A 121,006-nucleotide genomic window follows, 5' to 3' on the forward strand; every position below is an offset into this window, starting at 1 on the left:
GGTTTGTAGGTGATGTGATATATAATAGCACACAAATTAAACCCTCTTTTTGACAATTGTAGTATGGATAAGTAGGGATCGTTCTAAGCCGGGGATTAGGAGGGATTGTTAATCTACTCAAATTAGACTCAATTACACTAAACTAAACTCAAAAACAGAAAACTAGACTCTAATAACTCAAAACAAACGTGAATGACTCAAAACAGCACAAAACAAGCAAATTGACTCAAAACAGAACCTAAGAATGATTTTGGACGAATTCTAACTCAACTTTGACTCAAAACACTAAAAGAAACAAAATTAAACAAGTTCTAACCAAGTAAACACGAAATATTAAAGGGGGGATTGGGTTTGACGAATTTAAAACTTAAACAAACAGATTGCATAAACAAAGTAACTTGACACGAATTTGGGTGAATTAATGGGTGATAGGCTAGCTAGAGGGTTCATCTCCACACATGACACATATGCATGCGAATCGATTTCCAATTATTATTCCAATAAACCATGAATGACAATGCCCCAAGTTAACCGTGAACTGCACAAATTAACCATCAAATTTTCCTAATTTCATTGAATTGGACTCAGCGACGCAATCAAATTATTCTTATCAAGTTCCCTATATGAACAACATGATAGAGATACATATCAAAGATCATTAAGTTCTATGAAAATCATAAGCATTGATGAGGCATTCGTAACTATGAAAAGCATGATACTCCTGCCAAGAATTTACTTAACACGATCGTGACTAGCGACCTCCACTACTTGCAAATATAAGTTCATAACGATTAGGTGAAAATCCCTTATATTTTAGCATCAAATTCATGCATGCAAACTAAGTGTGCACCCTCAATCAACATACAAGAATAAGTTATCAATTAAGCAGTTAAGCAAATTACATTCATGTTTTATGAAACAATAATTGAATGAAATCAATTCATATCACATATATGTTCATGGCTTTGAATTCTCCTCTAGCTAAAACGAGTTTAGTTCCTCATGTTCTCACTTAAACAAAGATAACTTAAATTAAACATTGAAAACGAAAGATAGAATACACCTAAGAACATTCCAACAATCCAAAACTTGAATGGCAGGCATAGCTCCAAGGGTCTTCTCTCCTTTTTTCTTGAAAAGTTGCGGCACAAGGTGTGTGTGTGTGTATGATGGGATGTATGGTGCGGAATTGTGTGTGTAATGGATGGATGATTGAATGGTTGTATGGTTATGTCCCTTATGTGCTGCAGAAAACTAATAATAAGGAAAGAAGGCACGACATTAATTAAATAATTTTAGGAAAGATTTGCTCTCCAAATCCTCAAGGAAAAAGGGTAATTAAATGTCAAAATCCAAGAGGAAAAGGGAAGGAAATATGCGGCAGGACCTAGAGAGAAAGGGAAAGTGATTTGTGGCAAGGGAAAGGGTGTTCTAGAAGGGAAAAGGTGCGGCTCCCTTTAGGAATGGGATTAGGACTTCTAGAAACATATACTTAGGTGTCCTAAATTAATTAGGGACCCCCCTAACAGCTGGAACTTAGGTAGAGAAGGATTAGGATTAACTAAGACAAAATAAGGTAGTTTGGCTCTAATTTCCTTCTTTCTTGCTAGGCTCCATATCTTCTTTGTCTTAAATTAATTCTTCCATCTCTTTAGCATATTCTTAGCCTTTCTTGAACTTCAAATCCGTCCATCCACCTTACTCCATGCATGTGCTATCCATTCCAAGCCCAAAACTACTCCAAAATGCACTTTCTTGCCACTTTAGCCAATCGGACCTACAAACACACGAAAATAGCTTAAATCACTATAATAAATAGAAACTAACTAAGTAAATGCGAGGAATTAAGCTAACAAAGTCGCATAAATATGCTCTTATCAGTAGGGGTGGGTCCCACTATTTTAACAAAAATATTTAAATGATTTATTTTTTAATATTTAATTAATTTTTAATCCAATTGGGCCAGGGAGTGGGCCCTGCCTCAAGCCACGTCAGCATTTAACGTAGGACTTGACAGAAACCTAATGGAGGTATGACATGACAACAAATTCGTAAGGTAAGGTATGATATTGAAATGTTTTAAAGATAGGGTATGAAACTATAGTTGACCCAATAGTTGAGGTAATTTTGTGTAATTTACTCTTAATTGTAAATGCCCACCACAGCCAACAGTTTCTTCCCTTGAGGTAATGGTACTATCTCCCAGGTTTTATTTTTTTGTAACACGAACATTTCTTCATCTATAGATTGTATCCACTTAGGGCATCGTAAAGCTTCTTCCACCTAAGTTGGAATATTGATGGCCTCCATACGATTTACCAGTGCTTTCTGTTCAGGTAGAATGCACTCACAAGATACATTATTGGCAATTGGATACCTCACATTTCCTTCTGGAGAGAACCTATCAGGTGGAACACCTCGATTCTGTCTCAAAGGTAACTTATATGTACTCACAACAATATTAGGATTAGTTGAGTTATCATTTAAAATACTTACCTCTAGGATATTTAGTATTGACGGAACAGGCACTAAAATATCAAAAAGTGAGGGGCTACTAAAAAAGCTAGGCTATTCAATATAGTCCTATTGGACTGGGCTAGGTTGTTTGGTACAATCCTGCTGAAATGTGCTAGTACTTTCAGTAGAAACTTGCCGAGCTGGGTTAGTACTCTCAGTACAATTATGTCGAACTAGAATGGTATTTTCGGTAGTCCTGTCGAACTGGGCCGTGCTGTTTGTTGAGTTGTTGGACTATTACATCCTCCCTTTCTCCCCAAAAGTACAATCTAACCAACGTAGATCATTCAAATCATCAATCCATTAGTAGTATTAATAGGGAAGGCCCTCACACATCAATGTGTAATAGCGCAAATAGAAATACCCTTTTATTCATACTTGAAGAAAATAAGCACAAGGACTCTAAATTAAAATACATACTTCACAATTTTAATACGGAGTCTTTCATACCACTAAATAAACTAGGCAACATATGCTTCAAATAGCCAAAAGATACATGCCGCAAACGACCATGCATTAACCATAAATTTTGTAGATTACTATCACACAACGCACGAATCAAATTAGCTCTTTTAGGAACCACGTAATCCACATAATATAGCCCTTCTCATAGTGTCACACCTAATGATCTCCTTGTCTGAATAGCATGAAGCAAGTAAAATAAAAGATAAATCAATACAACATAATTCAATTGTTTTGTGGCTTTTGTTATAGACAATAAGTAATGGGACAATGATGGAACTAATAAACAATGGTGTAAGAAAAGAGATGGTGTAAGACATATTGTTCCCGCTCCAACAACAGGAGTTGTAATACCATTGGCAGTTGCCACACACTTTTTATAAGGATGTGTCATAGATAGTAAAAGTTTTTTATCATAGGTCATATAATACGTTGCACCAGAATCCAAAATCCAATCTATATTTTCCATTGTAATAACACACAAAACAGTAGGGTATGGCAATAGCAAAGGTTACAATGCTGGGCAAGAGGTTCAACCGCATCACAAATGATTTTTAGGGAACTACGCTCTTGATGCCAAATAGAAATGTATATGGCTGAATGTTTGAATCAATACTATTAAATCCTCTATGGTTTACAATGTATAGCACACATGCCTTATTCCATAAGTAAACTAATTACAAACGATTACAATCAATTACAAATACTAGTCCTACCAAATATAAGACTCTTAGAATATTTACAATAAAGACTCACGTCAACAAGTTATAGCCATTGGCAAGCACCTGATTGTCGCAGATGCTTTGCTTGCCCACGAGATCATAGGTTATGTGTACCATTAGAACTTTGGCTGAGTGGCTAAACTTCAACGGAAGACAATGACGGAGAAACCTACTTAAAGCAAGGCAAGTTGAGAAATTGCTTGCCTGTGTGCGATGTCAGCCCACGGTACCTAAGCAGGGCGTCTATCGAGATATAGGTTGCTTTGGGACTTCTAGTGTCTGAATTGAGTGAGGAGTTGTGGAAAGAAAAGGTGGTCAAGTTCAACAGAAAAGTTGATACAAGTAATTGACTTTGAGGGGTGTTTGATTTGGTGCTCCCGATGCGATGAACGCGAACTTGAAGCCAGAGCAGATGATAGACAAGGTAGTTATGTTGATCATGTGGCCCAAGGCAATTGGGAGGCTGATTATAAGGCAATACATAGCAAGTATAAGGAGAAAGGTTACGAGGATGCGGTGCCGCATAGGGTTTATATCACAAATAGTCCCTGAAATTGACCCACACTATCACGGTGGTCCCTCAAATTGAAAATCAATCAATATAGTCCCTGAAAATAGGTGTCACAAATCAATGTGGTCATTCTGTCACAATCATGTCAAAAATTCTGTTATGTATTGGTGTGGCACATAAATGGGTCGCACATAAGTGGGTCCCACAAGTCATTTTTGTATCAGAAATGGTCCTAAAATTGACCCACGCTATCAAGATGGTCCATGAAATTGAAATCGATCAATGTAGTCCTAAAATAAATGTTTCAAATCAATGAGGTCTTTCCATCGTAATTCTATAAAATAAAATAAAATTGTTATGTTTTGTTGTAACACATAAATAGACCCACAAGTCTAACTAAATAACAAAAGAATTGGAAATAGGTATAATAAATTTAATAATTAATTAAAAAAGTTGTCAACCTAGAAACTCGGTCCCGCAAACACCTATGATCCCAACCCATACTCATCTACCTCCCTCTATGGTAGCCTTTGTCGTCTTGTCTATGAAAAAGAAAATTCTTAATACACCCATCTTTACACCATTCGCACCCTCCATCGAATTGGACCAAGATCGAGACCATCTTTGGTGATGGCTTGGATTGGTGGCGACTTTTGTGACTCCACCGTGAACATTTGGGTGAGACAACATCACAACCTTATCTTGGAGAGGTTGTTGGGCACTCCCCCGGTGATCTTGGTGACATGGAGAACGGCAAGCTCTGCCTTGAGATAATCTCATTGTGCAAAAAGGTGTTTTGACAACTTTTTTAATTAATTATTAAACCCACATCAGCACATAATACGATTTTTTATAGAATGACCACATTGATTTGTGACACCTATTTTCAGGGACTAGTTGATTGATTTTCAATTTTAGGGACCATGTTGAACATGTGGGTTAACTTCAGGGATCATTTGTGATAAAAACTGTTACATCTTGTGTGCCCTATTTATGTGTCACATCAACATATAACAGAAATTTTGAAACAATTGTAACAGAAGGATCACATTGATTTGAACTGTCAGATTACAAAGACTATATTGATCGATTTTCAATTTCAGGAACTATCTTTGATAGTTTGGGTCAATTCCAAGAATCATTTGTGATATAAACTCTGCCCCGTATGGTGTGTTTTGAACTGTCAGATTACAATCCGGCAAAGCCGGTGATGCCTCTAACACGGCCAGGGGTGTCAATATCGAGTGGCTCTCCGACAGTTTGGCTAAGTTGTTGGACAAGGAAGGAGAAATCGGCCCAAACCATGTCCTGGAACAAGCCAGTAGCCGTCTCTGGCAAAGAGTATCAAACGCTTGGCCGTGGTAGATTGATTGATATACGAGCGCACTGATGTTACATTATTTGATGTTTTTCGCTTGTTGTGTTTTGTTTATGTTGTGTTTTAATGAATTAGACAGTTTACTATTGTCTGGTTTCAATTCATCTGTCCTAGAAGTAGTGCTTGTAACTTGGATTCATCTCAGCATGTAAATTATCATACATATTCACAAAACCAACATGGAGCCGGCGGCAGAAACCCGAAATAGCTCCTTCAAGAATATCTAGAGCGCCCCTACGGGTATCAAATGGTAGCGTTTTTCACATTGAATGTTGAGAAAGGGTCAAATGAAAAGAATATGGATACAATCAGCACGCATATATGAATACAGCTTGAACTGGTAATGGTCTGAATGTCATTCCCAGCCTTTCCTGTGGATTCTACTTTCATATCTGCAGATCATCCAAAGAGAGCTCATGTGCCGTCATCCTCTTTAGTTTCTGCAACATTTTCGAAGAAAAAAAAAGTTCGTTAGGGGAGAAAGAAGGAGAGTTCGTCACAGATTCAAGCGTGTTACAGATTAAAACTAAAATGGATTACCGCAATAAAAGGAGCAGGATCCTCGAGACATGAGGAGCCTAGAACAACTTCCCTCTTCAGTTTAGATGTGAGCTTGTGGCAAACCCTAAGCTGAAATGAAACAACTTATAAGCTCACTAAGCTTGAAAAGGAGAGAACCGCAAACTGCATTTAGGGACAAGTGGAACATGTTCATACCTCCGACCTAGTAGCCCCACCTACTATAAATACAAATATGCGCTGGCCCATCTTTTTGAAATCACTCGATGCATGCCGTAATACTGGATCACTATGGATGCAGAAGGAGAGAATAGTTAAAATAAATCATTCAAGCGGCACTCAGAGTAGCTACTTATGGAAGATTTCCATAATGCAACAGTCCAAAAGGTAGCTCTAATTATAAGGGACGCTTTAATTATGAGGAACTCTTGGCCATGAAGTAGAATGACAAGATACCTTGAATACCCATCATCAGAATTTCGAGGCCGGGCCCATGTTGGTGTCCGTCTTGATCTCATTGAATGAGCAACTGGAGGATGATTTATTGCCGTGACATGTGACCTCCCGTGAAAAGTTGGACTTGGGTCATTCAAACATGGATAATCTTCCTTTGACAGTTCACCTTTACTAAGGTTTTCTACAAGTTCCTGAACAAAGAGATGATTGGTAATTTGATTACTCGTACAATCATTGAAACTAAGTTTCATGATATGTTATGAAGACTATAAGACGGAGCCATTAATTGCTCTTTCTATAGCAGTCGCTAGGTAGCATGCTGTGCATATTCAATGGGATGAGTATTTACATACAACATATCTATATGCAAGTTTCACCAGAAAATGTCACGTGAATGCCCCACTAAAATACCAAGAGTACATTACAAAGAAAAGAGACGGAATGCAGCAGCCCAGATTACAAACACTCCAATTTGCTAGAAGCTACACCCTCAAGAAGATAACAGCTTCTACTTAGAATAATTCAATAATTTCGAACCACACAATAATTCAATAATTAGATGCCTTCTCATTACGGTTAGCAATTAAATATATACCATTACTACCAGTACTAATATTTTTTGTGATAGAAATCAAAAAGCTTCAAGAACATGGCCATCAATTTAACTGAGAGGCAACTCAGTTACATTTTATTTTGGCCGTCTCAAAAACAGGAATCGAGATATTTGACAGGCAAATTGGAAGAGTTAACATATACCAACATAGCTCTATATGGCTGTTCTAATCACGACATTTATCAATACCCAGACCATTCACCCATATAGACTAAGTAGGCTACAAAATAACCAAAAAGGGAGGGGTACCTCTATTATTGGGTAAAAGCGTGCAAGCTGCCATGTTTCTCCTTCACTTGGACGTTCTTTCCTAGCTCCACGTTTCTTCTGAAAATTGAATAGCCCCTTGTTAGATACTGATTGAACGATTGAAAGAACTCTCAAAGATTCTGTAAACATTCACCTTATGAATGTCAAACTTCAGAGAAAAAGCCCCGGTGCTTTTTTGGTTATCTGGTGCTCCCCCAAGCAGTCTCATATTATTCACAGCATTCATATCATTGGGTGATAATTTTGCTAACTGAAAACAAAAAAAGCACCACAGTAAACACTTGAATGAGATTAGACACACTAATTGACCACAGGTGGTACCAACCTTCATCAAATTGAGACCCTTCTCGCCTTCAAATTTCTCAGGATAAATGGCTGCAAGAATCATCAACAATCGCAACTTATTTTCACCAGTTGTATCCTGCATAAAAATGGTATGTATGGTTTACAGAACATAATGACAATTTTTCTTGCACACTAATATATACTTATATAGTTTCTTACCTCTTTTGTCATCAAAAAATTGATCACATCTTTCATGCCCGCATCTCCAAAAACAAGATCCTGCTCCAGCTGCCCAACTTCTCGAAGCCCAAGCTCCCGGATAATTCTGTTAACTTTTCCTGCAATCTGGAGAAATAAAATAATATTTGCCTACACTCATGATTTCCATGTCCAAAGCCGACAGCTCAAATTTTCTTTCAGTTATTCAATATGTTATCACTTCTGGTATGAATCTTACTCCATCCATTAAATTTTTAATTGTATTTGCTGTGAAAACAAGAAATTCAGTTACTTTATTGCTTCTCTTGGTTTGCTTAAAAATGAAGCCTCATCCAAAGACAAATCCTTTACAATGGGACAGTGGAAACATTAAGGTGGAAAAAGAGCAAAAAGAGGAAAATAAATATGAGATTTGGACGACATTTATTCAAGAGGCAAAAGGGTGGCCACATGAATATGTCTCCATGTATAAAAGTCGTTGATTTAACAGGTTTTTTCTGTTTAAGAATTTTCGTAACTAATTGAATTACAAATGAACTACAGCAATGGTCACACTGTTTATGAGTTGCCTTCATAAATTCCTTTAACCAGAATTTTGAATTTTGACTTGTTGGAATTTAGCGCATCAAACAGATACTTCAAATGAACTAACCTCTACGTGAAGGGAGAGCTTGTCGATTTGTTCACTATATTGTGGCAATGCTTGAACCATCTTTTGTAAATCCCTTGTAGATAGTTCACGAGCATCTCTATATAACACATGAACATTTAGGTGAGAAATAGAACACAACACGAACTGGCATACCAAATAGACTTGCATAAGCTTCAAAAATTTAAACAAAAAAATGATGTTGATTAAGTTAATATCTATAGAAAAAAAACACAAGCACGAAAATAATAAATGTTTCCTAAAAGAGCAAGTCTCATATTCTTTTTCTTGGATACAGAAAGTAACATTATGAATAATTTTAGAGGATGTAAGTAATCCAAGATTTTTTAGCAGGGCCCAAATAACATTTTTATTACCCTTCATACAATAACCCCACCGCATGCAGCTCATTCAATCTTACAATAGTAACTTTATATGACGCATATATTGTTAGGAATTGGCTCGTCAAGGTTAAAGTCCTATTTTGTTTAGGATTGTATTAGGAAAACTGAGGTGCACAGATTCTTATTCTATAAGGACTCGGAAAGAATTAAGTTAGAATTTAGATTAGGAATTCTAGATGCCTAATTGGAATAGGAAATAAAGTGTACTTTCCTATCCCATATAGAATATGAAAGCTAATCAGAAAGTAGGCATGTAAACCACACCCTATACTTATAAATAGGGTGCGGCAAGGATGAAAAGCAGTGGATAAAACAGAAAGCCGAGAGAAAAGAGGGGTTAGTTCTAGGGTTGCAAAAGCACTGTATACTCCATTATTAATCAAAGAAGCCATGGTTTCTCTACCTAGAAATCACAACTGGACTTAGGCAAAAGTTCTGCCGAACCAGCTTGTGTGTTTCAAGTTATTCTCTATTTGCTAAGTTTAGTCTACTGCCAGATACATCAAAGAACAAGATCCAGAGGGAAGTTCAGAATTATAACGTATATGGGCTTCACTGCATATAGTTTACGCATATTATGAGCTTTCTACTTAAAAAATCAAAATGCTCAGCACCAGAGTTTAGCTGTATTAACCATGAGTCTGTTACAAAAAAAATGTCAGGTTGGCAGACCCTACGAGGAGAGATTCCTTGCATCAATGAAATACATATGATATGAGGCACACATATCTTCATCACGTAAAAATGATTTGCACAAATCAAGGATGTATGGACATCAAATTTCTTGAGCTGGTCCTTGTTTCATGAGAACTTAGTACTTGACTATTCCAGAAGAAAACACAAACTACTTTTAACCAGAAGCACTCCTACCCAGTTAAGAAATCCATTATGAACAAAAGAACAGGCAAATTTTGCGAGCCACTACACAGTTAGGCACTGTTTGTTTGACCAGAACGATAGAATGATTGAATCGGAAGAGAAGTTACACAGTTAGCCCTACTCCCGTATTTCTATCAGCCCATTGAACAGGGTGCATAAATTCCTCATGTTTCCTTTCAAACTAGTCAAAGTTTGTGTATTAATGGAAAAGCAAAACAAATTCCATTCATGATCTAAATTCCAGCAAAACAACAGGGTTAAACAGCTATTCATTACTCAAAAGAAAGTTAGAAAACAAGTACATAATTAGAATTTATTAAAAATACAAAAACAAATAAATACACGCGAACCTTGAACCATGGATCTGTGCAGCCTTATTCCTTGATACGAAGTTGGTCATTTTATCATGCAGTCGTTCGCTAGCCTGACAAAGGTCATTGTGATGGAAAAAATTAATTAATTTATGCCTGTGTAACCCTGAAAAATACAAATAGACACAGGACATACATCTGCTATATGTGTGTGGCGAAGCTCAAGCCAGACAGGATCATGATCTTCTAAAAGAACCACTTTTTCCTCGGGTGGACCACCAGTTTTGCTTGGAACCTTTAAGTATTGCCTTTATAAAGCATCCAAAAGAGACAAAAAATACAGAATTTGAAAGCACATCTATGTAAATGGACATTTCAACTTACCTCGTGCACATACTTATTTCCATCCATATTTAGCAAGTCATGACACATGGCGTCATATGTCCATTCATGTATGATAGGTGCAATCTGAAAATTCAGATGAGAATATTCATTATAATAATAAAGCCAATACCACTACGCATAACCAACACATGCACCTAAAAACCTGATCTACAGATCTGTCAAGGATAAGCAACTCGCATGTTTCTGTCTCAGGGAAGTTCTTAATTGTAGTTTTATATTTCATGAGACAATCCCAGATCCCAGCCGCAAGCTTTGTAGGAATTAAATCACGAAAAGTGGTCATTGTGGTGGCATCAAGTGACTTTGCAGCTCGATAACGCACAAAAGGAAATTCCTAGAAATAAAAAACAAATAGATGTTTCAGAAAACCTGTACTAAAACTTCAATCAAAATTTAACATCATCATAACATGTACCCTTAACGAAGCAAAAACTGTGGCAACACGAGCAGCCATCACATTCAAACATGCAACACCTTTGCGTGAATCCTCATCATCCCCATAAAGTTCTTCTAAAGCCCTCTCGTTGTTGGTAACAAAAGCCTGTGCTAAGAAATTACAAAAGAGAAAAGCCATGAACATTTTTTTTTCCAACAAATTGCTGTAAATTTTTACGAAGGTTGAAGCTTAATATCACATGAACCCCGAATTTAAATATAAAATAAAATAAATTTTTTTTTGAAAAGGATATAATATAAAATGATGACTACAAATAAACCAAAACTTTGACTGCAATAGCACCACATACCTGACTGTCTATTGCACAATATTCCAAATTCATCTGCAAATTTGCCAAATCAGCATCTACTTACTTTTAACCAACAACAAAGAAGACAACTGACTGATACATAAAGTTCTGCAAACTTATCAATCTAGGATATGTTTGAAAAAGAGCTATAACCTCAATCAATTTAGCTATCCGAGTTAACACAGTTCCATCCTTCTTGATGTGACTAACTAATTCTCTTGAAATAGGTGAACTGAAGAAAACAAATGCCCTGTAAAGACCAAAAAAGAACCATTAGAACCTTCAAACCTAAATATGATAAAAATCACACAATCAACTAGAACAAGGCGCCACTTAGTACTTCGGTCTAGTGGTATTCGTCTTCACTTGTAAGTGAGAGATCTAAGGTTCAATTCTCGCCAAAGGCGAATTTGAATCACATTATTGCTAGCCCATTGTGAGGCTTAAGCCCACCGCCTCCCCCTTAGTGTAGATAATATCGTTTGTTCAAAAACAAAAAATAAAAAAGAACTAGAACAAGGCGAGTGATATTTATGCACATACTTCCTGTACAATGGTGACCTTCCCGACATGTCTGACAAGAACATGATAACACTGCAATTAACGCCAAAGAGAGAAAGTTAGAGAGGCTGCCATCTATATGGCTGACGTACCAACAGGGAATACACAAACAGGGAAAACAGATGGAGTAAGAACAGAGGATAGCTGGATAACCCTAAAGTTAATAATATAGTTAACAATTCAATCAAACTTTGAGTCTCAAACTTGTAACTTGTCAAGTTTTGTTCGGGTCACCATTCCCAAACCCTTAAGTTGTAAAATATGTTACAATAATTGTTCTACATTCTAACATCCCTTCATGTGTGGGCCTCTCTCCAGCCTTCAAGAGCCCAAAACATATATAAATTGGTAGAGTTGTAGGATCTCACTCTAATGTCATGGTACATTTGTTAGTTACCAATGTTCCCAAAAGCTAAGTGTTTGGATGTTCTCTGGAAATAGTTTCATATTCTAACAAGATTCATTAAGAAACCATACTGGTAATATGCTACAAAAATAAAAACATTATAGTTCTCTCTCCCTCTCTCTCCAACAAAAATTTAAAAAGAATTACTTCTCTTTGGTAGGCTGCATGAAGTATATAGCATCCCTGGAGGGCATTGGCTGCCTTCGCTTAACTATGTCTTCAATCACTGCAAGAAAATATGAATTGTAGTAACAAATGAAAAACAAAGCCCATCTACCAATACAACATGTTAAATGACTGGCTTCAGAAAATAAGCGGGAGACAAAAAACAGGGCAACCAGTTATCAGCTTAAAACGGCAACAACATATTATTCACAATTCTATAAACACATGACATATAAAGTTTAAATACATGTTCATTGACCACACACCAAGAACAAAATTGCATCAATTTCATGTCGTCGACACTACACAACAGATATAACTTAGTAACTTGTCAAATAAAAAATAATCATATACCATGCAATGACCAGTCAGCAGCTTCCAATTAGGGCTTCTACAGTAGCACTGACAATTTTATAGTGTGGAATATTGTACCAGACATTTAGTAAATGCTACCAGATTGGGAGGTGCAATGCCTTTTGATATATAGCCAAAGAAATGCAGCACCTTGTTATATGGTTAGGTAAATGTGACTAACAAATAACTACTAACAATTATCGAATACCATGACGATGCAGCATCCTCTTATGCAGCTGGCAACAAAATAGATTGGCCAGAAAGCAGATACCAAGACAATGGCCAAAAATAAAAAGTATAATTTCTCAGGAAGAGTCCTTTTGATTCTTACCTGAAACACCTTCATCTGTCGTATCAGACATTTTGCACGCGTGAGATATTATGTTAAGAGTAAGTTTGTCCACGATAAGTACCTACAGGGATAGCAATCAAATAAAAATTGCAAGTACACAAGGAAGAATATCATCACATTGAAAATTATCATGAGTTTATAAGAGAGACAATGGGTTCACCAAATAAAAAGAGAGATAATATTCCTTTACCCTAGAGATACACCTGTTATATTTCCCAACTATTAGAGAGTACATTCAGTACTTGATCAAATCATTCACTTACAAGCTCTATTCCACAGTACATAATGATAAAAATAGTGTACTTTATCAATTATAGACGAGAAAAATCCCAACAAGTACTAGACACTTGATAAGCACAAACAACACGTGTTTCCTGTTGAGGTTCAAAAACTTTCCAAGTTCATTATTATGTCTATGATTACGAGTGTTACAAAACGAATACTTTCATAATAGATGTAGCCCATTCCTAGATCCTATAATCCCTGGAACACATGTAAGCACTTCTTATTATCCGAACATAAACTTATAATCACAAAAAATTATGTATATCAAATTTGTACCACAAGTGACATCATAATACCAGTTGCATTTACCTTCCAGGTTGCTGTTGAGTCCCCCGTTTTGCAAGACCGAAGCATTTCAATTAACAATCCTAAACACAAAATTTCGAAAAATCAGTCACAAAATGGCAATGCAACAACAAATCACCATCAATTATAAACAACAGTAACAGAGTGATCTTGGTCCATATCTAGAACAAGATGGTCAACCCCGCCCAAAAAATAAACATTTGAACTGCTACATCGTTACAAAAACCAGCCTAGCTGCTGCACATTGCACCGCAGAGGATCAGTGCTCCTCCCACATTGCACGCATAATTTGGTTTTTCCCGGCCTACCGAAATCCCAATAACGTAGCTACCTCATTCTCACCGTACAGTTCATCCATCTGAGTATTTGCGATTACTAATTGTAGTCACAGATGTTGAGAATCAATCCTACATTAGAAGGGAGGAGGGACCTTGTATGGGCTTATAAATAAGTTGGGTTACTCCCTATATTGCTAATTGGTTTTACGGTAGAAGCTCAACTTTCTCCATATTACTAATTGGTTTTACGGTGGAAGCTCAACTTTCATCATGGTATTAGAGCAAGTTGTCCCGCGTGTGAAGCTCAACGGCCACACGCGCTCCATGTCATCCCGTTTGTTTTGTCTTAAAATTCACCTCATGCAAGGGAGGCGTGTTGAGAATAAATCCTACGAGGTAGGACCTTGCATAGGCTTATAGGTAAGTTGGGCTACTCCCGTATTGGCAATTGATTTTATGACGTAACCTCACAGATTATTACTAACTCCAAAAAATCATTGAAGTTGTAGCTTCTACTGCCAATTACTTAATCACTAAAATTGTTCAGTAACCAATAAGTTTCTGAACCAATTACACTACGAATTCATCAGCTTAGAGCTTGATTAAGATGCTAGTATTAATTAAACTAATAATCAGAGAAATTGAAGTGGAATTGAAACGAAAGCGAGTGAGGATAGAGGGAGGGAACTCACGGTCGCGGGTGATTTGCTTGAAATTCTTGTAGTCGCCGCCGTAGGACGACGAGGAGTCGGTGTCAGAGAACGACATGGTCCGCGCTTTTTCTCCTTCCCTTCCTTTCCAGGCCGATCGATTCGCTGGCAGAAAGAGTCGGAGACGGGAAGGAGAGAGATATATCGCGTAGTGGCGGAGGTGGGAGGAGAGAGAAAGGGGAAATGTTTTTCTTTGGTTTCTTCAAGTGGAAGTTAGACGGGGAAGGGAATGGGAGTTTGATTTTTAGGGGCGGCGATGACGTGTTGGCTGAATGGAGGAGAGAGGGAGAGAGAGAGAGAGAGAGAGAGGAACATAAGCAGGAGAGAGAATGAGAAACGAAAAGACTTGATCTCTTCTTCACAGTTTTTTTTTCTTTCTAGACTGATTTGTTTTTTCAGAGGAAAACGGAAAATTCTATGTTTCTGTTTTACCCGGAACTTGTAGGATTTTTATTTTTTTAACAAACGATATTTATTTATAATAAAAGGTGGAGAATTGATTAAGACTTACAATCAATTAGCAATAATGTAATTTAAAATCATCTTTAGTAAAAATAAAACCTAAGACATTTAGATATAAATGAAGATAAATACAACTAAATCATAGTACTATGTGAGAATAATCTCAGTGCAAGTTTTCAAATAATTATTTCAGTTTTCTTTGAGCTGTTTTTTTTATATTTCAATTTTACTCAACTGGTGATTTTTTTAATATAATTGAATGAATAAATGGATGAAGTTGGTATTCTGAATGAATAAATGTAAGGTTGGGCATTTAAAAAAAATAAAAATAAAAATAAAACAGACTGAATTGTCCGAACGGCACCCACAGTTTGGTTTGGTTTATTTTTTTGATTTTTAATTTTAAGTGGTTAAACCGAACTGACTCGCATATATTTTATTTTATTTTTTTAATCATAATTAATACGTACAGTAATATAAATGGTTAGTTATTTACGAGTTACCTGATTTTCACTACATGAAAACAAAACCTAATTAGTTTAAGAGTCCCTTTGTGCTTTCCTTTTAACAAACATTCATATTGGTGCTACGTTCTGTAGCTTTTGACAGAGAAAGTTGTTATGTAATTTTGTCTTTACACAAACCGAGAATCGAACCAAACCAAACCAATCCGTCACTGTCGGTTAACCGACCTGATCGATTTCAACCCCAACTTGGTCGGTTTCGGTCTGTCATTTTGGCCTAACCGACTAAATTGATTTGGTTTCAATTTTGGCTCAAAACCAACCCAAACCACCGACACCCACCCCTAAATGAATGAATGAATTTGTTATTCTGAACCCTGCAAATATGGACCAGTCTGCAGTTCTTACAAAATACTTGTCATTTGTCGCCTGTTGCTTTCTTCTTGAACCAGTTCTTTCCAATTATTGAACAAATGAAAGACTGGGGAGGGGCAATAAATTGAAACTTTTACGTGTCCGGAATACAATTAGGTACAATAAGTGTCATAATACAAGTAAATAGACACTTTGAGAAGAAATAAAAAAAAGAAAAAACTTCTCTCCATTTGTGTTTTAACACTTGATGTACGGGTCGTACACTGAAAATTTCTTTAATAAATAAAAATAACTTGAAATGTGAGCCCATGATTGGAGGAGAAACTTCCATAGAGTCCTCATCTCAATCGAGCAGACACGCCTGGTGTTGACTTTTTAGGAGAGGAAATGGACCTCTCTATATTTGTAGCATTTACCTTCCCCACTAAGTAACAAAATTTGATATTAATAGTGCAAAGCACCAAGCAATGTCTTCAGTTGAGAGATCAGGTGCAAATGTTCAAATCAAGGGATGGCTTTTGCAATACGGAAAGGGCAAAAGTGTCTTGTCACAATAGCGATTAACTTGATAATTTGACAGGTTTTAAAAGGATCAAGTTTTTTTTACTATTATGATCCGATAGTATTCTTCTTCACTTATAAGTGAGAGGTCTTAGGTTCGAATCTCGCAAATGGCGAATTCGATACCAAATTAGGTTGCTCATTGTGTCGCTTACCATACTCCCCCCACTCTTAATATAAAATATGCCGTCATACTAAAAAAAGAGTATGCGGATAACTGCCACAAAACCAACGACAAACCACAAAAATCAACAAGCTGTTTCTATCACGAGCGTCCATTCCATAAAAAAGAATCACTAACGTCCATGCTTTCACCATGCAAGAGTTTGGGGATGTATTCAATTAGGATTTTGAGGGACTTCTATAGATTTATGAATCCATAAATTTTTATGAAGTTTAATTAATTTGTAGAGATTACATGTAAAATTTTAATTCAATTCCCTCGAAACCATAGGGGGTGAGATGAGATTTGTGATTGCTTAAACTACACTATGAAATCTCTCAAATTTCGTCGAATTCCTTATCCTTTTAAAAATCTTTAAAATCAATTCTAAAATTGAATACATTTGAAATGTTATAAACTTCTTTAAATCCTTACTCAAGTTTCTAAGGATTATAATAAACTATCATAACGAATTGAATACACTCTAAATTTTAAAGGACCGCTTCAAATCCTAATTGAATATTCGTAAATTTATTAAAAGAATTATCCTTTAAAATTCAAATTAAATACAACCCCCGATTCTCATTTCTCCTACGGATGAGAGAGGATCATCGTCGAATCATCTTTGTAAGGATCTAAAGGATCCTTTAATTACATTTGTTCATCGTACATCGTGCATCCAGCTTTCATCAGGTACTGTTTATATTCAATTTTAAATAAAAAAAATTACAATAATTTATGATCGCATGTTGTACGATAAACAAATGTGATTTGAGGATAACTGGAATCCTCACGAAGTGGATCCGGCGAGGATCCTCATTCCCGGATAATCTGACGTGAGCTCCACGTCCATCCACCAATTTAAAACATTTCAAATCACCATAAAAGAAACTAGCAAAACAAAACAAAACAAAACATCAAAAAAAAAAAAAAAAAAAAAAAAGATCGAAAATTTCGAACATGTTAAAATTGAATCGCACCAAACTCTACTCTCTCTCTCTCTCTTTCCAATTCAAACATTTTAACTTCACTGGAAATGTCCTTGTATGTTATAACAGGACAACATTGTGGCAGTGAACGAAAACAAAAGTGGTTGATCCGTAATAAGGAGGATACCAATGATGTTTTATTTCAAGTCGAGATTTTTGCATACGACCATTTTCAATATGATATTGCTTAAGGCCTTGATGTGAAATAACAATAATAGTCTTCAAATTTTCTTATTTTTTGGGTTGCAAAGTAATCCGAATTATTATGCCCCCTGAGCATAATTATTTCTCAACTTTTAACTCAAACAACTCAACCGAAAAGAATTTTTCCACATCAGCTTTAACGACCCTCACATTCAACGGTGTAGAACACCATTCATCCAACAACCTCGATTTTACGGACCGATGGTGTAATATTGGGTACAAACCGCGCAACATTCGAACTTTCTTGTCAGCAATTGTCGTTTATAAAGTTATACACACATAAATGGTTCCTGTAAATATACACATGAATTGTTCCTATTTAATGTATGCACTTCTGGCATTTACCAATTGGCGTTGTATTCACAATTTCACATAAAACCAATCGGCCGAACTGAGAAATGAAACGATGAGGTAAATCCGAAGAATTCCAAAATTGTTATATACATCTACAGCCTGTAAAGAGCAGGTGTTGTATGGCCTCAGAGGGACAACTGCACGGTGGGGCAAAAACACCATATGAAATCATGTGCCCTTCTACTCGATTCTTGCTTGTTGGTGATCAACCTTCCCTTAATAATCATTAGCTGGTAAAATCTTAGTGGCATCATGTCACAACTCTAGAAAACTATTCTTTTTCTCTTTTAATATCACCAACCACGGATGCCGACGGCAAAGATAGTGATTAGATTGAAGTCGCAACAAGGTAACCGTATCGGAAGGAGCGGCTGAATTGCCTCTTTTCACAGTTGGGTATTTGGTTTCGCATTGCTTCACGCTCAAAACATAAGCCGGCTACGTTTGAATTAAACATGGAGATGGAAGCATGATCTCTTTTCTTACGTCCCCATGTTCCTTCCATGTGGTTGGGGTGTAATAAAGGAAAGAAAGGATTGGAGTTTCTCTCGCTTTTGAGATAATGAGCTTCGTTGTAGATAGGAGAATTCTAACGCAGATGCATAAAAAAAGCACATATACTCTAATCAATATGCGATGAAGATAACTTGCAAGAAAACAAAGATAGACAAATCATAAAAAGTTAAAGAAAGGTTTTAAGCCCAAGAAATGAAAATTTTCTCTTCCCCCAAAACCCCAATTAAATAGGAAAAGAAGAAAGAAAAAGCAAACATCAAACATCTCTCTCAACTCTAAAATCCAAAACTGAAGTTGCAGGCATGCTTCAACACTCTGTGGCTTTGATGATAAAGCGTGAGCGAAATTATGCACCAATGAACAAAACAAACACCATTTCAATCTAGCCGTTTAAATACCGGTGCGAGCTGTAAGCATTATGAGAACGCTAAAAAATCTTTGGTTTCACGTATACGTATATATTGAGTAGTGGCTTTCAGCTTCAACCAGAGGGTACTGTGCTTGCAATGCACGGAAAAGGCGAGCTTGTATTATTATTTCATGAGACAAATTGATACATGAACACACCTCAACTGATTTGCAGAAGATCCAAAAATAATTCACAGGATAAAGCATCCAGTCTTTAATATCCTAAGTACCAACAGGGCTGTAACAAACAATGAATAAAACAAAATCAGCAAACTTAATCATTATTTTATCTTGTGACACTTGTAAGTTTTTGAAACAAGCTTTTAGTAAACACATGCGAAGGTGAGACCCAAACTCTATTAAAATAAGAAAAACTAATGAAAATGATTTGAAAATTTTGAGTTTTAATAAAAAAGACAAAAAGATATTGTAAATGAATAGTATCAGAAGTGGTTTTTTAGAGTAAAATTGTTCTTTTTCGTTAAGATGAACAGTACGGGAAATGTTTCGTTAAAACTTTCTTAAAAAAATAGTACAAATAATGGTACAAGTGGTAAGTGTCGCATTACTCGTATTTCCAAAATGTAATTCAAACCTAGCAAGTGAACATTTGGTCTAATTAAACCAAAATTGTGAATAATTAAAGAAAACATAACAAACAAAATGGCCACTTTATACCTTCATTTGACCCCAAAGGGTCAAAATTAACATATCCCATGCAAACACCAAATTACACAACACAACAAGTACAAAAGCATTAACACATAATTAGATCATAAAACAGCAGCAGATCACGTATAACAATAAACTAATTAAATTTGATTAACCTCTAATTAAGTTGGGGACTGAGTCAAACCCTTGCTGGTGTTGTACCTGCATATCACCTTGCACTTGACTACACTCCCATACACATAGAACCCCGGCGCCACCATGATCCTCACCACCGCCGGAACCAACTTCCTGGCCCTATCCCCGCCCATGTCCTCCATGTAAACCGGATCGAACCCGGCCCCTTTATCGACCCGAAACACAGGCAACCCCGGGTGAACCGAATTCGCCAAAAGATGAACCAACCACACACTCTTTGAAGCCCCGAAAAATGCCTGCAGCAGCTGTTCGGGCCACGCCCGATTCCAACCCAACATAGCCACAATCTCACTCATTTTCCGATCACAAAACCCACTAAACTCCTCACTAAAATGCTTAGTCCCCTTAATCAAAACCTCGTCCCACGTTAATCCCCTGAGGACGTTAAACGACGTGTAGTTCGCCTCGGACCGCTCGACCGGGTTCAGAACTTGGACAACCGAGTGTTTCTGAAACCCGGGGGATTCGAACTCGTCGAAGAACGCCCGGTTCAGCAGAGCCTCCAAGTAAAACAGCAAGCTTTTCGGGTTTTTCGAAATCGAGAGCTTCACGTCGTACGGTTGGAGAAGCCCGGAGATTTTCTCGTTCACCTTTCCGAAACCCATGTGGCGGAGCTGCATCGTGAGCGACCGGCTCAGCCCCCTGATCGAATTCCGAGCCTCCGAGACGGAAACCAGGAAATTCTCGACAACCATCTTCTCGAAGACGTCGTTTGACCCTGACCCGCCGAAGCTCCGCCGCCGGTTGATATGGGTTTTGGTCAACTGGTACGGAGATGAATTGCTGCTGCTGCATTCGTCGAGCCCAGATTTCAAACCATGGCAGTAGATTTCGAGCTTGTTGAGCTTTTTCTCCAGCTCGGCCATGGAGTATTTGAGCCTCGAGGCTTCCAATTGCGCTTCTTCTCTCTTCCTCGTAGCGTGAACCAGTTTGTGCGAAAGCTCCGCCACCGCTATCTTCCACTGCTCCTCCCTCGCCGCCGCAGGGTAGTCCATCGCCGTCGTCGGCGTTTTCGGACTCTTCCGAGTAAACGACGACAAAATCGACCTGAGAATGCCGTTGGGGCTCGCCGTCGACGACGACAGGGACGTCCTGTTTTCGAGCGGAACGACAGAGATCTTTTCGCGAGCATGCGGTCGGCACTTGTTGCAGGACACCGACCCGTCGGCTGCTTCCTCGGTTTTAGCCGACTCCGCAGACTCCGACCGTTTTCTGCTGTGGCGTCTGCCGTTTTTGTGATCGGAAGGCGTCGGCTTTGGAGTGGTAGCAGTACTGGCCGCTCCTCTGTCCGTTGACTCCGTACAGAGATCATCTTCCTGTTCCTCTTTATCACACTCTTGAATCTGCAAAAACCAACGGACAAACAAAAACAAACAAAACATTAAAAACTAATTAATGGGTTGTTTTAGTTTGACATGAAAGATCAAAACTTTATTGTTTTCCCGAGAAACAAACAGATGATAGAATAGAGGGAGGACTTACGGGGGTGAAATGGGAGGGTTTAGGAGGAGGGGGAGGTGGGGACTTGGAGGAGGACGGCGGCGGCGGCGGCGGAGGAGGAGGAGGAGCCATGGAGTTCGTTTTGCAACTTTGTTTTGGTATGGGATTTTGGGGTCACGAACACATCTATATACGTGGGATTTTTCTTTATCCTGAATCCTGAGTGTTTTTGTTTTGTTTCATTTTGTTTATGATTAAATTTTCGTCGGGCAGCGATGGTGGGGCGGAGGTAAAGCTTGGTTCCCACGCGCGGTCAAACAACAAGGATAGTTCCAACCATTTATTTTCCCTCTCTTTTAATTAGCGGCACAATCGCTCTCGGATGTGACACTAATTTAAAATTTTAGGCTGATTAAATAAATAAATAACAAGTGCTTAACATTTTGAAGCGATTTCCAATGATTAAATGCAATATCATCGTAGGAGTCACAATGTTACGTGTTATTTAGTTGTATAAGTTGTTAACACTTAAAATTGGAAGGCTACAAACTTAATTAAATTATGCTAAATCGGTTTACAAGATTGGCTAGTATTAAATGCACTTGAAAATGTGAGTGGTTCATTCCTCAAAATTGGGCTACATCTACTGTGTTGCTATCAATATATTGATTTCAAGGCTAAGTAGCGCTCGACAAGTACATTCATTCGATTCTCTCCAATTCGCCAACCCCCATAATGAAAACATATAACAAGTGCTTAACATTTTGAAGCGATTTTCCAATGATTAAATGCAATATCATCGTAGGAGTTCGATCACAATGTTACATGTTATTTAGTTGTATAAGTTGTTAACAATTAAAATTGTAAGGCTACAAACTTAATTAAATTATGCTAAATGGGTTTACAAGATTGGCTATTAAATGCACTTAAAAATGTAAGTGGTTCATTCCTCAAAATTAGGCTACATCCACTGTGCTGCTATCAATATATTGATTTCAAGGCTAAATAGCGCTCGACAAATACATTCATTCGATTCTCTCCAATTCGCCGACCCCCATAATGGACGTCTCTTAGCTATTGTCTGCACGTTGTTGAATGGTCTAAGTAGCACTTGAGTGGTTATGTTCATGAAGACTTATGCCATAAAGCTGTCAGAGCGCCCACGTATTATGCGCGGTCAGTAGTAGTCCTTCTTTCATCTCAGTTGGCATGAGCACTCGATCACCCCTTTACGAACTCCTTGGGCCTTAGGCTTTTCTGGCCTTTCCTTGAGCTTATGTCCTTGAGCAGGGCTAAATGGGTCCAGCGCTACATAAGTTTTATACAAAATTTAAGGGTAAATTACACAAAACTACCTTAACTATTAAACCAGTCATAGTTTCATACCTCATCTTTAAAAAATGTCAATGTCATACCTCATCTATGAATTTATTACAATTTCATATCTTCCGTCAGTTGTCTGTCAATTCCTTCGTTAAATGCTAACGTGGTTTGAGGGGGGACCCACTTTCTATTAAAAATTTGATTTAATATTAAAAAAATTAATTAAATACTAACAAATAAAAATAATAAAAAAAACCAAAAAAAAACAAAACCCACACCCAGATCCCCTCCCCCCCTAAAACTTCTGATCACCTTCCTACCTTCTCTCCATCGTGTCCCACCCAACCCTCTCCTCCGATCCTACACCCAAATCTTCAAGTTGGTCTGCACCCATGGATTTCTTCAAGTCGGTCTTCTCAAATGACCCCCTTCCTTCCGACAATCTGCACCTGGACACCCAAAATGACGACGTAGACCCGAACCCGAACTAGGAACTGAAGCGCAGTCTGCATCCGAATTACAGCATCATGGCTTGGAACTTCAGAGGTTTGATTTGCGACGAAGTCTGAGTCTATCATCCAAAACTACCGTCGTGATCTCAAGGAGTTCAGGTCCAGGTTAAACAAGGAGACGGCAATGATCTAGGAGGTGGCTTCGCGCGCCGTCAAGGATCTTCCTGGTTCACTCAAGGTCGGCGCATCGGTGGCTCAGGATAAGAGATTAAGTAGCAGTGGGGTGGTGAAGATGGAGGAAGAGAGGTAGCAGTGGGGTGGTGAATATGGAGGAAGAGAGGCAGCGGTGGAGTGGTGAAGGAAGGTTTTTTTGGGGGGGACGGGTCGATGGGGAAGATCTAGGTGTGGGTTTTGTTTTTTTTGGTTTTTTGGTTTTTTTTTTTTAATTTAAAATGTTTAATATTTAATTAAAATTTTTAAATATTAAATTAATTTTTTAATAGAAAGTGGGTCCCACCTCAAGCCACGTCAGCATTTAACGGAAGAATTGACAGACAACTGACGGAAGATATGAAATTGTAATAAATTTGTAGATAAGGTATGATATTGACATTTTTTAAAAATGGGGTATGAAACTGTGACTGATCTAATAGTTGAAGCAATTTTGTTTAATTTACTCAAAATTTAACTGTTGTAAAGATTTATAAGTTCCTTTTACGTAAAATCTAACCGTTGATTTGCAGGACTACTCAATAATAATTATTTTGAAAGGAGATAAAGTAATTAAGAAGCTGGTGATGGTTCCTGAAAAATCCCGCAGCCGAAAGCCTGAAAACCGTGTACTAATTAGTACTCACTTTCACATTGCACATACTCTCTGAAGAATTCTTGATACATTAATTTTTGTTGGTCCACCTGATGTGATGAGTTTTCGAGTGTAAACGAATGAGTAGTAACAAATGCTAATTAGTGTGTCTTTGGAATTTTGAATCATTCAAGGCAATTAGAAACCTAGCTAGGTTAGGTAGATATCAATTCATCCGTTCGCATATCATACGCATTTCCAAAACAAGGAAAACATTGATTAGAATTTAGAGAGTTTCCAACTTTCAATTATGAATATGTCATGGCAAATCATTCACATGAACTAGCAAGTTTTTATTGATGTATTATGTTTGATTAGCACATCATTTTTATCCTCTGACGTGCTCATGTTTATTCATGTTCGTTGTTTTCGTATGATTTATTGAATTTAATAGCAAAAAGTAGTGTATAAAAAGTTAAAATGAATGTCTAAATTTGATATATGTTTTGTTGTCAAGTATTCAATAAATTATGATATAATCAAAGTTTCATTTCACTATGTAGATTCTTGTTCGAATGACTAGCATCTAGTTAATTGACGAGAATAAAAAATGGATAACAAACAAGATCATGTTAAATCAAAAAAAGGAACTTTGATGATTGACCATTTGAAACAAGAAGTTTCGTGACAAATTTTTCTTTTTTTTTTTTTTTTTTTTTGACACGAAACGTCACTGTGGTATCGTTTGGTATGCAGACGGGACGGGACGGAACACAATGGGACGGGATGGGACGGGACAGGACGGAACGGAACGGAGCGGGAGCAAAGATGCCCTCGGATGGAAACAAGGAGGAAGAAGAAGGAGACGGAGAGGTTATAATTTTGTGTTCCACAGATGTGGAACGAGTCGTTCCAGGGGGTTGAGGTGGAACGAAAATTCACCCAAAACTCGTCCCGTGGAACAGCTCGTTCCACCCGTTTTAAGAGCACCAAACGTGGGACGGAACGCCTTGTCCCACTCTGTTCCGTCCCGTCCCACGTACCAAACGGTACCTGTAATAACGTATGGTAAATCCTTGTTTGTCAAACATGCTCATGCATGCATGCTAACTGTAGATACTTATACTACGGCATGTATAGTATCCTTCCTCGTTGATGTTTAATTGTTTATAGTTGGGTTCTTATTAATTACATGCATTTGCATTCCCACGAAATTGAGAGTTACTCTGTGTCGGGTCGAGATAAGGAGAAGATAGACAGGCGTGAGGCATGGGGAATTGGGAATTGGAGGGCATCAAGTGATTGATCCAGTACTCAATCAATCAAAGTTATTTATGACCATGTATTTTGTAAGTTGGTCGCATTTAGTGCTATCTTAAATTCCCTCCTCTTCTCCCAGCTACCCGCATTTATTGGGCCTTTGTTCTGGTTTCTCTTTCGTCATCTCTAACCGAAGAATTTTATTGTAGTTTTGTATTGTAAAAAATTATTTTTAAATAAACAAATATTAGACCATTCTTATATATTATTTCTCAATGGGCTAAATATAACATTTTTAATAATTTATTAGTTTTTAGTTTATATTTTAAATTTATTGGTTAGTTCAATTAAACTACTTTTAGATGTTTTCAAATCTAGCTTTGAATTTGAATAAATTATTGCAACTAAAGAGTTAGGTTCAAAGAAACGTGCTAAGATGAGGGCTATGTTTGGCCAATCTGATATCCTTTTAGACAAATAATAATCTAATATGCTCCATAAAATTGAAGCACAGTCATTTATTAGAGATGAATTTTTAAACAAATGGGATCATTTTTTTTGCTTTTGTATCTTTATCCCTTATCATTTGAGGGCGTTAAAACCTTACCGCCAATGTGTAGTAGTCATATATAGATGAAAGAAAGAATGGCAGAGAGAGAGAGAGAGAGAGAGAGAGAGAGAGAGAGGTGGTGTGTGCATGTGAAGTTAATAAATGAGACAGCGTAGGGGCTGAGGAGTCATTGCCAAGTGGAGGAGATGGGAGTGGTCCATGCAGTCGTGCTCCATTTCTGCCTTAAAACTTTGCCGCTGACTCGTGTCATCCGTTCCCTATCAAGCATCACGCGCAGCTAACCCCCTACTCTCTCCCTCATAAACTCAATTATGTTTACTTATCGGGAATTGGATTAAATCCAAATTTTAGTGTTCAGAGTTTAGAAATCAAAAAATTTATGATATACTAATTGAATTATACTGTTCTCATTAACTTATTATTCTGACCTACTTTACACAATCTAAAGACTTTAATTTATTTTTCACACAAATGAAACACCAAATTTTTTTATCACTAAACTCTAGATACTAATGTCTGAAGTAAATCCAATTCCTACTTATCATGAATGATAATACAAGAGATGTTTATCGTTTAGACATGATTATGTACCATAAGCGGTAAATTGCCTTCATAAAGAGAGTATTTTCTTTTCCTTACTATGTGTCGAGCTATATTATGTAAAATGATCGTTTATTTCAAATTGAACTTTCCGATCAAAATATATAAAAATGTACTTGGTTGACATGTTCCTTTAAAATTGGACTAGATTAATTTGTACAATTAGTTTTGAACTGTTTAGGTTGAGGAATGCAACTACATACATTCTCCTTTATACCTTCTCTTTTTACCTTTTTTTTTTCACTTCTTATCTCGCAAGGTACTCTCTTAAATAGGAAAAGAAATTTCCTCATTTTAAGTCACTTTGAAGATAATTCATGAAAAAAAAAATTAAAAAAATCAACCATGATGAATAAAAATAACTTAGTTACCTAATTGTTAATAAATGTTTTGATACCTAATTGTTACTAAATGTTTTGACACAAAATTATCTAATTATTATAAATTAAACACACAGGGACATGTATGTTGTTTAATACTGAAATGATCACACTATTAATCAAATCTCTAAAACTAATTTATTTGGTGTTCATTTTTAGGAAAGATGATTACTAGAAGTATGCGAAACAAAAACGAATGGTTTCTTGAATAAAGGCAGGATATATTTTCATTAAGAGCCATAAAAATGCTGGACAATATAAGTGAAGGAAGCTTCCTCCTCAATGAGATCACAAACAATAGTAGCAAGTTCATATACCCAAGTACAATCACCTCTGGAATGGAAACCAAAACGAGCAAGTCAATGTGCGATAGAATTGGCTTGGCGGTGGCTGTGGTGACACATCCCGATCCGGATTGTCCACTAGGACTTCGAATCAAGTTGTGTTGGCCGACACCTGGAAGGTGACGAAGCCATAAAGTATAGTGATGTGGAATAAGTGAACAAATTTAAACCTAAAAGTGCCTAAATACGAGAGCATAAGTAAATGAACACATTTCACACGTGACGTCAGAGCATAAGTAAAGTACAGCAGAGTGGATTGAAAATCATACCATCGAAGGTAATCTCCAATACCAAGATTTGCCACGAATCCTCATCGATACGAAAACTCTGCTACTAGAACTTGGAGGGATAAAAAAAAACAAGAGTGAATGTGCCTGAAAATAACACTTTAATAAAGACCTTCTAAACATTATAATCCCTCGCTGTAATACCTATATAGTTTCCAGGAAATCATACTACGTATAAGTATGAAATCAAATGTAAATCAACAGTAAATCCAAGAATATTCCAAATCACTACATATCAGCAGCAATATATAAAAAAAATCAGGTGCTCATCAATCTATGATAACACACGAGTCGGAGTTGCCTAACTCAACCTGTACGACTCATAAATCAATCTATGATAACACATAAGTCGGAGTTGTCGAATGCAACATGTACGACTCATAGGCAACCTGTACGACAGTGTCGGAGTTGCCTAGTATTGCAACATGTACGACAATGTCGGAGTTGCCTAGTATTGCGACCTGTACGACAGTGTCAGAGTTGCCTATTATTGCAACATGTACGACAGTGTCGAAGTAGTCTATTATTGCAACCTGTACGACAGTGTCAGAGTTGTCTATTATTGCAACCTGTACAACAGTGTCGGAGTTGCCTGTTATTGCAACCTGTACGACAGTGTTGGAGTTGCATAAAACATAAATATAGTCAAGCCATAACTCAATCATTTCAAACAACACCATAAACTCACCTGAACTTACCTACGCGTCCCACATTCACCTTAGCACTTCCAAGCATTCACAACAATTATATGCAGGTAATATACATATGGATATGTCATGATGCAATCTAAAACTCAACCATATCATAGTATTTTAAAATATATATTAACATGGCATAAAATGCATAAATCAATTTAAAAGCATTTGTGGAACTATCAATCATATATATACTATAAAAAGGAAAAGACCCACTCACCTGAGGTCCGTGCCACGACTCCTTAGCATGAATATCAAGACGTCACAAACGATCATCACCTAGAACAAATATTCAATCACGTCTCAGAACTCTTATCAATAAAACATGTCACTTACATAAAACACATCCCAAGGAAGTTCTAGAATGATTTGAGACCCATTGACCAAAAGTCAACCGTCGATCAAAGGTCAATGGTAAGGTCCATAACCCTACGTAACTCAATCAGAAAGATCCGTACATCGGATTTCCGATCCGTAACTTCCAAAGATCCACATTATGCTTCTAGAACAACATCCTAAAGTTGCGGAACGATCCAACGGTCGGATCTCCGCCACTTGCTAAAATTAAGTGGCGGCGGATGTTTTATTTTACGAACTTACAAATCTGATTCGGAAAGATCCATACGTCGGATTCCCGATCCATAAGTTCCTATGGTCCTCAAATATTACATACTATAAGGTACTAAGGTTTGGTGACGATCCAACGGTCGGTTCGTCAATCAATGCAAAGACCCCGTGACGGCCAACTAGGTGGTCAACTACGAAACTACATTAAAACATTGTAATTTCACTAAATGGATGTCAAATATAGAATTGGAGAATCCAAATTAGCCAAAGATGTTTCGGCCCACGCACCGCCGCACGCGATGGTTGGCCGCCACTGTTCGTCGGAAAAATTCCACTATTTCTAAAAATTCTCAAATTTCACAGAAATAAAGATCTCAAAGAGAGAAACAACTTTCATACCGGCCACGAAGTTTAAAAGTGGACGGAAGATGGTCAATTTTGCCCACAAAACCGACGGGTGCCTAAAGCTTCCTGGCGTCGATTCGTCGACTACGGTGGTCCAAGGGGGTCAAGGTTGGTCGGGATTTTCTCCTGGGATGATGGGCTACAAAGCCCAAGTGGTGGCATCAGCCATCGTTTTGTCGATTCACCGAAAAAATGAAAAGAGTGGCCGAAGCACTGTTGGATTTTCGTCAACTTTCGTGGCCTCAAACCGCCACATACCGTAGTTAATCAAGGTGGTTCTTGGGTGGGTTTTGTAGAGGGGAATGAGAGCTTCAAGATAGTGGTGGTGGCGTCGAAAAACTCCACCAGAGTTGGCTGGAATCGGCCTTGGAAAATGGGAAGTCGAACTGGGTTGTGTGGTGTGCACGGGTTGAAAGAGAAAGGGATGGGGTTCTTCTCTCCTTCCTGATTCGCCGATCCCTTTCTTTAATTTCTGATTGGTCTTCCTTCTAACATATCTAATTGGTCACTTAAACAAAATAGTTGATTGGTCCCCTTATTCTTGCTTAAAATCTGATTGGTTTTTTTCCCACAAAGTGGGAGTTCAATTTATTTATAGCTAAACTTTAAATAACCAATTTCAAACATCTGTAACTATACCGCTATAATCCAGACTCGCAAACGGCTTTCACCTATGCGTTCGTGACAATGATTACTACACAAATACTCCAAAAAAATGACTCATACATCTCTCCAAGCAATGGCCAACAGAAGTCAAAATCCTTGCCTCTAGGGCATTTTCGTCAATTCACGCTCTTAAAATTTATAAAACGTTCAATTAGGGATGAGTTGTCACAATCTACCCACCTTAAAAAATTTCATCCCTGAAATTTAAAATCACTTGCTATGCATTAAAATACTTAAGATAGAAAGAAGATGATAAAGAAGAAATCAAGTTGGAGGCCTGCATAAAAGAGAATGCCATTGTGTCACAATCGGAGTGCAGTGATTCCGCTTTCATGCCTCCAAACTCAAATTTTCCTTCTCCTTCAGTATAATACTATAATACAATACTTTTATAAAGTAGAAAGTCAAAATAGGTATATAATAAAATACGCCAAACTACGTGTATATTAGTGTAAGATTTAAAATAATTGCACTAAAATCCAAACTAAACATAAAAAAATTCACCGACGCACTCGTTGCGTTACATACTCCGAAGATAAGCATGTAAAATCTTTGGGTCGAGCCCAAATAATGAATAATTAATTAAATAAGTAAATACAAATGCTAACATTAAATGACTTACTTGTCTACTTGCTTAACGAACCCAACGAGTAAGTTATTGATATTACAGTCTGCAGCCCTCGATACCCATTGTTGTCTCGATAAGGAATTAACAAATTTCCGAGGGTGCAATATTTTGCTCACGCCACTACCCTCACGGGTAACATCAACAATAATCATAATTTCTATATCGTAACCTCGATCATTCAAATACCTGTTTGCAATACTCATTTGTTAAACATGTTCCATGTGTAAAATCTCTATACGAACGCTCAAACAATACCATAGCCAAACCAGAAATGTAACCGCAGTTACACATAACTCTAACCAAGGTAAGTGCCTACCATGACTGGCTAAATTGTAAAATATTCAAAAGCAATATATCCTTCAATATCCGGATAGTTCATTCAGACTAACCATTAGTCTGAGGATTAAATGTGATACGTGACAAAGCTTAATGCATACGACCTTCAAGAAGGCTTCTCAAGACTTAGAAATGAAACATGTGTCACGGTGAGATATAGTAGCGACATACACACCATATAACCCAACAATGCAGTTCATAACACCATAGTGAGCAAGTTCATATTGAATTTTCCCTCGTGTTTCGCAAAACTACAGCAATAAAAACAATCAAGAATTTGAAAGTCAAACAAGTCCAACAAATCTAGAATACAAGGAAATTGAATTTAATGTATGACATCTCACTACAACGGTAACTTCTGAAACATTCAATCACCAACGGTTAAGATTCATTTAGTAGAGTATTTGTTGAGTGATTGAGAATTTAATGTTCACAACTAACTGTCAACGTCCTAGCAACTCCTCTAAACGATTTGCTTGTTTCAAAAAAATAATACCGAGTGTAGTAGGGTAGACATGGACCCCAAAATTGACTAGAATACCTTTCAACACAAAGAGATGAATATGGAATCCCCATTAGAATAGACGCTAGTCTAAACGCCCGAGAAATCTGATAATCTCATGAATGAGAACTTTTACCAAGTGGTAAAAAATGTAGTCCCTCTGGACCAATGAAAAGAAAATGGGTTATCTTGTCAAATTGATTTATAGACATCGAAACATTATCATCATCTCCACATGTACAAGATATACCGAAAGTGTATGATGATATTTCCCAACTACCTTCATATACAAAAAGTGATTATGACTATTCAAACCATTTCTTGATATCTCGCAAGTAACATCAAAACAATACCTGTGAACTCCAACTGAGGCGGGATAGGACAGGCCGAAAGTGTTCAAGTATACATATGTCTTTTGCTGCATTAAATAGTAATTACATTTGCACAATCGGGATAATACACGATAGTGCAATCGTAGGAGTTGATTTAGTTCTTCCATCATCACTATCAGAAATTTTGGCTTAACTCAAATGAAGATGTTTGAGAAATCTAAGGTTGGTAAAGGTTCTAGACACGTTCTCACCGAGAAGTGTCATCCGATATTTTAAATGAATATAATAACACTTGACTCCAATCATGAATATGATGGTTCATTTCGAACGGTTTTAACCGTTGGAAAGTATAAGCGATTCTCCATCATGCTGACTCAACACAGCTGAAACATCCAGAGAACACGTCATCATGGGTTTCCAAATGATCAATATCATAGAAAGGTGTAAAGAAAAGGTAAGGTGAGACAACAGTTCATTTGTCTAAGACTTTATTCATAACTAACATCCCAAACCAAACTAATTTTCCTTGGTCGACAAGACCAAAGTTTGTCTCGAATTTCACAACACTTTGTGAGAATTTCAACTTTCTTTCGCTACTACCTTTTTGGAGAAAAGAAAAGAATGTCATTTACGAAATCACATCTCCCAGGAGAAGTACCAAATTACACAAAGGAAATATTTGAGAAATTTGATGTGAAGTGGACTGTTGATAATTGGAGAATTTAATCTCATTACTAGAATAGGTGAGATAGTCGTCTACAAGAATATTATGAATTCGTCAACTACACAAGGAAACTCGATTTACAAAGGTTGATCGATTAGACCATCAATTCAAAGTAAAGGATAACGGTTTTTAATCGTCATCCGAAGAAGTTGTTAAAATCTAGGTACGATCTTGAAGCTCAGTCTTTCATCGTCGCAGATAAGTTTGAGATTTCCAAGATAAGTGTTTAATAACTAAGTTCTTTCAATGAAGTAGGACTTGTTTGAAAAGTCATAAGGAAAACTGATATAGGAGTTGTTCAATAAGAAACATGGAGAATAAATGTGGTGTTAACGAGGTGGATCAATAATGTATTCTACTTCTTACATTTGGTAGCATCCCAAGTAAAATTTTGAGAAATGACACCAAAGGTATACATCCTCAAAACGTACTATACTACTAACCAACTTTCCGACATGAACTAAAAAGGTCCTTGCAACTTTCTCGACCCACGCGCCACCGCATGCGGTGGTTTGCCGCCACAGTTCGTCGGAAAAATCCCAATATTTCTAAAAATTCTCAAATTTCACAGAAATGAAGATCTCAAAGAAAGGAACAACTTTCATACCGGCCACAAAGCCAAAAGTGGACGGAAGATGGTCAATTTTGCCCACAAAGCCGGCGGGTGCCTAAAGCTTCCCGGCGTCGATTCGTCGTCTACGGTAGTCCAACGGGGTCAAGGTTGGTTGAGATTTTCTTCTGGGATGATGGGCTACAAAGCCCAAGTGGTGGCATCAACCATCGCTTTGCCGATTTGTTGAAAAATTGAAAAGAGTGGCCGAAGCACTGGTGGATTTTTGTCAACTTTCGAGGCCTCAAACCGCCACATACCGTGGTTAATCAAGGTGGTTCTTCAGTGGGTTTTGTAGAGGGGAATGAGAGCTTCAAGATGGTGGTGGTGGTGGCGTCGAAAAACTCCACCGGAATGGGCCATAATCGGCCTTGGAAAATGGGAGGTCGAACTGGGTTGTGTGGTGTGGACAGATTGAAAAGGAAGGGGATGAGGTTTTCTCTCTCCTTCATGATTGGCTGATCCCTCTCTCTAATCTTTGATTGGTCATCCTTCTAACATATCTAATTGGTCACTTAAATAAAATAGCTGATTGGTCCCCTTATTCTTGCTTAAAATCTGATTGGTTTCTTTCCCACAAAGTGGGAGTTCAATTTATTTATAGCTAAACTTTAAATAACCAATTTCAAACGTCTGTAACTATACCGTTATAATCTGAACTCGCAAACGGCTTTTGCCTATACGTTCATGGCAATGATTACTATGCAAATACTCCAAAAGAATGACTCGTACATCTCGCTAAACAATGGCCAACGGAAGTCAAAATCCTTGCCTTTAGGGCATTTTTGTCCATTCACACTTTTAAAATTTATAAAACGTAAAATTAGGGATGGGTTGTCACATGTGGGTAGCAGTAGCTTTAGCGACCAATGACAGCAGGAACTTCACATCTACAATAATAGGTCCTAGGGCTGGGCAAACGGGTTCTGGGCCCGCGGGTAGGGGCGGGTATAGGCGGTTCGGGGCGGGTACGGGGCGGGTCCTGTTTTTAAATAGGGGAAACAGGGCGGGGCGGGCCTAGGTAATAGCATTCTAGGGTCGGGCCGGTTCCAGATTTATAGAAAAACGGGGCCCCGAACCGGCCCGTTTGTAATTGAAATAGACGGCCCAGATTGAAAATAAACATACCTTCCAATCATGACCTAGGGTCGATCTTCTTCTTGATTGTTCTCCTCGACATCTCATCCTAGACCCAGGCACCCGCACCACCCATCTTCCCGATTCTTGTTCTCTCTTTCCCGACGACATCACCGCCGTCGCGATCACCAACACTCCATCGTCGTTGCCAGTTCAGGTGAATTCTTTAACCTCTTTTTTTATTTTTTTTATAGGTTCTTTAACCTCTAATGTATGTAATCTGTGCTCAATATATTGGGATGTTCATGTTTGTTCTTGCTGATTTGGTGGATTTTCTGATTTTTTTAGCTTGTTTTCACATCCAAATGTTGAGTAGAAGTCCTTGTATTTCACATATATTCTGAAGAATGTAAAGTATTTCCAAGCATATTGATTTGCAATCCGGAGACATCCATTCTATTTCTGTTCATTTTTTTAATTTTTTATTTATTTTCATTGCCATATTTGTTAAAGGTTTCAAATTAGGATCTGAGAAGCATACAACAGAGGTAAATCGCAAAGAAATCTGGTGCACTGAGGATGACTTCTAGGATTGAAGGACTATCTCTGCTAAAGACAACAAAGGTAATCTTATCCAATCAAATTTATATCTAGGTTTTAAAAGTTGAAGGTGTAATGTGACAATGGATATCATAATCCAGCCCTTGACATCAGGGCAAAATCTAGGTTTTAAAAGTTGAAGGTCTATGTTATCCCCCTTTGATTGTAACTGTCCCTTGAATATATACTCTAGCCCCTGACATCAGGGCAAACTCTTCCGACTGTTAAGTCATTGAGATTCCTAACTTAAGTCTTAACCGGAAGGAAACACAGATGCATCTTAAAAATCTTGAAGCTTCTCAATGCTCATAAGCTAACGGATAAGAGCGATGTGTAATTGTGTATGGCCTCAGTGTGGTGTTTTTGGGGCTCTTAACAGGGATGCAGCCAATTACAGATTGTGTTTTGGATAACTATATATGTGAACCATCTTCTATGCTTTGCATGTGAGAATATAACTTCTTTGTCAAGTTAACATCCCTTATTGTTAGCGCTATTTAATCCATGTAACCGACTAGCTGCACTGGTTTTTGTGTTATTTACAAGTTTTCCTGCACTTCAGGTAAACATTACATTCCAATGTAATGTTTTGGCAACAGACAAAATGTAATATATTTCATGTAATTACTGATTATGTAATATGCTTCCATTCCCTCATATCTAATGATCTCTTATGTCTTGGTTTGTGTTCAAGCTTTGAGGTAGCCTAGCATCCAATGATCTGTGCAGTTTTGTGCAGTTTGCAATTTGTGCAGTTTTGTGCATATTGCAATCTGTGCAAAATTCAATTTGTGCAGTTTGCAATCCGTACAATTCTTTTTTCTTTTTTTTTTCAAACAACCAAAAAAAAAAGAAAAAAAGAAAAAGGACCCATGGACCCGGCTCGAACCGGCCTGTTTCAACCGGGCCGAGTAATGTCCAGTTCTTATATTAGAAAATGTAATCCTCGGCCCGGCCCACCCCGTTCCCTTTGAACCTAGGTCCGGTCCGGTCCCTTCAAAATTGGGCCCGGCCCGGCCCGTGCCCAGCCCTAATAGGTCCCATTGGAGAGACGTTCAAAGATGCATCCCTCACCGCTGAAATGATCTGAAGTGAAACACTTTCTAGAATAATACTATGTAAACCCTTTTCAATCACCAATATAAGCCTTTCTTTAGCAGCCAACGCCTCGATTTGGATGGACAAAAAACACAATCAAAGATTCATGTGGCCGCGACATACATTTACCATCTGAATCATGATAGCAATCCCAACTCCACCTAATCTTAGATCTTTGTTCCAAGCCCTATCCATATTTACCTTGAGTTTACTAGACGGAGGGCACGACCACCTTGGGATAACAGATTGAACATTGGTTCGAGTTGGGGTGGCAATCACCTTTATGAAATATTGCCACCAATCTGTGGCCCGTCGCATGATCACATTGGGAATAGGGTGCTACTCAGAACCCCATAATTTGCTATTTCTAGCAGTCCAAATTGCCCAAACAACAATCGAAATGCAACCAAAATTTGATTATTTCATGCTCTTCGACATGTGTAGCGCCCAGTCCTTAATATGACAATTTTGCGAATAAGCAGGATGAAGACCCAAAGGAGAGGCTAGCAAAGTGGCACTTAAGAATGAGGTTTTGAGTTAATTCAGGAGCCGCACCATAAAAAAATGCACAAAGGATCAATGGAAGTCGCTTGTGAACAAGATTTACCACCATAGGAATTATGATTGAAAAATCCTCTATGCCGCCATTTTAAATTTCGGTGGAATTCAGGAATACCAAATCTTATCCCAAAGCTTAATGAAAGGACCACTCAGAGATGAAGAGGATAAGGTAAGAAAAGGAGGAAAAATCCACAAGCAGGTGATGTTATGTTTCCTCTCAACACATCCATTTTGCTCTGGGGTGTGAGGGCAACTGAACTGATGCAAAATACCATGTTGGAGAAGAAATGAACTAAACTGAGAACTTGTAAACTCACCCCTGAATCAGATCATAGAGTCATGATTTTGTTTTCAATCAAATTCTCAACATATGATTTAAAATGCACAAATATGGAGACGACCTCAGATTTGAACTTTAAAGGAAATAGCCAACTATATTTGGTAAACTCATTAACAAACAAAACATAGAATTTATATCCACTAATAGAGGAGATAGGAGCAGGGCCCCAAACATCACAGTGAACAAGTTCTAAACTGTGAGTAGTAATTCTAGTGCTTACAGAAAATGGCAACTTATTATTTTTACCAATTGCACAATCTTGACAAAAGAAAGATACAAATTGTTTTCCAGTGTAAGCAAGCATATTTCTACTTAAAATCTTCCGGAAGATTGCAGAAAAGGAATGTCCAAGCCTCTTATGCCAAAGTTGTATGGAAGCTGGAGTACTAATATTAGCATAGGATGATGGAGAATCTGGAGCACAAGCAGAAGCAGGTGAAGTACCTTGCACATGATAAAAGCCAGAGTTAACTAGCCCTTGAAAAAGCATCCTCCCTGTAGAACGGTCTTTGATTATAGAACCATCAGAATCAAGGCTTAATTGATAGTAATTATCCTTTAAAAATTGATATGCAGAGAGGAGATTAAACTTCATATGAGGAACATGGAGAACATTGTTCAACTTAAATGTTGCAAGTTGGAGTTTTAAGAACAGAAGTACTGGTGTGGTGAATGGGCATACCTTGACCATCACCGATATAAACCTTATTTTCACCATGATAAGGCATAGGAGAATGAATAGCAGAGATATCATTCGTGATATGCGAGGTAGCTCCAGAGTCCAAAATCCAGGTAGGAAAGGTAGATTTAGTAATGGTGTGAGCACACATTGTTGCTAATTTAGTTGGTGGAATTTTGCCCAGCAAACGCATGATTCATGCATTCAAAACAGTCAATTGCTTCATGATCCTGAGAGTGACAAATTTGACAGGGAACTCAGCCACCAGAGTATTGTCGATTTAAGCCTCCTGAAGAACAACTTGGATTATAGGAGTTGCCTTGGAAATTACCAGTCCCACGATAATTGTTGAAACTGCGATTTTTGCCACGATTATTGCCACGATTGTGACCACAATTGCTGCCTCAACAATTCTTAGAAGAATTATAGTTGGAGTATGGAGCAACAAATGCTTGAGGAAAGGCATTAAATTAAGGCATTGGAAGAATCGAAGCCAGAGAGTGTTGAGACTGAGGAACATATGCATGAAAAGGTTCTGTAACAGAAGAAACAACAGATTTCTTCTTCCGACTCATAAAGAGTTCTTTGTTGATCAATAAACATGAAGTTCATTAAGAGTTGCGGAGGAAATTCACAGTATTATAGAGTCAATGAAGAACTCGTACTCATCAGAGAGGCCATTGAGCGTAACAGTAATAAGATCATGATCAGAAACTGGCGTGCTGATAGCCATTAAAGCATCCAAAATACTTTTGATTTGTTGAATGTATTCAGAGATTGAAAGATCACATTTCTTAACTGAGTCAAGGCGAGTGTGAAGTTGGTGAATGTGCGCAACAGAGACTCCACCGAAGCGTTATTCAAGATTGATCCACAATTCGTGAGATGAAGATACACCAATGGTGAAAGCTATGATTTCTTCAGATAAAGTGGAATTTAACCAAATGAGGATGCTTTGATCCTTCTCATACCAAGCTTCAAAGGCATGATTCGGAGCATCGGTGATGTGGCCAGAATTGTCAAGAAGAAATGACGGTGGACACACTTCAGTGTCGTCAAGAATTCTAGTGAGTTTGTAACGGTGAAAAATTGGAGCAAAGAACACCTTCGATATAAGATAATTGTCTCGTTTAAGCTTCGTGGGAACCATACAACTAATGTTTTGGATTGTGATCGAAGAAATAGATGAAATTGGGGAATTAGGGTTAGGGTTCATCAAAGATGAATTTGGGGCAAGAATGTCAGGATTCGCAAGAGAAGAAGCTGAAGATACCATCAGATAGACAGAGAGAAACAGAGATTAAAGATAAAAAAAAAATGGAGAATCGATCAAGAATTGAAGAAAATTGCCAATGAAAGCACGAAGAGAATCAATCGAGAGACGAAGATCGATGAGAATCGCGAAAAGGTGGAGAGGATCACGAAGAGGCGGTTAAGCAAAGGCAGTTGATACCATATGAGATTTATGAAAGATTCTGTTTCATTGAATTAATGAGTCATTACAATTGTGTATATATATACACCTGCTAATCATAATTAGCATCTAATTAAGTATAACTAATTATACTAAGACAACAATTGGTTACACTAAGCAAACAGAAAATTGTTATGATGTTCTGGATTGTGTGTCAATACTTTATATATTCCGTACTTTCAAGACACATCTCGGAATTTAACAAACGAAGAATGAGAGAAATAAAGTGGGGAAACTCTATTTCTCAAGAATAAGAATTAATTCTATTTTCTACTCCTTAATGATAATGGTTTCATGGTTTTAAATAGAACCCACATACTTCTTATTAAAGAGATGTAATTTTTCATCTTTAAGTATACATCATTTGGCAGCCACTTAGTATTACGGTCAAGTGGTATTCCTTTTCACTTGTAAGTGAGAAAGGTCTTAGGTTCGATTCTCGTCAAAAACAAATTTGAATCACATTATTGCTAGCATATTATATGGCTAAGCCCATCTCTCTTTAGTGTAGATAATATCGTTATTAAAAAATATTAAGTAAAGTCATTTAGTACTACGGTCTAGTGGTATTCCTTTTCACTTGCAAGTGAGAGGTTTTAAGTTCGATTCTCGCTAAAGACGAATTTGAACCACAATATTGCTAGCTCATTGTGAAGTTAAGCCCATCCCCTCCACTTAATATGAATAATATTGTTTGTTAAAAAAACAATGTACATCCTTTTTTTTTTTTGGGAAACTAACAATATACATCCTTTGACTAACAGTAAATATACAACGGTCCCTTTCCATTTGGAAAAAGATACATACACTGTTGAATCCAACCAACGGTTACAACCATTTTTCATTCAAATATTAGTTACATATTATAATAATTAATATTATAATATATAATTTTTCAACAACTATAACTTCCATCACGGGGTGTGTAATACTAATATATATCTTTGTCAATGTAAACAACTCTGACGAGGTCCCGGTTGGTTGAATTTGGATCATGGTGGAGGACGTAAACACCATAAAGTCCCGAGCTTTATGCTCGGATTTTGATCAATTGAATTGCTCGAGTTTGATTCCTACAACATTACTGCAATATAAGTTTAATAGATATGATTGACTATTTTATAGAAATCAAACTCACTAATATGTGGAATTTGCACCAACAAAGCATTGAATTATTTATCCTCAATGCACTCCATTACAATTCAATTCTAATTCATAATGTCTAGTCATGGATTGGTTTGGTTTAATTACAAAAAACTAAACTGGACCAATTCAAATATAATTATACTTTCACTTTCATATGTCAACTCAGGTTTAAATCCAATTGAGCCCACCCTTAATAAGTTTGTAACAAAGTGAAATTCAATTAATTTTGGAAAGTGTTATTGGCACTCCAAAAATCTCATTCTAAACTCCTCACTAGTGTATTTTTCTTTCATATTATAGAAAGTTTGGAGTGTAAAATGAGATTTTTGGAGTGCTAATAACAATTCCCTTAATTTTTTTGTTATCTAAAGAACTAGTGGGTTTGCTAATTAGAGCATCTCGCAGTTGGTGCAAGGCAAAGGCAAGGCCCAAAACTTGCCCTCCAACCTAGAATCCATCTATGGTCCAAAATTGCAAGGACAAGTGGTGGGCCAAGCAAAGCCCGCCCAAATGCTCGAGCATCTAAACTCCTACCTTACCCAAACAGGCATGTTGACGTTATGCTGACGCCAACCATTTTTTTTTAATTTTTAATATCAGGTGTGTTTAACACATGTGTGAAAAACGGTAAGTGGTACAAGCTCTACACGGGTGGGCTTCGCTGCATTAGATAAACAGCGGAGCCGAACGTCTCCATGATGTGGCTTGCTGAGAACCTTTGGATTTTCAATGATTAGATGATTTGAAATTGGAAAATACCAAAACAAATATGTCTTTTTTAGGTAGTTTTATTAACACCCCACAATTTTATGAAGACACCTGCATTTTTTTTTTCCAATTGATCTTCCTCTTTTACCTTTATTGGTTGGGAAAAAAAAAAAAGAAATGGCACCAACCAATCCCTTTGCCGATAGTCAACCACCATAGCACCACCCTTGAAATGATCTCAATATTTACAGTTGGTATGTCAAATTAACTAATGCCATCCATTTATTGTGTTGAACTCTGTTTGTTGACTTGGGTTTTGGAATGTAAACAAGTTAATTGATTTGGAAGAATATTGTGGATTGGAGGCGTTTGATTGTTGATGTTCGGTGATAGAAAATTTTATTGCTTGAAGTTTGACAAAGACTTTAAATTGGTTGCTTGGGTTTTGCTTAAAGTTTTGGCTTTTGTATGAAATTGGGAACTTTGTAAAAAATTGAAGACGGGAGAGAGGCTAGAGAAGAGGTGACCAGAGTGGATTGACGACTCCGACGACGGAGGTAATAAGAGGTTGTTGTCCAGTTGGGGTGTTTGTCGCTCTTTCTTTCGTTGTTAGGACCGAGGTGGGGAGGGTACAGAAAAATCAGGGGTAAAATTGGAAATTTGTAGGAATTTTTAAGAATTTTTTGAATGTGGGTGGTTTCGTAAATTTGTGGGGTGTAAATAAAACTACTCTTCCTTTTTTCAGACAAAAAAATAAAAGGTTTATTACAAATGGTCCTTAAAATTGACCCTCATTATTAAGATGGTCCTTGCTGAAATTGACTTGCGATATCAAAATGGTCCTTGAAATTGACCCGCGACATCAAAATGGTCTCTGAAATTGAAAATTGATCAATGTAGTCCCGCAAGTAAGTGTCTCAAATCAATGTAGTCATTCCGTTACAATTTTGTCAAAAATTATGTAATGTGCTGATGTAACACATAAATGGATCACACAAGTCTAATTAAATTAAAAAAAATTACATATAGGCTTAATAATTTAATAGTTAATAAAAAAATTGTCAACAAAAAAACCCAGTCCTGCAATCACCTCTGATCCTAGTCCATATTTCTCTACCTCCTTCGCTCTTTATTCTCTGAAAAAAAATTCAATACACACTTCGACACCTTTCACCGAATTGAACCTGGATTCGAGATCACTTTTGGTGACGGCTTTGCCCATTGTTAACGACTTCTGGGACATCACCGTTAACTAGGTGATCAACATCCTCACAACGTTAATCTTGGAAAGCTTGTTTGACGCTTTCCTGGTGGTCCGGTGATGCAAAGAACGACGATGTCTGCCTTGAGATAATAAGGTTATAACCGAGGTGTGTCTATTGTTGGTTGAAAACTATTCCCACACCCCCTCATAGGCCTTGGTTATGCCTTGTGCCTTCGAGAATTTATGGAAGGGATTTCTCTTCGGAGTAGGCCTTACTATAAGAAAAAAAAAATTTCATTGTGCAAAAAGGCATTTAGACAACTTTTTTAATTAATTATTAAACCCACATCAGCACATAACACATTGTTTTACAGAATTGTGACGAAATAGTCATATTGATTTGCGACACCTATTTTCAAGGACTACATTAATTGATTTTCAATTTCAAATATCATATTGATGGTTTTGGTCAATTTTAGGGACCATCTTAATGGTGTGGGTCAATTTCGGGGACCATTTGTGATAAAAACCTGTAAATCTTATGGGGCCTATTTATGTGCCACATCAATATTTAACAGAATTGTGACTGAATGACCATATTGATCTGCGACACCTATTTTTAGAAACTACATTATTTGATTTTTAATTTTAAGAACCATCTTGATAGCGAGGCTCAATTTTAATGACTATTTGTAATAAAAATCCAAAATAAAATAATAAGTTTCTCAAAAAAAAGAAAGAAAAAAGAATTGGGAAAGAAAGAAAAAAACAAAAACAAATGTCTCCAAATCACAACGTGTTGAATTAGTCTCCCGACCATTTGAATCCCATCCTCAAATTTCAATCAAAATTCGTCAACTTTCCGTCGGATCCCAAATGGGGAAATGGAATTCCGATTCCCCAAAATCTTGATTTCAAATTCTTAGGGATTCCTGATTTTTCATGGTTTGATTCATCTGTGGAAAAAGGTCGATCAGGAGAAGCAGCAATGGCGTGGAACGCGTTCAAGTTATGTACGGCTCTGCGCGCCCTCGGCTACGTGATGGTGCTGGTGGTTGTCGCCATAGTCGGGCTCACCTACTACGCCGTCGTTTTGGTCAATTATTTACCTAGCATCCTTAGCGGAGGTGTCAATTTCGTCATTGCCTTCCCTCTCTTGATCTTGTTCCATTTTCTGGTAATTCCCGTTTCCCCCTAAATTTTTATCTATTTTAATCAATTTTCATTCTTAATTTAATTTAATTTACCTAGAAATTATGAATATGCATAACTTCATATATGAATGCGTGATATGTAAGAATTGGTGAGAGTTTTGTATATTAAGCTAGAAGGTTTTGCTTTATGTTTGGATTATTTGATAAAAAAAACAGGACGACCCCAAGCCAACAGAGCTCCTCGCTTTGCAAGGGTTGGGAGGACGTCTATCGTAAGCAGTCTTATCCTTGCTTTGCAAAAAAGTTGTTCCAACGAAGAACGACCTTTCTGTTGCGCCAACCTTTCTATTGGACTATTTGATAAGGGGAAAAAATGGAGCAATGAAAACATAGTAAAATGCTTTGAAATTTGCTATTTATGTGTTGGAATCAAAGAGAGCAATTGGGTAGTAAAGCTAGTGACTTGAGTTTTCTACTTTACAAGCTGGGAAAGTGACATATTTTGTGTTTGACGCTTCTCAGAGATTTTCTTAACTACTTCAGATTAAGGGAAACGTTATTGGTAGAGGATTGAAGATTGCCTTCGTGCATATAGTGTTCTCATCCATATGAGTGTAGTAAATTTCTTTGGCCGCAACAATTTAAATGTGACACATTTTAATGGGAAGTTGGAAAAAGGAATTTTAATTCGAGGTTTTGAAGATTTAGTTCCTTTTTTGGTTTTTTGAATTTTTCCGATTTTGAACGCTTAAGTTGAGAATGGTGATAAATTCAACTTTGCAAATTGGAAAGTATTAAGTTTGGGAAAGTTAATTTGGTTATGTAGTTGGTGATGCTGTTGTGGAGCTACTTTAATGTTGTTTTGACGGATCCTGGGCGCGTTCCACCAAATTGGAGGCCTGCAATCGATGAGGAGACAGGTGATGAAGCCCCATTGGTGGGATCAGACCAATCCACCATGGTCAGTGATCCAGCAAATCAAAAAATACGGTTTTGTCGGAAGTGCAACCACTATAAACCACCTCGTTGCCATCATTGTTCTGTTTGTGAGTACTTTTATTCCAGTTGCCTCTTTTGAAAATGTATATCTGGTGTTGGACAAAGAATGAAAGGTTCATTCTTTCCATTTATGTGTTTGTTTTAGGTGGGAGGTGTATATTGAAAATGGACCATCATTGTGTTTGGGTGGTCAACTGTGTTGGTGCACTGAATTACAAGTACTTCCTTCTCTTCTTGGTATGTTACTGCACTATGTTTGTTTAAATCTCTTGAGAGGCACAATTTACTTACTGACAAGATAAGCAGTAACTACTTGAATTAAATGAGAAATTATTTGATGTATGACTTTGTATTTGTATCTTTATTACTTTATTGCAGTTTTACACATTTCTTGAGACAACTCTTGTCACCTTATCATTATTCAAGTATTTTATGGCATTTTTTACTGAAGAGGAGATACCGGGAACATTGGGCACTGTTGCAGCTAGTTTTATCACATTTGGTAAGTTTTTAGATGATCAATTTTCTGAATTATTTTCCAATTTGACATCATCCGTATTTTCTCATATTTGCGATTGCCATTTTCAGTTTTGAACTTCGCATTTGCTTTGAGTGTTTTTGGCTTCATGATCATGCACCTATCATTGGTGGCGTCCAATACCACCACTATTGAGGTGATGGCTTTTATTATACTGAATGTGATTCTATGGCTTATTCTAGTATTTCTTATATGAGATTCTTGATTTCATCAGGCGTACGAGAAGAAAGCCACTACTAAATGGCAGTATGACCTTGGTCGGAAGAAAAACTTTGAACAGGTTTGATTGTTTGTTCTGTCTTTTTTGTTTTTTTTGTTTTGTTTTTGTTTTTTTTTTTTTTGGTGGTTGCTGTGTGTGTGTTTAATTTATATTCTAACCAATACTATGAATTCTTAAATTGATTCTTTTGCTAGATTCTTTGCCTTTGCCTTTGCCTTACCAATACCATAAATTCTCTGTCTTTTATGTATGACCCTTCTAATTAATGTCAAACCATTAATCTTTGATCAGCTGTAACGTCTTATGTGCCTGAGAGTGAGATACACCACCTTATAACATATATTACCTTATTACTGACATGCAATTCCATACGTTCCTTCTGTAATCAGTTGCAGCACGCACTCACTTGCATATTTTATTAAAAGCAACAGCATTTGCGGGAAAACTAACCAAACTTGTACAGCATTTTGGTAATGCAATATCTGAATCCGGTTTACGTCCATGAGGATGGCCTCCCCCACCCCCTTTTTGTAGGTGTTATTCTATGATCCTCAACAAAACGAAATTACCAGCTTGAAATTAGATCAATTTTGCAAATCCAACCCCCACAATTGACTTCAAAACCCCCATAAATGATCAGAACTGAAAGTTATACTTTGCCTGTAGAGGATAAACAGTGCTGATTTTTCCCCCAAGTTTGTGAAGAATATGTTAGAAAGTTGTACCAAAACCTAACTGAACTAGTTGTCTGATTTGCAGAAGTATACGCTGTTGTATGTAATGTTGAATTTACCATTATTTTGTTAGGTGTTTGGGACGGATAAGTGGTACTGGTTCATCCCTGCATATTCGGAGGAGGATTTAAGACGGATACCAGCTCTCCAGGGTATTGATTATCCAACAAGGCCCGAGTTGAATGCACTTCAGCCATTATAAGTACTCATGGTAGCGAAGGGACAATGTTGCAGTTCTCTCCTCTTATGCACACGTATAAGGGAAGCTGAAATTTGTGTTTCTTTCGTACAAGGCTCTTTGCTCGTCAACACTGCATTGACCTGCATGCACAGGCAGCAGCTCAGATAATACTTTTGCTTGGCAGACATCATGGCTGGAAGTGAATTGAGGACTGGCTCAATTGGCGAATTTACGCGCATAGATTCTTTGGTCGATACAATTTATATAGTGATGTAATGTGTGATTTCCACGAGGAACGTGAGCATTTTTTCATACAACTTGTTCCGTTCCTAATGTTGTGTGCAGGCTTGTTGAATTGATCCTGTGAATATCTCCACCTTGTACCAATTTCTCCTTAATCTCTTGGATTACAGAAAAGTGCAGCATCTAGATTGTCGTTTGAGTTGTGGATGAGATTTCGGATTTTACTGTTTCTTTGTGTCTAATTGAAAAATGGCTCTGCTTTGGGGGGACTGGATGAGAGAGAGAGAGAGAGAGAGAGAGAGAGAGAGAGAGGAGGAATGACTGAGTTAAACTTGCTTGCGCCACATAAGTTATTCTAACATTTATTTGACAGAATAGAAATAAGCATGATACTTCTTGAGAAAGAAACAAAAAACAAAAAAAAGAAAAAAAAAGAGTTTTATAGGGCAAAGTAAGAGCAAGTTCAAATTTCGGACGGACTGACGTAGATAAGCCTATTATCAATAAAATGGGCACTTATTATGCTTCATATTATCAATTTACCCATACATGCTCCCTGTCCAATGGTTAGTTTGTATGCACATATGACACTGTTAAATCTATCAAATACCCAGGGAAACTATGCCGCCTCAAAGCACTTTTTAGCAAGGTATCTTCAAAGGTAGGAGAAATTTTTAATTTTTAAGTTATGCAACTGGTGGAAATTTTTATGCAACTGGAAATTTTTAAGTTAGTAACGGAAGCACGGATGATACATTACGTGTTTTTATGCAACTGGTGGAAATTTTTAATTTTTAAGTTATTAACCTTTTAACACACATAACTCACCATTTATATAAGGACAATGTGGTGTACCATCTCGTGTGATGGTCACACTGAAAAATCTATGCGGATGGGAACTCATACCCACACATACCTCTTTTGTTATATAATTTTTTTTATTTTTTATGATTATTGGACTGAACAAATCAAATGAAAACAACATATTTATCAAATTCACACAAAAATGTGTAAAAGAGAAAAAAAATGTGTGGTTATCATTTTGCCAAAAGTAAACCTACTTACACAAATTTATAGAATTCACACTTTTAGTTGAAAGAAAGTCATTGATTTTTTTTTTTTTTTGGCCTAATTGGATTATTAGTCCCCGTAGTGATAGGGTAATTGGAAGATAGCTTTTGCGGTAAAAAAGAAAAACTAGGATATAAGCTCCTATGATGAAGTCTGTTAGGATTTATGCACAAAATTAAAAATTCCGTCAACTTTCTGTTAATTGTTAGCATGTGAGCCACACATATTAGGCTAAAATGGAATTCTTCGCTAATTGTTAGCACGTGGGGCTAGCTCGCATACTAATAATTAACAGAAAATTGACAGAATTTTTAATTTTGGGCATAAATATTCCTAACAGACTTTACCACAAGAGCTTAAAGTCTAATTTTTTAAGGATTTTTGCTATCTTTTAACTACTTTATCACCACGGAAACTATTAATTCAACTAAGCTTTTTTTTTTTTAATAAAAAACACGATATTTTAATAAATAAGCTATAAGCGTGCAGGACGTCTGCATATTAAGCAATAAACTCGTACGAAAAAAACTTCAGAACATTTAATCAAGACCCAAAGTGAAGCTTATACAACCAAATCTTGATATCATGAGTGGTTTGGAGTGAATTATTCTGTATAATCAATGGATATAATAAAAAGGAAAAAGTCACTTAGGTATTCTTCCCCACTTATTAGGTTTTACGTTCGATTATCGTCAAAAGTAAAATTATTATTAGCCTATTATGAGGCTAAACCTACCACTTAGCTTTTGGTGCATCGTTTGTTAAAAAAAAAACATAAAAAAAAAGGAAAAAGGAAATGTGAAAAAGAAAACAATGGGCCTGGGCCGCCTGGCCCAAAAGAACAAAAGAGAGAACTTTTTGGGCAGATCACGTAACATTGGCGGCAACACTTGTACGGTGACGTTTGGTGACAATACTAGAACCTTCCAGCACATCGATTGAATTCTCTGCGTCTCTCTTCCGCCATTGGAGTCGGTTGAGCTAGCGCATCAAAACCCAATCAACACAGAGGCACCTGGAAACCCCTTTCATCGAAGCATTTGCTACTGAGCCGATTAGGGTTTTCTGCGGTTCCGATTCAATTTCCTCCGATTTCTACTTCCTTTCCGACGAGGTACTCATTTCTTAACATTTTTTTTTATTGCAGAAAAGCAATTCACATGGAAAAAATAAAAAATAAAAATAATCATCCTCTATGATTTAATTGCGATCATTGCTTAGTTTGATGATCAGTGAATTAATACGTGATTTGGTGTAAATTGCGATCATTTTCCTGTTGAATTCTGACACGATTTAGGGCTTTACTTTTCGATTTGTATAGCAAAGAAGTTTCTAGATTTAGGGTTCATGTTGCTCGTAGGGAAATGCTTATAGCTTGCTTTACAAAATTATCTTGATTAATCAAATGAATTTCAAATTTTGGTGACACTGGATTGTGGAAAACACTTCATCCACTGCATGTGTTAAAGTTAGGGGTTGCCCAATTTTTTTTTTTCTTCAGGGATTATAGTAGCTAGAAAATGCAGAGAGGCAGAGGTGGACCAGGTGGGAGGGGTTCTTTCTCCGACTTCAATGACCCGTTTTCCGGTTTTGGGGGCTTTGGGGGATTAGGGGGTCAGAGGAGTTTGATTTCTGACTTTTTTGGAGGAAGGGATCCGTTTGATGACCCGTTCTTCACTCGCCCATTTGGAGGTATGTCCCCGTTTGGAGGTATGTCTCCATTTGGAGGTATGTCTCCTTTTGGAGGTATGCCCCCATTTGGAGGGATGTTGGAGTCGAGTGTTTTTGGTCCCAGTGGTGCCAATTTTCCGGATATGCAGCCAAATCGGTTTATTGAGCATCAGGCTCCAGAGCCCAAGAGATCACGGGGCCCTATCATTGAGGAGATAAACTCTGATAATGAAGACGAAGATGCTAACAATGAGAAAAAGGAAAATCCTCGAAAGCGCAGTGGACTGAGCAATGAACCTTACGTTGAGGATCCTGATGATGAAGTTGAAGGTAGATTGTTTTATTTAGTTTATTGCTATTGGACCTTGGTAATTGTTGAATGTCTTTTTTGAGTCCAAAATATTTAGGGCTACTTTTTCCCCTTTGGTGCAGAGAGGAGCAGCAAGCAATTGCAGCATAGGGACAGCTACAGCCAGTCTAATTCTATGCAAGCGCAGCCTCAAGCTCACAGCTACACGTTTCAGAGCTCCACCGTCACTTGTGGTGGTGCTAATGGCACATATTATACATCCTCCAAGACAAGGAGGATGGGGAGTGATGGGGTAAGTAGTTGTGAAAGATTCATGGCGTTCCTTTTTTAGCCTCGTAGTTCTTTTGCTCATTTCCGCTTTTTGTGTGGGTAGCTGGCTTTTGAAGAAAGCAAGGAAGCTGATAGTACTTCTAGGCAAGCAACTCACAGGGTATCAAGAGGGCTCCACAATAAGGTGTTGTATGATGACATGTGGATACTTATGCTGATGTCTCTTTTGCCTTTTCAATTCGAATCTTTGGTCATCAATTTCATGACGTCCAGTAGGACACTTACAGTGAGGATTCTTCTTTTAGGGCCATTCAGTTACGAGGAAGCTCAAAACAGATGGTAAGGTGGATACAATGCAGACCTTGCACAATCTTAATGAAGGTATGTGGACCTTATACACGATGCCATGTTTGTGCAACAAGGTTCTTATGAAATTGTTTAAGTATAGAGAGACTAACTTGGAGTATCTGATTGGTTCAATAATAGATGAGCTTTCCGGGTTTGAAGATGCATGGAAAGGAACTGCTAAGAAACATTTTCCTGGATTGGCTGATAAATTTGGTGGTTATGAAAATATAGGTGAGTTTATATTGTTTACTAATCTGAAATCATGCATTCAGCAATGGTCAAATATCATTTTTGCGTTTTGATGTTGGCCATATGTTCTGGGTACAAAACTGGGGAACATATTCGGCGTATGAATACTTGCTAATTTCTACTGCTTTACTTGATTAAGCTGTTTGTTTACTGAGTATACCACTAAGTGGGTGAGAAAGAATTCCTGGATGAATTCCTGTAAAGTTCTTACCGCTTTCTAGTGCCTGTTTGTATATTATTTTCTGTCCCTTTTCAAGAGGTTTTGAGAGTTGCTTGCTTTGTCTCGGTAGTTTGCGTTAGCAACCTGGAATATATTCAGGGATAACGAGTTGTAATTGTGCAAGTGCTACAGGTGCATACTAGTCCATGACCCTATTTGCATATGTTGCTCGTCTGTTCCCTTTTTATGAGGGGAGCTATTGTATGATTTAGTTGAATGGAGGCCAAGGTTAAAAATGAAAAATTATGAACTCTTATTATTGTCACGAACCAACTGGGCCCCGATGTTTTTTTTCATTTTAACCCTTTATGGTTTTTTGTTTGTTTCTAGGAGCCGGCAGCAGCGGAAATGGGCAGGCCGGTCGGGAAGGTTGGGCGCTTCCATCCAATGAGCGTGTACAGAACCCCGGCAATATGATTCAAGATGCTAGAGACAAGGCAGGAGGATCTTCTCACTCAAACCAGTCTGGTAGTAGGATGAGAGCAGATGTTAAGGACAAGAGTGGCTATTCCCGTGGGAGAGGAAGAGCGTAGATTCGAGCTAGCACAATGAGAGCCTAATATGCCATCGGTCCCATTGGTCTCGTGCTTTACTGCATAATAGCGTAGTGTTTTGTTGCATGTTGTGGTCATGGCCGAAGAACATCGGGTGTTGGTAGCGTGCATTTGTATACGGTTGAGTTTTAATTGATGCTATGTGAGATGGATATGGTTATGTAGTCTTAATCGAATCTTCTCTGATACCCTTGAATCTTTGATTAAGGGGGTTCCTTAGTTCATTGATAATGGAGAATAAACATTCACGGAGTTCCTGCTTTTGGAAAATTAATTTTATTCTTCGTTTCGATGTGTATTTTGATGGATGGCAAATTAATTAATTGGATGATATTTAGGTGCTCGCTAGTTTGTATGAAATTTGACGTGTGTATCAATCAAAATGGTCCTTCTGAATCGGTTAATTTGGTACCTAAAAATGAGTCCGTCTAATAAATTTGGCCCTTCCGTTGTCTTTCCGTTAAATTTTCTGGTAGCGTGTTACGTGGCGCATGACAGGGTGCTACATATCCAATTTTCGCCAAAGAATTTAAAAACGAAAACTAACAAAAGCAAGAATACAAATAAGGAACAATTACATAAAATGAAATAATGGTGAGCATAGTAGGGCGACGAACACGGATTTCCAATAGCGAGCAGGGAAAAGCCTTTTTTGGGAGTCCAAGTGTGCCGCCCCTTATGCCATCCTCAACTGAAAGGTGGTTAAAGGGTTATGTTTAGCCTTATAGTTCTACAAGAAATTATTTTTGAATGAACAGTGCTAGACCATATTTTATATCATCTTCAACCAAGGGGTACAAAGGCTCATAGGCTAAAACAAAGCCCGTTTGACTAAAAACCTATCTCCAACCAAAGGGGGCTATTTTTTAGCCCCTTCCATAATTTATTATTTTAATTGAATTAATATGGTTAATTAAATTAAAATATCATATTAAAATAAAGTTTTCAGACATATTTTGAGTGCTACTTGTCGCTAAATGAATAAGCCTCCGGATTTCTTATCTTTATATAATGAAAATGATGTGAAATATTGGTGAATAATTGAAATAAAATGAGGTAAGATAATATGAAATAGTGAAAAGGAGGTGAGAAATGGTGTAGGAATGACTTAGGTATTTATAGGCAAAAAAAATTAGAATTTTTTTTAATAAAAAAATTTGTCTAAAAATAAAATAAAATTCAAATCCAACAGTAATCTGACGTTATAACGTCAACTAGTATGGGTTTGGGCTGGTGCAAACGGGCTGGTTGGCTGGCTCCTTTTGGCCAGCCCGCTGGCCTGGTGTATGAAATATGGCCTGGTAGGGTCCACAAGCCCTTTGACCTAACTCTCAATTGGAGACGGTTTTCGTGTCAAAGCGAGTTATATTTTGGTCTATGGCCCTTTGGCCGGGCAGTTGGAGATGGCCTTACTGCCCAATTCATACATCCAAATTATAAGATTTCTTTATCTCAGAAAGGGACACAATTTATCCATGTGACATGTGATGTCATAGTTGTTTTCCAATTGCTTTTGCATTTACAATTTCACTCCTCTATAATTAAAAAATGAGCCTTTATCTCCTTATTTGTACCGTTTCTTTCTTTCTCCTCCTTTTATCTCTCTCTCTCTCTCTTCCATCTCCTTCCCATTTGTCTCTCTCATTCTCTCTCTCTCCTCCTCCTTCGTTCTTCCCTCTCCTATTTCTTCTTCATACTTCTCTCTCTCTCTCCTCCATTTTTTCTTCATATTGTTTTCTAGATTTACGCGTGTTTTTTTTTTCTCTAAGAACGATTGAGATTTTTTATTTTTAATTTTAGTATTTTTGAAGGGATTTAGTTTTGAGGTTTTTATTGATTTGGATGCACGGATTCTGAAATGATCTTGCAAAAGTGCAGGAATTTTGAAACTAATATTGTATAAATGAAGGAATTTTGAAATTGACCTTACAGAAGTTCTAAGAAATTTGAAACTGATCTTGCATGACACATCCCAACCGGAGTCGAGGCATGCTGGCCGACACCCAAAGGTGATGTAACCAAAAAGGAAAGTGAAGCATAAAAGTATGGATAAATTTAAACCAAAGCTAACATTTATTTAATCTAAAGTAGAGAGTGGGCAATAGTGGGAAGAACCCATAAAACATAAGTGTTCATATTATAGATGACAGTACGACATAAATAGAGCAGTCGAATCTAGTTAAGGTACTTATTACACCACCAGAAATAAACTCCTACATTTATTTATGGAAATGTCAGAACTGCCAGAGATCCCTCGTACGCCACAGGGAATTCAGCTAAGTCCTGGAGGGGCGAAAAACATAAGGGTGAGTGGGCAAAAACAAAGGTTTAGAAAAAAACACATTTGTTTTCTGAACATACTAACCCCTCGCCGTAAAACATGTACAATTTTCGAAAAATCATACTACATATAAGTATGAAATCAAATGTAAATCAACAATAATTCCATAAATACGCCAATCATAATAACTCAACTGTAGCATAAGAAAAATCATGTGCTTATCAATCTATGCTAACACATGAGTTCATGCAAAGGGAATTTGACATGAACATGACTGGGTGTAATCATGTAAAGACTGGCGCTAGGCGCATCACATACGAGTCCTAGTTACCTATTGCAACCTAGGACAAGACTGGCACCTACAATGGATCCAAGGTGAGTGTGCGGTGCGATGTGAACATACACGTGAAGCCTGGCCTTGGCTTAGGCGAGTACAACACCAGTGCAAGCATGCATGATGAGCAAGTATAATGTATGTGAACATGCCATGATAATATATAAATCTCAACGTCATAATAGCATTTTTAAAATTAAATAAATCATGGCATATCAACATAATATAAATCCAAAAGTATTTGTGAAAACTAGAAAGCTTTATAATACACACACACACACAAATGCCCACTCACTAATACGTAGTCGGATCGTAGCCTCTTAGCCTTGTTTGTCCACGTACCTCCTCAGGGTAATTCTCTCCTATATGAGAAACAACTATACTAATTAATTAATTAGGACATACACTAAAAGGCTAGGAAAATTCCCCATAGTTTGCTCAAATGGAGGATTTAAATATACGAAAATATTCTACACGACGTCACGGACCCGTACACAACAACCACTCATCGCCACGAGGCCGGATGCGCCACTAGCTCATGGCCACACGTTCACCCATGCGCAGGCCACGCGCCTGCATGCGCTGGCAGATTCCCAAGGAATATTCTGTCAGATTTGACGGAATATTCCGTTAAGTCTAACAGCGTTACCTAACGGTGTCAGAATATTTTGTTAACTTTAACGAAATATTCTCCTTCTTCTCTGATTGTCCTCCACCATCTAGTTCATCGGGTTTCTAGAAAATTTTTTAAACTTCATATCTTTTTCATTTCTCAACCATTTTTTATGTACTTTATAAGGAAATGAAGATTTTGAAGAGTATAACAAGTCTATACCCTTTGGAAGTCCAAAAAGTGGACAAAAATTGACTGAAATTAACTCAAAGCTCTCAGACCTATTTTCAACACCTTGAAACCTCATGTTTCGACGTTGCCTTAGCTTCAAACTTGAACTAGAGACCTTGAGGAGTTGTGTGGATGCTTCCTAGTCTTCCAAAATCTTGTAACACGAACGGGAAGATCATCGAGGAACCTACACCCGAGTCGAAGCTCCAAGTTGCTTCGAGTTGGAAGCTTAAAACTCGTCCAGTCTAATATTGGTTCATACGGATGGACTCTTTGTGATGAGAGGAATACGATGGTGGTAGTTTGAAGTTCGATCTGTGAAGTTTGATGATGATGTATGGTTGTTGCATAGAGGAGAGAGCTACGGTATGAAAATAGAGAAGAAGAAGAGAGAGAGAGAATGAGTCTGATTGGATAGAAAGAAAAGAGATGTCTAATTGGGTGAAAAAGTGTGGGAAATGAAATAATTGGTGGTGAGGTATGGGTCACGGGACGAGTTTTAAAATGTAAAGAAGCTTGTACAATTTGAAAGCACACAAAATCTAATGCACCTTATAAAAAATAGTATTTCTACCACTAAATTATTAGCACACACATTTACAATTCTATCGGTTGTTAACGCACTTTAACTAAACGTAACTTCTTTGTTACAAATCCGATTCGGGTCTAACTTGCGCTCACGCATTCGTAACAACGAGTAATATTTAATTACGATAATAGGAAAAATAAATTAAAAGCTGAATAACTACGTGCACGTCAGGTTTCACTTTGCCAATAAAGGCATAAACGTTATTTTACAAATTCGTGAAGGAAATTACATGGAAAATTAGGGACGGGTCGTCACATTCCAAAAGTGCATGAATTTTGAAACTAATCTTGCAGATATGCAAAAAATAATTTTTACGGATCCAAAATCAATTTGAAGTTTTTATAGATGATATCAGCTTATAGTTTTAGTTTTGTTAAGTAACAAGTCTATTGAGGACATGGCTGAAATTTTAAAAGTTTGGTTTGCTTGTTTTTGGGCTAGGTTTGTTGGGGTTTGAGCTTTTGCCTCTCATTAAAATAATTCAAAATTAGTGGAGTTTTATGAAATGTATTTTGTAATTTTTTTTCTCTCCATAGGTAAAGCTCCCTAAAAATAAATAAAAAACAAAAAACAAACCAAGAAAAACATATCTTCTCCAAGGAATTACGGTGCTACACATGCACTCTCTCAATCTCTCTCCATAAGCTCATACGTCCACCTGAGTACCGAGTCTAGGTTTTCATCTTCGTCGTATGTCGAAAGACATCGTGAACCGCCACGCCATGCCAACAGCAACACCCAATGACTAAGCCAGTCAAAAGCACCAACAAGCCACGCCCCAGCGCACAATATCTCTATATTTCTCCCTCACTGCTCTCTCTCTCTGATCTGGCGATGGCCCAGTCGGTGCTTTCACTTCCTAGACGGCCGAAGCTCAAATGCTCAAGTTCAATCCATCGTCGATAAAGCTGAGCCCAATCTCCAAGCTGATGAATTTGAGATACCAAGCTTGTTACCTATCTGTTGTTTGGTCACAGGGAACATCTAAATGCCTTATGTGATACTCCAGTGTTTACCAAATGTTGGGAAATCAAAAAGTTGGTTGGACTTACACGAATTTTGAAATACAACTCCAAATTTTGGAGAAATTGAATTCCCTATATTTGGGTGGCACTAGGGGAATCAGAATAAATCTTTCCTTCCCACTCTCACTTATTTCTAAAATTTCAAGATTGCACCTCGCTTTGGCACAACACCACCAACCGTTATGCAGTTTAATATTAAATTTAATAACGATTAAAATTAAATTTCATGTGTTTAATATTTGGTGAACAGAGGCATTTAACATTTTTTTTTCCTATTAATTAGTATATAAAATTTAACCAAAAAATTAGTGTATAAAATAATTATCTCCATTAAGGGCATTTTAGTAATTATATTGATTTCTATTCTGATTCAGATGAATTAGTAAACAATTTATATGGAATCTATTCCAATCCTGTTCCAATTCCAAAAGGTTTTAATAAACAACTTCAAGATAAATTCAATTATGACACTTTTCCATTTCAACTTCTCATTAATTAATTCCTTGCATTTTGATTACGAATTAGTAAATGAACCACTATTTGATTGTAATTGCTCATTGGCTTGATCCTCCTAGGTGGGAGATGAAGACGACGATTTTGTTTTATTTATTTAAAATCTTTTATTTCTTTTTTCTATTTAAGTTTTATTAGTTTTAGTTTTTAACTCTTTTAAATTTTTTTTATAGTTATTCTATGTGGGACCGTATTATTGGATATGAGGGACCCTCTAGTGTAACATCCCATCCCAAATTTCATTTTAACGTACATGGGAAATTACGATTTTACCCCTAATCTATTCGTTTACGAGTATATTTGTGTTGTGTGGGTGGTGGGACCACACACAATCATACATTTTCTTTTCTTCCCGGGATTCCCTCCCTCATTCCCTCACTCTGTCCCTTCTCTCTTCTCTCAGTCTCTCTCTCTCTCTCTTCCTCCCCGAGTTCACCTTCTTCTTCTTCTTCCTCTACACACGGACACACATACAAACCTAATCAAATCTTCACCAAACAAGAAACCAAGACCACCATCGTGTTCGTGGAGCTGAGAGGAGTTCAGAGGTGCCATTTTCAGGTAAGGATATCGTTGTTTTCACGTCGTTTCAACGAGGTCCGATTTGAACACTGTTCATGCAAACCTAAACTAGCTTGTTTTTGGAATTTCTAAGCTTGTAGATGTGTTTGTGAGGTCCCAAGGAGCCTCGGAGTGGTTCGTTGGGTGAATTTGGACGTTGGGAAGGCTAGGTTCGAAGTTGGCCGAACTTGGATCGTTGTTGCAGGTGAGATTCTTTAATTTTTAGGCCTTAAAACTAGTCTAACGTTGTTCTACTAGTTCTAAGCTTCATTTTGGTATAAAGAACGTGAAATTTGGTTGAAAAACGAGTGAGAAAACAAAGTTGGAAAATTTCCCAGTTTTCCGGCCACCGGCGCCGGCGAAGGCTCGCCGGAGAAGACAGGGGAATATTCCGTTAAGTCTAACGGAATATTCCTAACGGCAGTGGACGGAATCTGGTTAGATTTGACGGAATATTCCGTCAGTTAACGGAATATTCCTGACGGCGTCAGTTGACGCCGTCAGTGTGCAGTGCACGTGGGCCGCGCGTAGGGCCGTACCTGTGACGGCGCGTGGGGGCGCGTGCGTGGTCCAAAAATTTTTCTAAAAATATGTGTGTGATCCTGGGGTTGTGTAGATCACATTGGTATATTCAATTGTCCAATTTGAGCAATGTATGAGAAGTTATTACGAGAAGTTGCTTAGGTGCTTTTAAATTAACGTTTTCGTAACTTTGTCGCGTATAGGTGATTCGTTTTCCGAAGACGAGCGTACACACTCGAGGCAAGGGGGCTACGACCCTTCTAATTATCAGTGAGTGGGCTTTTGTTTTCCGTATATACCTATATACCTCTAAATTCCCAGAAATAGAATAGAAAAGGTTATATGTTTTATGCCATGCATCATTTGAATATTGTTTATGCATCATCACGTGCATTGGTAATTAGCATACATATATATTACGCCCAGCTTGTCGTACAGACCACGTTAGGTGGTTCCGACTCGTGTGCAGATTCAGTGATTGAGTTGAGCGTGGAGCTCTAGGTGCAGCGGTACATGTCACGTTAGGTGACTCCCGGCTGCCAGATTATATATTGTGATGTGAATTACGCTTGAGCATTCATATTTGATTATGAGATTCTGAATGGCATATTATGGAGCATGAATGGCATATTGTGGAGCATGATTGGCATACCTATACATACGTATATATGTTCATTTTCTGGGAAGTATACAGGTTTTACGGCGAGGGGTTAGAATGTGTTTTGCTAAAGAGTTTTCAAAGAACTTTGTTTTTGCCCACTCACGCTTTTGTTTTTGCGCCCCTCCAGGTTCTAGTGGTCTAGCAAGTGCGGTGGTTTATCCCAGAGGGCGTCCCGGCATTTCTGACAGACATTCACCATTGTAGGGTCACCTTCGGGTGTAAATATGTCGTATCTTTTCCTTTTGGACTGTTGTAGACTTGCTCTGAATTGTGTCTCACATACACTAGTACTTTGTATGATGTTAGGTTTTTAATTATTAGTACTTTTATATTACCTTCTTATTAGCTTCCGCACGCGCACATGGCTACGTCACCTTCGTGTGACGGCCAGCATGCCCTGATCTCGGTCGGGGTGTGTCATCTAGCGTGTTACATCTGTACATTACAAATTTTATTTATTTATTTTTGTCAAAAGTACACAACAAAAAATTTAATGAAAAGACAAATAAGCGACCATGTCAAGACTCATTTTTAAGAATCAAATTAATTAATTGAAAATTTCAATGAACATTTTGGTTCATATGTCTGTTCAACTTTAGAAACCAATTGTGATAAAAACCATTATTTACTTTTTACTATTTTATGTAATTTTACTTTTTTTTTTTATTAGTCGACAAAATCACGCCTATCAATTTTTATCACTTATTTTAGATCAATTTTGATTTTTTTTTTTGTGGTTTCATGGGCTTTTTAGCCCAAATATTTTTTCTGCATCCCATAAAGATGCCAAATTTCAAATATAATATTCAAATTCGACAACTTATGTGGCATTTTAACATTTTCAAGATTTTGCTCTTCAATGATATGTAAAATTAAAGTATTATTTTATTAATAAACTATTATAATAAATATTTTAAAACAGAAAGATAATAATAAAATTAATAAAATGTATCTAATAATCAAATAAAAAAAGATTTGAAGCTGTGGTTGATTTTGGCAAGATAGGTGAGGGCTGCCCATACATGTCATGTCATGCTGCATCAAATTTGGTTTTTCAATTGGAAAACATTGTTGCTATCTTTTTTTTATTTTTCGTATTTGCTTGAGCATTTTGACATATTCTTTAAAGATACCATAATAATAAAGATACGATTTCGACCATAAGTGCATAGTTGTGTGAACCAGCCACTAAATTAATTGAGGAGAAGCTCCTCCTCAATCACGAGGAGCCAAATCTTTCTCTGATAAAGAAAAAGGGAAACAAAAAAGGGTGACCAGAAAAAAAGAAGAGAATAAAACTGATAATTTAAAATTTAAACGGTTTTAGGGCTTTTCTCAAGCTGGGAAAATGGCGGTTCTGAGAACCACAACGAACATGATCCTCAGGCACGTCTTCCGACCATCCTTGTCATTTCCTTCATCAATCCCTACGATTGTACTCCGCTCCTCCAATGGAGGAACCGGAATCGGAATCGGAATCGGCCGTGTCCGTTGCGCCGCGTCGGACTCCGGCGGCAGCGGGAACAAGGTGTCGGCTCGGCTCTCGCAGGTCAACCAGCTCCTGCAAGCGGCCGAGGAGCGAGCTCTCTCCGCTGACAAAAATCCCCCTCCTAAAATCACGCTAGGTCACTGCCGCTACTCCAATTATGTTTCTATTGATTACTGAATATTTCTGTCTGTTTCGGTGGATTTTCTACTTCTGGTTATCGAAAAACTTGTCTAATTGCTTAATTTGCAGCTTAATATTATGATTATTATTTCGTAATTAATTTATTGCTTCGTGTAATTAGACAGAAAATGATAGAAATTAGTGTAAATTGATGGTTTTTTCATTCTCTATTTTGTGTTTAAAGTGGTACAAATTATTTATTAATCGGACTAACGTCGAGGATTCTATCCATTCGACTTGCTATGAGAAATCTAATACTTCCAATTGATTTAATCATTCAATTATGTACTACTTACCATTCTATGAATTTGCATACGTTGCCCAGCGAACATGAATTATAGCAACCAAGACTTACTTAACTAGAACAACTCTTGTTATCATTTGCCAACAGCCGGGGGCGGTTGATTGAATGTTTTACCGCAATGTTTTAGTGTTTACGTTAAACATTCTTCTATTTGATCATTTGTTTTTTTTCTTTCTTTTATGCATGTGTGAAGACCATGTAACTGTTAGTTTTGCCAGAAGTGGAGGGCCTGGAGGGCAGAATGTTAACAAAGGTCTGTGAACGTCTTTGTTTTTGTCCATGGATTGGAGTTTTGTTTTGTTTTCTTTCGGTATTATCCAAGTGTTACTTTTGTTCTGCTATCAATTGCACAGTGAACACCAAGGTGGACATGCGCTTCAATGTAGAAAAGGCGTATTGGCTAAGTGAATGGGTCAGGGAGAGGATTTTGCAAATGGTATGTGGCTGTGAATCCTAATTTCCACGACTTGTGTTCTTACTGTTAAGAAAAATAAGAACGTCTTTGTTAGACGGAGGGCAGTATTGATCATTATTATTCCAGTCACTGAAGTAAGATATGCTCAGAAGTCAGAACGCATAAGAGTGGTGGATTTTACTTATATGCATGTAATACATAGGAGTAGGAGGGGTTTTAGATGAGGGAATCCTTGCATGAGAATTTTGAAATGGAAATGAGAAAGAGCTCATATGGTAGTCCCTGCATAATGCCTACCGATATCTCATTGATTTTACTGGACAGTTGTGTAACTTTAGAATATTTTGGTGTCCTCAAACTCTTTTGACGTTGGCATGTTTACTCATATTGCACCCAACGATGCCTCAAAACGACAAACACTACATGAGCATGTTGAATGTGCGTGCTCTAGAATAGTAACCCCAGCCTTAATAATTTTAATAAACCCATACTGTATGCATTATTGTCGAGCCTGATAGCGTAGGCTTGTAACTAAGAAGGGCATTAAAGCGATTGATGGATGATGGAGCCTTGGTCAAGCGAGGCATGGTGTTGGAAATTCTGTTCACCACTCTTGTGAAGTCACTTTAAGCACGCCCTAAGCCCCTCGGGTTAGTAGGGCCGCCCCACCCTTACGAGTGGGGTAGCAAACAAACAAACACAAAAATACTGTATGCGTTATATGTTGGTTGGTAGTCTCCTTTTTGTTGTGATTAGTTGACCAAACTTTCTTTCTATTGTCTATCTACAATTGTTCATTTTTCTGGTTATTAACAGGAGAAGAATCGGATCAACAAAGATGGGGAGCTTGTGATTTCTTCAACTAAGACTCGGACGCAAAAGTAAACTTCTTTTCTCTTCTCTCCTCTACGTTATCAGTTCTGCTTATGTTTTTCCAACGAATTTGGTTTGGTGCAACCATTTGTCTTCAGGGGTAATATTGAAGATGCTCTGGAGAAATTTCAGGTACTAAAAATCAATGCGTATTATTTATGTTTTGTGGGATGATGCGTTATGGCCAGTGCTTTGATGCAAATACATAAGATGATTCACTCAATTATGGGAAGTAAAATTGCCTAGATTTTGGCCATTTCCCAAACAGTTGTAATAAATTAGTGAAACAGGCAATTATTGATGCTGCTTCTTATGTCCCACCTCCTCCCTCGGAAGAGCAAAAGAAGAAGATAGCTAAAATGTGAGAGCTCGTTATCATATGTGTTTGCATATTTTTTACCCTTAGTTTTGCTGCTGGCCTCTTCGCAATACCCCTTGTACTCTGTAATTTCTTTGTGTTCTGAATTGTTTTGGCTCTGATATTGTTGTTGCCCCTCCATTTTGTAGGGCTGCCATTGGGGAACAAAAACGGCTTAAGAGCAAGAAGGTTCTTTCGGACAAAAAAGCATTTAGAAGAAGCCGAGACAGTTGGGACTGAGTGTTATTATAGTTGAGAATTCTGTACGTGTTGGAAGTTGGCACGCTCTCTCCTCACTCGCAATCCGGTTGTTTGTCATTCATAAGCTGTGACTACTATGTCTTTCCTGCACTGCGTCTAAGCAATATTGATCCATGCAGAGGCCGGTGCATCATGTTCGTATCGAAACAATTCAAGAGCAGACACCTCGGATCCAAGGGCAGACTCACTAAATGTTAGGGAATACGTTGTCCATGAGTAATGTTGAAAATACCAGTTGCTGGGTATAATTAGTTCTACATGGCGTTTCAAATCTCTACTCTGTATATGAAATTCAACGTAGAAGGTCGGGTTTTCGCCTCTACCATAAACTGCTCGTTGCTTAGATTAAAGACGTGTTTCCGCAAACCCTCAGTTGCTTAAGGTTTGCAGCGCGTTATTTCCGCAAAGGCTCGGATATTTTCAAGCTGCCATATGAGAGCTGCCGGCAAATGCTTTGAGAGGGGAAAACAAAATAAATTGAACTGAATGTCGGAAATTAATATATTCCGGAACACTATAGAATTTTCGTATAAGATGATTGGGTCCAAGAGACAAACTTTGTACACAATTGGGTTCACAGACACAAAACTACGTACATTTACAGATTAAAAAAAAAAATTATGGAAAAAAGTTACAAAAAAATTATTATTTCCTGAGGAAAATTACTTTCTGATAACATGTTCTTCCCCGGATCGTTGATCAAAATGTTTAACCCATTTATTTTCTCCTTTTCCCGACTCCAAATTCCCTCCACTGCTGGACACGTGCGCCATATCCAGACCTTTCCCGACCGGCAAAAAAACCGACCGGACCACGCGCCGCGACCCACAATCCACCACGCTCCGCCACCGGAAGCTCGAAGTATTTCTCGAACTAGCGTTTTTGCACACAAGCACCGCCCCCCGATGGCTGAGCCGCGCCTGCCTTAAAACCCTTGCGAAGTCCTTCCGCTTCGAATCCACTACCAAAAAATCCACCCCCACGAGCCCAGCCATCACCTCCTCCGGCTCCCCCACAAGCACCTCCACCTCCATCCCTGCCTCCTTCGTCGCCGCGGCGTATTCTTCCCTCGACTGCTCGTCTGGCACCACGCACACGTGCCTCCCGCGCGTGTGGCGGCTGGCGATTTCAAGCCCAATGCTGGTGGCGATCACCCCTCCCGAAGACCACGTCTCGACGATGAACTCCGCGTTCCAGCCGGCCGCCATGGCCGAAACAAGCTCCGCCACGCCGGATTCTTGAAAAACCTCGCACTGCGAACAAAACGCCCAGCACGAAATTAATTAATTCGCCAAAATGAATGATTAATAAGGCATCAAAAATTGATTAAAGCAAGAAACTTTTGATTCTTCGAACAAAACCCACATCGCAAAATCAATAAAACCGATCGAATTAATCATTAAAATAACAAAAGACCATGAAATTCAATCAAAAAAGGAACTTTTGGGTTTTGAGGAATGAAAGAATTGCTTACGGATCGGACGGTGTCGATGTAGGCCTTCGTTGCAGTATCAGGGGACCAAATCAGCTTCATTTTCTCTGTCAATTCCTCTTCTAATTCTTCTTCTTTGCTTTTAATTCTTGCACAAATGGATCAAATGAATTTTTTTTTTCCTTCTAAATTTCTAAATTTTGGAAGAGGTGGGTGCTTTTCTTTGATGGAAAGCTAATAAAATTCTGGGTTCGAGAAACAGTGTGTCCAAGTTCGGGGTTTATACGCGAGAGAAGGACAGAGGTCCCACAAAGGATTCTCGAGGACCGTTGACATTGCGCCGCTGCCGCGCATGACCAACGTGTTCGGTTGCTATTAGTTTCAAGATCCGTCTAGCTTTTTTTTTTATTTATTTATTTTGTGCACACCAACCTGGTCTTCGGTGTGTTTTCTATTTAGGTAAAATGTACGGGTTGGAGAGTTTGTATTTGTGTTCCAATTTTGTCACATAACCCCATTTTTCTACCTCAATTCCTCCTAATATTGTGCATTTGAGTAAATATTACACTTCGTCAAAATCAAATCAATTCCCAAAGTTTGGACTTCGAATAAAAGTGTCGATTAGTAGTTGTTCATATCCGTGTCTGATCTTATCTATGTTTATTTTTAGCATGTAAGATATTGTACCTTATCCGCGTTTATTTTTAGCTAGACATCATTAACAATGTTGTAGTGTAACTAAATTCGTTGGTTTTGTCTTATCCGAAATAAGAAATAGATGAAAACCTAATGCTACAATGTATCTAGCAATCGTTGAATTTGTGAGTGAAAATGATGGGTGTGATTGATTTTATATGGATTGAAAACAGAAGAATTCTATGCTTGTACGGCATTGAAATGGTGTTCTTGTGTCAAATTTCAAATACCATGAGAGTATAATATTTATGATTAGATGTTGAACCATGAATTTACTTTTATTTTTAATTTCAAGGAGTTGCTAAACCTCAAATTTTAAAACATTTGACCCCAAAATAAAAAGGAGAATATACAACAAGTTGCCTCAGCCGTAATGATAAATACTCAGCGTCACTTATCAAGACAAATTAGAAAATTTAAAAACAAAACAAGGTACACAGATTATCGTTAATCAGGGTTAGTGGTTTTATTAAGTCTATGCATGGCAGCCAAAGTCAAATATGAGAGAAAGAGAGAGAGAGGGGGGACGGCGTCCCTAAACTGGAGGGTAAGTGGGAAGCACAAAAAGCCAATGTCAACGTCCTCCACCTGCCTTTGACGTCAAATCTCTATCGCTTCACGCTGATTGGGCGGTGGTTGCCACGTCATACACCTGTGGACCAGTTTTAGGGCTCATCTTTCTAAGCAATCTGCAATGCACGTAAAAAGTGAAGTTTAATGTTAATTTTTGTGTGATATCCACACATCCTATTTTACTTTTCACATATATTTTTAATTTTTAATCGTCGGATCGGATAAATTGAAAAAGATCAACGAACAAAAATTATTAAGAGGTGTATGAAAAATAAAATGAGATATGTGGATAGCATATCTCTAATTTTTGACTCCATAATTGACTTCAGAATTTTAACTTTTAACTATTAAATTAGAGATTCCTCACGCTAATACAAATCAACAACTAAAAGCTAATTACACATCTATTGGGCGACCCTAACATTTTTCTTTGACATGTAATATATATATATTATATCAAAGAAAAGTACAAATGCATTTTTTACATGAACTGTTATGAACTTTACAGTACAAATACTTGTATAAGAAGATAATATTGGACTTGCTACTTATTACTACAGTTTATGGGTACAATTTCTTTTTATTTGTAAATGTGAAATTTTAAGTTTGAATTATGTGGACGGAATACATGTTGGTGGTTGGTCCAACCATTGGTATATCAGTGCAAAAATATATGTTTTAACTGTGCAATGGAACCGTACTTAAATTTATATATTGATGCGAAAAGTCTCCAAAGATTGTTTGAAGTTTCACAAAGGACAATCGTGGTTACGGATAGGCTGAATTTTCCAACTAGCCTCCTCTAAGCCTGGAAGAAGTGAATAACCGTGATTCGCCACCAGTTGTCCCCCTTTTTCAACAAAAAAAAAAAAGTAATTAATTTTACCTATTCAACTCATTTGTTTTCAAACATGGTGTCTGGGTTCTCTTTCCGTGCATATTTCTCTGGCAAGAATATTTCTGTGATATCAAATCGTTTGAACCAACATAAAGGTGAAGTCGGAGAATTGGATTCAAGGCCACACTTCTAGATGTTGTTTGAACCAAAAAGGGGACTCTTGAAAGTTTGAAACTACTTTTGTGGGCGTATATAGAAGCATTCTCTGCAAACCTAATTTATTTGTCATTATGCAAGTGACTCTTTATCACAATGGTTGAAAAGTGTTGAGCCCTTATATAATGGCGTGAGTTCAAATTTCGTCGGTGGTTAATCTAACAAAATCTATTGTTTGACAAAAAAAAAAAAAAAATTATTTGTCTTTATCTTCTCTAGTAATTCTCTCCATATTTGTTTAAATAGCATTCTACATTTCTTTTAATACCGTCTACAGAGTTTGAACCTAAAACTTCAAACTTACAAATAAAAAATAAATGCACCCATAAGCTATAGTAATAAGAAGCAAGCATCCAAAATTATCTTCATATATAAGCATTTGTACTATAAGAGCATCTTCACCTTTTGGTGGAGGGCAGGGGGTTAATAATTTTTTTTTAATACAACGATATATTTTACACTACGGGAAGGAAGTTCGGTTAAACTACACAATGGACAACCTAATTTAGTATCGAAGTCGTCATTCATGAAATTCAAACCTAAAACCTCTCATTCATAAGTAAAAGAAATTCCACCGTTTAGAAGCAGTAAAGGCAAGGTACATGCAGTTAATATTCACAAATATATATTTTAATTTTTTTGGTGTTTTCTTCGAACCGCCCTCTCATTTTCCACCGGTGGAGCAACTTTCTGTGGGCATATATGCAAATTTCACTCAATTGCAAGTATAATTAGGGATGGATGGAGTGCTCTAAAGTTGATGGCAGTTTATTTCGATATAATATTATGATTAATGGAAAGTCGGTTGCAACCCAATAACAATAATTAGGTAAACTTTCCTCCAAATTTATGAATAAACAATTATTAGATGACCAACATGGATTAGCATATATTGATTTGATGCCACTCTTTTACTTGCACCACAAACAATCCAATGCAAAGATTCCTCTAAGCACCCAAATAAATAAAAATGAAACGTTGTTTAAGGAAGTCAATTCATGAATATGATCTCTATTTTTTAATTAAAAATAAAAATACCTCCTAATGATATATATATATATATATATATATATATATATATATATTTGTTTTTTTTAGAACAAACGATAGTACACTAAGGGTATGTTTATTGCACCGCATTATCTCGGACTGGACTAGCTTCAAGGATTAAGCTGGACTGGCTTAGACTAGATTAAGCTGGACTAATTTAATGAAGCATTTAGTGCAGTGTCGGATTATGAAGCAAAATAATTAATAAATTTTAATATTATATTTGTTTAATTCATAAAAAATTATATTATATTATTAATTTATCTTTTTCTTTTTGGAAATATCTTCTTATCTCGAAACTTCTACCATTTTTCTTCTTCCTTCCTTCCCACTCTCTCACTCCCCTCTCCCTCATTTTCTTCCCTTTTTATTTCTCCGACCCATCGTTTTCTTCTTTCTTCCCATTCTCTCACTCCCATCTCCTTCATTTTCTTCCTTTTTTTCTCCGGCCGACCATCTCCCTCCTCTCTCTCTTTTTCTCCCCCATTTCTCCCAGTTTTCTTCCTTAAAGGAGGATATGTGCATTTTGTTCCTCAAAGTAGAGAGAGCACTGCAAATTCGAAATCACATATCAAATTTCTACTATAATTTATGTTTTACACCTCCAAATTTGATTTCGTTTTTTCCTACAAACACTGACACACCCCGATCGAGATCAGGGCATGCTGGCCGTCACGTGGAAGTGACGTAACCATGTGCACAGTGCGGAAGCTAATAAAATAATAATGGAAATAGTAATACGAATAAACAAAAACTAGTTTTACAAAAAGTAATAATAAATGAGTGCAAGCGTAAGTGCGACACTAAGTTCAGAGCATGAAAACCTAATGCAGTCCAGGAGAAAACGAAGCAACAAAAGTACACCCGAAGGTGGTCCTACACTGGTGGTGGTCTGTCAGATATGCCGGGGAAATCCTCAGGGAAGCCACCAAACGTGCTAGCCAACTAGAACCTGGAGGGGCGCAAAACCAAAACGTGAGTGGGCAAAAACAAAGTTTTTCGAAAACCATTTAATGAATAAGTTCTAACCCCTCGCCGTAAAACCTGTATACTTCCCAGAAAATAGAGTACATATGTATACAAATCATGCTCAAGAATATGCTATGCCAAAACCTCAAAATGAAATGCAAGTGCTCAGGTAATAACGCATCAATATCATATAATCTGTCAGCCGGAGTCACCTAACGTGACCTGTACGGCTGAATCTAGAGCCCAAATCTCAATCTCACTAACTGGACCTGCACACGAGTCGGAACCACCTAAAGTGGTATGTACGACAGGTCTGGGTGTAATATATATATATACGCTCAAGTGCTACGATCACGTGAAGGCTGGGCAAATAATCGCGGGTCACCTACGAGTCGGAACCACCTAGAGTGGTCTGTACGACAGGACTGTGCACCTAACTTGGATCCAAGCTGAGCGTGTGGTGCGGGAGGTGAACATCACGTGAAGGACTGTGCCCAACTCTAGGCGGGAGCACTGACACCGGGGGTGCAGGTTATGAGCTCTCTATGCATCTCAAATCACTACTGAATGTAAACATGAATTACACTTACCTGGCACTGACCTGTGCGTCCGCAGCACCAATACATACACATATAGAAATGCAACTAACCATGCATAACAAACGGCAATATAATATATGGCATATAACGAATAAACGTTTTAAATCACTTTCTTGGAAAAATATAAGTATATAGGTATATACGAAAAACCAAAAGCCCACTCACTGGTAAGTGGAAGGGTCGTAACTCCCCTGCCTCGAGTGACCACGCTCGTCCTCAGGATAGGATTCACCTATATGCGAAACAACTATAAAAACGTTAATTTTAAAGCACATAACCAAACTTAAGAAAGAACTTCTCATACAATGCTCAAATGGGGTGTATGAATACATCAACGTGATCTACTCAACCTCAGGAACATCCCCATATTTTTAAAATAATTTTTCACCGTCGCACGTGCCCCCACTCGCCGGCCAAGGCACGGCCACACGTAGGCATGTGCCTGGCACGCTGACGCGTCAGTTAACGCCGTCAGGAATATTCCGTTAACTTTAACAGATTCCATCAACGGCGTTAGGAATATTCCGTCCAAACTGACGGAATATTCCGTCGTCTTCTCCGGCGAGACTCCGGCGCCGTCGCCGGCGTCGGAAAATCGGGAAATTTTCAAATCGTGATATCTTCTTCGTTTTTCAACCAAATTTCACAAATTTGGTACCAAATTGAAGCTTACAACGAGAGGAACAAAATCATACCACTTTCAAGTGCCAAAATCCATGAAATCTCGCCGGGAAAATACCCCCAACTCCGGCCAACCTCGAAACTCGTGATCCCGACGTCCAAAACCTTCAAACGAACCACCCCGAGCCTTCTAAGGACCTCACCAAGCTTCCTACAAGCTTGAAATTCCCAAAAACATAAGAATTTACATGTGCATGAACAGTACCAAAAATCGGGTATCCCAAGTTCGACGTGAAAACGAAGGTATCCTTACCTGAAATGGGTATGGTTGGACTCCAATGAACCTCACGAGCATGGATATGTCCTTTGTTTCTTCGATCTGTGAAGATTTGATGTGTTTGTGTGTGTGTCCGTACGTTTAGATGGAAAATGGGAAGGGAAATGGCACGGGACAGGGAAAGGGTGAGTGTGTGTGTGTGTGGGGGAATGTGTGGTCCACCATCAGCCAACAAACAACCAAAAACAACCACACATCATAAAGAAGTCGCACTAGGGGCAAAATCGTCTTTTCACACGTACGTTTTTTAAAATTTTCGGAATGGGCTGTCACAAGCACTGCAACCCAAGGTAATATATTTTTGGGTTTATCATAGATTTTGATATTTTTTTGGTTTATCGCAGATTTTGATTTCGTTTTTCCTACAAATTTCTAGACAAGAACAACCTTTAATTGGGGTTAGATTCGTGGGACAGAGACGGAACCGAAATCTTGTACCCGCTTTTTTATGCTCCTTTCATCACAAAGCCATGGCGACTCCATTGGTCTCTCTTTTTATCTCTTTGATAAACGTTTCTAACTTTTCTGGGAGAGGAAATACAACGAAGCTCAATTGGGATTTCTGGGAAAGGAAAGATGGCGAAGCAGGGAGGGGTGAAGCGAAGCACAGATGGGGGGAAGCGGGGAGGGGTGAAGCAAAGCAGTGATGGGGCGAAGTAAGTACTAGCAGTTTGCTCCTTTTCGGGGGGTTTCGCTAAGACCCCTTAGCAAGCGTTTTTGTCGAAGCGAGTGAGACTTAGTCTCATTAAACCTAGTCCCTGTCAAGAACAAACATGGGACTGGACTAACCCTTAGTCCAGTCCAGTCCAGTACTCTTTAGTGAGGGCAAACAAATGCCCCCTAAAGGGGTGTAGGAGTACTGAACCTTATAATGGGCTTGCCATAATAATATAGTTCAACTTCGTTTTTAGCGAGAATCGAGCTTAAGACTTTTCACTTACAATTGAAAAGGAATATCAGTAATACCAAGTGACATGATAAATCTAATTAAACTTCTGTTTTCTATTTATTTTCTATCCGGCCTCCTTTTAAAATTGTAAATATTAATTAATCAGTCAAACCACATATACATTCGATATAGATTGTGGTATTTTGGTGTATGAATACATGTATGGTTGTCTAGTTAGCATGGATTATCCTCTAAGTCATCTGCTATGAAACAATATCCAGTCAAGTCTTTTTTGGTTTAGTCAAGTCTCCAAATATCCAGAATTTAAAAAAAGAAAAAAGAAAAAAAAAAGAATTATCTAATTCCTAATATCCTTTGCGTTTACAGATTTACTAAGACATAAAAAAAAAACAATAAAAAAAAGATATGTACACGTGTTCACCTTAAAATTTGCAATACCTTAAATATCACCTAAAAAAATAATTTCTTCAATTGCTTACTTTCTCAAATTGCTGGTAAGTTGAAGGTGGGACTGATGCTAGGGATGGTAGAAGGTACGGGTGGCTCGAAAAAAATTGGACCGAACATTGAATCAAAATCGAAAAACAAAAAAAAATCAAACTGAAAAAGGAAAAGTTGAATCGAACCAAACCAAATCCTTTATAGATGTATGCCCATAATGTTTCTTTTGTGAAAACTTTGTTGCCATGTTTGAAACTAAGCCTATGACTTTTTCAAGGAGCATACTTGGTTCAATTAGGGTAAGGGTGGAAAAAAAAAATCTAAAATTCCAAACCGAACCAAAAAAATTCCGAAACCGAACTGAAACAATCCCAAACCGAAAATCCCGAAAATTTCGATACCCAATACCCAACCGATCTTGAAATTTCGGTACGGGAATCGATCTCACATTTGCATTTGTTCGGTGATTGCGAACCGAACCGAAATTAAAAAAAAATATATATATATTATTTAATTTTAAATATACATTTGGAATTGTAACAACCGTTCGATTTGGTTAGGATTTAATCTCAACCGTTGAATCCAAATAAACCCTCACTCAGATAGTCAAATAGTCGGACTCAGTCACTCTCCCTCTCGACCTCACCTCACCCTCCTCGACCTCACCCTCACTCAATCAATCACTCTCTCTCTTGACCTCATCTCATCCCTCAAACCCTCACTGTGAAGGAGCCTTCCTTCACAGCACAGAGCCAGAGCCACGGCCACCGGCGCCGCTCACCTCTCTGGTCTCTCTCTCTCGACTTCTTCATCTAGATTCCAGTGCACCGTGCACAGATTCTTTTGGTTGAGTTGTTGGTTGAGTAGTTGAGTTGTTGGTTGCTCTGCTTTTCCAAGAATTATTTGGGAACCTTTCGTTCAAATTGGCCATGTTGGTATGCCCCTATTTTCGTTTGTCTGCACTCATTTTTTGTTGAAGCTGCATCCAGCCTTTGTATGCAGAGCAGATTAAACCCTTTGTTCATGTTTGATTTAGATGGTTGTAACCTGTGTGTGACTCTTAATGAAACTATATGAATATGATTTTTTAAGATATATTGCAGTGTGAGCGTCCTTCTTCCTCTTCCAGTTACTGTGTATGTTCCCAAAGAAGGAGTGCGAAAAGAAACCTCTCGTCAAGGACGTGAAATGAATTTTATAGTATGGTGTAAACCTTATGCATGTCACAGTTGCCCTTCTCTCATGATACTCTAGCCACTCTTTCCCTGTTGTGGTTTTCTGATTCTTACTATTTGTATTTATTTGACTGCTATTCAGGCAATCAAGGTGCTTCATATGATAAAACTTTATGAGAAACCAATCTGTCTAAACGAGGTATTGAACTGTGTTTTCACAGCTTTTCATTTTTGACATGTAATATAATTTTGATGTTTTGTGTGAATTGTTCAATTGCAGGCATCAAGAACTTTGTGCCTTTTTAGACCAAAAGCCCAATATGTCAAGTTTTGGTCCAATAGCCCAAAAGCCCAAAACTATTTCGGGATTCCTAAAAATTTGGTTTGGGATCGGTCTTGAAATTGGGATTCCCGAAAACTTCGGCTTGGGAATTGGGACAAGGGTTTCAGTTCGGTATCCCATACCGAACCAGCCCGTGGATATTCCATTGGTTATAGAGGAAAGTTTTGGAAGGCCTTGGCACTTGGAAGAACTTTTCTATTTGTTTGCTTTTTGAATGGATAATGTGATCATTTTTATTTGCAACTGAGGTGGTTGATTGAATAGGAATGATTTATATGATCTTGTATAACTTTCCCAATTTTCTTGTTATTAGTCTACCAATGCAGAGCCTATTTCTAAATTCCATATTAAAAAAAAAGGTCAACTTTGATAAAATAAAAAAATCAAAACCGTACCGAAACTAAACCAAATAAAACCAAACCGAAAAAACCGAACCAAATTAACCTGAACCTACCCTAGTAGAAAGGGTGTTGGCACTGTAGTTTGTAATCATTATGGTGAATACAATACAAGGGGTTGTGGCAATGGTTGGTCCAAGCCTTGTCTCTGTTACGACCATTGAATTATATGCGTTGAAGGTGGGGTTAGAATTGGCGATTGACACAAATCTGCTTCCCCTTGTGATTCGCAAGCGGTTGTCTAACTGATTTTACAGGAAGGGGAGTGTTTGGCAGTGGAAGAAAATTATGAGGAGGTATGGCTGTCATTTGGTGTTGTATTCAATTTCAAGGGGTGCTAATGCCTAATGGAGTTGTAAATCGCATTGCGAGAGTCGGTCTCCGTGAGCGAGGGGTTTCGTTTTGGATGAATGTGGGGCCACCCAACGGCGGAGCTAGTAACAAGGTTAGGGTGGGCTCTAGCATAGGGAGAGTTTTAGTTGTTTAAGGTTAAAAATACTGATAATTTAGATTATTTTATTAATTTTAATTGTTATAGCCCACCTAATAGGTAAAAGTTTTGAACAATAGGACTAATTTTAAAAAAAGTAAGAGTTAATAAATATTAAATAAATTATTTACTTTAATCAATATCAAAATTTATTATTATTATATTTCAAATCGTACACACACACAGACAGTCACGTCCCATTAAGGCTTTTTATTTGATTAGTCTCTAGGGAGTAGTATAGTGATTAGTTTAGGAGTAGAATAGTCATCTCATCCGGTTTTAAAAAGTAAATTTAATATTTTATTAATTTAGGTTTCCTAGAAGTAGACTAGTTTATTTTTTTATTTCGACTTTTGGGGTACAACACAGTGAACCTCTTTCACTTTCTGACTTTCAGAAAAGCCTTTATCCCGTCTCAACCTCTCGTCTCTGCACTACAGTTTACAGAAACCAAGCATACAATACAAGTGAGAAAACTAGTTGATTTTTCTTACCAATAGGTAAGTTTTTAACCACTTTATTCTTATGTCTTGATGATTTTATTTGTTTATTGCTTTAATTGTAAGAGAGAAACAACAAAAGATTGATTCAGAAAAGATTGATGATTTTATTTGTTTATTTGTTTATTACTTTATTCTTATATCTTGATGATTTTATTTGTTTATTTGTTCATTCAATGGTTGTGTACATTGAAAAAGAGTTTGCCGAAAAGATTGATTCACAAGAACTAACAAAAGATTTCAATTCCATTAAGGATCGAAGGGCACAACTTCAATAGGCTTTTTCTTTTATTTGTTAAGTTGTTATGACAAGATTGATGATATATGTTTCTTTCTACTATAAGTTGCAACTTCAAATGTTTTCTTTGTTAAATCTAGTTGAAACTGGCTTTATTCATAGTTAAATTTCTTACTTTAAATTATTGCTTTAGGTTTGTCATTGTGTAACTTTATGTAAGTAACAAAAAAATTTAACCATTTGATCTCCTAGTAATAATTTTAGTTTACCCCACCCACCAAATAATTCCTGGCTCCGCTATTAGGGCCATCATGGCTAAACAAACAATCTCACATTTAAATGTATTTTTGTAAGAATGTGATATTCAAATGAAAATTAAAAAATAAACGGTTCTTATTATAAAACATATAAAATAAAAATACATTATTTTAAAGAACGGGAGAGACGTATTTCCCCACGAGAAGATGCAAGTGTTATATTTCTAGTCAGTCATGGGCTTATAGAATTAGGTCCAAAAGACAAAACTTGGTCTGTTTCACTCCCAACCCAAAACCCTCACGAGTCACGTCACGTGATCCCAAAATCCCAATCCACACACGGCGCCTCCCGCTGTACCTTCAAACACATTCCCTTCCTCATTCAGGACTTTCATCGAACACCTTCAACTCATTCGATCTTTATGTTACAAACAACCGCCTTTTAACTACACGTGGCGCGAACCCAACACGCCCACAATCACACGCGTCACCACCAAGCAATCTTCGCTTTGCCACCGCCACCTCCACCTCCACAGCCTCCATAGCTCCCTCCCTCCACCTTCGTCATTACGCCTTCTCCTTACCCAAATTTACAGTAACCAAGAATGCACCGTCTCAAACTCCCCCTGCAGTTCTCCAAATCCATTTCCTGCAGTTACAGAGCCCTCCACGACAAAACCCAGTTGGACAGCGCTGTGTCGCTGGCCTCCGTCCTCAAGTCGAGGGCGGTGGTCCGGTTCCGGGGTCCGGACACGGTCAAATTCCTTCAGGGTCTGCTGACCAACGACGTACGGAAGTTCGGAGAACCCATGGATGAGAAGACCTCCACTTTGGCCCCCCCGAATTTGTCCTGCGTGTCCGAACGGCCCATGTACGCCGCGCTGCTGACGCCCCAAGGGAGGTTCTTGTACGATTTCTTCTTGTACACTCCGCCCAGGCCCGATACCAAGCTCGATAGGACCGGGTCGGCGCCCGGCCCAGACCCAGATGAGGGGGTGGAGGTGTTCGCCGACGTGGATGTTTCGGTCTTGGATGAGCTATTGAGTACCTTGAAGAAGTGAGTTTTGTATTGGGTTGTGTTTGTTTACAAGTTTTGAGTGGGAAAAATGGATTTTTTTTGTTTATGAAATTCTGTTTTAATTGAAATGTGGTTGCATATACATATTAAGGCTATAAATTTTAATCCATCTCCATGACTAATCCATGTTCTACCTTCGACTCGGATATATTTGGAAGTTGGCCGCCATTTTTTCCTTCAACATACCTTGAATCTAGCGAGTTATCCAATTCAATCCTAGTAAAATGTTTTTCTGACATACGATTCAAGCCGTTTGGAAATGTCAAGCCGTTTGGATATGTCGCTTTAGCTTTAGCATCAAATATTTGCATTTCTTTGGACATTGTAGTGCTTCAACTTTGTTATTTCTTTAATGTTACCTTAATGCTTTTTTTTTTGTTTTGTTTCTTTTCATTTTGCAGATACCGTTTGAGGGCTAAGGTTGATATCGAGAATATGGCACAAGAGTTACAATGCTGGCAGCGTTATGCCGGAAACGTCTCTGAAAAATCCTCCTCTGTGGAAGAACCAGAGGCTGCTGGTGTTGATCATTCAGGCATGTCATCTGCTCGCGGGAATGCTCTTGGATGGCAATGGTTTAAGGATCCCAGATTGGATTGCCTTGGTTTCAGAGGGATCTTCCCGTCAGATACAATACGTGAGTTTTTAACCCTCTGCTGCTTTTGAGCTTTGGATGTGGTTACTGCTTCACAAACCTTGTTGATTAAGCTACTCCTTTTTCTTTATTTTTTCTCTCCTTTCATTGCAGCACCTTTGGTTGAAGCTGGCAAAGAAACAGATGAACAGAATTACCGTCTATGGAGAATAGAAAATGGAGTTGCCGAAGGCTCAGCAGAGATCCCAAAAGGTGCATCTTACTTCCTTCTCGACGCTACACTTGAATTTTTAATAAATCCCCCAATAATTTCTACGTTATAAAACTCAAATGTTCCTTGTTCATGATTTACTTGGTAAGATTTGGCCTTCATTCTCAGTGATGGGTTCTATTTTGTCCCGGAATTGCCTAGACCCAAGAATATGTAGTGTTGTGTTGTCCCATGTACGTTGTGTCTTCTGAACGTGTAATTATCATGTCTAGGTGAGGCAATTCCTCTTGAGTATAACCTGGTGGGTCTAAATGCAATTAGCTTTGACAAGGGGTGTTATGTGGGCCAAGAGCTTATAGCTCGTACACACCATCGAGGGGTCATTCGCAAACGCTTGCTTCCGTTAAGATTTCTCGAGGAGAGTGGGGAAGGTAATCAGCCTTTCAATTCAACTTTCATGATTTTGTTTGTCCAGTATGTCCCCCGAGTCCCAACCCTTAGCTTTCTGTTCTTTCAGAAGCAAAGTGGAACGTTGCTCCTGGCTCCGAAGTGATTGTTAGTGCCACGGGAAAGAAAGTCGGTACTGTCACAACTCAACTCGGGTGTCGTGGGCTGGGTGTCTTGCGTTTGGACGAAGCCTTCAAGAGATCAGGTTCATTGACCATACAAGGACAGAAAGATACAAAGGTTGAAGCTATTAAACCAGATTGGTGGCCTGCTGAATGGCTTCAAGAGCATCAACATCAAAGTGCAGTTGCTTAGAATGATGGTGTTGCCCTTTACAGACTTGTCTGATCCTGCATTTGGTCGCTGTGGCGGCAGTAAAGGTACTCGTGTACATTTATTTTTTTATTGTTGAAATAAAATAAAAGGATGTGTTTCGAGAACACGGTGATGTATGTTTTAGTTTACTCATTGAAATGACGAGCCGTTTTGGGGCTGATATGCCAATACTTCTTTTGATTCCAACTTAGGGTATGTATGAGATTCCAAGGATTGAATACAACACAAAACTCATACACAATTGCTGCTGCACTTCTTCTTCTGTCTTTTCGGATGCTTTAGTTTAACTTTCTGGATCTTTTAAGTTTGACTTAAAACTAAATGAAATAATAAGTTTGATTGTTTCCTAATCTTAAAACATTTTTTCAAATTCCCAATTGTCGGAATCAGATCGCTATAAGGCCAATATCTGATCGTTATGTCATCAATATTTAGTTTTGCTCAGTAATGTCGTATAGATATGTCGTCAACAACAACAATAAAGCCTTATCTTATTAAGTGGAGTTGGCTATATGGATATTAGAATGCCATTGCGCTCGGTTTTGTGCCCTATCTTCCGTTAGATCTCTTAAAGAGTCTTTTTCCAAGTCTTCTTAGGTCTTCATACCCCTGTAGCCCAAAGTTTCCATCTCGTAATCGGTCTTCCTAGGTCTTCATACTCCTTTAGCCCTAAACCTCTGTCTCGTAATTGCTACATATGCCATCAAATGTTTAATTTTGATCAGTAATTGAGTTTTGATTTCTGATCAATTTAGCCAGTTTCTCAAATATATTTGACCTGAAAGAAATTATCCCCGTGTTTGTTTTTGGTCCTTCTGAAGAGGATATGACATTCCATGACATAGTATTAGCTGAAGCCAATGATTTTATTAGTTATTATCTCACTGAAAAATTATACGTTACTAATGATGCAACCAGCACCAGACTTCGAACAGTTACCAGAATACATCCCTAAAATGTATGAGAAACCATCGGATAGATATTTCACAGATGGAACAAATGAATCTCAACTCTCCTTTTAATTTCCTCGGACTTTCACCTCGACGCCGGGCTTTCCACGTAGCTAACGATAGATTACAAGTAATCACCGGGATGTCATTTAGCTGTTTCGCCGCTAAGAGTGCAACTCCATTGAGGCCTCACTTTCCGGGGTTAACATCTGCAGCAGTTATTCCACATATGGAAAATGGCAGTGGTATCAGGAACTGGCTCCGAGGTTGTTGAGCTCCTGAATGACTTGCTCCATTGTCGGCCTGTTGTCAGGAAGCTCGTGGGTGCACACCAGTGCGATTTTTGCTAGTGCAGCTGCTTCAGGTTCTGAGAAGTTTCCCTTCAGGTTGGCATCGACAAATTCTTCGTATCTGCATGATTCTGCAGCTGATCGCATTGAACTACTAAGTTGCAGTCTCCCAGATATAACCTGGAGGATGATGACTCCGAATGCGTATATATCACTCTTCTCGGTGAAACGACCAGTGGTGATGTATTCAGGAGCTAGGTATCCCATGGCGGCACTTGTTTTAAGAGTGGAGAAGACAACATCATCAGCGAGCAACTTAGGAAGGCCAGAGTCCAAAATCAATGGGTTAGACTGCTGATCAAGGAGAACCTTCTCAACCGATATGTTTTGGTGGATTATGCCGGGTTTAGTTGCTTCACTGCTGTGCAAATATCCGATACCTGGTCAGAAAAGAACAAACAACATCACAATCAACATACTGGAATATGTACACACACATGGACGGGTCATTCCAGTGAAGATAACTTACCTTTTGCTATGCCGTTGATGATAGCGACTCTCTTGGACCACTCGAGGACTTTGTTCGTTCCATCTCCTACATCAAGATATTGAGAGAGGTTTCCCTGGGGAATGAAATCATAGATAAGGAAGCATTCACCCCGGCCCCTCGAGCAGCAGAAACCTTTCAGCCTGACAATGTTTTCATGTCTCAGTGAAAATAATAGTTCTAGTCCTTTCAAAAATTCAGATTCTTCAGACTTGCAGCTGGTCACATTAATGCTCCTTACAGCCACAAGAGAACCATCTCTTAGAACTCCTTTGTAGACGGAAGAGAACTTGCTTCTCCCCAATAAATTCACCTCGGAGAAGTATTGGGTTGCAGACTCTACATCTTCCATGTTGAACCAGTATTTATTCAAATACTCCTGGGAGAGACCAATTCCGTTTCGACCATCAGCCAATGGATCCCATCCGTTGGCGTACTCAAGACTCACAAGTGGAGAGGGACTTCTCCTGTAGAAATCCCTGGCCTGATCAGTGCTAAGACGACCATCAGAAGGATCGGATGTATTCCCAATCTTTTGTTTTCGTTGCCTGTACCGGATAAGGGCTAGAAATACTGCCCCGGCCAAAGTGACAGAGAGGGCAATAACGCCTGCAACAACTGCAGCTTTCGGAAACTTGGTCGATTTTCTGCAATGGGTTTGGTTGCAAGACGCTTGGAAATCTACAGATTCAGGGTTAGCTTTTGGAGTGGAATCAGTTATGTTTGGTCCAAGTGGTAGTCCATGAACATTCACGTTGTCCATGTCAAAAGGTGTGCAAGCTCGCAATTTAGAAAATCCAACTCCACATAAGCTTGGGTTGTTCTCGCACTGGAATCCTTCTTTTAATCGTTTCAAAGCTTTCATTACAAATTATGGAAATAATCAGAACAGTGAAAATACACAGAAAATGCCAAGCGAAGAAAATAGAAACATCAAATGATTTACGAAAATAAGTGAGGATAGACTGAATAGACATACCAAGAGGGGCAACTCCAGAAAGAGAATTGCTTCGGATATCAAGGGCTTCCAAGGATGGGATATCAGCTAGTTTTGCAGGAATTGTACCGAAGAACTTATTGAAGCTCAGATCAAGCCTTTTAAGCACTCCCAAGTTCCCCAAGCTTGCAGGAATTTGACCGGTTAGTTTGTTATGCTGCAAAGCAATAACACTTAGCCTCTTTAAGGATCCCATCTGTGTTGGTATATTTCCTGTCAGCTGGTTACAACATAGCTGTAGAACTGTGAAAGACCAAGAAGAAAACAAGAAAAATTATTATATATGAAATGGGATTAAGCCAAGAACAACTAAATGTAAATGAGCAATTGAAGGTGAAACATCGATAGACATAAATCGAAGAATATACACTTGACTTGCAACCAAATCATAACCAGGAAAAACAAACCATCTTTACAATATAAGATGGAAAAAGAAATCAAATAAGACGAGTGAGCTTCATTTCCTGGAGACCAAACTCCAATTTCTCCTCGGGAAATGATTTCTGCACACCCCTTTTCTCTTTCTGCATTCTCTGTTTATTTTTCTCCCTTGATCTCAAAGGCCAGACAAAAATCTGAAGGATCTTTTCTTGCTCGTCAAAGGGAGAAAACAAGACTATAAAATTCACCCAATTATACTAATTCAAATAGCAGAATTGAACTGATTTTTGACGAAAAATCAAAGCTTTTCACCACTACATTAAGCTATTTCACCCAGTAATTATCCATTCTTACCTACAAAAAGAAGGGAATTCCTTTCTCTCAGAAACTGAAACATTTCAGACCAAAAAAATTACCAACCTTGCAGACTAGTCATGTTCCCAATCTCAGAAGGAATACCCCCAGTTAGATTATTGACGTTGAGATACAGATCAGTGAGGTCAGTGAGATACGATATCTCTTTAGGAATCTCTCCTGACAAGTTGTTGTAGTGCAGGTACAGACCCGACAAGCACTTCAGCTCCGCCACTGCCGGTGAGACCCGACCCGAGAGACCCTTCCCCACCAAAGAAACATTGGCCACTTTGCGGTGCTCGTTGCAGGCCACGCCTTCGAATGAACCACTACACGGGTCACCTTCTTTGGTCCACGACTTCAAAACCCTGCCTTCCGGGTCCAGAGAGGCCTTCAACTCCATCAGAGCTCCCAGCTCGGCATTCCCACAAACAGGTGGTGGGGTAGAACATGCGAGCAGAATAAACAGAGAAACCAGAAAATGGATCAAACCCATGCGTGATTTCGGGTCAAAAACTCGAACTTTGTCCGAAATGCTTGATCTTCAGTGCTCACAGTAGAAACCCATGTTGCTTTTGCTACTAAGTAGGTGAGGTTTTGAGTATTTTTTGTCAGGTAATGCAGATGTGAGAGAGAGAGAGAGAGAGAGAGAGAGAGAGAGAGCACAAAGGGATGGCGCAGTATATTCAAAACGGAGAGTGCAATAACTTCCAACTTTTTAGAGTTGCAGAGACAGGTTCACATTTGGATTGGGATTTAGATTTGGGGTTGACAGTTGTCTTTGATGGCTTTGACGATTGGCGCATTTTTGCATCGTGGATTGGAATTTTGGTAGAAAAGGTTGATGTCAATTGGTCGTCAGACCTCGAGTGCTGTAAAAAGGAATAACACAATGGAGTAGTTTTCATTCTTCTTTTGCATGCGCTTTAGTTTTGGAGAAAAGCAAAGGGTACTCTCGAGATTTTATAGCGTATGTAGAGGATTTTTTTTAGAAAAATTAATGAAAATGATTTGAAAACTTTGAGTTTTAACGACAAGGACAAAATAAAGAATAAAGTGAATAGTATCATGATTGATTTTTTAGTGTAAAAATATGATTTTTCGTTAAAGTGAACTGTACCAAAAGTTTTTTGATAAAATTCTTTTTTTTTTTTTTTAAGTGTCCTTCTAGTTGTATAAGAGCAACTATATCGTTGCTTATCGCTTTGGAGATAAGCAACTCAATTCACTCCCCCTCTTCAAAACATTCCAGCCCAATTGGACAATTGAACTCAAGGCGAGTTCGATGGAGAAGTCAAACAAGAATCGCCTGACTCAGCATCCTGCCCATGCGACGCAAGGTTGACGTCATCACGACGTCAGCCACAATTAAAATATTAAAAAATTTTGAAAAACTAATTAAAAATTATATATATTTTTTTATAAATACATAACCACGTTATTTTACTTTACACTACATTTCAATATTTTCAACCAATTTTTTATTATAATTTGAAATTCGAAATAAAAATATTTTATTATTTTGCAAAATAAAAAATACTAATTGCCTGAGCTATTCAATTTAGGTGTAGAGATGTATTTGGACAGTTATTGTTTACTACAATAAGTTATTGTTCATTTAAAGGGATTGACAAATCTCTACTCAAATTGAGACTCTTCACGCTCTGTCAACTCACAGTTTATAGTCAACTTCCATGCCAACATTAAAACATTATGTAAAAAATATGAATCTCCTTAGAATGCTAAGTAGACCAATTTTGTAAACTAAATTGCAAACTAAATGATATGTTACTAATAAGAAATAAGCACATTAATTAATATTTAAGTGATAATCCAATTCTCAACTTGCATGTCATTTAGTTTACAAAATTTTTTCTATAAATTTAGTTTTTCTAGCATTATCCATCTCCTTAACATTTCTTTTATTTTTGTTTTTGAAAATTTGAAATATGATGCTTTATTTTTATTCTTATTTTGTTTTAAGCGACATACTTTTAAAACTTAGGTACACTATTTAATGTTTGGGGTGTTTCAATATAGGTCTAAATTTCATACGCTTATATGTTTTCAGTGGTTACATATGTGATCATTTTATCTTACTGTTTGACAATCTCATGTTATCACATACCTTATTTTTAGGAATGCTAGCATCTTTTTATTTAAACATTATTGTCCTACCTTCTCGGCTCTCCTTCTCATACTATAATATTGTTGGATGGCAAAATTGTCTACTTCTTACATCACTCTCTAAAAATTATATATGCTAAAAATTAACAAACCTCAAAATTGTCTAGTCATTGGCAAGTGGTCCTTTACCATAATGACGGAAATGTGTTGAACCCTTGCATGACAGCGTGGGTTCAAACCCCGTTAGTTACTAATTTAACAAAATATATCGTTTGATAGAAAAAAATCGTTTAATCATTTAATGTCTATCCAGTGAATAAACGAAACAAGTTACTCACTTAAAAACTAAAACTTTGACAAAGTGTATCGAACAATTAAATGATTTTTGACTTGGTTATTTTTTGTGAACTTGAACTTCGAAGAGTGATCGACAAAGTCGACATTTCAGATGATCAAGCAACATTACAAGGCAAATAAAAAAGCTAAACGAGAATGTTCAAGCGAGAGATTGATTGTACCCTCATAGCACAAACATATTGCTAACTTTAAGCAACCCAAATTTCAAATTTAGGAATGCTACTTGATCGTTAGCACAAGTTTTCTTTCAAAATATATTAGAGTAATCATTGCACAGTGGAATTAAATAATAAAGATAGATGTCCACTGCTCTGCTCGATCACTGTCTTTTTAGTCAATGAATGGGAAACCTAATTCACACATTGATTTTGCACATGGTTCATGGCCTCATGAGTCATTGGGGTAGACTATTTCATTTTGCTCAGTGTGCCCCATACCAAACGTTTGGAAAGTAATTTGGATTCATATATACGGTAGAAACTTCTTCTTCTGGGATCCAGCTCCATTGTTCACGAAGTGCGATACTGGACTCGATAGGATTTCCATTTGTATTGATATATGTCGATATTTAATCATGTAGGATGTCGATAAAGATATGTCAATATGGTGTTGATATGGACGTCAACATGTTCTCGAAACATGTTGTTGGTATGTTTTGTTATGTTGTCATTATAATTATCAATATGTTGTCTAGTATCTTGCTAAATAAACAATAGAGCGGGTTGGCATTCAAGCATACGCTTCTCACATTGACTATTTAATTTTTTACAACCAGTCTTCAGTTTACTAAAGAAGGTCCTGAATTCAAATTTCTCGAAACTATAGCTGTTGAAACTGCTAAGTGGAAGAAGAAAAAAAAAAACAGTTCGGTGATAAGGAGATTAAAAGGATGGATTGACGCAATTATCATGAATTTTTCTTCTACACAGGATGCTCTCTCGCATTATCGTATATTGTTGTTGATATACAGCCAAAAAATTTTATTTTCAACTTGATTCATATACATTGTACTTAATCAACATGTCCCATGAACAAATACTTTATACTATCTGTTAGTGTTTTTATCTTTGGGTAGATACTTCTCAATTAGTTATAGGACAAATATATTTTTCTTTAACCTTGGATTTCCTTTATGTCTACTATATTTTTAGTGAGAGAATATAGAAAAGGTGGAACATAGCGAAAAAGAGAGACGAGATTTGAAAATTTTATGTAGTGTGGTTTTTCACTGCTTTGTGCCCTTATTTAAAGTAAACATAGCAAACTTTCTTTTCCTCCAAGAAATACAAAATCCAATAGGAAAGGTATAGAACATAATCATAAATATAGTCTATTAAGATTTATACAATCACACTCCTAATTAATTAGAACTACAACACCCCTTTAAGTGTGTAAATACTTAAGTAGATGGCGCATCAGATGGACCAACTTCCTCCCCCTGAGACGTGACTGGATTAGTGGGAACCGCATGCCCTACTTCTCCTCCTTTGGAACCATATCACATCTTGAATCTGATGAAATAGGATGAATTAAGACGGTATTTTGCAAATACATAATTATCTTGAATATATTAACTATTTCTTTATTTTTCGATCGCCTGGAAGGGACAAAAGAAACATCTTGTTCTTTCTTCAACAATTTATCATCTCTAGTGGACCTCTTAACATGATTCAAACCCAGTTGAAGTTCTGACGACCGTCTATCAGATAAAAAAGAATGAATAGATCTTGTAGGATAATCATATGCTTCTCATGTTCCGTGAATAGCCGGGATATTGAGGAATATCCTGGAAGGCATTTAGGGAATCAATTTGATTCTATCTCAGTTTGTTTCATTTGAAGAAAAGAAGGATCCCAAAGAATCAATCTTCCTTTTAGTTGTTGAATCTCTCTTTAATTTGTGCCAGGTCTTTATGGATGATGTAGAAGTAGTTGATGAAGTCGTCTCATCTAGTCGATACAATGAGTAAACACAAGTCTCAAATAGGGAATGGATATAGGAAGTAAGTTCACAAAACCTGACTATGGTAAAACCCAAGGCAAGACAAAACCCATAGTCTAAGAAGAAAAGTGAGTTATGCAATATCTTAACACTTCTGCATGATGCAAGTAGGATGTACACAAGAATATAACCAACTCAGGATGGATATCTCATCAAAACCTCGCTAGGCAACAAAAACCCAATGGGACAAAATGATCCTGATCGTAGTGAAAATAATACATTAAGGTTAATTGAGTATACTTTAGGATACATTCCCTGAGTTTGACAAAACTTCCCTTGAGAACTACAAACATTGTAACTCAAATAATTTATGCATACCAATTCCTTGAACAAGGTTATGAAAGGTGGACTTCGGAAGTGACTTCGTGAAGATCTAAGCAAGGTTGTCTTACTAACGGATCTAATTGATTTCAATCTTCTGATGCTCTTGATGCTAATGTGAAAAGAAAAACTTTGGCTCTATATGTTTTGTGTCGTCTCATTTGATGTATCCTTTCTTGATCTGGTTAATATAAGCGGCATTATCTTCATAAATTGTTGACATCAATGACAAAAGAAAGTCCGTAAGTGCTTTTAAAATGCTCAACAACAACTTTGAGCCAGAAGCATTCATGTGTAGCTTCATAAAAGGTTGAGAATCTTAGCATGGCTCGATAAATTGCAACTAAGGTTTGTTTGGTTGACCTCCAAGATATTGCAATGTCCCAACGGTAAAGACGTAAGCCATTTGAGAACGTGCATGTGGGTAAGATAAATAACTTGCGTTAGCATAACCAATAAGGCAAGAATCGACTCAAGATTGAGCAGGAGGCGACTCGACTGTAGGATGAGTAGGCATAGAATAATTCCAAATTCATAGCACCTTTGAGGTAACAAAGGATGTCTTTAACACCATTAAGTGTCGGCACATTGTTGTATCTTGCTAAAAGATTAACAATAAATGATATGTCTAAAAGATTGAGCTAAAGTGCCAAATGCATTTAGATATAGAACTTCAGGTTTAAAACCTCTTCTTTATATCCATTAGGACGGAAAAGGTCCCACTTAGCATCTAGTGTTCGAAGAACCATAAAAGTACTCGAAGGCTTCATTTTATCCTCATTCAAATGTTGCAACACTTTTTGGGTGTAGTTCAATTGGTGGACTAGCTAGAATACCATTCGAATAATGCTCGATTTTTGGGCCAAGGAAGTATCGATTTTTCTAAGATATTTCATCTCAAATTTCGACAAACTGCATCTATCGAAAATATGGAATGTGACTTTTTAATGAACACACATGGATATTTTTCATTATTTGACATATCTCTGACCAATCAAATACTCTCTTTGACGGTTATACCACATCCGCCCAGATTGTTTCAACACGTAGGTCTATTTTAGTGAGGGAATACGGAGAAGGTGCGGCACAAAGAGATAGAGCTAAGAATTTTTTTGGTGTAGTTTCTCATCACTTTGTGCTTTTATTTATGTAAATATGATGGGCTTTTTGCCCTATAAGGAACACAAATCCAATAACAAAGACCTAGAACATAACTCTAAATACACTTTACTAAAATTTACAAAATCACACTACTAATTAAATTAAAACCGCAACCTGTAATATATTATATGGTTCGATTCAATATAACTACCTATAATATATTAAAATACTACGTATTTGTATGTTATTGGTACCTACAGTACTGTAGCATTCTCATTTTGTATAACCGGTAAAGACATCATGCTTAACTTTCCTTTATGGAAAGAATCAGCATCTTCATCCTCATCTTTAATCCATAGGTGATAGATTTTTGTATCACCATCTTCATTCTCATTTTATATTTTATGTATTAGGATTTTTTAGTTTAAGATTTTATAAATATAGCGTGTAATTTAGTAAGTTAGTCCATTGTAGCTATCATTTTGTACGGCAACATTTTTATTTGTTTTTTCTTTAGTAAAATAATATCTGTAGTTTCATAATCAATTTGTTTGTATGTTATCATATTCTAATTTTCAATTGTGTGTATGTAATCGAGTTTGAATTTTTTTTGGTTTGTTATGCTCAGGTTGGAATGTTTGGAGGTCTCTAATGGTAACTTATGCTTTACGTCTGAACAACAGTCCAACTGTGCATGCATGGAGGTCTCTAGAATTACGGTAACGTAATTACAATGGTATTTTGCACTGAGAACGCAACGATGCAACTCGAGGAGGAAAATCTTTCTTGAGATGTTGCACACGCTTGTTGTATTGTGTTTATCTTTGTTATCACGTAGCTTAATTTGTAATTTGATGAGAATTATAAGTATGTCAGAAAAGAAAAAATAGTTTACATAGTATAACTTAGAGATTTTTTTTTTGAAATGTCATATGAACTTATTCACATTTTTCAATTTCTCATAAGAACTAAAATTTTGAGTGATTTGTTATATTAGTTTTTTGAATCATTAATTTGTCATCTCATCCTAACTCCGTTAAGTTTTTCATCTAAAATAAGTTTGTGTTAAGAATTATTTCATATTTTTGACCTCCTTTTTTTTTTATACAAAAATACATGTACACTAGGGGTGTGGAAATACATTGAATTTGAACTCCTGACAGTCTTTTCCTAAGTTCTCTACTTTTATTTGTATAAATCTAGAAAATTTGACAAGTAGAAAAAAACATGCAAGGGTCGTTTCAAAAATCTGTAGTAAATACTTAAAAAGGACCTTAGGCTCACCAACATGAGTTTAACTAATTGCAAGCTTTGAGAATTCTATATGATTAATCATGTCCACTGGAAAGCAGTACTCAAAATTTCCGAAATAACCTTAAAAACAAGTCATGTGTGGAGTTAGAGTAAGATGACAAATTAATGATTTCAAAAAATTTATATGACAAATCGCTAACAATTGTAGTTCATATGACAAATTGAAAAAGACATATAAATTCATATAACATTTAAAAAAAATTTCATATAACATTTAAAAAAATTCCTATAATTTAACCTTCAATCATAATCCAAAGAAGGAACTAAAAAAAGTCATGATCACCAAAGAGAATATTGAAGCTGGTTGCAAAACTTTAATAATTAGGTATTTTGAACAGGAACATATATGCCAAAGTCTTGTTTCCCTTGTTGTAACGTCATCTTCACTGGCCTAACCTTTTAACTCCCACTTAGTATTGTCTCATATATAAATTATGTACGGCTGAGATAAAACATATATATGCCACTTTTATTGTGGTAGTGTGTCTGTTGTCCCTTTTTATGTGCTTTTTTTGGTGTCTTTTTACTAATATTTTAACACAATGTTCTATGACTTAATTAAGAGATAACTCTATTAATTTTTTTGTTTGGCATTTATAATAAAAAAAATATCTAAAATACGTGACGTATGGAAGTCTTTTTGTTAAAAAAAGCGTATGACGGGTCGATCTTTGTCTCCACTCTCATCTCTCAAACTCTAGCAAAATCCTAACACCATTAACGTTCACTTTTTTTCCTGGTTTTTGGTTGACAAGGTGGGCAAAGCTCCCAATTATTTCTCAATGGTTGTAAAGCTATTTTCTCTATGGTATTAAAAATCTCAATTGTATGGAAATTTTGGTGTACGTTCTTGTGCAACACCTAGTTCAACAGATCTACTCCTTGAGAAGTAACAACATACACAAAATCGCAAGTGAGATATGAATTCTTTCGATAATCACTTAAGACCATTATTTCGCCGCACTATCAATACGAATTCTCTCTCTATCAACATGAATTCTCTCCATACGCTTTTTCTTGAAACGGACCTCCTCCATACGCTGCTTGCATATTTCTTCGGATTTTAGTTTTTATATAATTTTTAAATGCCAAATAAAAACGCTAACAGGATTATTTTCAATTAAATCATAAGAAATCTGTCAAAATATTAGTAAGAGGACACGTAAACGGCAGATCTGCAGTTGATAGGGACCGTTGTTAACAAGAAAGTAGTGTCATTTGACTGGGAAATAGATGATTGTGGGGTTTTGCCTTCCAAATCATTCCGCCATTTGCGACATGATTGAATGAGATCAAAAAAGAAAAATAAAATAAAATTGGAGAGTAGAGTAGATACCATTCCATTCCTCAAAATTCATATTTTATTTAATCCATTATTTTAATATGTTTTTGCTTTCGGTATTAAATTAAATAATTTGGGTTTTAGGCTTTTGATTATGGGCCATATGGGAAGTCATGTTTAAAGGTCTTTGCTTAGCCATAAAAATTAGTAAAAATAAGAAGTTAAGGAAAAGGTCTTTCTCACTTTCCATATCTTCATGCATAATTGCATTTTTGAAAGGAAAAAGGGGAAAAGAACTCATTAAACTTCCTTTGTAGTGACTTCAACTACGACATTATTTACACTAAAGGGGTGAAGAAGTGGGTTAGTCTTATAATGAACTACTAATAATACGGTTCAAATTCGTATTTAAATAAAGAAGAAAATCATTAGACGATGGTATTAAGTGGCCCATTTAAACTTTATGTTGTGTTTCATAAATTTAATTTTCCATTAATTATGTGAGCTCTAAAAATTCAAATTCAAATTGGTAGCATGTCATGGTCTCCATTAATTATCAGTGCTCTAGGCTTCTGCAGTCTACCCAGTTTGAGATGGAAAACGCTTTAACATTATTTTCTTTCTTTGGGTCAAAAATTGATTTGTATTTTGAACTCCTACATTATATGGTATGCAACTAGACTAGCATAAATCCAGTATCGCTTTTTAATCAAAATGATCTTTGAAATTAATATAATTTTTTGCTTTGGTCCCTGACATGAAAATCGATAGAAATAGTTTTTGAGTTTGTCTGCCGTAAATCATTTTGATTTTTCCGTGAAAAATCTGTCAATATCATCGTTAAGTGGAGGGGTTGGTTTGACAAAAATACCCTTAAAAAGTGGCCACATGGTTGTTCACGGGACACTTTAACAAGGACATTGTTAGATTTTTCCTAAAAGAACCAAAATAATGTTGAACAACCTGAAGGACCACTTTTATCGATTTGCATTGTCAATAATTAAAGTAAAAAGTTATGAAATTCCAAGACCATTTTGATTAAAAATTCAAATTACAAATCAAAACGTATAAGTTGAGTTATACACCATACTGGTAATCGAGTCAAGGCAACATATGTTTCATGTGGAGGAGTGGGTTGGAAGTTGGGCTACTTGGGCCTAACTTTTATTGCTTAAAACATGGGCCTGTACATATTAACCAAACCAGTCGGACTTGAAATCATAAAGGGATTAGCTGAGGCCCATGTGGTGCATGAGATATATAACAAGGGAAAACGAACATTAATCCCAAGCAAGAATTCATTAGCAAACCCTAGAATTCACTATGATATTGAATAAATTCAAGTTTGATTGAATAATTAGATGAAAAGATAACAATTCCACACCTAAGAAGTGTATTAATACGTCCATAACATAAAACCAAACCCTAGAAGGATAGTAACAAACTACCAAATGTATCCCTAAAACTTAGACGATGGTTTGGGATAGTAAATGAAGAATTTTGGCCAAATTTCTCGTGACTACTTTATCTATGGTGATCCTCATTTTTATGTTGCCCTTAGGCTTCCTTATAAATTGGGTCGACTCCACAACTTAGTGATTTTTGGTCCGAACTGCGTACTATCTAAAGAGAGGTGAATTCAAATACGATCCATTTGCAATCAAGGTAAAAACATGTGTTACGGTAAAATGAATGTCTCATTACACACGAGTTGGTATCATTGATAGTGCTCTTGCACGATTCAAATTGTGTGACGAGTCAATTGAAATTTCGAATGAAGTGTGATGAGGATTGAAATATTAAAATTGTCTAATGAGACGTGTGAATATCATATCCCCTAATTATATGATAATAAAAGTATGACTATATCTTTGAAAACAATATTTAAATCAGTTAGTGTCATGCTTATGTGTCTATGTAAGGCAAGTGGTGGATTGCACTTCCGAATAATGTAATCATATTGATGGTGATTGGTTATGTGAATTGATCAAGTGTTCTATGAAAATGTTATGTGTGTGTAATGTATATTTTATATTATAAAAGCAAATTACGAAAACTATGCCTGTATTAGAATTAGGGGATGACTAGATTGACATATTATTCTGGTTAGGGATGTGCTATTCACATACTATTTTTTACTTCTTATACATCACTTATTAATTTTTATTTTTTGATCTTCTTTAATTCAGTAGATCCGACAACCACAATTTAAAAGAATGTGTATGAAATAAAAAAAAAGCGTGTAGATATCACACCTTTATGATTATTCATTTTGTATATGATTTTTCTTACTGTTGACCCTAAAAATTACAAAACCTACGTGGCGCGCAGGCCGAGTAACTAGTAAGCTAACTACGTCCTTCGGTCGAATGCGGGGCGTGCCAACTCGTCGGCCGAGCCTGGCCGAGGAGTAAAATTTGTTGATGTAGCTTTGAGCGCGTTGCTGACTTCTTTAACTTGCGATTGCGACCGAGGAAGGAACACTCTCGGTCTCTAGGTTCTACAGCCTGAAGACAAGGCTGCTAATTCTGCGGAGTTCACAAATCGTCCGAGCCCGATTCGGTTACTGTGATTATATTCGTGAGAGTATAAGCACGTCGAATCGAGACCAAGGTGTATGGGCACAGGTACTTGAACGTGATGTATGTCTTGATAGTAAACGTAGTTCGGCCGTCGGAATGCCGAACCCTGAAACTCACTTGTGAGTATCCAATCATAAAACCACTCGGCAACCAGTGCGCCGAGCAATGTAATTCGTAACACCTAACTATGCCGAGAAGGCTAGCAAGGTGACCTCTGCCAACAAAGGTTCGAAAACCTTTCTCGACCGAGACTTGGATAGATAATCGGTCGACCTCGACGCAGTGCTGTTTATCCAAACTGAAGATGCTTCTCGGTCGGCTGATTCTGCGGCAGCAGTGCTGTTTATCCAAACTGAAGGTGCTCGCCGGGCGCTTCCACAGTGCTGTTTATCCAAACTGAAGGTGTGTCGGCAGGAAAAGAAAAGGAAAAAAATCTCAAGGTGTTGAGAGGTTTTGCGCAGGGCAATTGTATGCTGATTTGAAGGTCTTCTGAATGGTGTTCGCAGCCTTGTATTTATAGAAGCAGATGTGTGGTGCGGGTTCACTTGTGTAGAATTTGATTTTAATTCAAACTCACCAGCTAGAGTCTAGGTCAAAGACTTCTCAAGATAAGCAACAACCTATTTTTTAGATGTCATCATTATCTCCACATTTTTAGAAATAATTTTCTTAATCCACTCGCCAGATAACATTGTGATTGTTAAAATCATAATATTATCTAGACAAATTATTAATCAATTATCTCAACCTTCTTCCAATCCAGTGGCTCAGAATTTTACTCATTCTACGGTCTCGATTGCTCAGGCCGATAGTGTAAAATCGGGTTCAAACACTTACACTCATTACTTTTTATTTTATATTACCAAGTGAGTTGTTATGTGGTTAGACAGATTATTGACCAGGTGTTGGATTGTCAGGTTTACTCTTTGTTTATTTTGTTATCGTTCATTGTTATGATTATCGAGCGTTACTTTTTTATTTTTTATCTTTTTTGGTGTGGAACATATATTTTTGTAAACATCAACCTTGTGTACTTGTGGTAGTGGACTATAATTATTTGTTGTTTAGTTTTTTATTTTTATTTTTATTTTTTTTTAACAAACAATATGTTATAAACTTCTTATTTAAGTGTGATTGTGTAAATCGTAGATTAGATTTGATTCTAATTATTCTACCCTATTAGGATTTGTATTCCTTGCCGGAGAAGAATTTCTTCTCTTTCTTATTACTATAAATAAAGGTACTGCGTGGGGGGAATAACACATCCTCCACACAATCCTACAAACACATATCTCTTTATATTTTCTCTGTGCCGCCGGCTCCCTCTCTCCTGTCAGTTAAATATAGGCCATAACATGTTATCAGCACGTTCCTACCGATGCGTTTAGGAATCTGACGTGGAAGTTTTCTACATCAAACTAGTTCACTAATATCATCACTCAATCAAGTTCTTTCAAAACAATGGTTTTTATCTCGATATTTGTGCAGCCCTAATAGCATGAACATTCAACATAATACTTGACCCAACTTTACGTTTTTCAAATTTTAGATTCTACATAAATTGTGTATGGGATGGCAACGGGGTGGATTGGGTTCGGATGTGCCATCCCCATACCCGAACCCGTATAATCCCCAAACGGGTTTTTCCCATAACCGAACCCGTCGGGTGACCGATTTTTGATAGGGGAACGGTTTTTCCCATTATGATATTTATATATTTATTTATATTATTGACAAAATGAAGAATATAAAAAAAAGATATTAAATAAATTGCTATTATTAATACAATTGATACAATGCATCTAATGAGTAATATTAAAAATTTATATTACTAAGAAAACATTTACCCTCTTGAAAATTATAAGCATATAATTTCTATTATTAATGATATAAAAGTAAATAATTAATTTCATATTTTCATATAATAAATATTTACATTTTTTAATTCATAGATGAAATGGTTTGGTTTCGGGTATGGGTTTGGGGCGAATACCCCAATAACCATAACCGAACCCGAAATCGAAAAATTTATCTGACGGTTACCCATAACCGTAAAATACCCGAAATTCTATGCCTGAAACTGAACTATACGGATTGGTTACTTCGGGGATCAATTTTGACGGGTTAAATTGCCATCCTTAGCATGTGTTGGAGATATGCCTTGAAAGTCAATCTTTGGAAGAAACCTTTCAGGACAATGTCTATATGTATAGATAACTCTAATACAGCAAAAGGCAAAGTCACTCATTAAGACTATCTCAATAAATGGTATACGTCCAAAATAGTGAATCCATGGACAATGGATCGATGGAAGAAGTAATCTAATGATGTTAGACTCCAGAGATCTTCTTCACATAACCATAATGTCCAAAATGTTCCTGGTCATATGATTGTTAGAGGGACACTGACAATACATAGACCAGTACATACTATGTCCCCTTCAAATGGGAAAGATGGAAAGTCTCAAGCCATTCATGTAGTGATACTAAGACAAATATGTAGGTGCTCATTAAGGGAATGAGTTCACTGAACACAATCAAACGAGAGTACTTGCATGGAGGTCTACTCACATGTCAAGCAAGTAACTCTACTGGTTGGAATAATGTAAGTAATCCTTTGACCTGAGACATCATAGTTGTCTTAGGGATATGTTGTTGATCATTTGATAATGAGACGTGACCACATTTCATCTTGGATGTGTTCTGTGCATTGTTGGGGTTAGTGATTTATTCTCAGAGGCATGTGAATGTTCAACAAGGGATCTCTAATCCTCGTTATGAGAGGAAAAATACTCTAAGATATGATTCGGGAATCTTCGACCGAAGTATCGAGAATTGAATCATATAGCTTAGTAAAATCACATTAGGGGTTTGACATAAAGTATCCATATCCTAGTAATGTGATTGTGAGTATTGTATTAGATACATTGTAATTCCAATTGAATAGGTTCTTCGACCAAATTCTACATTAGCTTGGGTAGCCATGATATACGGTTAGATGTCACTCATGGCTTGTGGGTTCTTCTAGATGATTAAATAAGTAGTCCTCAAAGAAGAAAAGGAGAATTAAAAGTAAGTGATTGCATAAACACTAATCAATTGGATTGACACCAATCACCAATCACATCAATTGGATTGTACACCGATACACTCGTGTGTTGAGAAAATTAACGGATGATGGAATTAATTAATTGGATTAATTAAGTTTTATGATTGATTAGTATGTCTAAATAAATCATAGAGACGATAAAAGATCGTTTTGGGCTTAAAGAAAAGTTCAAGTACTTTTGGGTCCATTGGGCCCAAACTCATTAGGCTTTTAATTCAAGCATAAAAATGACTTAAATTAATAAAAGCCAAAGCCCAAACTATCACATAGTGGCCGGCCAATAGGGTGAGTAAATGAGAGAGGGTAAAAGTTAATTGTTAACTTACTTATCTCACCTTTATATAGAAAGATATAGGAAAAGGTTCTTTAGGGTTTTTGTGTGAGCTTTTGCCCCAAGGGAAAAACAAAAATCTCTCTCTCTTTCTCTCTCTCACACAAGGCCGACCACCAAGAGGAAAAAATAGCTAATCATCTCTTCTCCTTTTGGTTATTCCAACATCCATCTCACTACACTAGTGGGTGTGGATCTTTAGAGGTTTTCTACCTTGGAGACTAGAGGAGAATCAAAGAAGTTCCAAACCTATCAAGGTGGAGGAAACAAGGAGGGAGGCTAGGCTCAAGAACTTCCAAGAGGAGAGGTCTTGGAGGTGGTCACTTATTGGACTCAAGTCAAGGTTCAAAGGTAAAACACATTTCTCCTTAAACTTGTTTTTCAATAAGTTTCTTAGATGCAACAAATATGAACCTATGCTTCTTGAAGGGGATTTGCATGACTATAGCTTTGATAATATGCTTCCGTTGCTTATGTATGTTAATTTTGAATTGAATATGCATGCTAGTCACTTGAAATCCCACTTAAATCTCAATATTTCCCTTTAGTATGCATTATATTCATAATTGTTGAATTATGTGAATTGCTATTGCCATGAATTGCATCAAATATATGTCCATGCATTGAATTATTTAATTGAATATGTATGCAATTGAATTAGTTTATAATATGGAATTAAGAAAAAAAATTAAAATTAGGGTTTATTCTAAACCCCACCTTGTCATCTCACTGCGAGTCGCCGACTTCCCAGCTGCGCTGCGTTGAGCCACCAGCCCTAGGCATGTAGCCTAAGTGGCTGAGCTGAGCCGCGAGACCATAGAGCTAGGGCCATGGGCTTCTGGTTTTGAAACCTAGAAAAACCTGACACCTTCAATGGCGTCTCTACCATCACAAGTGGGCCTGCAGCCCAACCTTGACCTTGGGTCACCGTCCCAACGGCTTGAAGCTCATCCACCGATGTTGATTGATCGAGATTCCTTCGAATCTCGTTGGATTTTTTGAAATTCTGATTCGAATTTCTAGGGTTTTGGTTGAAACGTTGAGATTTCTTTATCTCCGTTCATATTCGTGATCCCCATTGACTCACGAACTCGCCCCAAGAATTTTTGTTCGAAAACATGGCCGCCTAAAGTGGCGGTGCCGGTCATCTTTGCTAGCAAGTGCACCCAGCTATGACTGGGGTGTTCCCAACCTAAGCCCAATTAGGCCTTGGTTTTCTCGGCCTAAATAAAAAAAAAAAAAAAATCCTTTTGGGCTTACCTGCAACGGCCCAAAACCATAAGCTCAGCCCAATTCAACACTAGCTCGTAGGGCTATGGTGTCCCTGTGCATAAAACCGCACCAGATCCTAGCCCGTAGCTGGTGAGTCGGTACACTTGCACTGTGACACACTTGATCACAGCTCCGCATAGTTGTGGTGCTCCTATGTACCACGATGCACATGATTGTGCCCCCCCCGGGTACATGTGTCCGCAATGCACCAGTTCAGAACTCTTTTTGGGCTTGATTAGCCCGTCCCTAACCCAACCCAATTTCTTTGGGCCTGGACCTCACGGTTTCATTTTTCCTAGCTTACTCATGGACTTTGGTCCATGTTTTTGGACCCCGAGGTCTAATTCTTTATTTTTTTTTAGACAATTTGAGTTTTATAATTTTTTGCCCACACTTTAAATTTGGTTTGAAGTCCAAATAATTAATCCAATTATAGACCTGAAGTTCTATTTGCATATTTTCTTGTTGCATATTTCTATATATATTTGTGTTTGTTTGCAGGAACATATGAACCTGAAGTTCATAATTATTTCGAAACTTGAAATTTCTAGAAACATGCCTTGTTTGAAAACTGAAGTTTTCCTCATAAACATCACCCATGAAAACCCAAAGCTTTTTCATGTAAATTTAAACCAATACATGTCTATTAGAACCTGAATGTTCTACTCCTATGTGAATGGATTGATTTTTTTCTCTATTACACTAACCACATCTTGTCCATTTATTTTGTGATAGGAACATGCCGAATTTGAACAAACTCGACTTCACTGCTTTGGAGGTCTCTGGAAGAAACTACCTCAAGTGGGTCCAAGATGTGAAACTCCACCTCACCGCAAAGAATTTGCGTCTCGCCATTGAAGATGAGATGGACAACCCTGTTGTCGAAGCTGAGAAAGCCACTGCCATGATTTTCATCTGAAGACACATTCATGATGCACTGCAAACCAAATACCTTGCTGAGGAGGATCCACGAGCACTCTGGGTAGCTTTGGCTAATCGTTTTCATCACCAAAAGAACATCTTCTTGCTTGAAGCAAGACATGACTGGCAACATTTGTGCTTCCAATACTTTAAGTATGTGAATGAAAATAATTATGAAAATTTTCAAATCCGAGCACTTCTTAAGTTTTGTAACGAGACCTTGACCAAAGAGGATCTCCTGGAGGAGACATATTCGACCCTCTCTGCTACTATATTGTCTTGCAACAACAATATAAGGCTCAGAAGTTCACTAAGTTTTCGGATTTGATATTTGTTTTACTTCTCGCTGAAAAGTAGAATTAGCTGTTGATGAAAAATCATCAAGCTTGACCTACTAGGGTGACTGTTGTGCCTGAAGCACATTATAGCATAAACCAATGCCCAAAACGCCAACATAGGCATGGTAGGGGTGGCTAGAAGCCACCCCATCAAGGTCAACAGAGCTAAGGCCCATCCAAGGGAGGAAACCGAGCCCAGAAGCACCCTAACCTCGTTCCCAAGGCTCCAAACTTCAAGAATAAGGGCAAAAAACCTGAAACGATGTATGCGGACATGTGCTATCGATGTGGTTCAAAGGACCATTGGTCCCGTGTTTGACGTGCTCCCTAGAAGGTTGTAGCTGAATATCATTCTCGTCATAAAAAATTTTAATCAAACTTTGTGCAAGTGGATGAACCAGAAAGTACCAAGATGAAGGTTTCTGACTTTCAGGAGGACACCACCCCTATTAGAATATTAGACATGAACTATTTCTAGTTAAATTTTAGAATAATGGGGCCGAATTCTACATAGTGGCCGAACCCCCCTTGTTTTTTGGTTTAATTTTGAACAATTTTCCTTTATGTTTGGATTATTTGTTGGTGATTTATTTTGGATATTAAGTTTTTAATTAATTACCATCCTTAAATACTTGAATTATTTTGAATGGATATTTGCTTTAAATTAATTTGTATTTCTAGGTATGACTAGTGGAAAAATTAGTTGTTTGACAAATAGTGCAACCACGCACACAGTTTTGTGTGAACACATCTATTTCACTAATTTCATACCTAATAATGCACATTTAACAACCCTCTCAAGCCCATCCAACCTGATCGAAGGATACGGTAAGGCACGTATAATGTTGTTTAATGGTATAATTTTGACCATTGATAAGGCACTTTATTTTCCATGTTCCGGAAGTTTCAAGGACATTAAAGATAATAATTACCACACTGAAACCTATGTAGAAATTGGAGTTGAATTTCTGTGCATCGGTTTCTACGAATATGGCCAGAAGTGTATTCTAGAGAAGATAGAGCATATCTCAAGTGGTCTGTATACTACGACCATACGCCATAGAGAAAGCCACTATGTGGCCGCCTTTACCTCTGGGACCGCTCACAAAATTACACTTTGGCATGATCGTTTGGGACTCCCTGGACGAACAGCGATGCGCTGTATCTTCAAATCATCACACGAGCAACCACTAACCCGAAGTTTAGGTTCGATTCAAGGAATCCTAGGTCAAACCTGCTTCATGGGAAAACTTATTATTAAGTCTTCTTATGACAAGATTCGTTTGAATCCTCCTATTTTTCTACAAAGGATTCAAGGGGACATTTGTGAACCGATTCACCATCCCTACGGACTATTTTGATATCTTATGATTTTGGTTGACGCTTCCACACGTTGGTCACATGTGTGCTTGTTGTCCACAAAGAACGCTACATTTTCTAAACTTTTGGCTCAGGTTATCAAGCTTAGGGCTCGCCACCCTGATTATCTGATCAAATCTATTCGATTGGATAATGCTGGAGAATTCACATATAAAACTATTGATGACCATTGCATGTCGGTTGGGGTTGAAGTTGAACATCCAGTACCCCATGTTCACACCCAGAATGGTCTGGCAGAGGCATTTCTTAAAGCGCTTATAAATGATTGCTCGATCGTTAGTCATATGTACCAAGCTCCCGATCGCTGCTTGGGGCCATGCAATCTTGCACGCAGCCATGTTGGTCTACCTAAGGCCTATTGAGACCCAACAATATAGCCCTTCAGTTGGTTACCATATACGAACTTGACATATCTGATTCTCATTCAATCATTCATTACTTAGAACCATTGACAGGCGATCTGTTTACTGCTCGTTTCGCGGATTGTCACTTCTATAAGACAGTCTTCCCGTCGTTAGGGGGAGATACGAACGTCAACGTTCCCGACGTGAATTATTGTGGACGACTCCCATTTTGTCTAATTTAGATCCCCGTACCACTCAATTTGAGACTGGAGTGCAGTACATCTTAGATCTTTAGAGCGTAGCTCATAACATTGCAGATGCTTTCACCGATCTAGCGCAAGTGACAAGATCACATATTCTAGCTGCGAATGTGCCTACAAAGAGACGAACTTCCTTCCTGGAGGCATGCAATGCCACTTTGGCCGATCCATGTACATTGGTGACTAGCCAATCATTTGCCCCTACACAGAAGCATGGCAAACCACTTGGTTTAAAGGATTCACACCCCTGAAAGAAGAAACCCATGGCATAGGCCCCTAGAGAGCCTACCATGAATCCGATTGTCGCCTACTCATTCTATTCAACTTATGAGGAAATTCTAAATTAGGGAAGCGTCATTGAAGAGACGAATCCATATTCCGAGAATCGTGAGAATTTAGTGCATTATGCTAGCTTGGATGATGTTTGGTGTAGAAATGAGATGATCGTCGACGATGCATTAGCATATGCAGTAGTTACTGAGATCATGTTGAGCGATGACATTGAACCCCGTTCTATTGATAAATGTCGACGTGAAAACCAATTGGTCGAACTAGAAACAAGAAATCCAGTCGAACTCAATTCATTTGCGAAACGTAAGATGTTTGAACCTTAGCTCCCACTCCTCCACATGTCAAGCTCGTTGGCTACAAATGGGTTTCGTTTGGAAGTGTAATGGGAAGAACAAAATTGTGCGTTACACAGCTCGTCTTGTTGCATAAGGCTTCTCACAACGCCCTGAGATTGACTATAATGAAACTTATTCACTTGTTATGGATGTGATTACTTTTTGCTACCTTATCAGTTTGGTAGTTTTCGAAAAACTGACTGGATCAAATATTTGCAAACCTCGGAACACGCTTTCAATTCGACTGAGGCGTTCACTTTACAATTTGAAGCAATCCGAAAGAATGTGGTATATCCATCTGAGTGAGTATTTGACTAGTTAGAGATATGTGAAGAACGAACTATGCCCTTGTATGTTCATTAAGAAGTCACATTTTGGTTTTGTGATAATTGCAATTTATGTCGATGACATGAACCTCATTGGAACTCCTAAAAAGCTCGTGAGAACTGCCGGACACATAAAGTCAGAATTTGAGACGAAAAAATCTGGGAAAGACTCGATACTATCTCGGTCTGGAGATAAAACACCGTTTAGATGGAATCTTAGTACATTAATCGAACTACACCTAGAAGATGTTGTGCCGCTTTAACGAGGATAAAGCGAAACCTTCGAGTACTCCTATAGTCGTTCGATTGCTAGATGCAAAACGAGATCTCTTACGTTCGAAGGAGGATGATGAAGAGATTTTAGAGCCTGAAGTTCCTTATCTAAGTGTGATAGGCACTTTATTATACTTAGCTTAATGCACTAGACTCGATATCTCTTGCACTGTTAATCTTTTGGGAAGATACAATAATGCACTAACTCATAGACACTAAACTGGGTATTACGGATCTGGGCTTATTCTATCCTTACGAATCGCCGCACCCTCTTATCTCGAGTCGATTCTCACCTTGTTGGTTATGTCGATGCAGGATATTTATCTGATTCGCACAAGGTGCGTTCTCAAACAGGTTATGTCTTTACCATTAGAGGCACCGCAATTTCTTGAAGTTCAACTAAACAGACCTTAGTTGCCACTTCGTCTAACCATGCTGAAATTCTCGCCTTACATGAAGCAACTCGGGAATGCTTTTGGTTGAGAGCAGTTGTGGGCCATATTCGAAGCTTCTGTGATATTTACCCCGTCGTTGACGTCTTGGCGACGATCTATAAAGACAACACATCATGCATCGAAGAGCTTAAGAAGGGTTAGATCAAAGGAGATAACATTAAGCACATTGTGCCGAAGTTATTCTTCTCACATTAACAACAAGAACATCAGAAGATTGAAGTCACGCAAATCCGTTCACAAGAAAATTTGGTTGATCTCTTCACCAAATCACTACCGAAGGCGACATTTCTGAAGCTTATTCAAGGAATTGGTATGCGTAAACTTTCTGAGTTGTAACATTGCTAGTTCTTTTTGGAATTATGTCAAACTCAGGGGGAGTATCCTGAAGCATATTTGCTTGATCTTAATGTACTCTTTTTCCTTACGATTAGGAGCATTGTTCCCACTAGGTTTTTGCTACCTAACGAGGTTTTGACAAGGCACCCACATTGGGTTGATCATATCCCTGATGATGTCCTGTAAACGTTTCATTTGACTTTGCATTTCTCATGCATTTTTTCTTAGACTATGGATTTTGTCCCTACTCAGGTTTTTACCATAGCCTTATGGTTTTCTGTGAGACTTACTTCCCTATGCAAGTTCCTACCTTATTTGAGAATAACATGTTCTTAGAATCAGTGCCGACGAGTCGACTTCCTCAACTTTAGATGATGTCGAATCTACTTGAGTATTTACACATTCAAGGGGGAGTGTTATAAACTTCTTATTTAAGTGTGATTGTGTAAATCCTAAATTAGATTTGATTCTAGTTATTCTATCCTATTAGGATTTGTATTTCTTGGAGGAGAATGATTTCTTCTCTCTCTCTCTCTCTCTCTCTCTCTCTCTCTCTTTCTTATTACTATAAATAAAGGCACTGCATAGGAGAAATAACACATCCTTTACACAACCTTACAAACACATACCTCTCTATATTTTTTTGTGTGCTGCCGGTGCCCTTTCCCCTGTCAGTTAAATATAGACCACAACACGATATTATCTATATTAAAAAGTAAGGGCGTGCTATCAATAATATGGTTCAAATTTGCTTTTGACAAAAATCGAATTTAAGACCTCTCACTTATAAGTAAAAAAAAAAACTGTTAAACCGTAGTACTAAATAATGGTTGTTATTTAGTTTTTGAACGTGACGGTACGAACCCTCCCAGAGCATGGTATTCTTGTCTTACCTTGTAAACCATTGAATTATGAACTTGTGGCAATCCTCATTTTGTTACTCCTGAAACGTCGACACGATACCATTATACGGCTGGTCCACTCTCCCTAAAACGACGCCGCTTTAGCGCTCGCACAATTTCCTTCCCTTTGTTCAAAAATCCCAAATTCCTTTCCACCCTTCTCATATCTCCGAGAGAAATTAAAGGGAAATAAGCCAGCCAGTTTCGCAGACAGAGAGACCCGAAAACCCGAATCGCGAACCCGGAAAAAATGGGCAAGGATCTGAGCGATGACCAAGTATCGTCGATGAAGGAGGCGTTCACTCTATTCGACACCGACAACGACGGCAAGATTGCTCCGTCGGAGCTCGGGATCCTAATGCGATCGCTCGGCGGCAACCCGACCCAGGCCCAGCTCAAATCCATAGTCGCCGAGGAGAAGCTCACCGCCCCCTTCGACTTTCCTCGCTTTCTCGACCTCATGGCCAAGCACATGAAGCCCGAGCCTTTCGATCGCCAGCTCCGCGACGCCTTCAAGGTCCTCGACAAGGACTCCACCGGCTTCGTCTCCGTATCGGAGCTCCGGCACATCCTCACCAGCATCGGCGAGAAATTGGAGCCGTCCGAGTTCGACGAGTGGATCCGGGAGGTGGATGTCGGGTCCGATGGCAAGATCAAATACGAGGACTTCATTGCCAGAATGGTGGCCAAGTGAGGGACGTAACGGTGCGTTTTGCATGGGTGAAAGTGTTTCGTGGAAGTAATTTGGGGGTAATGTATGTCTTTTTCTTAATTTTATGGAAAATTTAGGGTTTGTTTGTTTGGATTTTGTTTGTGATGAACTGAAATTGTCTCCAGTGCTTGATAAATTTGAAGGTGTTTGGGATGTAAGTGTTGATGGTTTTACATAATGTAATCTGGATTTGCTGGATTATTTTGTGCTCTTTGATTTTGTTTTTCTGTTGGGAATTTTGCTGTTTTCGTAAAGCGTTGATCTTTCGATTGTGGTTCGATTGCATTTGCTTCTCAAACTCAATGAAATGGTAAGTGAGAAACAATTGAGGCAATGCTCCATCCTCTGTAAATTTATGTCTCGAGTACGATCATTTAGTTGTGAATGTGGGATTTAGATGAAGAATTAGACAACTTAATTGTTTTGGTCAGGTGGGGTTTTGTTAACTAGTTCTTCCCATATAAAATTAGGTATATTCCTTTGGTTTGTCTAGGGTTCATGACCAGTTCGGTACAAGGATTTCCCGGTGAAGGTGACATTGGTTTGCAGGGTAATGTTCTCTTGCCATAATCTGTCATGTTATGATGTCAGTTATCAAATATTGGACTATAGAATAGATTAAAGTTCACTCTGTAAGCATCTAGATTGACAGTCTGCCTATATAACATGTTAAGCCCTCTGGTAAGACCATAAGAGGAGGTTCCCCACTCTTGTAAGACCGTAAGAGCAGGTTTCTGTTGTTCGTGATTATATTTCAACGACTGAACTTGATCATCGTTTGGTTGAAGACCAAGTGAATAACGGAAGTTATGCTGCTATGGTACATGTAAATGGTGCAATGATATTTGTGTTGGTAAAGTACATTTTGTGCCCTCAATGGATTGCTTGTTGCAATAGTTTGAATGATCTTGGAGCAGCAATCCCAGTCCTGTGATGAACTGTGAAGGAATAAAGGATTAATGGGAAGCTTAGGAATCAAAATACAAATGTAAGACCTCCAACTAAAGTTTGAAGCTTGATGTAGTTGCTAATGCTAGGGGTGTAACTTGTTTGGTGCCTAGGATTAGAATGGATTGGGTAACTCAGAAAGTTCAAGATATATCGAAGGTCAATCGAATCCAAGGCAACAACAATGACGAGGCAGTGTTGTCGAGAGCTCTAACCAATGTACCATACTAGGAGAGACTTTCGTATCAAGAGGGCATTGCACACCCTTGTCTCTGTCTCTCTCCTCACGTGACTGCAAAATTACAGCCGCATAGTAGATGTTTCGACTCCGCCAATTCTAATGCACAGAGACGAGGGTTGGTTACGATTCTTAACTTCTTAACAGGCATGGAACTAGCACATTTGGAACCAGAACCCAATCAAGTCTGATCAAATAGAGAAGTAAAAGAGAGAATAAATATGGCAACAGTGAGACTCAAACTTGATTTTCAAAAAATTACACAAGCAGCAAACAACAAATGTCAAGATGTTCCACTTTACACAAGAGGCCCGAGCTTCCGATTACAGTTCAGACTTATGTACAACAATACCACATGATATGAATGCAGATGAAGAGCGAATATTTCCCAACTAAGTCGCATAACGAATTCAGTGGCTATAGCGTGTTGGTTATTCAAGAATCCAGAAGGCAAGGAAACCATCATGTCTTCATTACCGACGTTGCTGACGAGCTGGTCGTCTGAGCTATGAGATTCTGAACCTTCTGGAGCAGGAGGTAGCTGAGTTTCTGCAAATGGATTATCCGGGTTTCCCCTATCATCCTTGGGTGGATCTTCTGGATCTTTCTTCTCGTCTTTTTTCTCATTCTCTTCGCTAGAACTACCACCACCTCCCTTTGAAACACCTGGAACCAAGTCAGGTCGAGGTTCCACACCAACACGTCTTAGATGCAGCTGACAGTGCAAACACCATTTGGATTATAAGGTCTTTTGATCATGCATAAAGCTACTACCGAGTAAACCAAATATTAAAAACTAAACGCTTGTAGAAGCAAATAGAGAGACCATTTACCTGAAGATGTAAGTTGACTTCATCCGGTCGGGACAGGAATGGAAAATCTCCCCCACTCTTCAACTGTGCTCGCCTTGCGTCAGGATACCTTTCACCAACTTCATCTTTGAGTTGTTGAGGAATCCCACTGTAGTCATTTGTCTTCGTGTATACGTTTCAGGAAGAAATTTTTTGACGGGTCAGCTTAAATTTTTAAACTTCCCAATCTAGTATTGGAATGTAATACTGATACTGTAAGAAGGATTCAGATGTATGAACAGACATGCTAAAGCAAGAAGCCGTTGACATTCACATTTAAAGTGTCGTTGAATCAAATCCATAGCTGGTTTCTCTAAGATATAAGCAACATTTATCGCTGTATGTGAGATATGAATGCAGTGTGACAAATTTATTAAGAAATTGCATAATATTGAAAGCAGCCAAAATTTTCAAAGTTCTAAAAGAGAGCAATGAGTTAGAACAAAGTTAGAACCAAAGGGATGCAATACATAAACAAACACTTTGTTCCAGAGGGATTATTTGAAAATGTATCCATATGCACGAACATAAACCAAACAAGATCCGAAATACATACATCCATTATAGTGATGAATGAATCCGTAAGCAACAGAGGTCCAACTGAAGCAGCATCAGTTGTTAAAGTCAACCTGGAGGCCAGGTCCTCTCTTGAGAGCGTCTCAACCTGAATTATCACAGTTTCAAGTCAGAAATTAGAATAGCTTGCACAACCATTCAACTTCTATAAATATTTGTAGTCAATTACCCCAGGGTCCCTGATAGTATTTAACTTCCTTCCCAAGTACACACCTTTTTTCCTTTCCGGATTAGTTCATTTGGTTTTTCGTTAAATCAAATCCCTCTGAAGATAACATCGTGCATAGCAATACCAAAGCTTAAAATATCATATCATTCATTCTACATGTCAATTTGATAAAATTAATACTTGTAAATCATTTGTCAAGAAAAATTATCAAACAGAAAACAAGAACAATGAATACTATCTTATCTAGACAAGATCCGATACGGAAATTCTTCCAAATGCTTATCACACCCAGAGATTCATGATGTCGAATTTATCAAAGTTTACATGGTTTTTTATTTTTTTTATTTTTTATTTTTTTGTTGTCATTCAAATTAAAAGTTAAAAAGTAATAGGTAAAGTAGAAAAAAATCTGGAAACCATTTTAGGAGTAGTGTGATGAGAAAAAAAAAAGGTGCAAACAAAAGCATCCAATCCCCTAATAGAACAACACAAATTATCCTAAAACCAAAGTGGAGCATGTATCCAAAGCCTAAAGTCAAGAATTACAAATAAATGGAGACGCTGTAATCATGCAGACAGAAGTCAATGAAGTTATCGAGGCACAATGCTGAGCTAACAATAGGCACAAGATATCTCAGTAAGTGAGATGTACAGAAGGTGAGAAGATCTCTAATAAGTAACACAACAGCGATAATGGGTAGGGTGTAAAGGCCTTCACAGACTCTACCTGAGAAACAACGAAGTCCACTGAATCTGCTATAAATGGCTCATGGGGGCCATCATGTATTCCGGTCAAGACATATCTTTTCAACAAAAAAGAAGGGGTCCAACTAATGCTGCATAAGACAATACCATATCAGGTAAGTTGATGTTAAAAGAAAACAAAACTGGAAGCAAATTACTCTCTGAGCCAAAAAACTAAACAAATGCAGCATGCACTTTGTAAAATATAGTATATCATATCCAACCAATAATTTCAAACATTTCGATTAAAAATTGATGATGTTCCGGTATAACGTTTCATTTCTTAATTTATTTAAAAATCAAACAAAAGTAACCATGTGGATGGATGGATCAATAGTCCAATGAATGTAATCCCTTATATTGATCCTCTTCCTCACTGGAATGCAGACCAGTCCATGGAAGGGAGAAGATAAGCCTAAGGATCATATGGAGTTTTTTCTTTACAAGTGACAATTCATTAATAATGATGTCACTTTAGCACCTTGAGAATACAAATTTTTCAAAATCAGATGAGAAAAGCCACTTGAGAGGGTAAGTAGATAGTTTCAATTCAACTCAATCCCTTCAATCAATTAGGTGAAATGCTCAATATTCCATGGAAGCAAGGATATATTAAAAGGATAAATACTTATCCCAGTGAATCATAATTTAGGTTATCAACTTGCAATATCAAGAATAAATTGAGCAGGAAAATTGGTATGCCTTAGTGCACCTTATTGTTATCAGCAAACATTTACAAGGTAAAGCATGAATCTCTTTGATGTCAAGAAGTACCAAAGACCATTATAACCCTTTGTCAGGTCAATACAACATCTGAGCACTTATAAAACACCGGAACACAGATGTCAAAATAAATAGCTTAACTATCAACCTCTATCAAAACCATTCATTAAATATTTACCATCAAATACCTATTTTTGGATTTGAACCAACTTTAACAACATGTGTGTAGCTTTATGAATGTATAAAGTACAAATATGACAAACATACACGGGAGCCCAAGGCATTGCTGCAGAGAAGCTGCGCGTGTCCAAAAATGTGTTTGATAGTATCAATGATCGAACTCGTCTTGGACGATGCTGAGCAAAAAGTTGAGCCAAGAAGCCCCCAAGGGATGTACCATATATATGTATCTGTTAGAAAGAAATTGATCAGATTACCTTAAAAGACTATTTTTTTTAATTAACTAGAATCACCACAAATATGAGAAGAGTTTTTAACAGCAATTAAACAATCTAACAGTTTGTTTAAGTTATATATCAAGATATGCACTGTTATGAAACACATTTCTCAGCTAAATGGTGTAAAATTTCATCAACAGCGTGTTTCCTCTTTCTCTGCTCTGATCACTTTTCCCGATTCGGATACGCATTTCATATACAGAAAATCAGCAATTGTTTAATTATATAATCTAAAAACAAAAACAAAACATTTATGGTGCCACGAATGATTTTACTTAAGGGATGGTTAACCATTTCTTTTTTGGACGTAGGGATAGTTTAACTATATTCGACGTAACATGTCTGAAATCCTTTCAATCTGATCAAAATTAAAAGTAATATATCTATATGCATCATTCAGTGTATATTATTGCATGTAACAAATTTACTATAAAAACAATGTTATCTCACTTTCCTGTGGCCTAGATACCAAGTTCAAATCTTTCTGTATACCTGAAATCACCACTCAACTACCCAGAAGCTAGAAATCAGGGAACTCAGGAATCTTTCTTTAGTTTCAATGTACTGGGAGTTTTGAGGAGGGGCATGTGAGAAAAGGCAATCAGAAATGAAATATTTTCCAACTTGCACAATCACTGGAAGAGTGTTGATCTGTGAAGCATCTTGCTGACAGTATAACATGAAGGTGCACCTAAATATCATACGTATAATTAAGTAGGGATAAATGGTCATCAATCACTGAAAGCTGTATGCAGCACTTGGGTGTTTCCTAAAGACACTAACTATTTAGAACCTAGAAGCTACTTGTGCATTAAGAAAATGAGAAATTCCTTTTGCACAAGCAATAGAAATACTAAACAAAATAAGATTGATAATGGCAGGAGTAAACTGTAAGCAAGATGAGTTCTTACGTGATGAACATCAATAGCATCCAAGAATTTCTCGAATGCTAGAATCCACTCATGATGATTCCATACACGTGGAATATCAACAGAAATCACCCGATAACCCTGCATATATTATAAATTTATTAGTATTAATGTTTAAATTAATTAAGTAGAACTTGAGAAGATTTATCAGCTACAACCATTCAAATTTAGAGGTGTTGGACAGAGAGGGAGCAGCAGAATGAAAAAAGATGGGTACATATACAAGATTTACCAGCCACAACCATTCAAATCTAGTTAAACAACTGAATTATCCGCTTAAAGAGAATAAAAGGAAATCAGTATCTAGAAATATAAAATTCAAATATACGGAGGAGATCAAACATATACAAGAGACACCCAAAAGTTGCTGATTGTTTGCAACAAAACAACTAAACAGAAAAAAATAAAGCCCAATGGACCATGAAAACTGGAAATTATAGTCTAAAGTGCCTATGAAGCAAAAGAAAACGAAAACCAAAAACTAATATGCTTTGGGAAGACTTATGTGATAGATACAATGAAGATAACATAAAGGCCAGCCTACTACCTTCATGGACAATGACATGATCTGCTTGTAGCAGACATCAGCTGTCCCTGCTGTTCCAGGAAGACAAATAAGAGGAGGTACCGCTTTTGGGCCAAAATCATAGTATCGCCACTGCTTTGTGCCAATCTGCATACACCGTAATTTCAATGTAAACCCAATGCTCAATAAGTAATGAGAAACAGGCGGACAACTGCTTTATCAACACACACAATTGATTAAGCTTGTAGCTTTGCAGCTGAAACAGACATAATACATTCATAAGAAGCTCCACATACCACATGCAGAATCTAAATCCACAATTGAACGAATTAGAAAAACCCCACATCAAAATTCACAAACTTGATTCAAACCCACGTCCTAATACAGTTGAAATACAAAACTATGCACGAAAAAGGAACTATCTTGCATTTGGGTTTTCTAAAACAGGTGAGACTAAACCCTAAAGAACAAAAAACCCAGCTGTAAAATGAAACTAATGAATCAAGCCCAGAAACAAAATCACAAAAAAAATTGAAAATTGAAAAGGGTAAAGGAGAAGTGGAGGTGAAAAGAAACGTACTGGGATCTTGTGAAGAGGGACCTGGGACTTGAAGTAGATGTAATCTCCGGGCGCCGAGTAGACGCCTTTCATTTCTGGTTTCTATGCCCAAAACCTCCCCATGTCACATGCCCATTATTCGATTTGATCTTATCGACCGATCACTCTATTTCTCTCTCTCTCGATTTTTCTATTATTTTTCTATGTATTTGCTGGATTGGTTTGGCTAGTTCTTCTTCCGAATTTTCTTTGAAATTTTTAATTTGGGGGATTGACGAGTAGAGGATGAGAGGGAAGCCCACGTGGCAGGGCCCCCACTACGACAGTCCATGACTCAATGGTTCATCAACTGCTTGTCAAAGGTCGTTTAGATGTTAGGCATGATTGGTGGTTGTAGGGTTTTATTTATTTATTTATTTTATGTTTTTGTCAAAGTGGTTGTAGACTTGTAGTTTATTTTTGTTTATTATTATCTTTTGGCTTAATAGTTGATTTGCTTCATGAAACCGTCATTTAGTTTTATTTTATTCTTTGACATTGGTTTTGTCTCACTTTACTTCATGAAACTATCATTTTGCCTCATTAGTGTTAGTTCACCTCATTTTCGTCATTTCCGTCAAATCTAAACTACATATTAATAAAACCCTCATTGTCAACCAAAACTGACACACCCCGACCGAGATCAGGGCGTGCTGGCCGTCACACGGAGGTGACGTAACCATGTGCACGTGCGGAAGCTAAAGAAATAGTAATATAAAAAGTACGAATAATTAAAAACTAGCATACAAAGTACTAAAACAAGTGCTAGCGTAAGTGAGACACAAGTTCAGAGCAAGTCTACAGCAGTCCAAAAGAAAAAGATGCGACAGCAGTACACCCGAAGGTGACCTTACGCTGGTGAATGTCTATCAGAAATGCCGGGAAAGCCCTCTGGGAAACCATCGAACCTGCTAAGCAACTAGAACCTGGAGGGGCGCAAAACAAAAGCGTGAGTGGGCAAAAACAAAGCTTTTCTAAAACCATTTAGTAAAATACATTCTAACCCCTCGCCGTAAAACCTGTATACTTCCTAGAAAATAACATATATACGTATGTATAGATATGCCAATTATGCTCAAGAATATGCCACGTCGGAACCTCATAATGAAATGCAAGTGCTCAGGTATAAATCATATCAATAACATATAATCTGGCAGCCGGAGTCACCTAACGTGACCTGTACGGCTGCATATAGAGCTCAAATCTCAATCTCAATAACTAAACCTGCCCACGAGTCGGAACCACCTAAAGTGGTATGTACGACAGGCCTGGGTGTAATACATATAAACGCTCTAGTGCTACGATCACGTGAAGGCTGTGCGAATAATCGCGGGTCACCTACGAGTCGGAACCACCTAATGTGGTCTGTACGACAGGATTGTGCACCTAACTTGGATCCAAGCTGAGCGTGTGGTGCGGGAGGTGAACATCACGTGAAGGACTGTGCCCTACTCTGGGCGGGAGCACTAACACCGAGGGTGCAGGTTATGAGCTCTCTAAGCATCTCAAACCACTACTGAATATAAACATGAATACCACTTACCTGGCATTTACCTGTGCGTCCACAGCACCAAATATGCATATGTATATGTATGCCACTACTAATGCATGTGATGATGCATAAACAATGATAATATGGTGCATGGCATAAACAAACAACCCTTTTCAAATAATTTCTGGGAAAATAAATGTATATAGGTATATACGGAAAACCAAAAGCCCACTCACTGGTAAGTGGAAGGGTCGTAGCCCCCCTGCCTCGAGTGACCACGCTCGTCCTCGGGATACGTATCACCTATATGCGAAACAACTACAAAAACGTTAATTTTAAAGCACATAACCAACTTCTCGTAATAACTTCTCATACATTGCTCAAATTGGACAATTGAATATACCAACGTGCTCTACACAACCTCAGGATCACACCCAAATTTTTAGAAAAAATTTTCACCGTCGCACGCGCCCCCACGCGCCGGCCACGCGCAGGCACGTGCCTGGCACGCTGACGGCGTCAACTGACGCCGTAAGGAATATTCTGTTAGTTCTAACGGATTCCGTCAACGGCGTCAGGAATATTCCGTCAGACTTGACGGAATATTCCGTCTCCTTCCCCGGCGAACCTCCGGTGTCGTCGCCGGCGCCGGAAAATCGCGAAACCTGCAAACTTCGATTTCTCTCTCGTTTTTCAACCAATTTTCGTGATTTTTGTACCAAAACGAAGCCTAAGACTAGGAGAACACAACCATACAACTTTTAAGAGTAAAAAACTACGAGATCTTACCTGTCACCAAACTCCAAATCCGGCCAACTTCGAATACGGCGATTCCGACGTCCAACTCCTTCAAACGAAGTACTCCGAGACTCCTTGGGACCTCACCAAGCTACCTACGAGCTCCAAAATCCCTAAAACGTGATAAGTTACGTTTGCATGAATAGTACCCAAAACTGCCTTCGTGAAATCGACGTGAAAATGGTGGTTTTCATACCTGAAAATGGCACTGCTGAACTCCTCTCAGCCTCACGAGCTCGACTGTGACCTTGGTTTCCTCGATCTGTGGGTGTTTGATGGGTTTTGGGTGGTGTCCGTACGTGTATGGTGAAAGGGAAGAGAAACGGGGCTCGGGACAGGTGCAGAGAAATAGGGAGAAAGGTGGTGGTGTGTGGGAATATGTGTGTGGCTCCAAACATGCCAACAAAACCCCAAAACAAACAATAAACGTAAGGAAATCGAACTAGGGGCATATTCGTCAATTCACACGTACGTTAAAATGTTTCAGGGACGGGCTGTCACAAAAATCCTATAAAAGTACCAGTTTAACCTTTTAATTAAAACTGAACATGAATAAGAAATATGGGCATAAATGTAATTTTACACAATCAAAATTAATTTTTTTTTCTTTTCAAAAGCTCACCTATATGTAATTCTAATATATCTCTAATTAAAAACTAAAAAAATAAAAAATAAAATAAAATAAAGCCTCTCCCCATTCCCACATTGTCTATCACTCTCTTCCTCTCTCCTACACAAAAACAAAAATAAAACAATTTCACACACACTTTGTGTGTGCCCATATGCTAGTAAATATTAAATTAAAGTGTAGTATAGACAATTTATTTTTGACATAATTCTTTGGCTCCAACTTGCTTGCTAAAACAATCCCAATTCCATTTTTGATAACTCTAATCAAACTCTTGTCTATGTCTCTTGTAGATTGATACATAACTATAGTTGCAACTATTGGATTCAGTGACTCGCTTGAATTGGATTTTGAAACATAACCCAGTGTTTGCTTTTAAAGCACAACTAGACCTGACAATTTCTAACACAAAATGTGACATGACACGATAACTAATCGGGTCGTTATCATGACGGGTTCTTAATGGGTATACACGCAATTAACCCGTGAGTAACCCGTTACGAAAAAAATTATTTGGATAATTTTAAAGTTTAATTACTAAGAAAACGTATTATACAATACAATAGTCGCATGAGGGGTTCTTAATGGGTATACACATGATTAACCCGTGGCAACCCATTTCGGCCGGCTACATTTTTTTTTTATTGATAATTGTAAAGTTTAATTACTAAGAAAACGTATTATAAAATACAATAGCCATACTGTATATATTGTATATTAAATATGTATTATTGTATATTTATTTTTATTATGAGAGTTTCCTATTATCATTATTGGATAAATTTTACATGACCTCTTGTCCAAAATTAAAATCAACTAGTAAGTATTTTCTTTTTTGAACAAACGATATTATCTACACTAAAGAGATGGGCGTGGGCTTAGCCTCACTTAGCAATAATGTGATTCAAATTTGCCTTTGGCGAGAATCGATCTAAGACCTCTCATTTACAAGTGAAGATGAATACTATTAGACCATAGTACTAAGTGACATAAGTAGACAAGATAAGAAGACAAACCTACAAGTGTGAAAAATGTGAAAGAATATATTAACACTCGTGATTGCATCCTTCCTCTAAGAGTAGACACTAGTCGCACTTATATCGTTGTTTAGATTTTTAAAACCCTTCAAACCCTCATAAATAGTGTTTTTTATTTGAGTGCAAAATTAATAAAATTCATAATAATTATTGTAGAAGTATTAAAAACGTAAAAGAAAATATACAATCACTTGTAATGACAAGCTTTACAATTTTCGTGAAGTTGTCAACTCCGAAATCTAACACCATAATCCATAAACCTTAGATTTCCATTTAACCATTGATTGTCCTTTACACTTTATTCTTCTTACCGAATTTTGTTTTCCAAATCTTGTTTTTATTTTATTTTATTTTTTATTTATTTATTTTTATTTTTATTTAAACATGATCTTCTAGTGTATGTAGAAAAATAAACAGTTTGGATGATTGATATCATGTTTCGATATTTACGGTTAACTGAAATATGAGTCAATGTTATATAGTTTGTAGAGACTTTATAAACTCTGAGTCATATTTTCACTAACGGTTAAACTCTGAATAATATCAACGATCCAAACCATTCATCTTTCTGTGTCTTTTAATAGATCATGTTTTCAAAAAAGAAAATCTGAAAAAACAAAATTTGGTGAGAAAAATGAAGCGTAAATGTAAATAATAATCAACGGTTAAATTTTGATATACGATTTATGTGATTATAGTGGCAAATTTTGAAGTTAAGCCCTTCATTAAAGTTGTAAAGTTTGTCATTACGAGCATTTATATACATATATATTATTTTTTATTTTTTATTTTTTATTTTTCACGCTTCTATATTAATTAAAAAACTTTACTTAAACAATAGCCATAGGATTTAATCTCACTGTTGGATTCTATTTCACTTATATTATTAGAACTTTTTGGACAAAATCATTTCTCTTTTCCAATATTTCGACAATTCCACTATCTGATCAAAACACAAACCTTAATATTCCAGAATCTCTTTATCTCTCCCTTAACCCCCCTCTTTGCTCGCTGTCTGTTCTTCCTGTAGCCTATCTCAGTCTCTCTTTTCTCCTCCTCGCGCAGTAGGACAAAATCATTCTCAGTGTCTCTGCATCAGCATCTCTGGCCATCTCTAAATCTCCGCATCTCCATTCTCCAGATTCCAAACTCGATTTTGCCTCTTAATTGTTTAATTCGTTAATTTTCGCTCATGAATTATTTCTTTGATTGGTGATTTTTATCTGGATTTTATGTTGAAATAATTTGAATTTGATGCATAATCATATTTTCCAATGGCCAGCTCATTAATTTGAAATTATCTGGGTAATAAAAGAACTCCAAATAGAAACTTGGATGTGAAAAGAATGCAGTATCGAGGAACCAACTTGAGATATGCAGGAGATTTAAAGAAAATTAGTAGAAAATTGTCCATGGAAATAATGAGCATAGAATATTTAATGTTCAATTATACACTTCAATACGTCTGTGAAAACCTGTCCTGAAATAGAATATATTTTATTCTCGATGGGGTGAAATGACTAATTTGCCCTTGAGTGTTTGGTAGTGGTGTGTGTGGATGGGCTAAGGATTTGGACCAATTCATTTTCTCCCTAAGTAATTGGACCCAATTAGAATTTAGGCTTTATTTGTTTTTGGTTGGTTGCCCAAATTCGGACCCCACACACACACACTTACCCGTTGACCCTTATTTCTCTCTCTCCCTCTCGATCGTTTTCATCCGTCTGTACAACCTGTATGAACAACTCCTAATCTAGCTCTCCATTCATGGATCAAGCTTGTGGACACCATCATCACCTTCCTTGTAACCTTACAAACTCAATTATACCTTTGGTTGGACGTGGGAACTTCGGAAACTCTAGAACCAGGGAGCTTCGACGAAGTGCATTGTTTATCCGTTGTGATCGCAGAGGTTTTGTCGAGTTTTAGGGTCCTAGGAAGTCTTAAAACTTCTTCACGAAGCTTAGAGAGGAGTTTTGGAAGGTTTTGGATGTCAGGGCACTCGAGTTCGTCGAGTTACAGGGGTGGCCAGACTATTGAGATTTTTTCGGCAAGATTCCGTTGGTTTTAGGTCCTTAAAGTGGTAAAGATGTGTTTCTTTCGTCCTAAGCTTCATTTTGGTACAAATTTCATGAAATTTGGTGTTAAAATGAGTGAGATATTAAGGTTTGAAATTTTCCCAGAATCCGACGATAGCAGCGGTGACCAGAGCTGGACTTTGGTGAACCAAGGAAGGAGAAGGGGAATATTCCATCAACTTTGATAAAATATTACTAACGGCGTCAGGTATATTCCATTATTTAATGGAATATTCCTTAATGCCGTTAGGGATTCCGTCCAGCGTGCCAGGCACGTGCCTACGCGTGGCCATGCCTTGGTCGGCGCATGAGGGTGCGTGGGAACTTAGAAAATTATTCTAAAAATATGGGGATGTTCATGGGGTTGAGTAGGCCACGATGGTATATTCAAATACCCCAATTGAGCAACGTATGAGAAGTTATTACCTAGTTTTGTATATGTGCTTAAAAATAACATTAAAATAGTTGTTTCACATATAGGTGAGACTTTTCCAAAGGATGAGCGCAGTCAAGTGAGACTCGTGGGCTACAACCCTTCCACATATCAGTGAGTGGGCTTTTCAGTACATATATATATATATATATATATATATATATTTTTTTTTTTTTCCCCATAAAATGTGTTTAAATGGACTTGTGTTTTAAAATGCCATGCCAAATGTTTTATATTTAGAATATGCATTTAGTAGTTGCACATATTTTTGTTTGACGCTGTGGATGCTCAGGTAAGTTCCAGGTGAGTTTATAGATTATGGATGTGAGTTGCATGATTGTGCTGAGATGTATCTATAGCTCATAACTTGCACAGTCCTTCACGTGATGTTCACCTCCCGCACCATGCGCTTACCTTGGATCCAAGTTAGATGCACAATCCTGTCGTACAGACCACTATAGGTGGTTCCGACTCTTAGGTGACCCATGATCATTCGCACAGTCTTCACGTGATCGTAGCAATTGAGAGCGTATTTATTTACACCCAGTCCTGTCGTACAGACAACTTTAGGTGGTTCCGTGCAGGCATATTTGTTAAGCTATTGGTTGAGCTATAAATGTCATATTAGGTGACTCCAGCTAGATGGATGAGTTATAGATTTAGCCGTACAGGTCATATTAAGTGACTTTGGCTGATATATCATTTGCATTGATTTATCACTTGGCTTACATATTTTATGCTGAGATATTTGACATGGCATATATGTGGATTTTGCTATTCTGAGCATGGTTGTTATATAGATATGTATTCTAATTTTTGGGAAATTATACAGGTTTTACGGCGAGGAGTTACTACCTTTGATAATTGAAATGGTTTTGAAAAGCTTTGTTTTTGCCCACTCACACTTTCTGTTTTGCGCCCCTCCAAGTTTTAGGTAGGAGTGCTTGTTGGTGGCTTACGAGGAATTGACGGTGGTTTTGACAGATTATCACTAATGTAGGACCACCTCTGGTATTGTATAATTAGTACGTGTCCTGTTGGACTGCACTTAGGCTATCTATGCTCTGATTATGGTGTATCACACTTAAATATCGAGATTTGCACTTATATTTGCTTAGTGTAAATTAGCTAGCTTGGTTCTTAGTTATTCACATTTCTTTATATCATTATCATTTCCGCACTGTGCACATGGCTACATCACCCTCACGTGACGGCCATCACACCTTGATTTCGGTCGGGGTGTGTTAGTTTGGTATCAGAGCCTACGTTTGGTAGTCCTGCATATCCTGTGAATATTCTAATTATTTTGGTGTCTTCTATCAGAACTATGCCACCTTGTAGAGAGCCACGTTCCTCAGCTGAGTTTGGTTTCCTTGATATTGCTCAGTTAGGGAAAGTTATAACCAATGTTATTCAGTCTTCGCTTCGCCCTCCCCAGAGGACTCCCTTGGAGACTATCTAAAGTTGGATAAGTTTATGGGTAATGAAGGACATGAGGGAGATGAGCGATGGCTAAATTATCTTGAGAAGACTTTCCATTTAATGCATAGGCAGGGGAATCTCCCTGAGGATAAGTGGGTTGAGACGACTACCTGGTTTTTAGATCTTGAGCCTGCATTCTGGTGAAGACAGGAGTTTTATCAGTTATCACTAGAGGAAGCTGCTGATTGGGAAGTTTTTAAGCAGTTATTTTAGAAAAGATTCAATCTTCCAGAGCATATAGATCGCAAGAAGCAAGAATTTACGCACCTGAAACAGGGGAAGATGACAGCTAACGAGTACAGAAGGTTTACTGATTTGTCTCGCTATCACTCGGAGGTTGCTACTAATCCAGTAGAGATGCTCCATTGTTTTAGGTTGGGTACTCGAAAGAAGTGGCGTTCTATGACGACCACGACTCCCTGTGCTACTTACCAGGAGTTTTATGAGATTCTGCTTTGAATTGAAGATTCAGAGAACATGCCCAGTGATAGCGAGGAGGAAGAAGAAAAAGATGGTAACCAGAAGAAAAATGGTAAAGATAAGGGTCAATCGTCTCAGGGACCTCGTAAGACTTAAAGTTTTAAGAGAAGTGGTGCCAGTTCCAATTCTTCTAACATGGGTTTGAGTTTCACTGGGCAGAGAAGGGGTGGTAAATTTTTTGAAGGACATCGTTTTCAGAGACAGATGGATTCTGGTAGCACAGGTGCTCCCTTATGCCACAAATGTAATAATAGACATTTTAGGGAGTGTAGGCGAGGCAGCAGTAGATGCTATACTTGTGGTCAGATGGGGCATAGGGCTATTCATTGTCCACAGAATCAGTAGAAGCCCCAGCCACCTTTCTTACCACCACCAGTTCCGATCAAGTAAGTTCCAGGACCTAGCAGTTATGCCTAGACTGGTCGTGGGGGCGCTTATCATTATTAGGGTGATGTAGCTCCTTATTTTGCAGGGCAGTATCAATATCCGTATGATCTATATTATCAAAGTGATTACCCTTAGTATCCTGGAGGTTTTCCTATTCAGCTGGTGGGTCTCAATGGTATCTTGGATGACAGTCCTAGCACGTGGAGATTGCTTTTAGTAGTGCAGGACTATCGAGGCAGCCTAATCAGCCAGGTCAGGGGCATAATGTGCAGGGATGTGGTAATCAGGCTAGCAGAGGTCAAGGAGGACGACAATAGGTTTAGGGACGTATTCACCACATTACATTGCAGCATGCTCAGAATAATCCTGATTTGATCATGGGTACTTTGAATATTCTTGGTCATTTTGCTAGAGTATTAATTGATTGTGGTGCTATGCATTCTGTTATTTCTCATACGTTTGCTTAGACGACATAACCTCATCTTACACCTCTTGGGTATGATTTAGAGTTTTCAATGCCTAGAGGGGAGACATGTTATGTTAGCTGTGTGTATACAAGATATCCTATGTTGGTGGAAGATGTTGTTATGCTAGCTGACCTCATCCTGTTAGATATTGTTAACTTTGATGTTATTTTGGGCATAGATTGGTTACATTACAATCGTGCCAATATAGATTGCTACGGGAAGATAGTCACTTTTTATCGTCTTGGATTAGCTAAGGTTACGTTTGTGGGTGAGCGTAGTGGAGTGAAACATGGTGTTATTTCTGCCATGAGGGCTAAAAGGTTGTTAATAAAAGGTTGTCAGGGATATTTGGCTCATGTGGTGCTGAATAATAATGTTCTTAATAGTGTGGAGGATGTGCGGGTAGTCAGGCATTTTCCCGATGTATTCCCTGATGATTTACCTGGATTGCCGCCAGATCGAGACGTGGAGTTCACTATTGATTTATTTTCAGGTACAAATCTTATATCTTTAACTCCTTATCGAATAGCTACTGCCGAATTGAGAGAATTGAAAATTCAATTATAGGAACTAGTTGATAAGGGTTTTATTCAGCCTATTAATTTGCCCTGGGGAGCTCCATTTTTATTTGTACATAAGAAAGACGGGACTTTGAGGCTATGCATTGACTATTGGCACTTGAATCGGGTAACGAGTAAACACCGTTATTTGTTGCCACGTATAGATGATTTATTTGATCAACTTCAAGGTGCCTGCGTGTTTTCTAAGGTTGATTTGAGGTCTGGTTACTATCAATTGAAGATTAAAAGTGACGATGCTCCTAAGACGGCTTTTAGGACTCGATATGGTCATTATGAGTTTCTTGTGATGCCATTCTAATTAACTAATGCACCTGCATCTTTTATGGATTTGATGAATTGAGTATTCCAGCCATATTTAGACAGGTTTGTTACTGTTTTTATTGATGATATTTTGGTATACTCTAAGTCTAAAGCAGAGCATGTTCGACATCTCACTTTGATCTTGAAGAAGTTGAAGGAACATCAATTGTATGCTAAGTTTAGCAAATGCCAATTTTGGTTAGATCAAGTGGCATTTTTGGGACATGTTATATCCGCCCAAGGTATTTTGGTGGACCCTCAAAAGATAGCAGCCGTTGAGAATTAGGAGCAGCCATGAACTGTCACGGAGGTACGGAGTTTCCTTGGTTTAGCAGGTTATTATCGACGGTTTGTTAAAGATTTTTTAGTTATTGCATTACCACTAATGAGATTGATAAGAAAATATGTTAAATTTGAGTGAGACAATAATTGTGAACAGAGCTTCTAGCAGTTGAAGTATTGTCTCACTCATGCACCTGTTTTGGCGCTCCTAGATGATAGTGGTAATTTTGAGATCTACAGTGACGTTTCCTTGAATGGTTTGGGTTGTGTGTTAATGCAGCATGGTAGGGTGATTGCTTATGTTTCGCGACAGTTGAAGCCTTATGAGATAAATTATCCTACTCATGATCTTGAATTAGCAGCCATTATCTTTGCCTTGAAGATTTGGAGACATTATCTTTATGGTGAAAAATGTAAGATTTTTACGGATCATAAAAGTCTTCAGTATCTTTTCACTCAGAGGGATCTTAATCTTCGACAACGAAGATGGATTGAATTGCTCAGTGATTATGATTGCACGATTGAGTATCACCCTGGTCGTGCAAATGTGGTGGTAGACGCACTTAGTAGGAAGTCTCAAGGCTGAATTAATGCTTTATACACTAGTTGTATCCCTCTTCTTGCAGATTTGAGATCCACTGGAGTGAAGTTAGGAGTGGAAAAGCGAGAGGAAGCTTTGCTTGCTAGTTTCCAGGTCAGACTAATTTTAATTGATCGTATGTTTGAGGCTTAAATGAATGATGAAGAAACCTAGGAGTTAATTCAGGCTATTTCACGGGGGAAAAAGAAAGATCTTAGAGCTTGGGAGTATGATGGTATGCTTATGCAAGAGAGACAAATGTACGTGCCGAATAATGTTGAATTAAAGAAAGAAATTCTTGATGAAGCGCATATTTCAGCATATGCAATGCATCTTGGGGGTACTAAAATGTATCATACCATTCGACCATT

General features: G+C 37.7%; 10 protein-coding genes across 12 annotated transcripts; 5 read left to right on the forward strand and 5 right to left on the reverse strand.

The window, feature by feature from the left end:
• Positions 1–5,707: 5,707 nt before the first annotated feature.
• On the reverse strand, positions 5,708–15,058 carry LOC137722741 (SNARE-interacting protein KEULE-like). Its single transcript, XM_068461817.1, has 21 exons — positions 14,746–15,058; positions 13,779–13,837; positions 13,164–13,245; positions 12,461–12,539; positions 11,890–11,940; positions 11,500–11,596; positions 11,347–11,379; positions 11,016–11,141; positions 10,743–10,934; positions 10,580–10,663; positions 10,392–10,490; positions 10,235–10,308; positions 8,605–8,701; positions 7,953–8,078; positions 7,774–7,869; positions 7,582–7,698; positions 7,428–7,505; positions 6,566–6,756; positions 6,308–6,398; positions 6,131–6,220; positions 5,708–6,030 (listed from the first exon to the last, which is right to left on the reverse strand). Exons 1-21 carry the CDS (start codon positions 14,819–14,821, stop codon positions 5,977–5,979), a joined length of 1,992 nt encoding a protein of 663 aa, XP_068317918.1. The 5' UTR covers positions 14,822–15,058; the 3' UTR covers positions 5,708–5,976.
• A 3,995-nt stretch (positions 15,059–19,053) lies between these two features.
• Positions 19,054–21,851, reverse strand: LOC137723279 (IRK-interacting protein). 2 transcript variants are annotated; one of them, XM_068462437.1, is made up of 3 exons: positions 21,609–21,851; positions 20,087–21,469; positions 19,054–19,497 (listed from the first exon to the last, which is right to left on the reverse strand). In XM_068462437.1, exons 1-2 carry the CDS (start codon positions 21,696–21,698, stop codon positions 20,093–20,095), a joined length of 1,467 nt encoding a protein of 488 aa, XP_068318538.1. In that variant the 5' UTR covers positions 21,699–21,851; the 3' UTR covers positions 19,054–19,497; positions 20,087–20,092. The 2 variants fall into 2 exon arrangements, with proteins under 2 accessions (XP_068318538.1, XP_068318537.1); XM_068462436.1 differs by lacking the exon at positions 19,054–19,497 and having other exon boundaries at positions 19,917–21,469; positions 21,609–21,849.
• Positions 21,852–42,734: 20,883 nt separating this feature from the next.
• LOC137722615 (probable protein S-acyltransferase 14) lies at positions 42,735–46,173 on the forward strand. Of its 2 annotated transcripts, XM_068461659.1 has the most exons (8): positions 42,735–43,117; positions 43,921–44,140; positions 44,239–44,330; positions 44,472–44,595; positions 44,682–44,767; positions 44,846–44,911; positions 45,659–45,796; positions 45,879–46,173. In XM_068461659.1, the coding sequence occupies exons 1-7, from the start codon at positions 42,929–42,931 to the stop codon at positions 45,785–45,787; spliced, it is 906 nt and encodes a 301-aa protein (XP_068317760.1). In that variant the 5' UTR covers positions 42,735–42,928; the 3' UTR covers positions 45,788–45,796; positions 45,879–46,173. The 2 variants fall into 2 exon arrangements, with proteins under 2 accessions (XP_068317760.1, XP_068317759.1); XM_068461658.1 differs by having other exon boundaries at positions 42,737–43,117; positions 45,659–46,173.
• A 1,828-nt stretch (positions 46,174–48,001) lies between these two features.
• Positions 48,002–50,954, forward strand: LOC137722408 (uncharacterized). Its single transcript, XM_068461398.1, has 7 exons — positions 48,002–48,194; positions 48,582–49,081; positions 49,184–49,353; positions 49,435–49,515; positions 49,637–49,712; positions 49,818–49,910; positions 50,479–50,954. The coding sequence occupies exons 2-7, from the start codon at positions 48,601–48,603 to the stop codon at positions 50,679–50,681; spliced, it is 1,104 nt and encodes a 367-aa protein (XP_068317499.1). The 5' UTR covers positions 48,002–48,194; positions 48,582–48,600; the 3' UTR covers positions 50,682–50,954.
• Positions 50,955–59,251: 8,297 nt separating this feature from the next.
• On the forward strand, positions 59,252–62,440 carry LOC137722814 (uncharacterized). The gene is made up of 7 exons (XM_068461909.1): positions 59,252–59,657; positions 60,199–60,258; positions 60,359–60,441; positions 61,237–61,301; positions 61,392–61,425; positions 61,584–61,654; positions 61,801–62,440. The coding sequence occupies exons 1-7, from the start codon at positions 59,381–59,383 to the stop codon at positions 61,889–61,891; spliced, it is 681 nt and encodes a 226-aa protein (XP_068318010.1). The 5' UTR covers positions 59,252–59,380; the 3' UTR covers positions 61,892–62,440.
• Positions 62,441–62,568: 128 nt separating this feature from the next.
• On the reverse strand, positions 62,569–63,670 carry LOC137722815 (uncharacterized). The gene is made up of 2 exons (XM_068461910.1): positions 63,387–63,670; positions 62,569–63,165 (listed from the first exon to the last, which is right to left on the reverse strand). Exons 1-2 carry the CDS (start codon positions 63,444–63,446, stop codon positions 62,575–62,577), a joined length of 651 nt encoding a protein of 216 aa, XP_068318011.1. The 5' UTR covers positions 63,447–63,670; the 3' UTR covers positions 62,569–62,574.
• Positions 63,671–74,255: 10,585 nt separating this feature from the next.
• On the forward strand, positions 74,256–76,896 carry LOC137723355 (putative transferase At4g12130, mitochondrial). Its single transcript, XM_068462528.1, has 5 exons — positions 74,256–75,052; positions 75,475–75,710; positions 75,822–75,920; positions 76,152–76,310; positions 76,397–76,896. The coding sequence occupies exons 1-5, from the start codon at positions 74,601–74,603 to the stop codon at positions 76,639–76,641; spliced, it is 1,191 nt and encodes a 396-aa protein (XP_068318629.1). The 5' UTR covers positions 74,256–74,600; the 3' UTR covers positions 76,642–76,896.
• A 613-nt stretch (positions 76,897–77,509) lies between these two features.
• On the reverse strand, positions 77,510–81,009 carry LOC137722880 (LRR receptor kinase BAK1). The gene is made up of 4 exons (XM_068461990.1): positions 80,248–81,009; positions 79,429–79,689; positions 78,432–79,307; positions 77,510–78,342 (listed from the first exon to the last, which is right to left on the reverse strand). Exons 1-4 carry the CDS (start codon positions 80,675–80,677, stop codon positions 77,861–77,863), a joined length of 2,049 nt encoding a protein of 682 aa, XP_068318091.1. The 5' UTR covers positions 80,678–81,009; the 3' UTR covers positions 77,510–77,860.
• Positions 81,010–102,278: 21,269 nt separating this feature from the next.
• Positions 102,279–103,051, forward strand: LOC137721856 (probable calcium-binding protein CML13). The gene has a single exon (XM_068460881.1). The coding sequence runs from the start codon at positions 102,389–102,391 to the stop codon at positions 102,830–102,832; it is 444 nt and encodes a 147-aa protein (XP_068316982.1). The 5' UTR covers positions 102,279–102,388; the 3' UTR covers positions 102,833–103,051.
• Positions 103,052–104,224: 1,173 nt separating this feature from the next.
• LOC137721855 (uncharacterized) lies at positions 104,225–109,819 on the reverse strand. Its single transcript, XM_068460880.1, has 8 exons — positions 109,593–109,819; positions 109,034–109,159; positions 108,469–108,567; positions 107,367–107,509; positions 106,360–106,468; positions 105,444–105,551; positions 104,870–105,010; positions 104,225–104,751 (listed from the first exon to the last, which is right to left on the reverse strand). Exons 1-8 carry the CDS (start codon positions 109,662–109,664, stop codon positions 104,335–104,337), a joined length of 1,215 nt encoding a protein of 404 aa, XP_068316981.1. The 5' UTR covers positions 109,665–109,819; the 3' UTR covers positions 104,225–104,334.
• Between the last annotated feature and the right edge of the window lie 11,187 nt (positions 109,820–121,006).

The sequence above is a fragment of the Pyrus communis genome, chromosome 17 (assembly GCF_963583255.1).
Source record: "Pyrus communis chromosome 17, drPyrComm1.1, whole genome shotgun sequence".
In the NCBI taxonomy this organism is placed as follows: Eukaryota; Viridiplantae; Streptophyta; class Magnoliopsida; order Rosales; family Rosaceae; genus Pyrus; species Pyrus communis.

What these genes read in the sequence shown, in the direction of transcription:
- LOC137722741 (XM_068461817.1), bottom strand. Translation starts at nt 14,821, where the DNA reads ATGTCGTTCTCTGACACCGACTCCTCGTCGTCCTACGGCGGCGACTAC. An exon ending in CAAGCAAATCACCCGCGACC is followed by an intron (nt 13,838 to 14,745) that starts GTGAGTTCCCTC and finishes TTTTGTGTTTAG; the next exon opens with GATTGTTAATTGAAATGCTT. An exon ending in TGAAGTTTGACATTCATAAG is followed by an intron (nt 7,506 to 7,581) that starts GTGAATGTTTAC and finishes TTCAATTTTCAG; the next exon opens with AAGAAACGTGGAGCTAGGAA.
- LOC137723279 (XM_068462437.1), bottom strand. Translation starts at nt 21,698, where the DNA reads ATGGCTCCTCCTCCTCCTCCGCCGCCGCCGCCGCCGTCCTCCTCCAAG. An exon ending in AACCCTCCCATTTCACCCCC is followed by an intron (nt 21,470 to 21,608) that starts GTAAGTCCTCCC and finishes TGGTTTTTGCAG; the next exon opens with ATTCAAGAGTGTGATAAAGA.
- LOC137722615 (XM_068461659.1), top strand. Translation starts at nt 42,929, where the DNA reads ATGGCGTGGAACGCGTTCAAGTTATGTACGGCTCTGCGCGCCCTCGGC. An exon ending in TGATCTTGTTCCATTTTCTG is followed by an intron (nt 43,118 to 43,920) that starts GTAATTCCCGTT and finishes TTGGTTATGTAG; the next exon opens with TTGGTGATGCTGTTGTGGAG. An exon ending in GGAAGAAAAACTTTGAACAG is followed by an intron (nt 44,912 to 45,658) that starts GTTTGATTGTTT and finishes TTATTTTGTTAG; the next exon opens with GTGTTTGGGACGGATAAGTG.
- LOC137722408 (XM_068461398.1), top strand. Translation starts at nt 48,601, where the DNA reads ATGCAGAGAGGCAGAGGTGGACCAGGTGGGAGGGGTTCTTTCTCCGAC. An exon ending in GGAGGATGGGGAGTGATGGG is followed by an intron (nt 49,354 to 49,434) that starts GTAAGTAGTTGT and finishes TTGTGTGGGTAG; the next exon opens with CTGGCTTTTGAAGAAAGCAA. An exon ending in CTTGCACAATCTTAATGAAG is followed by an intron (nt 49,713 to 49,817) that starts GTATGTGGACCT and finishes GTTCAATAATAG; the next exon opens with ATGAGCTTTCCGGGTTTGAA.
- LOC137722814 (XM_068461909.1), top strand. Translation starts at nt 59,381, where the DNA reads ATGGCGGTTCTGAGAACCACAACGAACATGATCCTCAGGCACGTCTTC. An exon ending in GGGAGAGGATTTTGCAAATG is followed by an intron (nt 60,442 to 61,236) that starts GTATGTGGCTGT and finishes GGTTATTAACAG; the next exon opens with GAGAAGAATCGGATCAACAA. An exon ending in ACTAAGACTCGGACGCAAAA is followed by an intron (nt 61,302 to 61,391) that starts GTAAACTTCTTT and finishes ATTTGTCTTCAG; the next exon opens with GGGTAATATTGAAGATGCTC.
- LOC137722815 (XM_068461910.1), bottom strand. Translation starts at nt 63,446, where the DNA reads ATGAAGCTGATTTGGTCCCCTGATACTGCAACGAAGGCCTACATCGAC. An exon ending in ACATCGACACCGTCCGATCC is followed by an intron (nt 63,166 to 63,386) that starts GTAAGCAATTCT and finishes TTTTGTTCGCAG; the next exon opens with TGCGAGGTTTTTCAAGAATC.
- LOC137723355 (XM_068462528.1), top strand. Translation starts at nt 74,601, where the DNA reads ATGCACCGTCTCAAACTCCCCCTGCAGTTCTCCAAATCCATTTCCTGC. An exon ending in CTATTGAGTACCTTGAAGAA is followed by an intron (nt 75,053 to 75,474) that starts GTGAGTTTTGTA and finishes TTCATTTTGCAG; the next exon opens with ATACCGTTTGAGGGCTAAGG. An exon ending in CTTCCCGTCAGATACAATAC is followed by an intron (nt 75,711 to 75,821) that starts GTGAGTTTTTAA and finishes CTTTCATTGCAG; the next exon opens with CACCTTTGGTTGAAGCTGGC.
- LOC137722880 (XM_068461990.1), bottom strand. Translation starts at nt 80,677, where the DNA reads ATGGGTTTGATCCATTTTCTGGTTTCTCTGTTTATTCTGCTCGCATGT. An exon ending in TTCTGGAGTTGCCCCTCTTG is followed by an intron (nt 79,308 to 79,428) that starts GTATGTCTATTC and finishes TTGTAATGAAAG; the next exon opens with CTTTGAAACGATTAAAAGAA. An exon ending in CATCAACGGCATAGCAAAAG is followed by an intron (nt 78,343 to 78,431) that starts GTAAGTTATCTT and finishes TTTTCTGACCAG; the next exon opens with GTATCGGATATTTGCACAGC.
- LOC137721856 (XM_068460881.1), top strand. Translation starts at nt 102,389, where the DNA reads ATGGGCAAGGATCTGAGCGATGACCAAGTATCGTCGATGAAGGAGGCG.
- LOC137721855 (XM_068460880.1), bottom strand. Translation starts at nt 109,664, where the DNA reads ATGAAAGGCGTCTACTCGGCGCCCGGAGATTACATCTACTTCAAGTCC. An exon ending in GCAATGCCTTGGGCTCCCGT is followed by an intron (nt 106,469 to 107,366) that starts GTATGTTTGTCA and finishes TGTCTTATGCAG; the next exon opens with CATTAGTTGGACCCCTTCTT. An exon ending in AAGTCAACTTACATCTTCAG is followed by an intron (nt 104,752 to 104,869) that starts GTAAATGGTCTC and finishes TTGCACTGTCAG; the next exon opens with CTGCATCTAAGACGTGTTGG.